Genomic DNA, 121,896 nt, shown 5'->3' on the forward strand with positions numbered 1-121,896 from the left:
GTCAGGAGCAGCTGATAATGGCCTCGTACCCCAGCAGCGAATCTCCATCTGAAGATGGTGCACAATGGTTGTAACGGTTTGGTTCGCATGTATGTCTTCTGCATTGAGTGTTGATCATTATTAATGCACGGGAGTGGAATTGATATATATATTTCTTATGCAAATCTCCATGAAGTGCTTGACCATGCAAATATGAACCGTGATGTTAATTCGTCTAAATAAACAATTGACGATTTTTTTGCTAAACTCTGATGACTCATTATTTTGATTTGGTCAGTGGGAACAATCTACGGCATGATTTAACTGTGTTTGTTGTATTTTATTATTATTATACATATTGTATACATTTACAGCAAAAACAAAAATAAACCTTTAAGTTATTACATTCAATTAAAAGTGTTAAAAATAAGGGTGTAGATGATACCTAGTATTTCAAAGTACTGTACAATCAATTAAACATTGGATTTTCGGTGACAAAATTCAGCCTCAAAGTGCCCAAACAGTATCTAGCATCAAGGGACACATGAAGTGGAGTCAAGTTGATTTGTTTAGCCAGCGCAAAACTCAAGACACGAGGAGAGTCTCATTTTGCAGGGGTTACCTCGGCCACCAAAATGACAAAACAAGTACGGATGTAGAGTAAATAGAAATTAGTTTAACACGTAGGCTTTCAAAACCACTATCATCCATAAAAGAGGTTTCTGGGTTGTCGCCTGATGAAGCTAGTTGTAATTACTGGCGAAACGTCGTAATCGGTTGGTAAATGTTGTGGCTTGGCTCTCCGACACACCGGTGTGCTGTACTAGTGACGAATTGGCCACGTTCTGTTTACGTGACAACCCTTACTAGTTGGCTGTGTCGGGTGGTGGCGGGCTTTAACGACACATTTATATATTTACGCGATCTAACCCAAAAAAAAACCTCTATTACAAATAGAAATCAGTTAAGAAAAAAACAACTTTCAACGTGAAATAATAAATTCCCTCCAGCGCAAGTCCGCTATGCCAGATTATTTCTAACCTGATTTACAATTATACTCTTTGGGTGTTTCGGTAAAGTCACGTAGATAGAAAAATAATATAAAAAAATCACGACGTTTCGATCGCAACACAAGCAATCGTCTTCAGGTGAAACAATAGAGCAGGCGAACTGCTGAAACAGGAGAAATATCGCTATTTTTCTCTAATGAAAAATCACGACGTTTCGATATTTCGCGATATTTCTCCTGCCACAGCAGTTCGCCTGCTGTATTGTTTCACCTGAAGACGATTGCTTGTGTTGCGATCGAAACGTCGTGATTTCTTTATTATTATTTTTATTTTTCTTCTACCTACGTGACTTTACCGAAAGACCCAAAGAGTATGAATTCCTGCAGTCACGAAAGCTTTAAGTCAAGATTTGATTTACAATGACTTTACAGAAGCATTAAACCGATTCGGTGTTAGGTAGCTATTATACTCATACTAGCTGTACTACCCGGCTTCGCCCGGGACTTGGATTATTGAGCTCCCCCCCCCCCAAAAGAATAAAAAACAAAAGTGTATTTTTAAAATTTTTGCATGTCGGAAAGTACACTAAACATTTTGAACAGACACACATAATCACAACTTTGCCTTTTATATATATGGCGATGTAAACAGACAAGGATATACGTGTAAGCACTTGCTTTACTCCTTGACATCATTCCATCCATTTGCTCTCGGGACTTTAAGAATGTTTTGGTTGTTCTCCGGAACTCCTGAATCCCCAAGGGTTGATTCTCCCCTTCAGAGGCGAAGTACGCAGCAACGCATCGAATCTCCCACCCACCCACCCATTGCCTTGACTGCGTTCTCTCATCTCAATCTCGAGTGCATTCGGGATCATCCGCACGAGTTTCAACGTCAATCTCAATGTCCGCAGCATTCATCAGAAGCACAGGATGACAGTGAAAAAATAATTCCCCAGTCAAAGGAGCGCCTATTCATGTTTTAAACGAATCTTTGTTTTATGTGCACGTCCACTCAATAGTGTACAAAAAGACAATGCCTGCTGTGGGCAAGTGCTGTTAGCCAGTAGCAACTGTGAAGGCCGGCAACGGCACAAGAAGGGGGGGGGGGTGGGTGGCCAGCACCACGCCCGGCCGCCTTTGTCTCCCCGGTGGCGATGTTTACTACACAACGCACAAGGGTCCGGAGCGGAGCGCGCTAATCGCCACACTACAGCAGCAGTATTCACACACACACACAGACATCATCAGCCATGCTCAATCCATTGCTCTGAGAAGGAAGGCCTATCCAAGCCATCGCCACCTCTCACGTTAGTGCGATGTAATAATCCACACAATTCCTGAACACGAGCTGATACCACAGCTCCATCGCTTTGGTGCACGCACTCCCCCACGGTCCTCTTGTGGCGTGTCCTGCCAAAGCGCAATTACTTTTATTAATACTTTGAATGAGTTATTCAAACCTGCGTATGTTCTGTACTCAACGTGTTCCTCTTTCTGTCTCATGGTCTAATTCAAATAATGCATCCTTCTTGTAAAATGTTGTTCCTTTTTTGAACGGTTTAAAAGACCATGTTTATGAACCATATATCATAGCAGGTATGATGCACTGATTAAAGATTTCTTCTTGAGCCACATTGGCAAGTTACTGTCCATTTTGCAAGAACATTTTGCAAGAAAATATCAGTAGAAAGTAATGGAGTTTTAAATACAGTATACTGTTTTTAGACACCCATAAATTAATTCAGTCCACGTGAAATAAATTTCAAGTGTTTTGAAGAGACATTCAATTGGAATATTGCGATGGCTCTTGCATTAGCCTTCAATCTAAGCAGGACCATTTTTTAAGAAAAAATAACGTGACACTTAAAGATTGAGTCTTGACTATGTTTAACACTGTCACTTGCTGTCCATTAATTACTCTGAAAAGAGATTGTCCTAAAGTGCACGACTTGATCATGCTAACATGCCTGAGTGCTTCTTTGCAAAGTGAATACATATACCAGTAAAACCTTGGATTGCGAGCATAATTAGTTCCGGAAACGTGTTTGTAATCCAAAGCACTCGTATATCAAAGCACTCGTATATCAGTTGTTATCACGTGACGCTCGGCAGACAAAGTCTATACGTACTACTCGTATTGCAAGACCTCACTCGTTTATCAAGTTAATATGTATTTACAAATTTTACTCGTCTTGCAAAGCACACGCAGACCAAGTTACTCGCAATCCAAGGTTTTACTGCATAACAAAACGAAACGTTATTATTGTACGTGTACGTGTCATCTTCTCTGGCAAAAGTTGGTATTGCTTCACTGAAGTCGTGACAACTGGTTATTTTATGTAGCATATTTCATGCTTTACTCTCTGGTTCTTTCGGTAAAGTCACGTAGATAGAAAAAATAATAAAAGTAATGCTTTTAAAAGTTATTATCTCACAAAGGGACCCTGTATGTAAATTAGCCATGATTAAATAAAGGGACAGAAATGGGAATGGATTAAGCATTGTCCCCATGTATAAATGTGACTATATAAAAGTGGGGATGATCATTTTAATCTTATATTTATGGAGCAGTGACGCCAATAGACATTACAGGAAGGCGTCATAACAATTGCTTTGTTTAACAAATTAAGGTATATAAATTAAAACTATGAAACTAAACTATTTTTATTTTACCAGGTAAGAAATACTATGTATTCTGCTATGTAATAATCAGAATACTTTATATATAACAGTGGTGTGGAACCTACCCTAGATGCCTAAATATATTGTGTGTCAAGCCAGACCTTCTTGGTTGCTTTAGTCAGTTTAGGCACTTTGTGACATTTTTTGTGATAGGTCAAATACATCATTTTGTTCCATTGTTTTGAAATAAAATTTGATTGTTTATAAAAGTAAATATAATTAGCTTCAGCTTTATGTTGAAGGCTGGCAATGTTTCCATCCATCACATTTCCCCGTGTATTAAGAGGCATTGATGGTGTTATTGCTGCCCCAGTAACTCTGCGCACATGTGGTTTTGATGTTATCACTCAACAGATAACACACACACACTTATAAATCAATCAACACTGCATGCAAAAGGCACAAGGTCACCCAACGTATTGTGAGATTCCAAAGTCAAAGTGTGCAAAATCAAAGATTTGCACATCAGCAGTTTAAACACGTTTAAAAATCATTACCATGTACAGAAGTAAAAAAAAGCAAACTAAACAAACCCGAAACTATTTTATCAAGTAAATCCCACTGAGCTATTTTTCAGCGGTAACTTGGCCATGCATGATAGCTCATCAAAGTGGCTTATATAATCAAAATATGGAAATGTGTGGCGGTCAAATAACCTGAATGCATGTTTCTAAATGTGTAAGGCAAAACCGGAGGACCCAGCGAAAAATCCACGCCCACATGGTGAGAGAGAAGACGTGAGCTCCAAACATACAGGTTTTGTCAGGGTTAGGATCGAAACCACGACCTCCTGTGTACCGGGCGAGGGAGATAACATCTCAGCACCGCATGTAATAGCACAGGCAGGTCTTATTATGCATTTTGCAAGATGAGTGTTTACATTGGCAGATTATTTAGTTGGCATAATATTTCCACCGTGTATATATGTGCACAAGAAACCTCATTGCATAACTATCCGGGTGTAATAAGGCATTCATATATATTGTAACATCGTGATGGATGCAGAAAATAATTTCTAATAATGAATGTTGTTTTATTTCTACGTGTTACACTTGGTTCATGTAACCCCTACAGTTGCTAGAGATGGCTACATCATCACAATCCAATGTAAAACAAGATATTGGTTACTGAATTCCGTATATTGAATACAATTACGACCCTGGATCGCGATAATTCATAGAATCGCGTGATTAGGAGTTCTTTATTACACCTCTACTTTCTACCTTATATAGTTCACCAAAGGTGTTCTACATGCATCACATTGTGCCTGTCAAGGCCTTGGGTGTATGTACACGTACATGGGCCTGTATTTAGACATGATTACTTTTGGAATACACGTTGGATTACAAATGTTCTGTTCGCCTGGTGCAACACGTGAATGGCCGTGGCCAACAGCATCCTCGCTGCCTTTGTTTGCCCACCGTTGCTGCTGTTTACACCACACTGAGCCTTCCTTTTACTGAGCTCACGAAAGCAAAGTTCGGACACCAATTGCCCTTGAGTTTATACACAAGGGCGATCACCACTAATTCAGCCTGCGTGCACTTAGACGCTACGTGAGGTTTCGAAGGCTCACTTCGTAATGTGGGTCACGGGACGGACTCAGGTGTTATGGGTTGTCTGGTCGTGTCACCCTTGCTGTGTTTCAGCCACCAGACGCAGTGCACCAACACCTATGCGCTTCCACTCCCCTCTGTGTAGATACAAAATTACAAAGGTCCCCCGTAGAGTCTTAACATACTGTTGGGGCAAGTGCTGTTAGCGAGCACATATGAATCGATTGGAGGGTAGCCCGGGTCACCGCAAAATATTGGTAGGCCGGGCATAGTTTAAGGTGTTTTGTTCTGGGAGCGTCGCTGGTACCACCACCCTGTCCTGCCGGAGGGCGACGCTGGGAGCGATGATGAGGACGACGATGTCGATCCCGCCAGCACGACCGTGACCGCCGGCCATACCAAGAGAACGCCTGGTGTGCCATTGCCTCCAAGTTCAGTTCAGTTCAGCTTATTTTGGTATAGCCCTGTGAGCCATCCGGCTCTTGAATCGGGTGCAACCACAACAAACAAAAAAACAAAAACACGAACAAGAAAAATATCTTAAAGTGTTCTATGTGACTGTGAAAACAGAAAATCCATGGAAAAAAAACAGCAAAAATATTCCTGAAAAAAAGCACCGTACACCAACAACGCTGTGTGCAAAAAATCCCAGTGGGATGCAAGTCAAACAACAACAACCACAAAAACTTAGATTTAGGCCATCAGTCTAACTCCGTGCTACAACAAAACAAACATGTCCAAACCAAAAAACGTTTTCCAAATCACCAAAAAATAAAGCCATAATTGCAACGTAACAGTGATCACAAGGACTGTGACCGAATTTTTACAATAAACTACATAAATAACATGTAACACCAAACCCTAGAGCCATAGCTGGCTGCATGAGTTACTCCACAACAACAGAAGCATCGGACGGAGTATCAAATTTAACAATGCACCTTTAAGATCAGCACGCTAAATCAAAATACAGATAGTACTTTGCAGCGTCATCCGGAGGGAAACATTTTATTTCATTTTACGCCAATGAATAGCAGTGGCAGCTAGGTGTGTACAACTCCTCTAGAGCAGTATTGAGAGAAGATCTCATTGGTAGCGATTCAAGTTGCAGTTTATTGGCAATAGCAATCCAGACTCTAGGGGCATCAATAGCAAAGGCCCTTCCTCCAGTTTTTGTACGGCAATAGGGAATGTGAAGCTGGTAAATGAGCGAAGACCTGAGGTCAAATTTGTTCTTTGAAACAGAGAGGAGATCCAGCAGGTAGTCTGCGGATTTGTTTGTAAGTACATCGTGAATAAATAAGATCTGGTGCACAAGCCGTCGAACATTAAGAGATGTTAAGTTTGACCCAATGTAGAGATCACAGTGGTGAGTCCTATATGGGCAGTTCAATTCAAATCTTAAGGCCGAGTGATAGATGGAATCAAGCTTCTTCAGTACAGTACTGGGGGCTGATTTATACACGATGTACCAGTAGTCAAGTAGAGGCAGTATGGTAGCTTATATCAATTCCAAAGTGGTCTCGCTCCCAAATACAAGGGGGTGGCCGCCCCCGTAAGAAGCAGAACGTGCTGGGGAATGACCAGACCAGCATCCTGATGTACTTTCACAACAAGCAATAAACAGCCGTTGCCACGCACAAATCCCCAGCAGCCCCCCTTATTTATGGATGTTTTGCGTGTGTGTTTTATTTCCATATTTGGCGTGCGTATCGGGCACAGTGACATCTCCCGTCTTCATAGGCCTTCTGGTTTCGGAGATATAGAGGTTTTGGCACCCCCCGGGTCACGATGGTGACCCGGGTCACCGCCAATCGAATCATATGAAGGCCGGCATGGCACACATCCTGGGTCGGTGGCCAGCACCACGCCCGGTCATCACCTTTGTCTTACTGGTGGCAATGTTTATACACCGCACCAGGTACTCGTTTGAGTCGACCTAGAGGAGGCCCAGGGTTTGTTCAGATACTCCTTACTGATGTTGACTGTGAGCCGGGTTTCATACACAAAAACACACACACTTAACACTTTTGTGCATGTTGGTGACATGCATGGATCTCTCCTCTGTTTCAAAGAACAAATTTGACCTCAGGTCTTCGCTCATTTACTAGCTTCACATTCCCTTATTGCCGTACAAAAACCTGAGGAAGGGCCTTTGCTATTGATGCCCCCAGGGTCTGGAATGCTATTGCCAATAAACTGCAACTTTAATCACTACCTATGAGATCTTCACTCAAAACTGCTCTAGAGGAGTTGTACAACCCTAGCTGCCACTGCTATTCAGTGGCCTAAAATATGGCTCTAGGGTTTGGTGTTATAATTTATTTATGTAGTTTATTGTTAAAAATTCGGTCATAATCCCTATGATCACTGTTACATTGCATTTATTTTGGTGATTTCGAAAAGTTTTTTTTGGTTTGGCCATGTTTTTGTTTATTGTAGTACGGAGTTAGACTGATGGCTTAAATCTTAGTTGTCTTGTGGTTAAATTTTGATTTAAAGCTTTCGTGACTGCAGTAATTCATATTCTTAGCTCTTTCGGTAAAGTCACGTTGAAGGGAAACAATAAAATAATAAAATATATATAAAACAATAAAAATTCTCACGACGTTTCGACCATAACACAAACGACCGTTTGACCGTTTGTGTTATGGTCGAAACGTCGTGAGAATTTTTATTGTTTTATATATATTTTATTATTTTATTGGTTCTCTTCAACGTGACTTTACCGAAAGAGCTAAGAATATGTCTTGTGGTTGTTGTTGTTGTTTGACTTGCATCCCACTGGGATTTTTGCACACAGCGTTGGTGTACGGTGCTATTTTAGGAATATTTTGATGGTTTTTTTCCTGGATTTTCTGTTTGCACAGTCACAATCACTTTAAGATGTTTTCTTGTTCATGTTTTTGTTTGTTGCGGTGGCACCCGATTCAAGAGCCGAATGGCTCACAGGGCTATACCAAATAAATGCAAACTATGAACTATGAACTATGCATGCAAACACAGTTGTACATGTGAATCCAGATACACATGCTCACTCATACGTACATGCACACACACGCATAAGCTCACATGTACATATCCCTTTACAACATACTTTATATAACCGTAACTTGTCAGCCTTAGGAAACCAGCATCGCCAATTGTTTGGTACCATGGCAATGGAGTGTATTTGGCACACTGCTCAACAGCACAGACAATATAGTAACAACTGATTATCATGGCTGGGTAATTTTGAAACCTCAGTCCTTACATCCTGCGACGGTCCATCTTTCCTTGCTGGCCTTTCAACATGTGCACACCATGTGCCCTGCTCAGTTTGTACTCTATTATGAACACAGCAGACTGAAAATAAGGACCTTGTAGGGCATTGTGCCCATACAAACAGGCACTCAGAAGGTGACCCGGTGGCTCATGGGTCAGAGCACTGAGCTGACACCACATATCCTGGATTCGAATCCAGTGAACCACCCGGAATTAAACCAGTGCAGTGTTTTTGTGATCTCAGCGTAGTCACCAATGACTGAAACCCCCCCACCCCATCATACAGGTATTAGGTTTCGTGTTTCACTCAATTTGGCAAAATCATTCGAGTTTCAAGCATTAAAATGACAGTTTCATTAACTAGACATAAAGAGGTCACTTAAAGGGAATCTCAGAAGTAGTTCTGTTATATCACTGTCGCATTCCTTGGGCCTCTCTCAGTTGGGGGGTGTGTGCAACACTGCACCTTGACAATTCTGAAGGAGCACTTTGTCACGTGGCAACAAGACAGCGATAGCACAATATTCTATCGCGAAAGCGGGCACTGATACCATTGTTATGTAAACAACGTAACAATATAACAACAACGTAACAATAAGCGTACTGTAGATGTTCAGTTGCTCACAGGATGTTTGGAAAATAACTTCACGGACATAAAGCCAATATGTGAAGGCCACTGTGAAACACGGAGAGAGTGCCAGAACTCTTCTAGATGTAAAGCACTGGACTGTAACAGTGTGGTCTGTGGCAATGATTTTCTTAAATTAAACCTCATTGTTGACTGAAATAGGGATGGATTCCGAGTAAAACTACCACTGTCACAGGACTGTTACCTAAATAGAGCACGTGGGTCTCTTGCTCAAAGTATCTTTATGGTGAGAGCTTACGTTTGAGATCGGAATGTCCTTGTAACATTCAGCCCCTCAGAGGATGTCCCAAAGGACAGAGGGTTGTCCCACAACCACCACTTGCAAAGTACTGAAGAGCACCAGTATGAACTGTAATTAATTTAAACTAACAATTAGTTCCTTGACGTTCTGTACTAAGTTCTTGTGGCTTTGCATCCAGATAATTGTTCAGAGCCAAATTCATATTCACCATGACATCTCAATGTTTTAATCGTAGCCACTTAAATATCATGAATTGCATTTTCTTTGTTAGATATCATGTATGCTTTGTGTAATTAATGGAGAGAGACCATATATGCAAATATAGGGTTGTGCTTTACTTTTCATTTAACCAGAACATCTCAATATATATAAAAGGCAAAGTTGTGATTATCTATGTCTGTTCAAAATGTTTAGCGTACTTCCCGACATGCAACAAACTTGAAATTTGCCATGTGGGTACTTTCCAGACTGTACACCATGCAAAAATTATTAAAACAGACTTTTGCATTTTATATTGTACACCGGCTCCAGTTTAACAGCAGAGGTCTCACTCCGAATCAGTCGAGCGGCAATATCTTGTCATCGATTGCATAACGCTGTGTGGAAGCTACCTGGTCTGTCGCTCCGCACTAAGCTTCAGGTCTAACCGGCCACGGTCATTCCCTCCCTTCTCTACGCTTGCGAAACGTGGACCCCCCTAATGGAACATCTTCGCCGGTTAGAAACATTTAGGCTGGCCTGCCTACGATCCATCCTGGGTTTAACCAGACTGGATTGTGTGAGGAGCTCACAAATCCTTGAAAGATCTGGGCAGGGTCCCATCGGTGAGCTCCTCCGGCAGGCAAGGCTGCGATGGCTGGGTCATGTAGCCCGCATGTCCAGCCACCGCATGCCGAAACAGCTTTTGTTCGGCCGGATTGAGGGGGCTAAGCGGGCGCGGCACGGGCTAGAGAAGAGATGAAGTGATGTGGTACAGGAGGCACGGGCTAGAGAAGAGATGGAGTGATGTGGTACAGGAGGCACGGGCTAGAGAAGAGATGGAGTGATGTGGTACAGGAGGACGTGGAGCTGCGTGGACTTGCCGATGACTGGTACCAGCGGTGTCAAGATCGGCCTCTGTGGAGGAGGCTCGTGAAGGACGCTACTGGGCAGTTGGAGGCAGTCGCCCTCCAACAACAACGGAGGGCGGAGGAGCGACGCTCACAACAACGAGCGGAGCGCCGGGTGGCTAAAGAACAGCAGGTTGGCACAGTAGGGGGCACAGGTGGTGCATCAGCCAGTCATCTCAGTCAGTCGACCCGTGGCACCTGGGTCTGCCCCGTGACCTCCTGCCAGCGGGCGTTCGACACTTCACGTGGCCTCAGGGTGCACATAGCCTGGCACAAGCGTCGTGGTGACGTCACCGCCACTTAGTGGCGAATGGTGGTTGTTGTGTGGTGGGTGTAGTGTGTGTATAGTGTGTGTGTGTGATGTGTGTGTGTGGTGTCTGTAGTGTGTGTGTGTAGTGTGTGTCTGTGTGTAGTGTGTGTGTAGTGTGTCTGTGTGTGGGGGGGGAGCGGTAGTGTAGTGGTAGTGTAGTGGTTAGCGCTACGCTGCGCTACGAACCCGGCGACCCGAGTTCAATTCCCGCTCACGGCCACCACCGGTGACGATTATTTGAACCGCTTCTGGGCCTCTCCTAGGTCGACTCAGCCTCAAACGAGTAACTGCTGTGGTGTGTGAACATCGCCACCGGGGAGACAAAGGCGGCCGGGCGTGGTGAATCCAAGTCCCGGGCGAAGCCGGGTAGTAAAGCTCGTCAATATATATAAAATAATCATGAGCGGAATAGATTTTTACACTTACACTCGCGCGGAAGAAGGTCGAGTGGAAAGATATTTTTTTTTCGCAAAGTCGCTTCAAATATCACGTTTCTTTACAGAAAGTGACGGTCTAAACTAAATCTAGTGCTACATCCGTACGTGACATCACTGCAAAAGAGGCCCCCCGTCATTACTATCATGAGCAAAACATTTTTTTAACGCAAATTCGCTTTAAATTTGACGTTTCTTTATTGAAAGTTAATCAAATAAACAATTCAACGCAGCAACAAAAGTGTATTTGGTGTCTTTATTCATTTCTTCAGCACTTGAAACAAAGGATAAGTCAAATGTTTGCTTCTAACATTATGATAAAATATATACATTTCTCCGTGACTTTCCAGACATTGTATCGAATTCAAATTGATTACAACCCCAGCGAGCGAAAGCACAAAAAATAAAGTATCAGAGCAGTGATTTGGAACTAATTGAAGGTGAGTTAAATGCAGTGCTACAGTGACATGAAGTGAGGCGTTTCATGACATAGTTTCGTGCAAGAATCACTGCCATTAATACAGTACAAGAGATTTACACAAAATATCGTATATCGAGGTTACATTTTTTAGTTGAAACAAATTTATTTACGTGCAACAATTCCTAAAAAAAAAATTGCAATCACACAAGAGAACCTAAATGTACATCTTTAAAAAAGTACAGCTTCCATCATCGGACGGGCAAAAGGCTTATTGAAGGTCAATTAAATACAGTGCTACAGTAACATGAAGTGAGGTATTTCATGACATAGTTTTGTGCATCACTGCCATGAATACAGTACTACAAAGAAATTCAGTGAAGTATTTGATGACATCGTTTTGCGCAGGATTCACTGCTATTAATACAGTACTACAAGGAAATTCAGTGAAGTATTTGATGACATCGTATTGCGCAATATTCACTGCCATTAATACAGTGATACTGTTCTGCCTCACGGCAGATGTGGGGGGGTGTGTGTACACAGGAATTTCCTGTTTTGATGCCGAGTTTGGTCACGTAACCAGGAAAGTTAGGATTTAAGGTTCGCTATATTCTTGGTTCTTTCGGTAAAGTCACGTAGAAGAGAAACAATAAAATTTAAAAAAATAAGAGAAACAATAAAATAATTTTAAAAATATTTTTTATTATTATTTTATTGTTTCCCTTCTACGTTACTTTACCGAAAGAATCAAAAATATGAATCCCTGCGGTCACGAAAGCTTTAAATCAAAATTTAAAGATTCCCTCTCAACCACGCGGGTGTCAGCCATTACACAGAGTACAAAATGCAGGCACAAATAGTGTCTGAGTGAAGACGGGTGCATCTGTTCATTGTGGGACTTTAAGAAGCATTGTCTGTAAGTTCGTTTATGTTCTTATAATACTGGAAATGCTGTTTTAATGACCGTTATAATGCTGTAAATGCCTTTATAATGCTGTTAAATTATGATAAATATGAGGCCTAGTTAACAGCGAAGCTTGCCACTTGCGTTATTGTGAATGTTACTTGTAATTGAATAAGTCGAGTCAGACTTGTACCCATGTAACTTTAATGTGATCTTGAGAGCAAGGATGAAGAAGTATCTCATCCACAGTTCAGTGTTATGTGTAGTGCCGTACATTTAGGCTGCAGTATGGTGATCACACTATGTGCCCTTACTTAACACAGTAGCTTATTATCTTGTATAGCTATTCAGTACTAATGCAGGTGCTTGGTTCATACAGGATCTATTGTTGAGTTTCATGTTATCTAAGACAACGTTGTGATGCTGTAGTGTTCATTCATTGTATTGATATTTCTAAGTATTAACATGCCGTTTTTGTGCTGTGTTTTTTCCATCAGTTTTAACTCGTTCAATTCATTAAATACGTTTGGAGTCGGATGTTCAACCTGGCTCTGAAGGTTTATTGAATGCGAGGTTATCTACTCGGATAGTGGTGCAACGCAGCGTACAGCGAGGCCGAGACAGCTACAGTGAAATGCAGTGCAGTGTTTGATGACATTCTTTCGTGCAACATTCAATGCCATTAAATTTACACAAGATACAATTATACTCTGTTCAATTTTTTCGTAAATATTACAGCTTTCGTCCTAGAACGGGCAAAAGGCTAGTATCATTTAATAACACTATCTAACACATTTTTGTTCCTGGGTAGTAAGTGTTATTTCGTAATTGCTTATGCCTAAAAAGTATAGAAAATGGCTATTATTCCCTACAAACCTTGCTTTTGTGATAGGACAGTGATATTTTGAAATGTACCTATTTTCAATGAGAAAACGGGCGAATTTGTGCCTTTTCGTTCACATAAAGTCAGAAAAACAAATGTTAATCAAAATTAACATGTTTTCCCACCTGATGACGGATGGATGTGGTGCGCCCGAAACGTGGTTTATTTTATTTTATACCTACGTGACTTTGCCGAAAGAACCAAAGAGTATGGATTTATACTAAAGTCATAAAAAATGACTACAAAAATGTAGGAGTAGTTTTTCGAGATTTACTATGAAACTGTAAATCACTTTCACGAATCAGCCCCCAAATGTAGTCTCCCATCATGTTCTCGTTATACTGTCCTTGTTAGTGGCGTTCAAAGTCCAGTTTATCCTGGTGGAAGCGCTCGCCTTGCTCCTCCGAGTACGCTCCCATGTTCTCCTTGAATTTGTCAAGATGAACATCAAGGATTTGGACATTGAGGGACATCCTACAGCCCATTGTGCCATAGTTCTTCACCAGATTCTCAACCAGCTCCACATATTTTTGATTTAAAGCTTTCGTGACTGCAGTAATTCATATTATTAGCTCTTTCGGTAAAGTCACGTTGAAGGGAAACAATAAAATAATAAAATATATATAAAACAATAAAAATTATCACGACGTTTCGACCATAACCTGATGATGACCGTTTGTGTTATGGTCGAAACGTCGTGAGAATTTTTATTGTTTTATATATATTTTATTCTTTTATTGTTTCCCTTCAATGTGACTTTACCCAAAGAGCTAAGAATATACAGCTCCACATAGTTTTCGACTTTGTGACTGCCCAGGAAGCCAAGAACCACTGCGACAAAGCTGTTCCAAACCACTTTCTCCTTACTAGTGAGCTTCTTGGGGAATTCACTGCACTCCAGGATCTTCTTTATCTGTGGTCTGACGAAGACACCGGCTTTGACCTTTGCCTCAGACAGCTCAGGGAAGAAGTCTTGAAGGTACTTGAAGGCTGCCGACTCCTTATCTACAGCTCTGACAAATTGTTTCATAAGGCCCGATTTGATGTGCGGTGGTGGCATCAGCACCTTCCGGGGGTCCACCAGTGGCTCCCGCTTGACCTTGTTCCTCCCCACAGAGAACTCGGTCCGCTGTGGCCAGTCCCGCCTGTGGTAGTGCGCCTTGGTGTCTCAATCTTTTGTAGTAATTTTTGTATTACTTTAGTATAAATACATGTTAATTTTGATTCCTATGTTGTTGTTTTCTGACTTTATGTGAACGAAAAGACACAAATTTGCCCGTCTTCTCATTGAAAATAGATACATTTCAAAATATCAGTGTCCTGATCACAAAAGCATAGTTTGTGGGGAATAATAACCATTTTATGTACTTTTGAGGCATAAGCAAGTAGGAAATAACACTTACAACCCATTAACAAAAAAAAATGTTACACAGTGTAATTAATACATTAAGTTAAATAAATATATTACGTAGAAAACAGTAACGATAGTAAGCTTATTTTACCCTAAGTCTCTTTTGCAAGGGGAGGCCTGAGTTACTGTTAGATTAAAGGCAGAACAGGGGCATATTTTGCAAGTAAAAAAATTGGTGCTAAATTAATCATACCGAAATTACTATTAAAATAAAATGTATACGCTTTGTAGTTACATCCACAAGATCTCATTTGTTTCGTGATTTTGGTGGTGGAAAAATGTTGTGTGCCATCACAGGTACCAATTAAAATATTTACATAAAAGTGACAAACTGTAAAAAATAAACATTGTATTAGGTGTAATAATTCACGGCAGCGAAAGGGCGTTTCAGGTCCTTAAATTAGCATGGGGTGTTTCTCATATTCATTGATGAGGTTGAGCTAGTGATTAAAAGTCGACATTTCAATGGCATACACCAGTCTGTGAACAACCACTGTTATTTTTTTTCTTCTTTGGTTCTTTCGGTGAAGTCACGTAGAATGAGAATAAAATTATAAATTGATAAAATAACACAATAATATTCTCACGACGTTTCGGCCACAACACAAGCGGCCTTCATCAGGTGAAGGGACGAGACTGTCTGGTAGGACAGCGCTGATGAAGGCCGCTTGTGTTGTGGCCGAAACGTCGTGAGAATATTATTGTGTTATTTTATTTTATCAATTTATTATTTTATTCTCATTCTACGTGACTTTACCGAAAGAACCAAAGAAGATGAATCCTTGCAGTCACGAAAGCTTTAAATCGAAATTTAACCACTGTTATTGTTAGCAACAACCATGTATTTGTGGAAATATATTTTTAATGCACAGTAACTCTAACCCTAAACAGTGATTGCTAACTTCACAGCACACGGACGCACGTGTCTCAGTAAAGATCTCCAAAACGCACTTTTACGTGCATGAATAAATGTATGATCAAAATATACGGATCAAACTTATCGTAGAATGTGTTCGTGTTGTAGTAGTGTGTGCACATCAGATGTGCTTCATATGTACGTGTTCCAGGGTCACGCAAGTGAAAAATCACAACCGCGTTTTGGCAATGTTTAAGCAAAATAAATGTGTTGCAATGGCTAAATAGCATTCTAAATGTTTATCCTGCCATGATGGAACATTTAATTTGAATATGGGACCTGTTACGGAGTAACCACAGACAGTTGAGATGGACCAGGTGGCCTTTCACCTCAAGGCAGGCCTGCAAAAAGAGCACATTCGCTATATCACATGGCCTTCCCATAGGCCTATCTGCACACAAAAACCTTTCTCTTCGAAGCAAAAGGGACAATGCTCTCGCGATTTTCAAAGGCGTATACAGTAAAACATGTTTTACAGCTCACCGAAAAAAAGTAAAATTGTAATGAGGATATCTGAGAATGCCTCCTTTGGCAAACCTGTTGGATTTCCTGTTTTTGTCAAGAAAAAAGGCCAACTCAAGTAAAGGAAGTTCCCCATTAAATATTTTTCTTCAGAAAAAAAACACCCACAGTACAATAATCTTCTGACCCTCAAGCATGACATCTTTGGGAGTAGGTTGCAGTATTACATTCTGAAAAAATAAAGCCATGAATATGCTTTTTTAGTTTAAAATGCACACACTAAATCATTTCTACTACACATATTTCCATACATTTCAGTATGTATACAAGATGCAGTCATGTTTTTATAGACTATGATTTTAGTTACTCATTAAAAAGTGAGCATGTTTAATGCTGTTACATTGTTCGCTATATTTTAGGCTTTCTCATCAGATAACAGTGCTGTAATGTTGTTTTCATCAGAATGCTTTGATTTGCAGCTGGGCCCAAAATCTCCTCCAGTGATTCTAATAATTCTTAGTCATGTGTGTCCCCCAAATTATGATAATAAACCTCAGCCTTACTGGATCAAAGAAGTTCCATCCTGGCCATAGCCATATGGGTAGTTTTTGTAATAGCATGTTTACGTAGTTCATGGTGTGCAGTATCTTACTTGGCTAGGTGACAAGGTATCAGGTGCTCGTTTATGTAAAAAGTCTGGTACTGGCACTGGTTGAATGACAAAACGGCATTGTATGTAGGGAAAATGAATGGGACTTTGTGAGCGTGCATGGGTGTCGGCAAGAACGAACAGCTCTGTGCCAGGAAGAATGACAACTATAAATCACGTGACACATATCGTTGATGAATTAGGCTTTTGGCTAACACATCCTAGGATAAAGGGAATGTGGGGGAGCTGGGAATAGGGGCAATAAGGGAGGTTTGTTCGAGTACAAAGTAATGGCTGGAGATTAGAAGGGCCATATTCGGAAATGGGACTATAATGCACCCAGGCAGGGTAGCCTTTGGAACTTGCCTGGAAACCACAAGCATTGCCTTTGAGGGGCAGAGCTCCAGGCATAAAGGCAAAGCAAGATTAGGTTACTTTAAATACCTGCAGCAACACTGCTTGGATGTATAGAACACGATTTTCAATGCTCATATGAGATAATAAATTTAGAAGAATGGGCGCTGTGTCACGTGCAAAATGATATCAGAAAGTCACTGTTCGTCTCAACCAAAAGCCGTGTGTGTGCGGTTACAGTCTACAAGTGCAATACAGACCACTCGTAACGTTCCTGGAATCGTTACAGGGGTCTTGCTGCGTACCAAAAAAACAACACAATGTAGCCATGCTTTGTTTTGGGCAGAGTCCTTGATTCACGGAGGGTTGCGAATTTCAATCTCAGCTTGAGGGGTCAAACACAGCCTATCGTCAGCCTTCCCGTCAATTGAATGGGTGCCACTTTTGGGGATGTTAACGGTGGTTGTGCTTTGCAGAGTGCATCAGCCAGAGCAATCTGCAATTTGCACTCCTGACTCAGAGCCGCTAACGAAACTCAGCGCTGGCCAACACTCGTTTGAATACGATATGCCTCGTCTTTTAAAAAAAATATAGGACAACTAGCTTCTTTGCCCATCCTAGGACGGAAGCTGTAATATTTACGAAAAAATTGAGCAGAGTATAATTGTATCTTGTGTAAAAAAATTTGGAAGTGAATCTTGCGCGAAAGTATGTCATGAAACACTTCACCGCATTTCACTGTATCAAAGTATTAATGGCAGTGAATCTGGCACAAAACGAAGTCATAAAACACTTCACTGCAGTTCACTGTAGCCCTGTATTGATGGCAGTGTTTCTTGCACGAAACTATGTCATAAAACACCTCACTTCATGTCACTGTAGCACTGTATATTAACTGACCTTCAATTTGTTCAAATTCACTGCTCTGATACTTTATTCTCTTCTGCTTTCGGTCGCTGGGGTTGAAATAAATTGGAATTCGATGCAATATCTGGAAAATCACCGAGAAATGTCTATTTTGCCATAATGTAGAAGCATAAATTAGACTTACCTTTTGTCTCAAGTGCTGAATAAATAAATAAAGACACCAAATGCACTTTGTTGCTGCGTATAATTATGTGTTAGTTTCACTTTGAATTAAGAAACGTCAAACTTAAAGCGAATTTGCTAAAAAAAAGTATTTCTGCTCGACCATTAAGTAATGCTCACCTGGTTCTAATAATTGATTGACATCCATGCATATAGATGTATTCAAGTATGGAACAGTGTACAGTATGTACGGAGTAAATAACAGTAATTTGAACTTGGCTATTTATCAGGCAGAGCTACATATTCCTTCGTTTCTTAATCTGCTGGTGCGTGCTGGAATGTGCAGGTGTATTCACACACTTCAAATTAGTACATTTTTTTTCAAGCAGATAGTCACTGCGCTGAGCTTGCAGACTAAACTGGAATGTGGCCACATTGACAGCTTTGGCTCTTTGTAATATAAACAGTCATAAACCGACCATCTGTTTTCTTAGGGACCTTTAAAGTGAAGCCAATTGCTTCACAAATCAATAAGAACGTGATTTTAAATGAAACAACCTTCTATTAATTAGACGTCTCCCAGTGCTAAGGACAGCGTATATAGTGCTTCGCTAAATCTTTACTTAAAGCTTTCGTGAAAGCAGGAATTCATATTCTTTGGGTCTTTCGGTAAAGCCACGTAGATAAAAAAAAATATCACGATGTTTTGATCGCAACGCAAGCAATCGTCATCAGCTGCTGAGGCAGGATGTTATAAAGGTTTGAGATGGGTGTAGCCCAAGGGTCATAAGCGAAGTGGGCGTGGCTAGTGAATAAATTTGCATGTCAATGTAAGATCAGAGAGCTGAGCTACCTCCACGATGACGAAGCTGCGGAGGTGGCCATTGTATTGTGAGAGATTAGCATGTCAATGTAAGATCACAGAGCCACCGCCACATCAAGGAAAACGAGCAACAGTGGCTGTGTTAGTGAGACATTTTACCTGTTAATGTAAAGGCATTTAACCTGTTAATGAAACACCAGAGAGTCAAAAATAACTACTAAACATCACAGACAGTTCTAGCTAAAGGGTTGAATTTCACAGTCACCCCTAAACACATCCCAGTTGATGATATCATTGCCCAGGTCGACGTAGCCCTTAAGGGTTTGGGACACATTCCTGCAGATGTGACAAGATCGGAAATCGCTGCAATCCTCAAAAACGCTAAGACACCTATTAGCAACATCAGTAAGGATGAGCGCTTTGAGCTTTCTCAACTAAAAAAGAGAGATGACATCGTCATCCTCTCAGCCGACAAGGGTAATGCCACTGTCATCATGGACAACACCACATACAACAACAAAATTCAGGACCTACTTAATAATAGAGATCCCACCAACCGCCTGGTTACGAAAACCAACAATATCATCACTGATTCAACATCTTTAATCGAACCAACCCAGCGGCTTTCCTTAAAACTCTTTGTTGCTAGACCACACAGATTTTATGGCGTTCCAAAAATCCATAAATAAGGTACACCCCTTCGGCCTATCGTCTCCACCATTGACTCACTCACCTACAAACTGGCCCGATTTCTGTCTGAGACCTTACAATCAATCACTGGTAAGACCACCTTAACTGTACTTAACTCAGCTCACTTGGTATCGTTAATTAAGGACATCTGACTATCTCCAGGTGATTTGCTTGTCAGTTTCGATGTAGTCTCTTTGTTTACCAAACTTCCTGTGCCTGACACCATTGCAATCATTGAAGATTTGGTCCAACAAGGACTGAATGCTGATGTACTGGCCCTGGTTAGACACTGCCTCACCAACACTTACTTCACCTGGAATGGAACATTCTACAAACAAGTTGAAAGTACCCCAATGGGTTCTCCCTTATCTGCCATGTCTGACCCATAGCTGGTAATAAGACTGGTTCCTTGCTTTCAGCTGAATGATGGCCTTTGCCACATTGAAAAACTTGAAGATTGTTTTTCTCATTTAATATTTTAAATTGCAAAGTACTGAAGAGCACCAGTATCAACTGTAATTAATTTAAAATAACAATTAGTCCCTTGACGTTCTGTACTAAGTTCATGTGGCCTTGCATCCAGATAATTGTTCAGAGCCAAATTCATATTCACCATGACATCTCAATGTTTTAATCGTAGCCACTTAAATATCATGAATTGCATTTTCTTTGTTAGATATCATGTATGCTTTGTGAAATTAATGGAGAGAGACCATATATGCAAATATAGGGTTGTGCTTTACTTTTCATTTAATCAGAACATGTCCATATATATAAAAGGCAAAGTTGTGATTATGTGTCTGTTCAAAATGTTTAGTGCACTTCCCGACATGCAACAAACTTGAAATTTGCCATGTGGGTAGTTTCCAGACTGTACACCATGCAAACATTATTAAAATACACTTATTTTTTGGGGGGGGGGGAGCTCAATAATGCATTTTTGTTTTGCACGGCAAGTGAGCCGTGACGTCAAATCTGTCACGTGACCCGCGCATGTGGAAGCGTAACGCATTGTCGTGTAGTGGTTAGCGCGCTGTGTATGTGTCTCTGTGTGTGTGTCTGTTTGTGTCTGTGTGTGTGTCTGTGTGTGTGTCTGTGTTTGTGTGGAAGCGTAACGCATTGTAGTGTAGTGGTTAGCGCTACGCTGCGCTACGAACCCGGGGACCCGAGTTCGATTCCCACTCACGGCCACCACCGGTGACGATTATTTTAACTGGTCCTGGGCCTCCCCTAGGTCGACTCAGCCTCAAACGAGTAACTGCGTATCATGACCAAGGAATATCGTTATACTGTACATTCTTTATTTTTTCTTACGTTAATTTTATGAAATGTTGTGATCGACACTTAAATTCCAGCGATTATATGGCCACTGTTACTCTCTATTGGCTTACCTAGGATAAATATGGGGCAAACGAATGATTTGACTCAACAATATTGTTTTAAATGTTAACAGCATTCCTCCCTGGCAGCTAGATCGGTCCCAAAAGTAAGAAAAAGGACAGGACAGTCCGTTCTCCTAAAACGCATCTTTTCATCACGCGAATAGGATATAACACTTCTAGATTTAAAGCTTTCGTGACTGCAAGGATCCATACTCTTTGGTTCTATTGGGTTAAGTCACGTAGGTAAAAAATAAAATAACAAAAATCACGACGTTTCGGCCGCTTGTGCTGTGGCCGAAACGTCGTGATTTTTGTTATTTTATTTTTTACCTACATGACTTTACCCAATAGAACCAAAGAGTAAGGATATAACACGATCGAGTTAACAGAACCACGTCGCGCGAGTAGGAATAAGCGGTTGTGTGACATCGCACAAGGCATTGGGATGCTGCTGGATGCTTCGAGATGCTACCGACGCATCTCGGCCCTTGTTCAGCTCGCGTATGCATCTCACGCGTTATCGTGGACTGTGCTTTACTCTATATTATATATTATAACGAGATTTTTTTTACACATCACGTGGCGTTCTTCAGGCACGCAATTACCACGTTATAGAACAGACTACTTATAAATTAACCCCCCCCCCCCCCAGTGAAATTCTCAGACAATCTTTGACTCAGACACTTATTTTTAAGCAACTGCAATGATGGACTTGGTCTCTTTATCAACAGCATCTCAGACAATCTCGAGCAGATGAAGCTGACAATGACACGTCTTCAGAAGGACAGTGCTGTATGTCACCTGCATATTTTCATATCTAAACTCAAAGTCAAACAAGCGAGGGCAAAAAATAAATCTACATATGACACAATTGTTATACTTGTACTAGACGGCAGGGTGACAGACCGCGCGGAAAATGTTATCTAGTCAATCGCTCGGTTGTTTTTCGTGCCCACATTGTCTCACTGAAATGGAGAAGGATTTAATTCTCAAGCGCTGTTGTTATAAGCATCGGCTGAGCATGTTGATCGTCTGGTGAATAATACGCGGGCATGTTTCTGTCTTGTGAAAGCACTGCAGTACGTAAAACAGGCGAGGCGTGTGGGCTATTTCCAGCATGTCCTTTCTAATTTGTTTTCATCTGTTCATAAATTAACTTATAATTGTACTTCAGATGCATTACAGACGCTGTACAAAACAAAACACTATCTTATAATTCATATAATAACGTATAATACTGCAATACAACTAAAATACTGTAATGATTTAATGTTACGTATTCCTTGAAAACGATTTCAGCATCATCAACATTTGTCACATGAATTAAGTGTTCTACTTTAACCAGGCTGTAATAACAAAATCGTAATTGAATAAATCCACCACCTGAACAATACGAGGAAAATGACTGGCACGTGATTTACACCGATACACCAACACAAAGTGGGACAAGGTCAGCCAAAGAGCTCGGCAGCAGAACAACCAGACGGTTTTTGTGAGTTTGAATCCCATTCCAGGCTTTATTCAGGGCATCATTTATCTGGGTTCAATAAAAGTATGGACTGGAAAGTAGCTCGCAGGTTGTCCTGTCCAAGAGGCTTGCAGCGCACCATAGGGATGTGCAATTCCCACCCCTATCTCAGGGTCACCAGTGGAGATGAGCACCGCCCCACGCTTCTTTGAGCCGGGAGAAACTCTTCACTTTAAAAGTGGCACGGAGAGGATGCCAATGTGTATGTACGACACAGGTTCCTTTGTGTGAGCCTTGTACGCCGACGGACGGCCCGGGGGCTCTGGGTAAGATTTGGCACCGAGGCCAAGTCCCCTCCCTGCCTTCTTCCCCTCCCTTGTTTTCCTCCTCCTCCTCTGCATCCTTTTTGCCAGTGAGCTTCAAGCGGCGAAACTCTCGCCTAAGTGAAGCAATATGGTCGGGGGCATTAGCGATGAAGATGGACAGTGGAACTGGGACAACTGCACGGCACGCATGCACACCACAACCCGCATACCATACTTTCACCTTGTACCCATATACAGGACTGTAGATGCAGGCCACTCGACAGTGTATTGTGGTTTAATGCCGCGCGTGCGAGTAAACCGTTTTTCTTCCGAGGGGGGGGGGGGGGGGCTGGGTAAGCGGATCACTGCTTTTTGAATAACAACCCACAGAGAACACGGGCTGGAAATGCTGTGACAACCATTGCTCATTAACAATCACCGCTGGAAATGCTGTGACAACCATTGCTCATTAACAATCACCGCTGGAAATGCTGTGACAACCATTGCTCATTAACAATCACCGCTGGAAATGCTGTGACAACCATTGCTCATTCACAATCACCGTTGGAAATGCTGTGACAACCATTGCTCATTAACAATCACCGCTGGAAATGCTGTGACAACCATTGCTCATTAACAATCACCGCTGGAAATGCTGTGACAACCATTGCTCATTAACAATCACCGCAATGCAGCTGATTATAGTAAAACAATCAGATGTAACGAGAGTTAATAGGTAAATTAAGTGGTGGAACAGTGGATCAGCACATTGTGCTATGAATCCAGCCGCTTGAGTTCTATGCTCAGCCATGGCCCAACATTAGTGGAAGATTATGTCTGAACAGCTTCCCGAACTCTCCTTCACAAACCCATATTGACCAAGACTGTGAAGTATGGCTAACTTAGCCCTCTGTGACCGACATGGTGTTGTCTGTACGCTGGAGAGTTTGTTGAAGGCTGATTGGGATCAAAATTATTAAATGAAATAGGATAAGTACTGGTTGGACTGCCTTTGTGAAGTTAAAAATGGGAATGAAAAAGGAGCACGCCGGCGTTTTGACGGCTAAAGTGTAAATATATTGCATAGCACCAGCTGTGACATGGATACAAATAAAAAAAGACGGACACTGACAATCTCGAACAAAAGTTACAAAGTAAACAAGGATGTATTGAGACGTTGTATGCTTGGAAATCCACTGGGAGGAAGGAAAAGGTGCACACAAATCAATATACAAAGTACCGGGGCACTGATATTAACTGTGACCAGAAATCAAACTTAGTTTGGTGGGTTTATTGAGTATGGCGCAAACCACTCCCGGTGTGATGTCTCCGAAATAAATCATGCGCTGTTTATTTTTTTTACTGTGGCTTAACAATAACAAGAAATAAACATGATAAACTAACCAAACACGAAAAGTAAGGAATGTCACTTTCAGTTCTGAAACATGTGAATTGTAGGTGTCACAGGTCATGAAGTCGAATATTATGTACATATATCTAAATTTAAATGGTTAAATAATCTCTGATGTTTAAACGTTGAATCTCAACTATCAAGAGGCACACCTTTTAAATGTATATTATGCACGGCATACCATCGCTATACATATGACACCTATATGGGAACTTTTTATAGAAAGAGAGCACAAAGGGGCCTTTGTTCCTTGAACTCTGTCACAAACAATCTTTAGAGCACTGGTTCTTAACGTTTACTGCAGCCCTGCACCCATTTGGTTCTCAAACATGTATTTGAATAAATACATCGGTTTGATGAAACAAAGTAGTCGTATTTATGTGGCCGTGCTTAATTTGTGTTTCGATGATTTACCTTCCAAAATAATCTGGCCATGTCTCGCACCCCCAGGGGGTGCGTGCACCCCAGGTTAAGAACCACTAGCTTTAGAGTGGGACCCAGTATCTTTTCATGAACCACATACTTGTCATTCTGTCTTATTACCACGTCAGGAGGAGTTTAATTTGTAGGTCCTGTGGATAAAGCCTACTAATTTTAAACGGAAGAAACATTATCTTTCTGTCCGGGCTCTGACAGCCCTGCGTGCTGATCTGACCCGAGCAACCATGATGTGTCAGGCACCAAGGACTCGGTGTGGCATTGGGTTGTATCATCCAGTACCTGGTAACGTGCGCACTGATACGATAGGCATGCAAACGTCCATACGTGGCATCCGAGGCTCGCACAAAGGGACCTGTGTTGTACACACGCGTGGCATTCTCGCCGTGCCACTTTAAAGTCAGAGTTTCCCTGCTCAAAGAAGTGTGGGGCGGTGTTCGCCTCCGTTGGTGAGCCTGAGATAGGGGTGGAAATTGCACATTCCTGTGGTGTGGTGCGAGCCTCCCTATAGGACAACCGCTGCTTCTTTCCAGAAAAATAGCAATCTATATGTTCTTGACCCCAAAGAAATGATGCCCCAAAAAAACCCTGGATTGGGATTCAAACTCATGTTAACAGTCTGATTAGTTGACTGTTGTGCTGCTGAGCTCTTTGGTCGAATTTGTCCCACATTGTTTTGGTGTATATCACGTGTACAGTATTGTTTTTGTCTTCGAGGTGGTGCTTCCCTTACTGACCACCTTCCGCGACACCGATATCTTAACGGCATGGTGTGAGGGTTAACAAATCTCCCCTACCTGAAATCGACAGTCACCAAAGACCCCTTTTTTGCATTTTATAAAGATTTTGTCAGGCAGAATGTCACTGACAACTGCGTTTAGCTGCTACTCATTCAGCTGAAGCAGCTTAATGTCACACGGGTTTTTTTCGCGAATACTTATCTGGGTTTCACCGAGGGAAAAAGAAGACAACATGTTCACACTTGCCCACTAAAGTCACAATTGTGACCGTCCGCGTAAGTGGTACGCTCCGTGACGGTGTCATTCTCCGGCATTCTACATTCCTTGATGGGGAGAATCTGCACAATATCAGAATGCTTGCTGGGATGGGCATAACACTAAATGTGACCAATTAACAACAAATTATCAACAGCCATTCTTGTTCAAATGAGACAGCATTCATTTGTAAAAATGCGGTGTTGGAATTGTATATTGCTGCTACATTGGGCAGACGGGACGTAACGTCAGCGTAAGACTAAAAGAACATCAGAGAAATATTAAATTATCTCAAACACAACTGTCGGCAGTGGCAGAACATGCTTGTCAACAAGGACACTCAATTGATTTTGACAATGTTGCAGTGTTGTGTAAAACTAATTATTACTGGCAAAGACTAATTAGAGAATCCATTGAAATTGAGAGGAACAAGAATAACTTTAATCGCTCTGACAGCTACAGGCTTAGTGCGGCCTGGAAGCGTATTATTAAATAATACACATTACATTTTGATTTAAAGAATTACTAATCTACAACTCATTACTAATCATAACCAATGACTGATTACTAATCGATTATATAATTACAATACCCCCCCCTCCGCCTCTAATCACTGCACCTGATATGAGTTAAGTGATGACGTCACCCTGCTGCTCTATATAAAACCGGGAGCAAGCGAGGGCTTTACCATTCTGGCGAATTGCCCGATGATGCTGGATGTATTTACCAGCGAAACGTCGTACTCAAACTGTAAATGTGGATTCACTCTTCAACACACCGGTGGGCTAAAGTAGTGAATTATTTGTCTTTTGTCAACGTGACACTTTTTTTGCTGATTGGCCGTGTCGGGTGGTGGAGGGTTACGACACATTTATAAATAAACGCAATCTAACCCAAAAACCTTTATTATGAATAATATTGGTCGCGAAAGCCTACGTGTTAAATTGTGTCTACTTGTCTACACAATGTAATATCTTTCATGGACAGGGCAATGACTCATTCCTTTATCCTGTGTGTGCATGCACAGCAGCTATAAGTGTAGTGACTGGGAATGCCACTGTGGTGCCGGGCCTGCGAGGACACGGCGGGATGTATACTGTTGTGTGTACACCCCGGACACGGGGTGTAGTACCAGCCCTAGTGGCGGCTTGGGTGAGCGCTGGTTAAGCACAGTGGCCACGCACAGCGTGCGGTGAGGGCTCCCGTTGAGAGAGCGAGAGAGTGTCAGCCAGCTGGGGTTACGTTGGGGGCATGATACTCTGGCTGACCTGGGGACATGTGACCGGATGATACTGGAGAGGGGGCCACCGGTGGAGGGGGCCAATGGGTGGTCACATGGTTCGAGAAGAACTCTCGAGAGCCTTCGTGCAAGGGCGAGAGAGATCGAGAAGGTGGGCGGGGTGAGACGCGGAGCCAGCCCCAACCCGGCCCGATATAAGGGGGGGCCCTGTGAGGGGCTCCGGGTTCTTACTGTTGGAGAGGCAGGAGATCCACGTCAAGCTTGAAGAAGCCTCCAGCCATGTGGTCCGGGACCCAGCTTGTGGTCCGGACCAGGATAGTGGAACCCTGTCTAGTTCCGACGTAGCGTGGTTAGTTGGGTAGTCACCACCCGACAGTATGTTGTGTCAATAGCCTGGAGTATGTTGTGCTAAGAGTTTAATAAAAGTGTTGCTCCCAAGACAACGTCTGCGACTCAGTGGGACTCACCGTAGCCAGATGTTGTTGCTGTGTTTGACAAAAAGACTGACTGTGTGTGTGTGTGTGGCTTTAATTGCCTCATTCCCCAGGAAATCTCAAAGCAGGAAAACAAAACCGATGAAGTCCCAGGTATGTGGCCGGGAGTGAAAGGGATGTTGACATTCTCCCATTTCTATACATGGGACACAGTGCATTTGCAATGAGGGACACTGTTCCTCAAACACACCCTGAATTGTAAACAAATCATAAAATGCACCTGGCAAGTGTGGTGGGCTATCTACTGTAGATATGGTAGCTCACTGCAGTGTTAACAAATGAAAACACGTTTTGGGCAAAGTCTAATCATGATGTGAGCAATGGGTGTCCATGAAGAAGCCATAAAAAGTGACTCAACTGACTGAAATCGAATGTCCCCTGTCCGTATTCAAGTAGTAACTTTCCATTATCCAAAAACTGAATATTTTTCTCGTAACGGCCCCAAATGGTGTCATCGTTTATTTGCCGCCGTCTTTACAGACGGCACCTCCCTCCACTTCTCTCTGCCCTCCGCCGGTCTCGCCTTCGTTTCCGTAATCTGTCCATCGCCTTCTTGCTCTACTATCTCGGCATCTCTGAAGAGGTGTTCATCCTTGTGTAATGGCCTCTTTTTTTAGACAACTGCCAGGCTTCGTGGATGAGGTGTCCATAATTTGTAAACCTCTATTTTCGTGTATGTACGTTGAATTACTTTCGCACCATACGCAGCCAACCTGTGCTAATCGGAGGTATTGGAAACACTGTTCTGTCAATGATCTAGTGTCTGTCAATAACTCCACATCTTAAATGCTTCGATCTATTGTTGCTCATTTTACTTGTGATATATATGTAGATGTATGTATATCCCTGTCATCTGTCCTCTGTGCACCCTTGGCCACTCCATGCACTCTTTTCGTTTGTCTCATTCCTACAACCCCGATCTGTAATGCATTTTTAGACATTCTGGAAATATGCCTAGATTCAGTGGCTCACGGCCATGCTCTGGCTCCGAGAGAGATTCCTATGAAATCTTTCTCAAAAACCATGGTTGATGTGCCCTGGGTAAATTGGGCTGCCCGAGCATCTTTCAACACTTATTGTGTCATCCTATCGGACAGAGATCAACAGTGCATGGGATTTAAAATAAGGCTGTAGAGTGGAACCTTTTTCGCAGTTAATAGTTGTGCATATACTGTTATGTTACCCAGTCGATATTAGGGGAACCCACTGGAATACAGTACCGTTATAACATTTTAAGTGCATGTAAAGTAGTTATAAATAATCTACAGTATCCATAATTCATGCGATGGGTTGTTTTAAACTGTACTGACTGGGTATTTAAACAAAAAAAAACATAATTAGCTGCCTTTAAGGGGGGTAAACCTTGTTCTGCATGGTTACAGTAATATGAGAACACTGTAGTGAAAAGCTTGGACAATAGCTAAGAAATCTAACGAACATTTACAAAGAAATTGCTGAGGGCACACGACATGCCCAAGCGTGTAATATTGCCATTCACATTGACAATGTAACCACATTAAATGTTGATTGATATGGATGTTATTTTCTAAATTTCAATCCTTCATGTTAGAAAAAAAGAAAAAATACTTGAAAGCCTATTTAATAATTTGCAGTCCTTTAACGTAGCATTATGCCTATTTTATGTACGTGTAGTGTACTGGATCGAGTGGACGAGCGAGCGGGCGGACGGGTGAGCGGACGGACGGGCGAGCGGACGGACAGGCGAGCGAGCGGACGGGCGAGCGGATGGACGGACGGGCGAGCGGACGGACGGGCGAGCGAGCGGACGGGCGAGCGGACGGACGGACGGACGGGCGAGCGGACGGACGGGCGAGCGGACGAGCGAGCGGATGAGCGAGCGGACGAGCGAGCGGACGGACGAGTGGACGAGCGAGCAGACGGACGCGCGGATGAGCGAGCGGACGGACGAGCGGACGAGCGAGCGGATGAGCGGACGGACGAGCGGAGCGAGCGGACGGACGAGCGGAGCGAGCGGACACGCAAGCGGGACAATCACGACGGAGTTACGAGAAAAAGAAGTTGTCTGCGTGAAATAAAAACACTACACATGCATTAATCATAATGCATTGTCATATGCATGCTATAATGAGCGTATTGTGAGCATGGGAATTACCTTTACTTAATTGTCGCCTTGTCACATGCCTATGAAATAGCATACGGTTAAATTAATATTGTTGGTGGAAATGTCGAAATCACTATTTTCTGAGAATGTATCTGTTTTCTCACACTGAAAGAGAGAAAAAAAACTTTCACCAGGTCTTTGGAATTATAATTGAACTAAATAACAAATCACCGCACCTTTGATTAGAATGGTTGGCCACGTATGGTTCGAAATAAGTTAAATATACATACGTGTTCGTAATTAAGTATTAAAACTTTCGTGACTGCATAAAATTACTCATTGTTTTTTTCGGTAAAGTCACGTATGTAGAAATACAATAAAATTATATTAAAACAAAAAACAATCACGACGTTTCGATCACAACGCAAGCAATCTTCATCAGGTGTCAAGAACAAATCACGGAGGTAAATACAACAAAAAGATGAGAGACGAGAATTCAACAAACCTGAAAAAACATTATGTGAAGCACATCCAGTCAGGCCAACAACACAGTTAGACACTTCCTGGCGGACCACGAATTTCAGAAGAGTGTTAAATTTCGTGTTCAACCTTTGGATTGCACATACCAGCAGAGATAGAATGAAAAATACGAGGTACACGGTCAGTAGAAATACATATACAAGTCCACCAAGAGGTAAGGAGGGAGGAAAGACGGACAGGGAGGCAGAGAGAGAGGGGGGGTCGGAGGGATGAACAGAAGCTTAAATAGGAAATACGGTTGGAGGGGGGGAGGGGCCAGAGCGAGAGCGGCAGCTCAAACACATACATCTTACACATACAAAACGGCAGCTCAAAAAAGGACCACCTCTTGTAAATACAAAACGGCAGCTCAAAAAAGGACCACCTCTTGTATGTGTGCGTGTTTGAGCTGCCGCTCTCGCTCTGGCCCGTCCCCCCCTCCAACCGTATTTCCTATTTAAGCTTCTGTTCATCCCTCCGGCACCCCCTCTCTCTCTGCCTCCCTGTCCGTCTTTCCTCCCTCCTTACCTCTTGGTGGACTTGTATATGTATTTCTACCGACCGTGTACCTCGTATTTTTCATTCTATGCTGGTATGTGCAATCCAAAGGTTGAACACGAAATTTAACACTCTTATGAAATTCGTGGTCCGCCAGGAAGTGTCTAACTGTGTTGTTGGCCTGACTGGATGTGCTTCACATAATGTTTTTTCAGGTTTGTTGAATTCTCGTCTCTCATCTTTTTGTTGTATTTACCTCCGTGATTTGTTCTTGACACCTGATGAAGATCGCTTGCGTTGTGATCGAAACGTCGTGATTGTTTTTTGTTTTAATATAATTTTATTGTATTTCTACATACGTGACTTTGCCGAAAAAACCAATGAGTAATACGTGTTCGTGTTGCAATAGGATGGCATTTTAAAGTTGACTGCTTCACCAAACTACACCTACAGGGGGCAGATTTATGCAAAACATTTGCCAGGAAAACAACTCGTGCATATGCAGATGTGGTGTTTGTACATCTACATATATATAAAAGTAAAAAAATTGTCTGTGGGTTTGTCTGTGGGTTTGTGTGTGTGTTCGCGCACTTGCGAACGATTTGCCTCTCCAACGGTGGGGTTTTTCGAAAAAAAGAATATATAGCCAGGTACCAAGCCATAAGCCTCGCGGTGAGCAAGCGCTATTCCTTTTTCACATACGTCAACTTAAAATTTGTTTAATGAGCGATTTAGTGCGATTTGTGTGCACTTATAATTTATTTATTTATGACGCGTGCAGGACCATACCAACTAAGGCGCCTTTGGTGGGGGGGATGGCCCATGCCAAGTCGCGCGTCTTCCGTGGGAGTGAGGGGGACATTTTCTTTAGCGTTAAAAATGTATTAAAAATACACTAAACGCTGGCGTTAATTTTTCACAGTGTGATGTCCCCTCCACCACGATGCGTGCAGTTATTACTACTATACAGTCGCTAGATGCTACCACTATAGGCCGTAGATATTACTGCAGAGTGGCCGGGGAGATCGTGGCTGGTGGGGGGTGGGGGGTGGTCAGTGGTAGCAGCCCAGCCCCAGCCTGCCAAGGTGCCACCTCGGCCGGCTAGACAATCTAGGTGAGGCCGGCGGAGGCTCTGCACGGGACCAGGCCTCACCACGCCACTATCAGGCGAGCACTGTGCTATAGAGTGGATAAATACTGCTATAGAGTCAGCATGTACTACTGTAGTGATAGCAGGTATTACCATAGTATGCACTGCTGTAATCACAGCAGGTACCACCACAGTCGGTATGCACTGCTGTAATCATAGCAGGTACCACCACAGCATGCACTACTGTAATCATAGCAGGTACCACCACAGTCGCTGTTCACTGCTGTAATCATAGCAGGTACCACTACAGTCAGTACGCACTGCTGTTAGATTTTAAAGAGTAGTTTTGAAATATTTTTAAGACCCCGGCAATGCCGGGTACTTCCCGCTAGTTACATATTTATAAAAGTACCGCATATATAGTACAAGGTACTGCATCACTATATTTACAATTTTTACGTGACAAAAATTATTATCAGTCACAATCTATTACCTTGTGGATGAAGGACTCCACACAGTTGCCAGCTCTCACTGCCTCGCGATGCAAGTCCATCTTGCTCCTGGATGCGAGCTGTGCTGCAACTCCACCGTGATAAATCAACAGTACATAACACAAGGTTATAGTACCATTTCAGAATCATCAGTCATTGACCAACGTGTGTGAATGTTGTGAGGAGCAGTCGTGCAGCGGTTGTTGCGCTGCGCTATGAACCCGGCGACCCGAGTTCGATTCACGCTCATGGCCAACACCAGTCATTAATTATCTGAAACATTCCTGGGCTTTCCCTTGGTCGACTCAGCCTCAAATGAATTCCTGGCGTTTTGTGTAAAGATCACCACTGGGGAGAAAAAGACAGCCAGGCGTGGTGTTGGCCACCCACCCCCTCTTGTGCCGTGCTGACCTTCATAGGTGCTTGCTAACAGCACTTGCCCCAACAGTCTGTTCAGGCTACCACGGAGGATCTTTGGTCTTTGCCACCACCAACCACGTTATTTTCCTGCTAGGATATCCTTATATTGCTCAATTATAATTAGGAAAAAAGTAAACACTGCTAAACATAGATCTTTATTTACATTCACATTTGGTGCAACTGCGTGCAATTCAGAGCAATTACCGCTCTGGATAATTGCTCAATTTAAGAGGTCATAGGTGCCATGGTCATTCAAAACTAACTCTGGGTATGGGCACAAGATGTATGTAAATATGAACATATCGTGCTCACACATGAGTGACATCAGCAAAGCATGGAGGCAGGATATTCCCAGCCACCCTGCTAAAAAGAGTAATGTCCATTATATTATGATAAACTGATATTTTTTTTATTTTCAGAGCTTAAATGTTGTCAAATGAAGTGGCAAATACATGCCTGTCAACCCATACAGTTTACCCGTATTCTTGTACAGGGAAATTGAGTTTTCAGATCCATTCGGCGTACAACCGTTTCAATACGGGCAAAAAAAATGTGTTTCTCCATTGTGATGGGACTTTGTAGGATGAACGTTGAGATATATAAGGGCATGGTGTGACCAATTCGGTCTGAATTTGTCTGTAATAAGGTAAGCACTGATAAGGGGTTGACAGGTATACAAATGTATTTTTTCGTGCAGTCATTGGTGCATGCATAGTGACATCGTGGACGTCACTGTGTGGTGCAGGCCCTAGAGAGGCACTGCGTGCGATGCACTTACATTGCTAACCTCACGTATGTAGCGACATCGTGGATGTCACTTGGTAATGCCGGCTCTAGCGAGGCACGGCGTGCGATGTATTACCATAGCGGACACCCCGTATATGTGGGTGTAGTACCAGCCCTAGAGGGGCTCGTTGAGAGCTGATAGAGAGCGCTGAGTGGCACCACGCTCGGCGTGCAGTGCTGTCCCTTACAGGAGGGGGTATGAGAGTGCCGGCCATGAATGGGGTTCATGAAGGCCATGGCACTTTGGTTGACCCGAGAAGGCACGTGACGGATAAAGTCTACACAGGGGCCCCAAGTGGGGGCTAGGGGTGGTCACGTGTCGGGGCAAGATCCTGCTAGAGGATTGTAGAAGGTGCTCCTGGCCAAGGGCGGAGCCAGCCACGGCCAGTGAGGATATAAGCCAGGTCCCCAGAGGGACCGGGGTTCGGCGTTGCTGTTGTCATCCTGAAGATCTACGTTCTACATTCGAGAAGAGTCACCAACACGTGGACGCGGACCCAAGCTGTGGTCCGGTCCGTTGTAGCTACTCCCAGTGTAATTAGTGTAGTTAGCCTGGTGGTCACGTAGCTAGTTACGGTGTAATTAGTGCAGTTAGCCTGGTGGTCACGTAGCTAGTTACGGTGTAATTAGTGTAGTTAGCCTGGTGGTCACGTAGCTAGTTACGGTGTAATTAGTGCAGTTAGCCTGGTGGTCACGTAGCTAGTTACGGTGTAATTAGTGTAGTTAGCCTGGTGGTCACGTAGCTAGTTACGGTGTAATTAGTGCAGTTAGCCTGGTGGTCACGTAGCCAGTTACGGTGTAATTAGTGCAGTTAGCCTGGTGGTCACGTAGCTAGTTACGGTGTAATTAGTGTAGTTAGCCTGGTGGTCATGTAGCTAGTTACGGTGTAATTAGTGTAGTTAGCCTGGTGGTCACGTAGCTAGTTACGGTGTAATTAGTGTAGTTAGCCTCGTGGTTACGTAGCTAGTTACGGTGTAGTTAGTGTAGTTAGCCTGGTGGTCACATAGCTAGTTACGGTGTAGTTAGTGTAGTTAGCCTGGTGGTCAAGTAGCTAGTTACGGTGTAGTTATTGTAGTTAGCCTTGTGGTTATGTAGCTAGTTACGGTGTAATTAGTGTAGTTATCCTGGTGGTCATGTAGCTAGTTACGGTGTAGTTAGTGTAGTTAGCCTGGTGGTCACGTAGCTAGTTACGGTGTAAGTAGTGTAGTTATTCTGGTGGTCACGTAGCTAGTTACGGTGTAGTTAGTGTAATTAGCCTGGTGGTCACGTAGCTGGTTACAGTGTAATTAGTGTAGTTAGCCTGGTGGTTACGTAGCTAGTTACGGTGTAAGTAGTGTAGTTATTCTGGTGGTCACGTAGCTAGTTACGGTGTAGTTAGTGTAGTTAGCCTGGTGGTCACGTAGCTAGTTACGGTGTAACTAGTGTAGTTAGCCTGGTGGTCACGTAGCTAGTTACGGTGTAATTAGTGCAGTTAGCCTGGTGGTTACGTAGCTAGTTACGGTGTAATTAGTGCAGTTAGCCTGGTGGTCACGTAGCTAGTTACGGTGTAATTAGTGTAGTTAGCCTGGTGGTTACGTAGCTAGTTACGGTGTAATTAGTGTAATTAGCCTGGTGGTTACGTAGCTAGTTGCAGTGTAATTAGTGTAGTTAGCCTGGTGGTTACATAGCTAGTTACGGTGTAATTAGTGTAGTTAGCCTGGTGGTTACATAGCTAGTTACGGTGTAATTAGAGTATCTTCTTTGGTTCTTTCGGTAAAGTCACGTAGACTGAGAATAAAATAATAAATTGATAAAATAAAATAACACAATAATATTCTCACGACGTTTCGGCCACAACACAAGCGGCCTTCATCAGGTGAAGGGACGAGACTGTCTGGAGGACAGCGCTGGAGTGAAAAAGCCACGCTCAGATCACGACCTTTATGCTGTGTGAGAAGAAACAAAGCGCCTTGACAAAGGAATTAGCATAGAATGTAGCATTGAAATAGCTGAGTGATTAGCTTGTGACTGGTCACAGAAATAGCTATGTTAAAGTCAGAGCATATACATTCACCGAGGCACCTAGTACAAATCAAACAGGAGAATTTAGCATTGAAATAACTGAGTGATTAGCTTGTGACTGGTCACAGAAATTGCTATGTTGAAGTCAAGGCCTACACATCTGAGCTTTTCACAGTAACTGGGTATACACTACAATATATAATGAATACTATATAGTGAACCAATAAAAAACTAAAATATAAATTACCTCAATGTTATCAATAAACTCTATATATTCTCCAATCAGCTAAGCTACCAACAATAAGTCGTTATATATCACAATGCTATATGGCGAAAAAAAAATGGGTGGATTCTTACCCTCGACTTTAGCACCACGGATAGCTACGAGCTCCGTTCAGACGGACGAGTTCATCCATGGTCGGAACAGAGGAGGGGGAGAGAGACAGCTGTGAGGCGCTGTTATACTCCATGTTGTAAACCATACCATTAACCGTGGTGTGAGAGGTATTAAGAGTCAATGCCAGCGAAAGAGCTGCGGTCTGAAGGTCATCGTAAAATACAATTAATTAAGAACGGAAATGGTTTAAAACATCTCTCCAATGGTTACTAAGCCAGAATCCATCTTCTCGGTTGAAATTGTCAAAAACATCGTTTAAAACATATTTGTGATCTATAACGACTTATAAAAATAAAACAGCGAGACTGTCTCAACAGACAGTCTCGTCCCTTCACCTGATGAAGGCCACTTGTGTTGTGGCCGAAACGTCGTGAGAATATTATTGTTATTTTATTTTATCAATTCATTATTTTATTCTCATTCTACGTGACTTTACCGAAAGAACCAAAGAAGATGAATCCTTGCAGTCACGAAAGCTTTAAATCGAAAAATGTAATTAGAGTAGTTAGCCTGGTGGTTACGTAGCTAGTTACGGTGTAATTAGTGTAGTTAGCCTGGTGGTCCACCACCATAGGTTGTTATCTGGTAAAGGGGCAGTTACCCCTTTGTGTTAAGTGTGTTGGTATAAATAAATGTGTTGCCTTCAAAGAGTATGTCTGCGACTCAGTTGAATCCACTCCAAATGTATTCACACCATCATCTCATGAACACCCAATACTGTATCATATTATTCAGCATAAAAAAAAAAACCTTCATGAATATTATTCAGCATGTATTTATGTATATTTAACTTATTTTTCAGTGTATGTAGCCAACCGTGCTCATTGGAGGTGCGAGGGGAAGGACACCTGCTAAACACAAAAAGCAGTTGTAAAGAAATTAGTTTTTCAATTTAGCATACTAAATAATAAAGTCAAAATGTCTTCCAATTCATTGTATCTCTTAATTAAGGCACTGGTCAAATCCACTGTAGAAATTATTACTACAATCAAGATGAACACATTCTTTGTTCATTCGGCAAAGTCACGTAGATAGTTTAAAAGAAAATAACAAAATAACAAAGTAAACTACGACGTTTCGATCGCAACATAAGCAATCGTCATCTTTTTTTCTCTCCTGATGACGGCTGCTTGTGTCGCAATCGGAACGTCGTAGTTGTTTCGGTAAAGTCACGTAGAAGGGAAACAATAAAATAATAAAAATATTGTTTTATATTTGTATTATTTTATTGTTTTATATTTTTATTATTGTATTGTTTCCCTTCTATGTGACTTTACCGAAAGAACCAAGAATATGAATCCCTGCAGTCACGAAAGCTTTAAATCAAAACACTTATTTTAATTAAAAAAACGTAGAAAATAATATAATTATTTAAACTATGTGAGGGCATTATCATTATCTAAGCTGCAGCCCTTCCCACTGCGCATATTTTACCAGCACCCCCCCCCCCCCTTCAAAGTTTCATTAAGGATATTTTATCAAATGGTGAGAAAAAGTTAAACAGGTCCACTGAGTATCATGCGAAACTTGTTGGCCGATTACTTTGAGTAATTCCATATTTTTTTGTTCTTTGGATTCTTTGCATTGTTGAGGCCGTCTCAGGGGTAAATCTGAAATAGTTCCCACCTCCTTCGCAATTCATGAGAACATTTTTCAACAGCTTTTTACCATTTCTCATCCCCCAACAGCACCATTTCTGGAAATGTGGAAATGTTTTTTGACTGCCGTTTTTCTCAACTCCCAAAACCCTTCCCTCTTCCTCATTTTGGTAATTGTCAAAGGGAAAATTTTTGTTTCACCACTGCATCCTTAACTGTCTGGTTGGATATCACATGCCTCCTAGGCTCGCCCCAGACCCACGTGAAGTCGAGGAAATGACATTGTCTGGTATAAAACAGAACAGCAAAAGCAGAAGTATCAAAATTATACTCTGTAAAGAATTTAAATTTGTGCCACTTTCCATTATTATGCAGCTGTGAACTCTTTGTAGTCCACCAAAGATGAACTACTCGATAGATATGGATATGCAACAATCACATTCAAGCAATGTAGATACTTTACAGCCAACGATAGAGAAGGTATCATTTATAAATTCTCATTTGGCAGTAAAAATATCCAGCAAAAATAACTCAATGTAAAAGTGTACCAGCACATGAAATAGCGAGGTCTACCCTGAGAATGATGATCTGCAGGTGACATCAGATATATAACTTATATGTGAATTATTTAATTGTAAGCATTGATAATATAATCTTAAATTATCAAGGTTGACTAAGGGTTCCTGTTATCAAAGATCCCTTCTCCTTCCACACTCGTTGACTTCGCCGCTGCAGGATACAGACTCAGCATCTCACACTTTTTAAATGCATTTTTTACACGTCCTAGCTTCTTCCGTGCATATCAACTTTTCAGCATCCAGCCTTGATAGGTGGCAGCCGGGTGGCTCAGAAGTAAGAGTGCTGAGCTGGCAACACTTAGACGCTGGGTTCGAATCCGGGTGGCTGTCTGTGATGAAACTGGTTTCTCAAGTGTAGTGAGCTCACGGTCTCATGCCAGTCACCAACCACTACACAATCATCATCGCATTAAATTTGGCTAAATTTCCATTTAAGAAATTATACTGTCCTGTATATTTTGAAACGAACATCACTCTCTCTGGCAGAGTGGTTGGGAACATGCTTTCCCCTGTTGAGCAGAGTTCACTTGAAAAATGTTCTGGCGTAGTTCTGTGGTATCTGCGTCTGTAGGCCATTCTTTAACGGTTGCCCTTCTCTACTCTGCAATACATATAAATTGATTGTTTTATGATATGACACCGATAGCACAATTGGGATAAAATTGGGAACAAAAAAGTTTCCAGCTTTGAGACCTATGAATGTTTTGTCTCTCTTGATTAAAAGAGAAACAGGTACTGTAATTTGTAATTTTGATGGAGACCAGTCCTTGAAAGGAACTGATGTCATTGGCACCTGGTCGTTGTATGAATGGCTACGTACCTTCAATGAACATCTTCCCACAACATTTTGGCCAAGAATTCGAATATTTACATTTCTAGCTTGTTATCTTTACACATAGTGCACTCAAAAGTAAAAGTAACCATACAATTCTAGAACTCAATGTACACGAAGATCTATCTTACAAAGACCATTCAATATACAGGATTGCACTTTGTGTTTATAGTCCTGCACATTCATTAGTGGCATTCGTGTCACGACTGCATTTCCTATGTTTTCGTATTGGTGATCGGCGCCAGTGTGGTCATACACCACTCGCCACTGATATCAAACGTGGCCCAGGATTTGAACTCGGGTGGCCGGGTTGATGGCGCTAACCTCCCTCTTGAGACCTTGTTGTAGCCTGACCATTTTACAAAAGCCCATCTCTCTGTGACCTGCATCGTGAACGCGTTTACAAGCGTGGGCCGGTTCACGCGAGCGTGAGCTCCACCGCGTGACGAGGCAGCCCGGACGAGGTTGAGCGTCCACCCGGTGGCTTCGAGGAGATGGACGTCGATTCCAGTTCGGAACCATGGAAAGTGGTTCATTCATCTTGCACGTAAAAAAAAGTACAAACGCTGCGTCGCAATGTGCTGTGGACTATTGGTTACCGTATCATGGGCGACGCATGATTTGCTGACATTACTCTGTGATAGATTACTGTTGTTTCAACAATGAGTTATTGTACGCCACTTTAAAACGCCACTGCCTTTTCGCACTGAACGTACTGCACGTAGTTTGAGATAATAAAATGGCACTTAAGTTTGGTTTAAAATAGATTTTAAACGCATCTATCACTCGACTAACTCGAGCCATTAGATCTCACGTGATAAAGCAGACAATGCCAGTCCCTTACACTTTTCTTTAATTGAGAAACAATTTTGCGTAATTCTCCTTGGGGCCGCTAGTTTACGACAGCAGCTGTGACCTGAGAAACACGGCCAGTTTCACGACAGGCATGGGATCTGTGTGTTATTTCTTCATGATGGGTTCGCCTTGTCACTCGACGGATTTGATGTGTGCGTGCTTGCTGTTCAGTGAACGTGACTGTGATATACCGCACATCCGATGAGCACGGTGCGCTAGGAAGAAATCCGACACACAGTATCTACACGGACCGGGGCAAGATTTTGGTGCGATGGAGTTCTGGCTGGGAATGCAATGCCCAACCATGCCCTCCTCCTGCCCTCGTGCACTCAAAGGGGTTGCTTTGTGGTGGTACCCGCACTCTCACAAAGCACATTGCATTGGACTTGCAATGCGGGGCTCTGCTGTCCTTGAAAGACCCTGCAACTCGTCCACGGTCATTATTCCCCACCAGCCCCCCAAAAAAACAAATACCATGGATCAACTACTTTATTGACGCAAAATGATTACCGCTCACGTTCAGTACTGTTTGTGCCTTCACCGTAGTTGGAAAGTTTTCGCCCACAAAACTGCGGGGGTCACCCGTCAGCTACTGAGCAGATTCTGCTGCGGTATGCAATAGTCAGGGCAAACCATGAGACCTTGTTGAAAGAAAACACCCCCATTGTAAGTTGTTGACGTCTGGGAGTTAGGGAGTGAATCACGTTGGTGCCCAAGGCACCCAATGTGGTAGTGAATGGTACAGTATCATATGACTGGACTGTACTTGCTGCAGGGCTGTTACAGACTTCATATCCGCAACCTATCGGGCGGGAAAGGTGAATGCAGCTTTCATTTTAATAAGATATAACAGTATCACTTCAGCCAGTACAACTTTTTGTAATATTGTGTGAAACTCATAACATTCAGGCTGCAGGCTGTATTTAACACGATTTTAGTTTTTTTTAAAGCACGTGAATATATACTTATTCGCAACTATTGAAATAACAGGAACAACCTTCAACAGTCAAAAAGTAGTAGGAAATAATCTCCTTTACATTAAAAGTAAGGTTATAAAATTTTACTGGCGCATTGCATTGTGGGAAGGTTTGTTTACGGTACAATCCAGAAAACAATGCATTTACCATCTGAACATAATACATTTTTTACTGCTCTAGATTTCCCGAGGCAGAGAAGTTTGAGAAATAAAATGAGGTACTCTACACATATATGAAACTAAACGTAACGACAAAGGCGTAAGTTTTGCTTAGCACCCAATAATAAAGATATGTTTTAAGTGAAAGTGAGGCGTTCATTCAGTCCTGCCGGCTGAACAGTGTTCATCAGTTGTGCTTCTGCACCACTGACAACCCAGCATCACCAAATACCGTTTTATAACAGGCGATGTTTTGGGCAGTGGTCCTTCATAGCACACAACGATGTTAAGACTGACAGGACATTGTAGCAAGTCAGACAGGCTAGCCCATCAATTTCCATCAGCCAAGATCAATCCACTGCTAGATGCAGGCCTCCCAAAGCAGCCGTTGTCACATATCACGACCCTGCGATGCAATAATCCATCCAGCATCTGCACCCACCAGCTGATTTCATTACTCATGTTATTATTCTTGACCATTGCCTAACTTTTCTTAAGTTTCCGACGAGGTCATTAAACTGGGTTACGTTCTCTTATCCACGTGTGCCGCTTTCTTTCTCAATGCCTAGGTAGTTCTTGCAAAAGAGGCAACCTTTTCAGGTGTCCCAATAGGGTTGTTTCATCGAGTTGAAGGATGCGGCGATGACTATTTTTATTTTACCTGCCACGGCCCACTGAACTACAACGTTACTTTTCGGAAGTGACCTGGCCACAAATGATAGCTTCAACGAAGTGGCTTATCATGTGGAAATGCATAGCAGCAGTCAAATACTCTAAACGCGTGTTTCCAAATGTGGAAGGGGAAAAAAACCCCCAAAAAGCCCCACAGAGAAAAAAAATGTACGCGACCAGAGGGAGAGAGACACGCAAACTCCAAATATACATTGTCGAACCGACACTCCTGTGATTCCAATCGTGCACCTTCAAGAAACATAAAAACTATCTTCAGTTTTCGTTCATATGCTAATGACCGTGATTGACACGTACCCCTGCTACGTCACAATGGGCGGGAGGCACCCAATCTCGGACAAGTCCACGCCCTCATCCCGAGCGTGCAGCAGCAGCAACAACAACGTGCTCGGAAGGAAGCGCAAATGCGCGCGGTCCCTCGCCCGTGTTGTTCGTTCCGCATCGGAAAGAGAGTTGTTGTAGGGGAGGGGCTTGGGGTGTGGGAGGGCGAGGGGAGGGGCTTGGGGTGTGGGAGGGCGAGGGGCTTGGGGTGTGGGAGGGCGAGGGGAGGGGCTTGGGGTGTGGGAGGGCGAGGGGCTTGGGGTGTGGGAGGCGAGAGGCTGGGGAGTGGGGTGCGGACACAGAGTGATAGGGCTTGGGGTGTGGAGGGCGAGGGGAGGGGCTTGGGGTGTGGGGGCCTAGGGGCGGGGTTGGGGGACTAGGGGAGGGGTTGGGGGACTAGGGGAGGAGTTGGGGGGGACTAGGGGAGGGGTTGGGGGGCTAGGGGAGGGGTTGGGGGGCTAGGGGAGGGGTTGGGGGGCTAGGGGAGGGGTTGGGGGACTAGGGGAGGGGCCGGGGGGCAAGGGGAGGAGTTGGGGGACAAGTGGAGACGAAGGGGGAGTGTGCGACAAGGGGGAGGGGCTGGCAAGTGGGAGCCTCGGGAGGGGTTAGGGGAGGGGCTGGGAAGGGAGTGGGTGAGTGATCGAGGGGAGGGGCTGGGGGAGGCGCCCCCCCCCGTGGCTTGCGCTGAGCTGCGCGTTGTCCATTCCCCAGTGCCTGAGCGCGGAGGCTCGGCCGTGACTCGGGTGGCAGAGACGAGCCAGGGGTGAGTCGCGCCTCCTCACGACGTGTCTGGCTACTCGCACCATGTCCATCATCACCACCTCCTCACGACGTGTCTCGCTACTCGCACCATGTCCATCATCACCACCTCCTCACCGTCGGCGTGTCTCGCTACTCTCACCATGTCCATCATCACCACCTCCTCACGACGTGTCTGGCTACTCGCAGCATGTCCATCATCACCACCTCCTCACCGTCGGCGTGTCTCGCTACTCTCACCATGTCCATCATCACCACCTCCTCACGACGTGTCTGGCTACTCGCAGCATGTCCATCATCACCACCTCCTCACGACGTGTCTGGCTACTCTCACCATGTCCATCATCACCACCTCCTCACGACGTGTCTCGCTACTCTCACCATGCCCATCATCACCACCTCCTCACGACGTGTCTCGCTACTCTCACCATGTCCATCATCACCACCTCCTCACGACGTGTCTCGCCACTCGCACCATGTCCATCATCACCACCTCCTCACGACGTGTCTCGCTGCTCGCACCATGTCCATCATCACCACCTCCTCACGACGTGTCTCGCTACTCTCACCATGCCCATCATCACCACCTCCTCACGACGTGTCTCGCCACTCGCACCATGCCCATCATCACCACCTCCTCACGACGTGTCTCGCTACTCACACCATGTCCATCATCACCACCTCCTCACGACGTGTCTCGCCACTCGCACCATGTCCATCATCACCACCTCCTCACGACGTGTCTCGCTACTCGCACCATGTCCATCATCACCACCTCCTCACGACGTGTCTCGCTGCTCGCACCATGTCCATCATCACCACCTCCTCACGACGTGTCTGGCTACTCGCACCATGTCCATCATCACCACCTCCTCACGACGTGTCTCGCTGCTCTCACCATGTCCATCATCACCACCTCCTCGCGACGTGTCTGGCTACTCGCACCATGTCCATCATCACCACCTCCTCACGACGTGTCTCGCTACTCGCAGCATGTCCATCATCACCACCTCCTCACGACGTGTCTGGCTACTCGCACCATGTCCATCATCACCACCTCCTCACGACGTGTCTCGCCGCTTGCACCATGTCCATCATCACCACCTCCTCACGACGTGTCTCGCTACTCGCACCATGTCCATCATCACCACCTCCTCACGACGTGTCTCGCTACTCTCACCATGTCCATCATCACCACCTCCTCACGACGTGTCTCGCTACTCGCACCATGTCCATCATCACCACCTCCTCACGACGTGTCTGGCTACTCGCACCATGTCCATCATCACCACCTCCTCACGACGTGTCTCGCTACTCGCACCATATCCATCATCACCACCTCCTCACGACGTGTCTGGCTACTCGCACCATGTCCATCATCACCACCTCCTCACGACGTGTCTGGCTACTCGCACCATGTCCATCATCACCACCTCCTCACGACGTGTCTGGCTACTCGCACCATATCCATCATCACCACCTCCTCACGACGTGTCTCGCTACTCGCACCATGTCCATCATCACCACCTCCTCACGACGTGTCTGGCTACTCGCACCATATCCATCATCACACCTCCTCACGACGTGTCTCGCTACTCTCACCATGCCCATCATCACCACCTCCTCACGACGTGTCTCGCTACTCACACCATGTCCATCATCACCACCTCCTCACGACGTGTCTCGCCTCTCGCACCATGTCCATCATCACGACCTCCTCGGCGTCGTTGTTTACTTCACTCTGTGTCCGCTTTGACACCGCAAAGCTGTCAGACCGTCGCCCATGAGCGCATTGAATTCGATGTAAGTGCCGAAATGCCTTCGCAGTGCATTACCGTGGTTATGCTCAACTCGCTATTGTTGAAAGGTTACCTGTGAGGAAAGTTCGCGGAGTTTCGTGGGGGGTACAAATGCGGCTCCGATTCGCCCTGTTACACTGCTTCGCCTACGTGTTCTTTGTATCCAACACGCGCTCGCTCTGCGGTCAACCTTGAGTTCAGTTACCCAAACCATCTGGCATCGAGTCGGTCTGCCCCGGAGGGTCTTCACGTGAAGACGCCGCTGTTGTTCACGTGAAGACGCCGCTGTTGTTGACGTGAAGACGCCGCTGTTGTTCACGTGAACGCTGTTGTCGTCACCGGACAGCGCAAGGCACTCGTCGTGCTGGAGGGAAGAAGCCGCCGACATGAGTTCGACTCTGGGCATCAGCCTTTACGCGAGCCGCAAACGCAAGAAGCCAGTCCAACGCAGGCAAGTGGCACGACTTGACCACCACTCACCTGTTACCTCACCTGTGAGCCACTACTCAACTGCTACCTCACCTGTGAGCCACTACTCAACTTCTACCTCACCTGTCACCCACTACTCAACTGCTACCTCACCTGTGAGCCACGACTCAACTGTTACCTCACCTGTCAGCCACTACTCAACTTCTACCTCACCTATCACCCACTACTCACCTGCTACCTCACCTGTCACCCACTACTCAACTGCTACCTCACCTGTGAGCCACTACTCAACTTCTACCTCACCTATCACCCACTACTCACCTGCTACCTCACCTGTCACCCACTACTCAACTGCTACCTCACCTGTCACCCACTACTCAACTGCTACCTCACCTGTCATCCCACTACTCACCTGCTACCTCACCTGTCACCCACTACTCAACTGCTACCTCACCTGTCACCCACTACTCAACTGCTACCTCACCTGTCAGCCACTACTCAACTTCTACCTCACCTGTCAGCCACTACTCAACTTCTACCTCACCTGTCACCCACTACTCAACTGCTACCTCACCTGTCATCCCACTACTCACCTGCTACCTCACCTGTGAGCCACTACTCAACTGCCACCTCACCTGTCAGCCACTACTCAACTGCTACCTCACCTGTCAGGCCACTACTCAACTGCCACCTCACCTGTCACCCACTACTCACCTGATACCTCACCTGTCAGCCACTACTCAACTTCTACCTCACCTGTGAGCCACTACTCACCTGCCACCTCACCTGTCACCCACTACTCAACTGCTACCTCACCTGTGAGCCACTACTCACCTGCCACCTCACCTGTCACCCACTACTCAACTGCTACCTCACCTGTCACCCACTACTCACCTGATACCTCACCTGTCAGCCACTACTCAACTGCTACCTCACCTGTGAGCCACTACTCACCTGCTACCTCACCTGTGAGCCACTACTCAACTGCTACCTCACCTGTCACCCACTACTGAACTTCTACCTCACCTGTCATCCCACTACTCACCTTCTACCTCACCTGTCACCCACTACTCACCTGCTACCTCACCTGTGAGCCCACTACTCACCTTCTACCTCACCTGTGAGCCACTACTCACCTGCTACCTCACCTGTCACCCACTACTCAACTGCTACCTCACCTGTCAGCCACTACTCAACTGCTACCTCACCTGTCACCCACTACTCAACTGCTACCTCACCTGTCACCCACTACTCACCTGCTACCTCACCTGTCACCCACTACTCAACTGCTACCTCACCTGTCACCCACTACTCAACTGCTACCTCACCTGTCACCCACTACTCACCTGATACCTCACCTGTCAGCCACTACTCAACTGCTACCTCACCTGTGAGCCACTACTCACCTGCTACCTCACCTGTGAGCCACTACTCACCTGCTACCTCACCTGTCACCCACTACTCAACTGCTACCTCACCTGTCACCCACTACTGAACTTCTACCTCACCTGTCATCCCACTACTCACCTGCTACCTCACCTGTCACCCACTACTCAACTACTACCTCACCTGTCACCCACTACTCAACTGCTACCTCACCTGTCACCCACTACTCAACTGCTACCTCACCTGTCACCCACTACTCAACTTCTACCTCACCTGTCACCCACTACTCAACTGCTACCTCACCTGTCACCCACTACTCAACTGCTACCTCACCTGTCAGCCACTACTCACCTGCTACCTCACCTGTCAGCCACTACTCAACTTCTACCTCACCTGTCACCCACTACTCAACTGCTACCTCACCTGTCACCCACTACTCAACTGCTACCTCACCTGTCACCCACTACTCACCTGCTACCTCACCTGTGAGCCACTACTCACCTGCTACCTCACCTGTGAGCCCACTACTCAACTGCTACCTCACCTGTCACCCACTACTCAACTGCTACCTCACCTGTCACCCACTACTCAACTGCTACCTCACCTGTCACCCACTACTCACCTTCTACCTCACCTGTCACCCACTATTCACCTGCTACCTCACCTGTGAGCCCACTACTCACCTTCTACCTCACCTGTCACCCACTACTCAACTGCTACCTCACCTGTCACCCACTACTCAACTGCTACCTCACCTGTCAGCCACTACTCAACTGCCACCTCACCTGTCAGCCACTACTCAACTGCTACCTCACCTGTCACCCACTACTCAACTGCTACCTCACCTGTCAGCCACTACTCAACTGCTACCTCACCTGTCACCCACTACTCACCTGCTACCTCACCTGTCACCCACTACTCACCTGCTACCTCACCTGTCAGCCACTACTCAACTTCTACCTCACCTGTCACCCACTACTCAACTGCTACCTCACCTGTCACCCACTACTCAACTGCTACCTCACCTGTCACCCACTACTCACCTGCTACCTCACCTGTGAGCCACTACTCACCGGCTACCTCACCTGTGAGCCCACTACTCAACTGCTACCTCACCTGTCACCCACTACTCAACTGCTACCTCACCTGTCACCCACTACTCACCTTCTACCTCACCTGTCACCCACTACTCACCTGCTACCTCACCTGTGAGCCCACTACTCACCTTCTACCTCACCTGTCACCCACTACTCAACTGCCACCTCACCTGTCACCCACTACTCAACTGCCACCTCACCTGTGAGCCACTACTCACCTGCCACCTCACCTGTCACCCACTACTCAACTGCCACCTCACCTGTCACCCACTACTCAACTGCTACCTCACCTGTCACCCACTACTCAACTGCCACCTCACCTGTCACCCACTACTCAACTGCCACCTCACCTGTCACCCACTACTCAACTGCCACCTCACCTGTCACCCACTACTCAACTGCCACCTCACCTGTCACCCACTACTCAACTGCTACCTCACCTGTCATCCCACTACTCAACTGTTACCTCACCTGTGAGCCACTACTCAACTGCTACCTCACCTGTCACCCACTACTCAACTGCTACCTCACCTGTCATCCCACTACTCAACTACTACCTCACCTGTGAGCCACTACTCAACTGCTACCTCACCTGTCACCCACTACTCACCTGCTACCTCACCTGTCACCCACTACTCAACTACTACCTCACCTGTCACCCACTACTCACCTGCTACCTCACCTGTCACCCACTACTCAACTACTACCTCACCTGTCACCCACTACTCAACTGCTACCTCACCTGTGAGCCACTACTCAACTGCTACCTCACCTGTCAGCCACTACTCAACTGCTACCTCACCTGTCATCCCACTACTCAACTGCCACCTCACCTGTGAGCCCACTACTCAGCTGCTACCTCACCTGTCACCCACTACTCAACTGCTACCTCACCTGTCACCCACTACTCAACTGCTACCTCACCTGTCACCCACTACTCAACTGCTACCTCACCTGTCACCCACTACTAAACTGCTACCTCACCTGTCACCCACTCCTCAACTGCTACTTCACCTGCAGCCACTACGCAACTGCTACCTCACCTGTGAGCCACTACTCGCCTGACTCGCTAGGCACTCACCTGTCTGGCCAGGCACTCACCTGACTCGCTAGGCACTCACCTGTCTGGCCAGGCACTCACCTGACTCGCGAGCCCCTCACCTGTCCTGCTATCCACTCAATCGATACCCACTCACCTGTTATACACATTCTTACCTATCTGACTTATCAACTTACCTACCTGACTACTCACCTGCCTTTGCGACAACTCGCTCCCGTGTCTGATTAAATACTCAACGTGTTGCCCGTCAACTTGCATGTGTCGTGACTGTACTTGTCACTGTGTGGGGCTGGGACCTTATTGGTCACCCTATAAATATCAACGTTCATCCTACAAAGTCCCATCACAAGGGAGAACACAAACAAATAGAAACACTTTGTTTTGCCCGTATTGAAACGGCTGTACGTGTATGGACCTGAAAACTCGATTTCCCTGCACAATATAAGAGGGGTAAACCGTATGGGTTGACAGGTGTGCTCTATCGACCTGATAAACTACGGCACTTGTCTTGCTTCTTGCCTTCCTGAATGCCCACCCAACCTTCTTAACCTATACTCACGCCGAAAATCTGTCTGGTCAATATGCCTATCTGTTTATCCATTTAGCCCCTGTTGTTGCATTGCTGCTTTCTGTTCGCAACAGTCTATAATACAATGGCCACATTTACAAGAGTGTTAACAATTACTAGAAAATAAACACGGTGTTGTGTCTATCGGATAATCACTAATGTAGTAAGAAGCACCTCTAATGTGTATGTAAAATTGATGCGTGTATATTTTCAAGATGTTATTACACTGGCTTCCTATTTGAAAACAGAGATCTTGTAGGATGTCCACACTTGTTTTCAGTTACAGCTTTCACACAAGGACGCTTGTTATTACACTGGATGCTTTATGTTATACAAGACTCACAGCACCTCATTTCATTTCATAAACATGTTAAATGAGAACGATCACATTTTTTTTGCCCTAAACGGAGCTGGGGGCCTGTTTTGTTTAAATTATTTTCAAGGTTGCTGGTGGGAATTTGTTATGAAATCATAATGCGTGAAAAGCTGGTCGTTTCGTTGTGTTGTTGTCAGCCCTGAACTGGTTTTAGAGCACCCAGTGTTCCAAACTTCCGTTCAACCCCACGTTGCAATCTTGCGGCAGAGCTAAATAGCCATTGTATACAGCCTTTTGAGATGTAATGGTGGTGTCTAATTCACCCAGAAATGCTCGTCTTTAAATAGGACTGAGTGATGCTTACACCTTTTTTCGATATCTTACCTTTAGCGGAATGTGTGTTGTTTTACGTTAAAACAAAACCCACCATTGTGGACGCATGGTTTGAAAGCCACACATTATTACCTGTGTAGGTTTTGTGCTCTACAGCACGGTATAGCTCTCCGATATTGTACTGCTTGTTATTCAGCATGAAATCTGACGTTTCACTCCATGTGCCGGGAGTTTCTTTAGGAATTCAGTTCCTGAACATGATGCCAGCACATGGAGTGAACCGTTGGACATCATGCCAAACACATGGCACAACCCGAAAACGTAACAATACTAAAGCCACGCATTGTTTACAAGCCTTACCTTGTGACACAATAATATATCTGCACTGGCACATAATTTTTGTTGTGTTTTTCAAAGACACATGGTGATTACATATTGTCCTTCTCTCAAAGACAACCACCTCAGATATCAGACTTTTCCATTGTGTAATGTTTCATTAAAAAAAACACCACACTGATAATGAGCTTCCTGTATGTACAGTGAACACATTCTCAAGGGGTGACATTCACTAAAATAAATCACAATTGGCTTGGATTGTGTCAGCTATGTTCAATTTTTTTTAATGTCCTTGTTCGTAAGGACACAGAACTTTTCCCTGGATATTTGAAAGTGTGATATATATGTCTGTCTGCCTTGTTCCAATGTGTGTTGCCCACTTTATTACCTTTTACATATACCTTGCGTGTTTGCGAGAGGACAGGTTTTGTTTACGAAGAAGCAGTGCATCATTTTATTGCTGGAGCAAATTAGTTCGCGTGTCCATGCTCACCTGTTTGCGTGGGTTAGGAGGAATTGTGAAATGTGTCAGTACCTTTGTGTGTTTATAAGTGGGGAGCGGTAGTGTAGCGGTCAGCGCGCCGCACTACGAGCCCGGCGATCCGAGTTCCATTCCCGCTCACGACCAACGTCAGTGACGAATATCTGAACCGGTCCTGGGCAACCCACAGTCGACTCAGCCTCAAATGAGAAACCGGTGTGATGTGTAAAAATCGCCGCAAGGGAGACAAAGGCGGCCAGGCGTGGTACTGGTCACCTGCCCCCGTAGGTGATACTCGCTAACAGCACTTGCCCCAACCGTCTGTTAAGGCTGTATGGGGGATCTTTCTCTTTGTATTCCTCTATGAGTCTGTGAGTCCCTATGGAAAGTGACATTTATTAATCCCAAATGTACTTTACTCTCAAAGCATGCTTTACTGCAAGATTTCGCCGCGGGATTCATTCTGCACGCCACGATAGGTGTATTTTCATTGCACGCTTATGCAATATTGAATCCTGTACAGTAGTTATCACACGTGAACATTACCATGGAAACTTGTTATACCGTACATGTAGTGCTGTAGTTGGTAAAAAAAAAGTCGAAATTCCATGAAGAGGAAAGGACCTGTGCAACGTTTATAATATCACGATGCTGATATGCAAAATAAAATGTTATCTTTGAGGTTGCAGTCCGGTTCCTATATATTTGACCTTTTGCAGCCTGTATACATATCATCTGAATAAATGAAGTTCATGAACCAGTGCCATTATGGCTGTTGTACATATGAACCTTATGGCAGAACCCCGGGGTCCAGAATAAACGGAAGTCTAAATCGTAATAAGTAAATTTTTGGCCACTCCGTCCCACCGCGCACATAAACGCCGTGACCGCGGGATCGTTCTGCTGTCGTGTCGTGTCCAAGCGTAGCAGCGAGGACGAATGTGCACACAAGAGCTGAACAAGCGAATTGCACTCCATGCTCGGGTATGGGCAGCATCATAATAAGTCTTATCCAGAGCTGCTCAAACTGCCGACAGCAGCGGTCCTCCAAACTTTTTGGCACCAGGGACCGGTGTAGTGAATTTTTTCATGGACCGGGGCGGCGGCGGGGGGGGGGGTCATCATTGGGTCTTTCCCCCTTTTTCAAAGAAGCTCTCCAGCGACGCTTTGTTTTGTTACTCATTGTGGCTACTAGGGGGTTAGAGCTTGTGGGCTTACCAACACCACGTGACTGAGACGAGTGCGTAGTGCGGGAAAGAGGCGCGGACGGAAGTGGTGAATAATAAAATAATGTGGATGGGCCACGTGCGGACTCACCGCTCTCACCTCCTGCTGCTGTGCGGCCCGGTTCCTAACAAGTCACGGACCGGTACGGACCGGTACCGGGCCGTGACCCGGGGATTGGGGACCCTTGGCCTACAGGACTTAAGTCCTTTATTTGTCATAACGGTATGCATGATACAGTGAAACTGCTCTCTTACCTTCATTATTATTTGTGACCTACCAATGTCTGCAGCCAGGAATTCGATGACAATCCTATTACCTGCAGATATTTATCAGATGAGATGCGTTGCACCGTTAATTCCTTCTGTTTGATAATTATAATACTTCTCTCGTCTGTATGCATCTTTGCAGAAAGGGTTTTTTTTGCGGTTGAGCCATAGTCCCCACATACCGCTCGTATCAATGCGGATAAGAGGAGCGGTGACCCACTACTCTGTAGAGTAACATTGGTATAAACGCTTGTTACAATATGAACAGCGCATTGAAAACGCGTACTATTTTATTTACTGTTTACAAAGTGTGGTCACAAATCCACACTGAGAAACACGATGATTTACAGAGGGGTGTTAAGATTTTTTTCGATAATGTATTTAAATAGAGGTACTGCAGGTAAGTAGTTTTCAGTTTTAAAGTTATAGTTTAACAAGACAACACTTGCCACCATCCTTCAAACCCATTGGTGAAAAAGAGCAACGTTTTTGTTTACATTATAATATGATGTTTACATTATATATAATATGTTTACATTATATTATGTTTACATTATAATATAATGTGAGAGCCGGGGGCTTATGGGACCCCGGAGTCTCGCCATAAGGGTAATATATGGGCAGTGGTATGGCCAGCATACAACGCTCAACTGTGCATCAACGTATTTATTGTTGGCAAAGTGGTTTTCATAGTGTGATATCATAATATGGCATGGCACAGCATGGTAATGTGCAGTTACTGCAGAGTGCAATGTGATACTACATACGCATGGTAGTAATGACTCAATACAGCTTGGGATATTTTTTTGTATTATTATATACATTGTGAAATACATTTATTTTTATTCATTGTTTCCACAGTGTTTCGTACACATTATCCTGGCCTGCTTAAAAAAAAAATTCCGTTCACTTAACTTTTTTGAATAAACTATCAAAATGGATGGAAGTGGCCAAATATAGCACTCTCACCCCCGCCCCTGGGCTGTACCCACACGTGTGCAGGTACCCGAACTCGCTGGGTATGAATTGTGATTTTTTTGTTGTTGTTGAAAATAGTGGAGGCGCGTGTCCGTGTAAGTGGGCGCGTGCACACGCAGAGATGAAGAGATCCTGCAGTTCAGTGTCCCCCCGTTATTCGCCGAGGAGTCCGTCAAAGATATGCTCTCGATTAGAAAATTTAGCGGATAACAATACAAGGCCGCCGAAGAACCTGTTTTCTTTACAAAAAAAAAATGTGTTATCCTAAATAAATACGTAAATACGCAAGTACGTGGAAATTATCTCATCACTGTATCTCTCATCACTCTTGTCATTTTATCGAATCATTTTCTTGCGTCACGTTCTCTCTCATAACTTTATCTCTCACTTCATCTCATCACTTTATCTCATTACATTCATTCTGGCATCACATTTTTACACGCTTTCTTTTAACTCACTCCGTCTGTTGTTGTTGTTGTATCCTCAAATCTTGTAACACAATTTTAACCCACTTCCCAATGTGGTAATCGACTACTTGGTATACTTATGTCATACTGATGACAATACTATATTCTATCATAAAAATAATGTTTTTTAAACGTTATATTTTAAACATTATTTTTTATATGTTATGTTTCGGCTTGGGAGTAATAATTGTCCACGCTCAACTGACATTGGCTGTGCATCACCACGATCCCCTTACGCTGTGGCCAAGCTTCGGGGCCACTTCCTAGAGTCGTGGAGTTCTGCCATTACTACTAGTACATTTCATAAAAGCGTGTTTTTTTTTAAAGTATTTTTTTAAATATTACTTATTTCTCTCTCGATGCAGTCGTGTAGAGTTCCAGATGCGATAGGCAACAGAGCGGATATCAAGTTCGCGAATAACGAGAGAATACTGTACACACTCAGTGCACGTGTTACCAGAACCTGACAATAATTGATAAAGCTTTATTTAATTCTTCCATGGCTAAAGATTATTAAGCTATTACATTTGTTGTTCCATTTAATTCAGATCAGGACCCATGGTGTAAAGTGAAGTCGAACCCACATTCAAACCATCTGTCTGGCCTCTTTCCGTCAACTTTGCTTACAGATTTCTTTCTTTTAAGGCAGTGGTGTTATTGACGAATGTTTTTAGAGTGTTTTAGTTACGCATGCTTTAGCACCACCGCCAACGCGGTATCACTAAAGTTCTGATAATATAGTAGCATTATAATGATTAAATACACTATGAGTGAGATGCACGTGCTGGGAAATGCTTATTTTCGTCGGTTTTTTGGGTAAAATCTTTCCAATGACAATGGGACAACTTTCCAGGGGTTAAGTGTTTCTGTATTTGTTTTCGACATCTGGCCATGTGTGTTTAGCTCGAGGTGAAATGATGAATTTTCCCTCGTGCATTGTTATACAGTACATGGATTAGTTCAACCACAGTTGTTTTGAAAGCCAATTTGTTTTCAGTAACCATAGTAGTTATACAACTTAGCTTTCTTTACAGCTGCTATTTGTTTACTTGTCAGATAATGATCATCAATTGTAAAACACTTAATGTATATATGGTAATGATTGAGAAAGTTGTATCGTTCTGCTTCATATTTGCATAACATTTAAACGCCTTACATTTTAGCCCACATGCAATTAGTATTAATTTAGCATTGTGGTTTACCTTTGCAAGAGTAAATCAAATACATCTATTGTAAAAGATGCTATGCATGTAATTGCTGAAGAGACTGATACGCTTGTATAAAACGGAAATACAGATTGTGCAATTCATTTCTCATGGCTGACTTGTTAAACAAACATGTTTTTTTACGTGATTTTAGGTGATCACAGTTATGTCTACTAATTCATAAATGTGCCCCCTTGATAAATGAACAACAAGACCTTTGATGACAGTCATAATAATCGATGCAAACGAACTCTAGGAAAATATGAACTTAATAGAGTCATGGCCGTTGGAAATGTTGCTCAAGATATATTTTATCTAAACCAAAGTTTGCTAAACTATTGAAGATTAGTTCAACACGTAGGCTTTTGCGGCCAATATCAGGCTATTGGCCTGATGAGGTTGGTTGTAAATGTTTTTGTGGGTTTACTCTCCAACACATCCTGAATATTTGAACATCATTATTATTTACGTTTCATTTTTGCCATTGTTTGTGTTATACAAGTTATGTAATAGATAAGCTGACAGTTATGTTATTGTGGTATCCCATTTGGCCAATAATTGTTTCATATTTTTTACTCGTGAAACTTGGATCCTAGGCTTAAACAGAGGGTGACTGCCAAAACAACAACCTACTTTATACTTTTGTTTTAACGCATTGGTAGACACAATGGTGGTGAGATATGTTTGGTCTCTGCGTGTACTGCCAAGTGTCAACACGGATCCCGTACATTTGATTTCCCATTAATCCCCCTGCAGTGCTTACCCACTAAATCTAAGTGTAAAGAAATCAACATCGCTTCCACCGATACAATTGTGGGAGCTGATACACTCAAAGGTGGGTAGACGGAAGTGAAAACATAAAAAAAAGGTCGAGGAGAGGAGCTGCTGCCCCTTCACCCTGCTCCGACTCACACGTGCGCCTGTTCTTCTCACCGGCACGTGTGCGACGTTTAGCCCTAAGATGGAGGGCGGCCCGGCGGTCAAGACCAACCCGTCCAAGCGGCATCGGGACCGCCTCAACTCGGAGATGGAACGGCTGGCTGGCATGCTGCCTTTCCCCCAGGACGTCGTGGCCAAACTGGACAAGCTGTCCATCCTGCGACTGAGCGTCAGTTATCTACGGGCCAAGACCTACTTCAACGGTGAGTGACGCCACGGCCTGACATGGCCCGGTCGCTCGTAGCTCGAACACGCTCAGTTGCTCCCGGGAGGTCCGCGCGATGCCGGGATGGAAGGTGGGGAATTATAGGAGCTACCATTTGTTGCCAGGTTGCTTTGAAAAACTATATATATTATAGAGCTCAGTCAGCCTTACCTGGTAAAATTAAAAGTTTTTTTTTTATATTTTAGTTTGCAAGGTTGCTGTGTTTACCCAATTTCAATATGGCTCTGTTATCATGCCAATACCGAACAGCCAATTGCAAGCAATTTAGGTGAATTATTGCAATTACTGTTTGGAAATCAAGACTCAATTCTGTCAGTCTTGTGTTTAATGCCTCGTTTGTATTGTTTTTCTTTTTATCTGTTTTGTTTGACCAGTTTTGTTTGCTCCATAGACTAAATATGTCCGCGTATCATTAGCAAACATTGTGAATACTCAATGCATTGAATACATTTTAATTCGGTAATCAGATTAATCGTTACCTGCCTATTGTGCGGATTGACCCATGTAACACTTGGGTCTGTCCTGACATCGTTATGCCATTAATAGTCCATGGTCTGTCAGTTCGCCTGGGCTGTGTCAAGGATCACCGTGATGTCACTACGATTTATGGTGAATGGTGGCCTTTGTTGTTGTTGTGCACAGGGTTACCAAACTGTGCCGTTTAGTCGTGCATAGCAGTGGGCTCTTCCAGGATAATTTGATATCTAATGTGGTGTGTTAATATCAGCACGTGGGAGACAAATACATCTGGATAGAGTGCTATACCGACCTCCCCCGCTTATGCTGTGCTAGTTTATACAGTGATTCCCTGACAGTACTTGTCACAGGAATAAATGACTATTGTGCAGTATATGCCAGCACTACAGTGTATGTAGATCAGAAGGGAAATTTAACGTCGTTTTCTTGTGTGTGTGGGTGTTGGTATTGTGGTTATGGGGAGAGGTAGTGTCGCGGTTAACACGCTGGACTATGAACCTGGCGACCTGAGTTTCATTCCCGCTCTCGAGTAATAACAATGGCAAATATTTGAACCGGTCCTGGGCCTCCCCTAGGCCGACTCAGCCCCCAGTTAGTACCTGGTGCGATGTGTAAACATAGGGATACAAAGGCGGCCGGGTGTGTTGCTGGCCACTCACCCCCACGTGTGCCGTGCCCACCTTCGTAGGTGCTTGCTAACAGGATGTGCTCCGACAGCCTGTTAAGGCTATATGGGGCATCATTGTTTTGTGTATGGTGATTAGCACATTGCGCTACGAATCCAACAACAGGCAATTGACGATTGGCCCCCCGGTGTAACTCATGCATTTTCACTATTCGGAGTAGTCATGATTTGATTCAATAATGAAGTTTATATTTTACATTGTGGTGAATATAGCACATCTAGTGGCTGCAAGGGTCATGTGAACCAATTACATACAACGTATACAACCAAACATAATCGATTTCCAAGTGCATGATTCGATGCATTAATTTTGTTTATATGAATCGTCTTGAAATAAATTAATTAATTGATGCAACGATATATACCTATTTCGCAACGTTAGTTTGAGTGGGGTTAGAACCTGCCCTGGTGCCTCCCGTAGGTCAACATCGCCCTCTATGAACAATTGACCAGGTGAGTAAACATTAGCACTGGGCAGAGAAGAGTTAGACCGCTTTGGTACTGGCCACACCATCTCTTTATGCATCACGCAGTCCTTAAAAGGTCCTTAATGGATTGATGGCACTTGTCCCCAATCGTCTAATAGGCTATTTGGGGGATTTTTTTGTAATGCTTTGTTTACCGTGTGCGCTACATGGGGGGGGGGGACGTGTCACCGTGCAAGTGTTTTTATTCTGGCCCACCGTTGAACGTTGTTGCCGACTCGGGCTATCATCTCTCTGCATCACAGTTAATGTCAGAAGACCAGAATTGACTCGAGTAAATAAAAATGACTCCTTGCACGCATACAACCACCCACAGTTACGGGAAGGAGGTGCATTGTCCGCTTATTCATTTTCTACATGGTGCGGTGTGATTGATCATTGATGTATGTGATGGAAGCATTGATTGACTCGCGGGAATAAATATATTGTGAGTTTTTTTTATATAACACTTTGGATACGATGATTTCTTTACACAAAGTTTCAAACCATCCAAAGCTTCCTTTGAATCAGTAGTCAGTCATGCACAATACCAGGCACTGTGTATGCACTGTCCATTATCGCTGATGTTTCTTTAATCTCTTCACACTCACTCATCCACGTGTTTACTTGGTCCCAGACATCTGTGGATTAACAAGCAGTTACTGTATAGATAATGTAATGTGTGTGTGTGTATAATGTAGTACTGATCTGTTTGATTAGTGAATGCTCATTTTGCACGCCAGGAGCAATGTTGCTATCGATGCATAATTGGCGTGTGCACAGACGTAATGTGAGCAAATGTGTTTTATGGTGCATAAAAATGCCAGTCTTGGGAAAACAACCCCAGAATAGGAAAGCAAGTGAAGATATATCGTGTCACCTTTCAACAGTTGCGACTTTTGAATCTGTTTTGATTGGCCAAGTCTTGCTCGCACACACAGAGGGAGAGTGCTCAACAACACATCTGTTTGCCTTTACCTCCCAGTTCAAGAAAATACCAATCTCGTTACTCACTGGGTGCCCAGTCACCCCTATAGGAGGCCCGCCATGGGTATTGTCCAACTGGAGGCAAATAGCACTCGGGTTTGATGGTGAAGCAGTGTCAAAACCCAACTCTCAAGACCGTTGCAGCAAGCTCCAGACCACTGTGCATTAAATATTTTACACCTACGAACACGCGTAGGTGGGGTAAATAGAGTTGTAGGTAGTAGCTTGGCCGTGTTGGGGGGTGGGGGGGTTTGTTGTCTTGGAACCTGGACTCTTGGGGCCCTGCTGGGGGGCATGGATCCACGCGTAACACTGCCATCGTGTGTGGCATTTGCACGCATAATAAAGTATTAAAGCTTTCGTGACTGCATAAAATTACTCATTGTTTTTTTTCGGTAAAGTCACGTATGTAGAAATACAATAAAATTATATTATTTTTTTGTTTTAATATAATTTTATTGTATTTCTACATACGTGATTTGTACGCATGTTGAACTTCTTTCGCACCGTACGTAGCCAACCGTGCTAATCGGACGTGAGGCAGAAGGACAAAAAAACCAAACGTGTGTTTACCCTCCTCGGCTTCAGTTCCAAAGTTTCACGGTGGCGTTGGTATGCAAATACTACAGTACTCCCGTGTTTGTTTGAATGTGATATGGCAGTCCAGTGAAAACGATTTAAATAACCCCTTCAACTGTTAATTGTGGCATCTCACTGTGACAGCTATTCTTTGTAAACCCCCATTTTAAGAAAACCACTGAAGATCCAGTTCGGAGTGTTTTGATATTAATATTCTTACTGTTGTTACGCGAAGGCATTTTCCAATAAAAATGTAAAGCATAGATCACCGAGGCGCTCAAGAGCGGGTGGGCTCTCACTTGCAGTTAACGTCACTACAGTATTTGTAATTTTAGTGAGTGATGGGTAAACTAATGACTACATAAAAAACACATTGTAAAAATGCAGTTTTGTGCTTTATTCAGTCAAGCCTTACTTAAAGGGCTTGTGCTGCACAGATGTGCTGAGAGAAAAGCACTCTTAACTGAGTCTCAAACAGTGCAGTTGCTAAATGAAACACCCACTAAGCATTTTTTGAAATACCGTTGATCACTTCTATCGTACAAGTTGCATGGTATCAACGACAGCCACAAATAATAGAGGGCACATACATGCCAGTAGATACGTACACCTATGTACGTAACATTGAGCCAGTTGAAAGCGCTTGAGGTAGATGCCCACGTGCATGGTGATTTATACAGAAGAGTCAATGGCGTTCATGAAGTGATCACAAGGGGACCTGATGAGTTGATAGTGCGAGGTGATTATGAAGTGTCAGCTCGCAGCCACGGGTTTTCTGTCCAATGGACAAACCAGTAAGAAATCTACCAATGCAGCTGATTAGTAGTCGCCAAATTGAACAGTTCAAATGTTTTGTTGAACACGTAGGCTTTCACGACCAATATCATCCATAATATAGGCGAAACGTCGTACTCTAATTGTAAATGTGGATTTTCTGTCCAACACACCGGAGTGCTGTACTAGTAACGAATTGGCATGTTCTGTTTAGGTGACAAACCTTACTAATTGGCTGTGTCGGCTGGTGGCGGATTTAACGACTTATTTATATTTACGCGATATAACCAAAAACACCTCTATTACGAGTTCAAATGTTTGCTGTCCTGTCACTGTTTATCATTTCATTGTGGGTATTTGACAGTTCAATCAATAGCAGAAGCTGTAAAGTCATGCCAACACAATTCTAACCCCCATGACTGCACTATTCTTGCAATCATGCCGATCAGACACCCGCAGAGTGAACGGGAAGCCATGTACAATCTCATCACCAGTGACAGCCCAAAGCGATACCCTGCACCCCCACTTACACAGAGGGACTCACTCCTCTTTGCGTCGGTCACCATACTTGTTAATGTCCCCTGCTGCGAATGTTGCATATATTGTGGGTGTATTCTGAATGGTGACTTATGGGTACCAGAGAGTGATTGCATTTTACTTCTGCAATATGATCGCAGCCACTTTTGGTTTGAGTTTTGGCCATCTACACCAGTGGCAATTTGCGTCTGAAGTTTAATGTTGGGCCTCTTCTGGGCCAGTGTAACTTACAATAAAATACAGTAAAACCTTGGATCGCGAGTAACTTGGTCTGCGAGTGTTTTGCAAGACGAGCAACATTTTTTTAAATAAGTATAAATTTGATAAACGAGCGAGGGTCTTGCAATACGAGTAGTACGTATATGCTTTGTTTGCCGAGCGTCACGTGACTGCAACTGATATACGAGTGCTTTGGATTACAAACACGTTTCCGGAACGAATTATACTCGCAATCCAAGGTTTTACTGTAAGTACCTTGTGTGGTCATCGTCTGGTCTCAGGAGACAAAGGTGGTCAGCCTTTGTCTGATGGTGGCCTCCGTCAGTCTATTTGCGTTGGCCTCTACTTGCCTAGGTAGGTGCTTGTTAACAGCACGTGGCCCTGAAACACAGGTACTGCAGACTAAACGGGGCATCTTTGACGTTCACTGCAGGATAACACCTCTTATCGATGGTCCTATTACTCGCAATTTCTCTTACCCGCAGCAGCTATAGGGTTCCCGAAAATTTTGATAATCCATCACCCTACTTTCTATTATCTGCGAGTTATCCGCAAAGTTTTACCCCATAGGTAAGAGGAGAAAAATCACAAATAACCCCGCGGATTATAGGATCCGTGATATTGATCCCCCATATCACCGAGGATAAGAGTTCTTCTATACGTGCATATGTCATCGTATGATTATAGTTTTGACAATTTTACAGTAACATCATTCCAAGAACCGTGCAGGTGATGAATTGAGCTCCTACATAATAATCACACGGGCCTGTGTAAAGAACAATTTAGGAACTACAAATACCTAAATGATGTTTTTGTAAAATGTTTTAATTTCTACAATCCCATGATTGTAGAATTGACAGTCCAGCGCCCAGTCATTATAAACAAATGCAGTTCAGCATCACTTGCTACACTAACTGCTTGCTGTGCTCCTTATAACTGACGCTATGAGTGTTACCACCTGTAATCGTAGTTTTAATATCGATGTAACTTGTCTGTTTCTACCTAGAGTTGGTTGTTGACTGTTGGATAATAATGTAATTCAGTTCAATGATCTCGGGTCTCTTCCCAAGAGCACTGGTTTTCCCATTCATGATCGCGGTATACCTTTCTAAGAATGTATACATTTAACCATGATTGTGGCTTTTTCAAATTTTATTTTTTACGAATACTTTTCACAATCATGCCTAAATGTCACGTTTTAACCGAAGATGTAATCTTCAATGACAAGTACATTCATAACGTAAAACATTGTTTTCATACTGTAGGTACATTTTTAAATTATAGAACATAAACTTTGAAGAAAAAAAACTCACCAAAAAATTCATTATCACATATTATAGGTACGGGCTGGGAAAAACTACAGGTGAAAACAATAACAAACTTGTTTTTGGGAGTCTTTTGATGTTTACTTTTGGCTTAGCGTCGACTTTCAGCCCCGAGTGCTTTCATGTTAGCGAAACTGCACAAGGGACGCTTTAAAAAATGTAACCACAAACAACACCGCCGCTCCTCCTTGCACAGCCCCTAAGAATAAGAACGACCTTAGTTCACCCAATTTGACCTCGCACTTTATGATTAGGTCCCAGTTTTTCCTGTGATCATTCATACTGTTTATAGATACCACGATCTACATGTACAGTTGTTGTAACACACTTGGCAATTCACAACTGCAATATTAACTGCTGATATTACAGATGAATCCATCGACAATTGCTTTAATAATTTCAATTTAAAAAAAATGTAGCTTACACTTGGTGAATCTGACAATTGCTTCTTGCAATTCAACAAATGTGTGACTTGATTTTATAATTAAATCAGAATCTTTATATATCACACTCAGAATCTTAATTTTGACTGGAGGATTCTGATGAGCTATGGAGCTCTTTAACACGCTTTCATTTAACTCACTCTGTCTGTTGTTGTCGTGGTATCCTCAAATCTTGTAACTCAATTTTAACCCACTTCCCAATGTGCTGTCGACTGCAAACTTGGTATATACTTATGTCATACTGATGACAATACTATATTCTATCATAAAAAAATAAAAACTTATATATTTTTAAACCATCTTTTTTATATGTTATGTTTCGGCTTGGGTGTAATAATTGTCCACGCTCAACTCACGTTGGCTGTACATCACCACGGTCCCCTTACGTTGTGGCAAGGTTCGGGGCCACTTCCTGGAGTCGTGGAGTTCTGCCATTACTAGTACGGTACATTTCATAAAAGCGTGTTTAAAAAAAAAAGAATTTTTAAATATTACTTATTTCACATATGTTTAGTATCAATGTATGGGCCACTATTGGCTGGACACTTGATTAAGAATCGATATTAATTAATCGATGCATCGTTACACCCATTGTAATCTGCATTGGTTAACTTGTTGTAGTTCTTGTGAATGAGATGCATAACAGTTGGTCAAATACGTTTCACGAATGGATAATCTTCAATTGAGAAAGTAAAAAAATACACTTTGACTCATGTTCTGTTCAGTGTTTAACAATGCAGTATTTAAATAATAACAATGCAGAGCCCTGAGTAATTCCTTTGTTGGATGAAGGACTTACCACACCGTGTCATTCATGAGGGTTTTTTTTTAACCCTACTTTCAGTTTCAGCTTTTTAATTTTCAGTTTCATTTATTTGGTATAGAGCCCTGTGAGCCATTCGGCTCTTGAATCGGGTGCAACCGCAACAAACAAAAACATGAACAAGAAAACATCTTAAAGTGACTACGCGCAAGCAGAAAAATCCAGAAAAAGTCTTCGAGAAAAAGCACCGTATATCAATGTTGTGTGAAAAAAATCCCGGTGGGATGCAAGTCAAACAATAACAACCATAAGACAATTTAGATTAAAGGAATCAGTCTAACTCTGTACTACAACAAACAAATATGGCTAAACCAAAACGTTTTCGAAATCACCAAAATAAAGATATAAAAGCAATGTAACAGTGACCATAGGAACTGTGATTGAAATTTTACAATAAACGATATACATAACATGTACGACCAAACTTTGCAGCCATAGCTGGCTGCATGAGTCACTCCATAACAGCAGGAGTATCAGTAGGAGTATAAAACATTTTCAATGCTCCTTTAATATCAGCACACTATAAACACATTCCTGCGGAGGGAGCTGGTAGGAACGTTGGGTTGCTCGGTCAATGGGCAGGGTCAACGGCGGCACCACGTGGTGTATTCCGCAAATATGCCCGGCTGTGAGGGCGGGCACAAGCTGGCGTGAGTAGGTTAAACGTTGAGTTTTATAAGGGCACCACGGGGTGACCAGCCCCTCCCACCCAGCCCCACCACTCCCACCCTCCCCACCCAGCCCCTCCCCACCCTCCCCACTCAGCCCCTCTCCACCCTCCCCACCCAGCCCCTCCCCACCCAGCCCCTCCCTCCCCACCCAGCCCCTCCCTCCCCACCCTCCCCTCCCCACCCTCCCCTCCCCACCCAGCCCCTCCCTCCCCACCCAGCCCCTCCCCACCCTCCCCTCTCCACCCATCCCCACCCCTCCCATTTTTGGATGCACAACGGATGGGCAAAATAATCCCCTGTGGGCTGGTGGTGTAACCAGAGGTTCCTACCAGTATCAAAACACAAGATCATACTTTGCAGCGGTCATCCGGAGTGAAACATTTGATTTCAGGCCAACGAATAGCAGTCACAGCTAAGGGTGTACAACTCCTCGAAGCAGTTTTGAGTGAAGATCTCACAGGTAATGATCCAGGTTGCAGTTTATTGGCGCTAGCATTCCAGACCCTGGGGGCATCAATAGCAAAAGCCCTTCCTCCAGTTTTTGTACGGTAATAAGGAATGTGAAGCTGGTAAATGAGCAAAGACCGGAGGTCACATTTGTTCTTCGAAACAGAGAGGAGATCCAGCAGGTTGTCTGTTTTTTTTGTAAGTACCATCGTGAATAAATAAGATCTGATGCACAAGCCGTCGAACATTAAGAGATGTTAAGTTTGACCCAATGTAGAGATCACAGTGGTGGGTCCTATATGGGCAGTTCATTGCAAATCTTAAGGCCGAGTGAGAAATTGAGTCAGGTTTATTCAGTACAGTACTGGGGGCTGATTTATATATGATATATCAGTAATCAAGTAGAGGCAGTATGGTAGCTTTTATCAATTCAAAACGGAACATAGGGGGGAAGCAGTGCTTGTGTCGATACAGAAAACCAATTTTTATTTTTGTCATTTTACCAATATAATCAATATGATCTTCAAAATTCAGTTTTGAATCAAGGATGACCCCAAGATACTTATAGATCTTGACTTGCTCTATTTTATGATTATTTAAGGAATATAATTGGGGAAAAATAACTTCCTGCTTTAGTCCTGGTGAGAAGCATAGCACCTTGGTTTTGGAGGTATTCAGGACTAGTTTAGGAGCAACTAGCTGATGTTGTAGTTTGTTGAAATCACGTTTATTAGTGCAAGATGATGAAAGGGGTGGCCACTTTATGTTAGCCATGGACAGGAATCAAACTCAGGTCGCCAGGTTAAAAGCGCAGGGCCCTATTGACTGCGCCACCCCCCCCCCCCCCCCCGCGATTTATAACAAACGAAATAACAGCCTCTAGGATTCTCTTTGGTTCTTTTGGTAAAGTGCTGACGTCAGCAGTTCTCCTGTTGTGTTTGTTTCACCTGATGACGGTTGCTTGTGTTGCGATCGAAACGTCGTGATCTATTAATTTTCTATCTACGTGACTCTACCGAAAGAACCAAAGAGTTTGCATTCCTGCAGTCTCGAAAGCTTCAAATCAAGATTAGCCTCTAGGATGTTTACAATCAAGGTTTTTTAAAGTCCAGAAAAATCTCGTAACGTTAAATTCAGCTTCATATGTGTTAAACTCGTGGGAGTGATCCAGTGTCACGTTGCATTTCCCTATCAATACATTTACACCGTGAGTAGGAAGTGACACGGTTGAATAGTTTGCATCAGGGCATGTGATGCCCATTGGCTGCGTAGATGATAGCCAAACGGGTTATGTTGAAAGCTCAGGATCACTGAATTGTGAACGACACGGATATGCGAGGACCCGTATACGATACTGTAGAATATTTTTTGCACTCAAATTATTTGTGAGCTGGCTTTTGACTTAATCAAACAAGTATATATATATACCTTTATAGCATATTGCAATTAAAAAGTTAAAATGCCTTTCGCAAATTTATAGTCCTAATATAGATGTACGGAATCCGTTGCTGGCCACTCCTATATGCAAACACACCTTGAACCTTGTTCACTTACACTTTTAAAATGGTTGTTGCCACATGTGTAGCACAGTACTTAATGCTTAATGATTGATGCCTTAAAAAGCCTTCCATAAACGCCCAATATTTGTTTTGGAGGGTGGAAACTCGTCACATAAGACAGTGCATTTAAGAAATCTAACACTAAATCTCAGGACTTGGAGTGGCAGTAAATGGTTTCAGTAACCCATCTTGCCCACAAGTGTACTTTCCAATGTCCGATGTGCTATGAGTTAGAATAAAAATAATAAGTGATGACTTATATGTTACGTGGCCCACAACTCACAATGCATTGGACAACAAATTTACGTGTTAGAAATAAGATGTTCTATCATTTGGCTTGGATTAAAAAAAAAATACATTCAAAAGCAAATCCTTATATTTAGTTTTAAGACGTCTAATAGTCCACGTGGGCACTGAAGACCATGTCTACCGTACACAGTGAAACACACGTAACGTTTACGACAGCACTGTCATACACAAGCTCCTTTTGTCGCGTTCGCTTTGCAAAGGGATTACGTGAATGGTGGAGGTGGCGTGTGGGTGTCCCTGCTTTTCATGGAGGCATTATCTCCGCCTTCGATTAGCACGGTTGGCTATGTACGGTGATAAAGAAGTCCATCGTACACGAAATACAGTTCAGTGGTAGTAGCACTGTCGGGGGGGGGGGGTGTTGGAGGGGGGTATGGTGGAGCAGCCCACCAATAATTGTACCCAACAAATCCCTTGCCATTAAGGGCCCCCGTTGTTTGGGGTTGCAAGTGCGCACAGGAAGGGTGGGGTGGGTGGGGGGGCATGCTGGGGGATTCAGACTTCCAGATGGAATCTAATACTGCGGGGAAACTGCTGAGTCATCGTCTCATCGCACTTGGGTCTGACTCTTGGCACGCTGGATTGTTTTTAGCCTCTGCTCCAATCAACGGGTAAGTTGGTTTGTAAATCTATCCAAAGGTTGAAAAAAAACAGGCCGCAGAGCGCTGCACAGAAGCCAATCGCCTCCAAGGGAAGTTTCAATGTGAGCTCGACACGGCTTTGCGTACGCCAATCGTGCCCCCAAGTTCTGTCAAAGAGGGCTAAGTCAGGAGAATGCGCCTGGATCACACTCAGAAACAATCGTGATGGTTATGGTGACCCTTTGACCTTGCTTCACTCGAACACTAAATCTTGTTGGGGGTAGGCATGACATGTATTTTTTTTTTATATCCGCACAAAGTGCTGTTTAGAATGCATTGTAACCAAACATAACCTGCCCCTCGTGAAAAAAAATTACTGTGGTTCAGCGAGGCACATGCCGCAGGAAGTCCAAGCTTTGATTTCAGTGCTAAGCTGTAAAATGTAACTAAATTAACAACTAATAGCCGTTCAGTAAAATATCGACATTAGCGCAGGCTGCATTAGCACGTGGTTAGGCGGAGGTGGAGACCGTGCGCGTTGAGACCCTTACGCTTGTGCTGTGTGTGCAGTGTTCACTTCATGTTGTGCAGTTCATGTGCATTGAAACCTTGGGTTTTTCCTCCCTTACCACAACTCTTTGACTCATGCGCCAAGCCTGGAAGATGCCATTCCATTTGCTCAGACTGCATGGAACTTGGAAATGCGGTTCAAGTAATAGGTCAAGTCTAGTCCCCCAGCGCCCTTGCTGACGCAATACCCACTAGATTAAGTTTCAAACGGTGGCGATTAAGCGTTGCAAAAAAAAAAACGGTGCGATCGTGAGCAGCCTTCGATTATTCATCCGTGGACCTGCCCAATGATTGTATCACAGTAAAAGGCAGTACAGCAAGTAGGCTGCTGTGTAAATAATTTTCACTATTAAATCATTACAATGTTCAAATGCTGTAGTTGTGTGCAGTGGCCAAAATGGGAATTTTGAAGTGCCGTTACAAAATCTCGTTCGTCCAGCAGTCCATGTTCACTGCCGTTTCCCATTTACGGGAACGTCGTGGTATTGAAAAACGCCGGTAGACGCGTTGGCCTTCTGAAAAGTGCCGGTATGGCATAACCATCATATACCGGCACATTTAATCCACCGTTTATGTGCGTACATTATTTTTCTTATTCTTCCACGTGTCTGTGCCACTCATGTGAGGCTCCGCTGTCCTTGCCAACCTTCTCCACGCTGCCCTGTCCTGCACCATCTCTCTTTACGCTCCTTGGGTTACCGTGTCCGATCGCACCGCATCGCCCCACCTCTTCTTCTGCCTTCCTCTTGATCTCTTTCCTTCCACTTGCATCACTTGCACCTTCTGTCCTGTTGTCTCTCCACGTGACCAAACCACACCATCCTTTTCTCTCTCATCTTCTCTGTGATTTCTACCACCTTGAGTCTTCCTCCCACTGCTTCATATTCTCACCCTGTCCTCCCTTGTTAAATCCAACATCCACCGCAACATCCTCATCTCTGTGACTGCTAAAGCTTGGTCCTCACTCTTTCTTGTGCCCCAGCACTCGGCCCCATACAACAGCACCGGCCTCACTACCGTCTTGTACAATTTTCCCTTCAACCGAACTGGGACCCTATTATTGCACACAACATCCTTCATCTTTCGCCATTTCATCTATCCAGCCCTTGTTCTTGTTCTCTCTCCTTCTAGTGATCCATCAGCACCACATCGTTGCACCCAGATACTTAAAATCGTTCTTCTTCATTAACTGGCCACTGCCAATTTGCAATCCTTCTGCATTGTTTCCAGTGAAATTTTCCACTATGAACTCTTTGTCGGACTGATCCTCAACCCAATCTCTTCAATCTTTTGTGTGCGTACATTATTACATTTTAATATTACTGGAATAAATATTTACACAGTGCCACGGATTGAGAAATCCTGCTTCTTTGTTTAAACTTAACTCAACACCAGGATCCATAGGGACAGTGCTTAGTCTCGGGTGTGTCTGTTACTCAGTCGGCTCTTAGGCAACTATTCTCATGTTTATTTAAAAAACTTGTCATAAAAAAACGTAAAAAAATGTAAATTCTCATCAAGCCCCATGGTGTTAAGTGCAGTTTACAAGTCTGCTTTATGCAGTCTCTCTGGGCCTCTATTTATGTACTATGAAGAAGGGCTTTCATTGCTTGACACGTCGCCTGTTAGATATATATATTTTTCTTTAAGGCCACAGTGTTTCTGCCAAACGTATTGAGTACCTTTTTATTCAACTACTCCACTGATCTAAATTAAGCGAATTTAGAGTGGCTTCATTCAATAAACGCAATACTAGGCCACTTTATTTACATCTATGTATCAATTTGTATATATAGGCCTGCTTCCCATATATGGATTTATATATTTTTTATGAATTTGTAAAATGTTACACACGCTATGTAACACGATTTTTGTTGCTGGGTAGTAAGTGTTATTTTCTAATTACTTATGCCTCAAGTATAGAAGACGGCTATTATTCCCCACAAACTTTCCTTTTGTGACCAGGACTTTATGTGTAGGAATGACACAAATGCACATCGCGTTTTCTCATTGAAAATAGGTAAATTTCAAAATATCACCGTCCAGGTCACAAAAGCAAAGTTTGTGGGGAATAATAGCCATTTTCTGTACTTTTGAGGCATAAGCAAGTGGAAAATAACACTACCCAGAAACAAAATAATACTATTTTTTAGTTACACAATTATCAGCAGCAACAACATTTCGGAAGTCGTGTGCTTTATTTAAAGATTAAGGAACTATGGCGTGTTATTTTTTCCCCTCCATACAGTACGGTGGTTTGGCAGGAAATTGTCTAGACTTACCGGCCACAAACTTACCTTAGAAGGACCATTTTGGTTTTGTTAATAGGCAAAAGATACCCACTGCTCGTATTTTACACAATATCTAAATGTTCAAAAGAGCCCACATCAAAAGCTGTATGAACATTGTCACTAATCAAGAGTCAAACTTTAGCCTTTCACATGGCATAAAAAGTATAAATATCTTTGTGGAAGTAAACATAATTTAAATATTAGATACGGATTTCAACTTAAAGGATGAGTAATCAAAGGTCATATAAAAGAACATTTGGGTCATTGGTTTACTTTAATACTGTACTGAGTTAATTTCTCACAAATTGCCTTGAGTGGACAACATTTTCCAACATAAATGTGCCCTTTTTGTAGAGGTAATATCACAAAGTTCAGTGAAACGCCTGTTATAAGCATACCTTTTAATCAATGTGCATTGATTTCCCCTGTTATCTGAGCTAAGTTAGGTATTGGGAATACTCACCATCAAATTATTCATATCATGCAGGCGAAATTGCATAAGGTCAATTTTACACGTACAATTATCATAAAAATGCATCTGACATGCAAATTAAAATGATGAAAATATTGTTTTAGACGATAATTTGTGTTCAGTGGAGAGGCTGAACTAGGTAAGCATTATGAGGTGAGCTGCAGGGCACAGTAAACCTGTTTGGATCATTATCAAAGTGGAAAAGTACACAATGTTCAACCTCTTTACTGCAAAAGAGTATCAACGTAGCGCACATCGCAGAGGATACACTGTGCAGACGTGTCACACTTAACGGGCGCTCTTTCTTCAAGAATTCGCTATAACGAGCAATTTGAATTTAGACCCATTTGTTCGCAAAACAAGCAGCATATTAACTTATCGAGCGGAGACCAATAAATAAATAGGCGTCCCGTGGTGGCAAGGCGTGCACGGTGGACCACAGCTGTTTGTTTACCAGCTGTGCTGCGTGCCTCGTGTGTTTCATGCTGTGGGAGACGGGGGCCTCGTGGTGGCACTGTGATGGTGGGTGGGTGGGTGGCAGGAGGAGGGCGGTGGTGTAGCGGTCAGTGCGTAGGCGCAACAAACCCGGCGACCCGAGTTCGATATCCGCTCACGGCCAACACCGGTGACGTTTATCTGAACCGGTCCTGGGCCTCCCCGAGGTCGATTCGGCTTCAACTCAACATCGCCACTAGGGAGACAATAGGCGCAACAAACCCGGCGACCCGAGTTCGATATCCGCTCACGGCCAACACCGGTGACGTTTATCTGAACCGGTCCTGGGCCTCCCCGAGGTCGATTCGGCTTCAACTCAACATCGCCACTAGGGAGACAATAGGCTTGCGAGCGTGGTGTTGGCCACCCACCCCTCGTGTGCCATGCCGGTCTTAATAGGTGCTCGCTCACAACACTTTCCCCAACAGTCTGTTAAAGCACTTTGGTTCTTAATGTCTGGTAAGTGTTGCATTTGATGTTTTATTACTTTAAAATTCTAATTGTATTTCTCACGTAAAAAAAGAGTTGTTAAAGAGCGAAACATTTTGGGGTTCTGAAACATGGCTCAACTTTTACCGTGGGAGGGAGTCAATGGGAAAGCGATGATCGTTTCACGAGGTTTTGCTGAACCGAGCAATTATCGTGGAACGTTTCTCCCTCGTTCAAGCGAGACGACACGCCTGCACTGGGATGATGCAAATTTTGAATGTCTGAAAACTGCGCATGAACTTTGGGAAAGATTTGATGAGCAACAGTTCTTACGTAGTAGGGTAGTTCCTTGAAACCTTAGACATTACCGGTAAATCAGGAAAAAAAACCCCACAAAATGTTCTTAAGACGTGTCATAGATAAGACATTTATTTTGACTTGTTTGGAAACATTCTTTTTTGGGAAAGTACACCAGAGACAAACAACTCAACTTCAATTGAACTGTTGTTCAAACTAAACTAATAGTATAGCTTAGGGTAGAACCCATAATGTGCTCGGAATATTACAAAAACAAAGATCCCCCGTATAGCCATAACAGACTGTTGGGGCAATTGCTGTTAGCGAGCACCTATGAAGGTAGGCAAGGTACACGAGGGGGTGGGTGGCCAGCACCACGCCCGACCTCCTTTCCTAAGTGGCGATGTTTACACACCGCACCAGGTACTCATTTAGGGAGGAGGCCCAGGACCGGTATGGATAAACGTCACTGGTGTTGGCCGTGAGCGCAAATCGAACTCGGTTCGCTGGGTCTGGAGCACAGCGCGCTAACCACTACACTACTCCTCCCCCAATATATTGCAACACATCACTACACACCAATTTAAATAATTACCTCGTTGCCTCATGTTGATATGTTATTCAACATGTGGCTGGTTAATTTGGCTGGCAGGGGCAGGTGGCGGTGTTGTAGGAGATCACTGCTCTGACCCCCTCACTCACGTACTTGCACCACTGGTGCCCTGAACGCCATCCACCCAAGAGGCACCATCAATCATGATGAGGACACTGACAATGATGCTTGTTGTTCTTGGTGCATTAAGTAATTTGAAATCTTGATTTAAAGCTTTCGTGACTGCAGTAATTCATATTCTTAGCTCTTTCGGTAGAGTCACGTTGAAGGGAAACAATAAAATAATAAAATATATATAACAATAAAAATTCTCACGACGTTTCGACCATAACACAAACGGTCGTCATCAGGTGTGCAAACCGACACACCTGATGACGACCGTTTGTGTTATGGTCGAAACATCGTGAGAATTTTTATTGTTTAATATATATTTTATTATTTTATTGTTTCCCTTCAACGTGACTTTACCGAAAGAGCTAAGCATATAATTTGAAATCATTTGCAGCTCCACTCTGGTGCTGTTACAGCGGAAGAGATGTTATTCACATGGAATTGTCAACCCTGTAAAAATGTGAAAACAAATATTTGCAAGGCTTAATTTGGATCCAGGAATTTCTGTGCAACGTATATATTGGATTTTCCAAGTGGCCTACACATGTACACAAGTTAACGTCACAGCACTAAACTGTGGTAAAGGTCACTTGGGCTGTGACTTAAAAAAAATATTTTTTGTGCCTGACTTGATTTAAGCCAGGCTGTACTCGACAAAGTAAAATAACATAAAATTACAGCACAGAAAGGTTCAGTGTTTCTCACTGGTGCAGTTTGAACTTCATTGCCGTGTTTCGCATTGTACATACATTTTCATTTTGTGACGAGCCATTGGCTATACAACAGCTGTACACCACAAGCTCCGAATGTGCACTGGTCATGCCATCCGGCCACATTCCTGCCCATTGCACAGTTTTACCGCCACTACTGTAAACTTCCCCTAGCCTTGTCGGCAAAATCAGAGTATTGGCTGCACCACCAATTGCACATAAATCTTAAACAGTGTGGCATAGACATAATAACATGTGCCTGCCTGCCCTTATGCTACAGGTTCCTAGAAAAAAAATACTTAAAAAAATGATTTTTTTTTGCTTTTCGACAATTGGCTGTGGCTAAAATATGTTGAAATGGTAATTTTTAAATTGGGGCATCTACTTTCGTTTTAGTTAAAGTTGTATTTCCTTGCATCAAGCTGCGCGGAGCACAGATTGTATTCGTTTGTTTGGAAATAGTTTTTCATATCTCTGAAGTTTGCATGTAACAAGCATGGTTATTCTCTCCTGAATAATATAATCGGTGCTAGTTTTTAAATGGTACAGCTGATACATCACTGCCGTTAGCTATTTTAGGTTGTGATTCTCATTGAGTGTAACATGAATTAATTTTGTACACTAAAGAGGCGAAATGCCAATTGCAAGATTTGTAAATTGGAGCGTTTTATTTGTACCAATAATTAAGGTCTGATCTTATTTTGAATGTGCGCCTATTCGCTTTTAACATGTTCGTGGGTGACAGCCGCGCCAGACTCGAGCGTTGTAATCGCGAGCACGTGACGGCAGTTAGTTTGGTTAATTTTTACTTCTTCCACTTGTGGTCACGTTTAGCCAGTTGCCTGGCTATTTTACAAGGGAGATCCGTGGTGTGGTGTTTGAGCACAGCAACAACAAAGCAAAGATAAAAAAACCGTAACTATGGCAGAGAACTAGTGCAGGGTCCTTAAGGAAAATTGCACAACATTTACACAGAATAGTGATGTGCTGTGTCACACAGGCGCCAGTTAATTGTCAAAGGGGGGTGCCTCCCGTTCAAAACTGCAGGCCTGGGCTTCATTATCCTTAAACGAGTTATTATAGGATAGCTGTAGGCCAGGGCATGTCCATGTGTACACTGTTGCTGATTCATACAGATGTGAGGTTTTACAGTTCGTAATCTCGCTTATGCTTGTGAAGGGAGAACTTAAAAGTCAGCTCATTTATTGTGTTTTTAATCCACACAAGGATGCCTCATGGTGTAAAAGTCAGTTAACTTGACTTGCATTCCAGGGGTTGCCGGTTAGTTTTCCTGGCAAGGCAGTTCAAGCGATGGGCAAGTTGCTTAATCCCCCATCCTTTGTTCACCCAGAAGTACACTGTAAATGGGTACATGACGTTTATTTGTTCGGAAGGTCTCGTGTAGTGAGATAGTGTGTGGGTAATCCCACCTTTTCCAAGACGTCTAGATAGTGTGGAAGAGTAGACCAAATACAGTACTCTCGAGAGGGGGTCCTACTAGGGCAGGGGTCCACAACCCCCGGGCCACGGACCGGTACCGGTCCGTGACCTGTTAGGAACCGTGCCGCACAGCAGCAGGAGGTGAGAGCGGTGAGTCCGCACGTGGCCCACCCATTTTTTTATTATTTACCACTTCCATCCGCGCCTCTTTCCCGCAGTACGCACTCGTCTCAGTCACGTGGCGTTAGTAAGCCCACAAACTGACCCCTAGTAGCCACAATGAGTAACAAACAAACGTCGCTGGAGAGCTTCTTTGAAAAGGGGGGAAAGACCCAATGATGAACCCCGCCCCGGTCCGTGAAAAAATTGTCTTACACGAAACCGGTCCCTGGTGCCAGAGACCGGTTTCCGCCAGCAGTGGTGTCAGAAATCGATTGCAGGGCTGCACCTTCACCTAACCGATGTAAAGTATTGATAAGGTCAGTTTCTCTGCTCAAACAAAAAATTGTGGCTCCAATCGCCTCCACGAGCAGCCCTTAGCCAGTGGTAAAAACATTCCATATTCCCACGGTGGAAACCACTCGCTAGAGCAGCGTTCTACATTGGAAGGCCCGCGGGCCACTGGCAGCCCCTGGTGGCCTTTAGTGCGGCCCCCTGATGTGCGGCCCCCTGACAATACATACATGTGAAAACAGCCTTTGCAGATGGTGTGACGGCCCGCAAACTGATGGCTTATCGGTGAAAGTGCCCCCCCCCTACCTCTGAAAATCAGTGGGAAGAATTGCTACTGTTGACTTACCACAGAGAAACACCCATTTAATGACCCCGGAAGGAGTATGGGCTAAGTTTACACCCCTACTAGGATTTTAAGTCTTTGGTATTCATCTTGGATAAGAGAATGATGAAATTGTGGCTTTTGTGAGGCGTTGTGTTTTAAAATTATGTATCCATTTTGTGCTGTGGATTACCAAAAGTACAAGATCATTGTATCCATTCATTATACTATTATAACATTCCTTTTACGTAGGTGAATAAAGACTCAGATAAGTTAAGGAAGTTGTTTACCAATACCATACATTCCTTGATACTTATTTCCCTTGCCAAAGACATTGCATCTGACTCTAACCTTGTAATACATTTGTAGTTTTCTTCACGGAGACACACACTGGAACTTGGAGGCAACACGTTGATTATAACACCCCAACAGGGTAACTGCATAAACGTACACCTGGTTAACTAGACCACAACGAGGTATACCACAACGGGGTAACTACATAACCGGGTCAGTCAGTAACACACTGCCTGACCCACGATGCCGAGCGTAAAGACCGAAGACTGACGATCGAAGAGACGTAGCACCAACGGGTTCCATTCCAACAGACAGCCACGGTCGCTCTCGGGACCTCCCTTTTATGCTTCCGAGCGTGGCCTCGCTTACCAGAAGGTTCTCGACCAAGCATCACGTGTCCCTCGAGCCCCTTTTTGGGCCCCCTCACTACCCTGTCCCGGTCACGTGCCCTCTGGGGTTCACCCAGACTGTCACGTCGTTACTTGCCCTCTCTCAAACCGTCACCAGAACCATGCCCCCTAGGGCCCGCTTGCATGCCATACCTACTCTGGTGCCAGAGAGAGGCTCAAGACGCACAGTTCCAGTCTTGTGACAGTAGCTGGCGCTAAACGCCATAGTGACTCCATTTACGTCACTACACATTAATAACGTTTGCATAACTGCGTACAGTCATGTGGACACATGTTGAATACCGTGGTGTCTTTGGTAGTGAATTTAATGTGTAAATATTAAAATGAACTATGATAAGTAGGTTTCAAGCTTCGTGTTTTAAAAATAACACTCGCCTTATCTGCCAGTACCCGGCATATATTTCAACGAGACATTGGCTGCATGTAAGTCAAAACCAAGCATATCCCACAATTGTTTTTCAAGCTAGAATATAATTGCAGCCTCAGTTAACTAAACGAGAAATAGGGTAAGCAGTTCATTTTTAGTTGAGTTAAAGTCCGTTTTATGCCTCTCAAGTGTGAAGTGTATAGGCTTGCCCTTTATTCATTTCCTTTTATGCATGATTTGATATTTTACATTGAATAAGGTCAAATTGTAGTGAGTGCTATCAAGATAGTACACTCATTCATCGTAAAGTTTTTTTGGGTTAGATCGCCTAAGTATAAATCTGTTGTAACCCTCCTCCTCCCGACACAGCCAAATAAGGTTTGTCACGTCAACAATGCGCCAATTAGTTACTGCTTCAGTGCGACGTTTCGCTGGTTTGCCAGACTCGCCCGATGATGCTGGATGTAATTACCAGTGAAACGTCGTACTCAAATCGTAAATGTTGTGGATTTAATCTCCAACACAACGGTGGGCTGAAGTAGTAAACTAATTGGCGCGTTGTTTAGGTGACAAACCTTATTTGCTGTGTCGGGTGGTGGAGAGTTACGACACATTTATACTTCCGCGATCTAACCCAAAAACTTTTGTTATGAATATTATTGGTCGCGAAAGCCTACGTGTTAAACGGTGTTAACTCATATTCGAGGTCTTGCTGTGGTGTTATAATGTAAACACTTGCAAAGCCGTTTGCGAAAAGCAGGCAGTACTGATGTGCTTTTTGGAAAATGTACTTCAGAAGAAGTATTGAAATTGGCTGAGTTTCGTTCCATACAGTCATATTAACTTACTAGGCATGTTAATAATCAGACCACGCTTTGTACTGCACATCCATTTGTGGTGCTGTTTGCTCAGGAAAAACGTGTAACTATAGAAGCAGATCTTTGATTCATGATCCTATAACAAAAAAAATAACACTTTACAAACTCTCTGGATGATTTTTACTTTTCATAGCCTAGAAATACGATTCCATCCTTGGACTCAAATATGAACCCTAGCAAGAACATGGGATTGGCAAGGGCCGCACGGAGCCAGCTTGCCTTAACAATGCAGGGCCCCGTAGCGCCTGGCTGGCCTAGGGAAATATATATATCCATTTGCTATACATTTCAATGGCGATTCTGGTCAATACCAGCTGGAACGTATTGGCCAGAATCGTCATTCTCCAGTCACGTAACACCCTGTGAATGAGTTGATGAGCTCAGTATTATAACTGTTGAGTATGAAACGTCGTACTCAAATTTTTAATTATGTTGATTCACTCTTTCAACACACCGGTGGGCTAAAGTAGTGAACTATTTGTCCTTTGTAAACGTGACACATTTTTTACTGTTTGGCCGTGTCGGGTGGTGGAGGGTTACGACACATTTATAAATAACGCGATCTCACCCAAAAACCTTTATTATGAATAATATTGGTCGCGAAAGCCTACGTGTTAAACTGTTGAGTATGTGTTTGCAGTGAAGCAGGCATGTCTGCTTTTGCTTGGATTGCACGTGTGATGGAAGGTGCTGACAATGTGGCATCAATCGCACATTCACTGTGACTTACATGCCTACGCATGTAGAACATTTCTAACTGGGAGATGTCTCGTAACTTTTACTAACTTGATTAATTGCACCAACACAATTCCATCGTCTGGTGAATTTTTTTTTACTGCCATTTTATAAAATGTTGAAGCATTGTAGACTGGAATCCGGGGAGCCTTACGCCATACCAGAAGCAATGTTTCTAGGAGTTATGCTGTAATGGATGCCGCTGTTGTGCAATGGTTAGCGCAATGTGCTTGCAATCCAGAGGTCGCTGGTTTGTTCTCCCTGCGCCCCGGTTGAAGGGACACGCTTAAATCCCCGTCCCACCTCTGTTCAGTCCACGTGGTAGCTACACATCGGTACACCACATTTCACCAGGTCACGTGTGGTACGTCCGTATCTTCTAAGATACCTGGCCAGCATGGAAGAGCATTTGGAAACTGTCTAGGGCTGCTGGAAGCCCTTCTGCCAGCAATGGTATGAGCAAGCAATTGCAGGGCAGCACCTATACCTTAATTACTCTTTGGTTCTATTCGGTAAGGTCACGTAGGTAAAAGATAAAACAACAAAAATCACGACGTTTCGGCCACAACACAAGTGGCCTTCATCAGGTGAAGGGACCAGACTGTCCAGAGGACAGCGTTGGAGTGAAGACAGCCAAGCCCAGGTCTCGTCCTTTAAGCTGCGTGGGAGGAAACAGAAAACGCCTCGACAAAGGAATTAGCATAAAACAAATGTACTATTGTGAAAGCTCGGAATTAGCATAAAATGATGTACTACTGTGAAAGTTTGGGATACCACTACTTGAATAAATATACTGTACCATTGAAATTAGTTTAATGTTTGGTATGATTTAGAACATCTTTCCAATGATTGCTTAATTTGAAACCATCCTCTCGGTTGAAATTGTGTCTGTGTTTTTAAATCTGAATTGCCTCGTGGACAAATCTCTGATAAAAACCCGTGGGTTTACAGAGAACCTTGGTATCGGAGAAAACTATATCGTGACCACCCACAGCGTTGTAACAGTGATCAGCTACGGCAGAAGAATTCGTTCTGCCGTGTTTCAAATCTGAATTGTACTGTTATAGATTGTTATTTTAAAGATACATACAGTATTTTAATGTGGGGATCATTTAAACCATGAACATCCTACACAAAACAGCAAGCCGTCATTTTGCACCACCATGTGGCTAGCCCAATTAAAGCGGGCAATTGTGGTTTCAAACGCCCCAGTAGCGAGCGCTTTGAACGGCAAGCGATTTTATTTCCCACTGATTCAAAGAATTCTTGCCAGCGTGACGAGCAACAGGAAACAGGGGGGGGGGGGGGCAGCAGCATTAGATGTAATTTTACTCTCGGTATTTATTGCCTCGCTGAAAGAAGGGAACAAACAAGCGTCAGAACCGCAGTAAATATGAATGAGTAGTAAAAAGAGAGACTAGTGAAAAACACCACACGAAGTACTATGTATCTGTATACTTATGTTCTAAATTACTGCATCTTTAAGGCCGGAATGGACGTGACTTGTATCCTTTCAAAGCAAATCCATGCGTTCGCCTCCAGAATAGATAAACGCGTTCCTTTTTTTTAATAATCGCATGATGCTCAAGTGTAACGTGCGCCTCTACACAAGCACTTTCGTGTTAATAATATTCATTATTATATATGAAATAATCCAATGTGGGATGCAGACCTTACTTACCATGCCTGTGTCAGTCATGTTTGACCATGGTTGATTATGGGGGAGTGGGCCAGGACCCGTTCAGATATCACTCACCATTTAAATTGTTTGCCGTGACCAGGCAGGAATTAAACTCTTGTCGCCAGATTTCATAACGCAGTGCACTTAACCACAATGCCACCACTCCCACCACCCTACATGCCATGTTATTTGTGCAACATTGTACACATTATTCTAGATTTGAAGCTTTCGTGACTGCAAGGATTCATACTCTTTGGATTTTTTTCGGTAAAGTCACGTAGGTAAAACTATAAAATAAAAGAATAAATGAAAACACAACTAAATTAAATTGTGATTCAGAAGAAATGAAAAAACTAAATAAAATGAAAAAAAAACAACTACATTAAATTGTTATTTAATTTAGTTGTTTTTTCATTTATTTTATAGTTTTACCTACGTGCCTTTACCGAAAAAAAAAACAAAGAGTATTGTACACATACATTTGGATGTTTTTTTTTAATCGTATGTAAAACGTTCATCACCTCGGTCACATGAATTACTTAATATGCTCCTTCATGCCACAAGGCTTTTATTTCATTTCATTTTGAAAGGAGGAACGGCGAACTGTAGTCGAGCCGCAAGCAGACACACTGACGCCAGACTGTCTGAAGCAGATATAAACAGTGCCAGCTACCATAAACAAAGGATGTTGCTTCTTTGGGGCGGAGTAGGCGGGCTTTGCTGCACCTGTTTAACCTGTTACTGCGACGTGTGTGTGTGTCTGTGTGTGTCTTGACTCCCTTGTGTTTGCATGGTTTTTTTGCAATGCGGGGTTTCTCGTTATTTTAATTAAGAACATATCCTCGTGTGTTGTTCATGGTGATGCACTTTGATGATGTATTCCTCTACCCCCCCCCCATTCTAAATTAAGGTTCAACCCGGTCTATAATTACATTCCTCAAGCCACACTTAGATATTAGTTTGATGTTTCATGCTGGTGATCATTTTTTTGTCGATTAAAGTTTAATTCATATTCTTAGCTCTTTCGGTAAAGTCACGTTGAAGGGAAACAATAAAATAAAAAAATATGTAAAACGTCGTGAGAATTTTTATTGTTTTATATATACTTTATTATTTTATTGTTTCCCTTCAACGTGACTTTACCGAAAGAGCTAAGAATATGAATTATTGCAGTCACGAAATCTTTAAATCAAAATTTAAAGTTTAATTCTTTATCTAAGGCGTTTGTTTCCATGAATGAAGCTAAATGCTCACAACAAATCACAAGCATGGGTTGCTCGATGGGATCTAGAAACTTTCAGGAGCGGTTCTGAAGCTATATATATGGACTCGTATAAAACAAATATAGGGGCCAAAAACCCCAAAACCAACATCAATGAAGACCTCAAAAGGTGGGGGCAACCCCCCCCAAAAGCCCCCAAAGGAATTTCCATGTGGAATTCACTGCACTGAAGGTTTTTATAGTGACTCACTGCCAAGTACATGGCTTGATTTCATCGCTCCATCTCCTGTTTGGGTCGTTCCTCCGTGCACGTTCCCTCGCTTCTCTGCTAAACTGTGGGAACACAATGTGCGCAATACCATAATCGGTGTCGTTTATTTTTAACCCCGTGCGAGGCAAGACGTTAGGGACAAGGAGATGGCACGCTGTTTGTGTTGACCCGCATTGTGATAACGCCAACTATTTGGAGTGTCCACTATCAGTAACTTTTCAATAACTTGCTGTAAGATCAATCTAATTCAGAAGAAGAGGCAGGTTAAATAGGACTCTACGTGTAATATTACAATTGTTTAACAGGGCCCTTAGTGAATTATACGTAGATTATTGGGGATATAGCAAAAGTTTCCGATTTCATTTTATGCATTCTTCCTATTATCCATGCACCGTAATCCAACATCAGCATGTATGTTATCTGTGCATTATTCCTATTGTCTGAGCCATCACGCGGATAATAGGAAGCAACTGATAAGTGGTGTTAAATTATTAATATTATACTTGTTTATCCATACTTAACCACGAGGGTAAAATGAGTTAAATGCAATTATAAACACATACTGTATTAGGGTCCAGAAATTAGAGCCTCTAAATATAAAATCGTATAAGAGGAGTCAGTATGAACTTAAATATAACTCGCTTTTTTGCCCGTCCAAGGACGGGTGTATATTGCAGTAAATCTGAAATATTCAATAGAAAAAATGTTCAGCTCATGATTATTAATGAGGAGGGGGGGTTGGCCCATGTGGAGTGTCGTCACCCGCTAATGGTTATTGGGGAGGGGTGCGGCATGTGGAGTGACGTCACCCGCTCATGATTATTGTGGAGGGGTGCGGCATGTGGAGTGACGTCACCCGCTCATGATTATTAATGAAGGGAGGGGTGCGGCATGTGGAGTGACGTCACCCGCTCATGATTATTAATGAAGGGAGGGGTGCGGCATGTGGAGTGACGTCACCCGCTCATGATTATTAATGAAGGGAGGGGTGCGGCTTGTGGAGTCCGCGACCTTCTTGTACATTAGTGTAAATTTCCACGCGGGCATGAATATTAATGAAGGGGGGGGGGACGTCACGCACGCATGTAGCACTGTGCTGCTTAGATTTATTTTTTACCGTCATGTTCTCTAAAGAAACGTCATATTTGAAGCGACGTTGCGTAATAAATTATTTAATTCAGCTCGACCTTCCTCTGCGTTCGTGTAAAAATCCACCCACTCATGAATATTAAAGAGGTGGGGGGGGGCCTCATGTGGAGTGACGTCACGCGGTGGGGTGGGCCTGATGTGGAGTGACGTCACGCGGTGGGGTGGGCCTCATGTGGAGTGACGTCACGCGGTGGGGTGGGCCTCATGTGGAGTGACGTCACGCGTGGGACACATTCTTGGCTCATAGTAGTGGTGTATAGATAGTGTTGCTCGTACTTATATTAATGTAGCTCAAATGTCAACATATTTTTTAGTCAAGGATGCTGAACATGAGGGCAAACACACATATACACAACACTACATATGCAAGTTGTGCATTCGGTTGTGTATGAACGCGCTTCTTGATCAGAATGCGTGATGTCTTTGCTATCTCTTGAAAGCCCTCTGCTTTTGATTTAAAGCTTTCGTAACTGCAGGGATTCATATTCTTGGTTCTTTCGGTAAAGTAACGTGACTTTACCGAAAGAACCAAGAAGATGAAGCCCTCTGCTTCCCCAGACATCCATATTGTATACAATGTTTTGGCTTCCTTTTCTAAAAAAGAACTGGTTAGTCAAGTGAAAGCCAGTGGCTCTCCCAGCTGACTAAGTTACACAGATCATGACAAAAGCTGTTGTCAATTGTGGTTAGTAGTCATTTAGTTATGCAAGTGTGTTTATAGTAATTGATTTTTAAATAAAATTGATTTATTTTATTTTATACCTACGTGACGTTCTTTGGTTCTTTCGGTAAAGTCACGTAGGTATAAAATAAAGTGTATTGATTTTATTTTAAATAACAATTATTTATTTTATTTTTCTACCTACGTGACTTTACCGGAAGAACCAAAGAGTGTGGATTCCTGCAGTCACGAAAGCTTCAAATCGAGATTATAGTAATGTTAATAACATTATATAGCATCGTTGTTTTGTCGAATGTACTGTCAGTTGATTGTTAGTGTAGTACAGTATTAGTATTCTGCCAAAAAGGAATGCTCATGTCAAGTAAATGGTAATAATCAAATTTTGATTTAAAGCTTTCGTGACTGCAGGGATTCATATTCTTGGTTCTTTCGGTAAAGTCACGTAGAAGGGAAACAATAAAATAATAACAATATAAAACAATACAATTCTCACGACGTTTCGACTACGTGACTTTACCGAAAGAACCAAGAATATTATAATAAACAGTTAATGTATTTTGTCTAACCACGTAATAATGCTGATCTGGGGTTGACTCAACCCATTATTACCATGCGGTTTATCAAAAAGTATGACTTTATGAAAAGTCAACACAGTTGTCTGATGGGGAAATCTACTCCCCAGTTTCATTATAAGTCATTTACCATCACCACGAAGCAGCGGGGACGGTTCACTGGATGTTGTTAGGCTGCAGAGATGATCTGTTCTTGCCAATTAATGATAGAGTAAACGTGATCAAACAAGACAAAGAGCTGCTGTGCCTTTATGCCAGGTGGTGGCGACGGCTATGCGCGTCTGAAATACATCACTATGGAGGTGGATCGCGCAAATGTTGTGAGACTCCCTTCCCGTGGGTGTTGAGTTTACCATACCATGGCTGGCTAGTCGATAACAGGACAGCAATTGTCGACTAATCTCCATCCATTCTATCTGTATGAGTAGTGTTGCCCCCTAATACTTTTCTCCAGTTACTCAGTCACGTAACATATCGTGCGCAGCTTAACTAGATCGTGAACCATGTTCCAGTTCGAGTTTAAATATTTTACTTTAAATGTATTTATGCATGTATATTAGTTGCTTTTGCCACTTTCCCAGAAATTTTACAAAATGCGATCCTTTGTCAAGTTTAATCAGTAACACAAAATACTGAAGTTTGCAATACCGTAAAACACAGTGTATTGATGCACTGTGATTGAAAATAAAGATATACAACAAAATATACATTCCAAAACCTTCAAATATTTACAAAAAGCACATTTTTTCGCATAAACCATTCAGGCAATGTGCGTGGCATTACCCTCACACCGAGCAAGTTTTTGTTACAAACTGTAAATCGTTGTCTTCCCATCTGTTATCGTACTGCCAAAACTCGAATCGGAAATACTGATGGTTTGCACGCACATGGCACAAGTGACACTGGGTGATTGTACGTTAGAGACTCACCTAAGCACGTGACTGTTTCATATCCTCATACGTGAACAATAAACAACCCTCCACCTGTGCCCAAAACCGGTATGCGCTTAACCCAACCCGACTTGCCTGTGTCAGACATGAAGTTAAGACAGTGGTTGACGGATCATACGTGTGTGCTTGGAATGTTATTTTCCTGGATATGTCACGTTCAATATATTTTCAATGACATCTGTTTGTAAGGTTGTAAAAGCACAAGTTTACTCTGTGTAGTATTATGCAGAAGCAACACGAGTATGGTGAGACGAGGATGCCCGATTAAGGACAATTGTTAATTGCTGTGTTTATTTGCATACGTATTTTATAAGTCATAACAAAAATATTCATGATGATGCCTACTTTTGTAAGCATGGTACACTTATTAAGACAGTTCCGTGAAACTCATATTGCACGTTATTTTACATTTATTACAATGAAATATGTGTGTGTGTGTTTGATTACTGGAAATGATATGTTATTGATTGCTTTTCCAACACCCTTTTCTGCCGCCCAATGCCCTTCAACCCTCTTCCCCCCCCCCTATTCCTTGAACCCTCCAGTCACGACGAATCGGAGTCAGAACCAGCTCACAAACGGAAAGCAAATGTACGGTGGCTTGATGGGTCCAGGACCACCTGGGATCCAACCTGACCTGGACACACCTATAGCAGAGGGGGAGCACCTGCTGCAGGTGAGGACGCAGCTGCTCCCCGTGCAGGCTACTGCCTGACGAACGAAGGGCATGATTATATACCTGGACCTCCAAGTGATTAATGGTTGGTGAGGCTGAATGTCGAATCACGGAGAAAAACTTAAATGTCTGGCGAAATAAAATTGCTGGGTTTTTTGTTGTTATTTAGGCTAATCTTTCCTCTTTTTTTACGTGTAGCCAACACTGTTGCATATATATGCACGTGTGCCCATGTCTCACTTTTACCAACACAACCAATAAAGCTGCTTGTGTACCAATTTATAACCTACCCTGCTTATTTCACGTGTTTACTGCCTTACCCCTGGCCATCCTGCAATGCACACTGTTACTCCTCTTACCCATCTGTTACTTGGATGTGAAAATATGGAATACAAACAGCATTAAAAGCATGTTTACATTATTAATGTTGTATAAACCATGCAGAAGGATGTCGTACAGTTAAAATAGTGCACACTTATTAAAATACCCATGTGCACTTATCCACTTACATGTTCACAAACCCACGCATAAAAACAGCTTAAAGTCTGTAAATAGCACCACCCACGCATGCTATGTTTCTGCAGCTGTTGATGTCTTGCCTTGCTTGTGTCGTGAACACACACATTGAAGCTTTCAGCTTCCTTTTGCAGTGTGGTGCCATCACTCCATAAACCTTGCTCAAATTAACAAGGGAACCCCAGGACATTCTGGCATGTCCGTGGGACAGATTTTGGCACGCAACATTATGCCAAAAATATCGTGGAATGACTGCAGCCTGACCTCAAACCCACAGGTTTTGCCCCTTTGACCTAGGCCACCATTCGTAAATGTTGCTTTATCTCAAGGAATACATAGAAACTTCATGGGGCCTTTATGGATTTGGGACACATTGTTTGCATGCGCTATAGCACATTCATATGAGCACAATTGATAAGCATGGCTAAACACACAGACTTAGAATACACATTAAAACATTTGGAATAGCGAATCCATACGATACATTGCAATTCATTCTGGATCTTGGTGGTGTATAGCAACATTTGCTTTACAGCGAGGATAGAATTGAGTTGTGACAGTGGAATGAGTTAGATGAGTATTGTAATGAGTGTTTTTCGATGAATAGTTTTAATGCACAAGAATATCTATTTTTTCACAACCATGTTGCCTCTGTCTCCTTTTTTAGTGGGGGTTATGCACGAGTCATGACTAGCCTGTTTTCACGGCATTTACTTTGAGGAAATACGTCATTGCTCCATTGCATAATTGAAGGATATTGGCAAATTCATCCTATTAGCTTCCTTTATTTGCAAAAAAATGCCCACACATAAACAGTGGTTCAAGCATTGCACTCTGAACCTGATAAACTATACTGCATTCTTTTTAATTAATTGTCTGCATATAAACCCCCATATGGGCTGCAAACACAGACATAAAACTTGTGGGCCTTGATAGCGTTGCATACCTGTTATCCCCTTATCAGTGCCTACCTTATTACAGACTAATTCAGATCTTATTGGTCACCCCGTGCCCTTATAAATCTCAATGTCCGTCCTACAAAGTCCTATTACAAAGGAGAAACATAAACATCTAGGCAATTGTTATGCCCGTATTGAAACGGCTGTATGCCGTATGGACCTAAAAACTAAATTTCTCTGTATAAGAATACGGGTAAACCGTATGGGTTGACAAGTATGGCATTGTGGGAATTAAATATTAACTCGTTACATTGTCCATCATATGGTAGGGCCGTTATTCCATTGACAGTTGTTCCTAGTCACATAGTCGATTAAACAGCAAATGCAAACAAGATCATTAATTTACATGGTTGTTTAAAAAGATGTTTGTCATGTGTAATAGTTTTCACGACTTTTGAAATGTAAAGAGTGAAAATGAAAGGAATGTTAAGAGCCAAAAGAGTTAACCAATATTAAGCCTTAACTAAGTGACAATTGTTTTGGATTTATAACAACCCATATTCAATTTTGATTGAAAGCTTTCATGACTGCAGGGATTAATATTCTTGGTTTTCTGTAAAGTCACGTAGAAGGGAAAATATAAAATCATAAAAATATAAAACAATAAAAAGTGAGAATTTTATTGTTTTATATATTTTTTCTTATTTTATTGTTTCCCTTCTACGTGACTTTACCGAAAGAACCAAGAATATGAACCCATATTCAAGTCAGCCCACCTAAATGTAATTCAACTGTTTGCGATAATTGTATGCCTTGAATATATGATGGCAATGTATTAAAAAGTTTGTATGAACTTATTGACTTACGGAAGAAGTTTTAGACAAGTTATCGCAAAATGAGTAATTGATAAAAAGAGTACCTTTGCAATTGTCTTGTGTAAAACAGAGTACAAAAGAGGATGATTAACTATTCAAGTGTTAAACTGAACACGCATTAGTATCTCTAAATAAACGATGTGCACTTTATGTGTACAGTAGTTACATGGATTAGTTGTGATGATATGAGTATACTAGTTAATGTTGACACATTTATAGCCTAACCAATGGAAATTGTAAATGATTGCATGCATACTTGCTTAGCCATGCTGCACTAAATTATGAGTTTTTTGCCCTGTTAAGAAGCAGCCAAAGCCCAAAGGGCAATACGAGTCATCAGTTACGTTTCATTTCTTATATAATTTTTTATATTTCTGGTCTAAATGTGAACATAGACCATGAGGAAATGTGTGGTGGTTGGGAAATACATATTCCCATTCATAATCTGGGTTTATTTCAATTGACACATGCACATATGTAGATACGGGTGTCTATATTAAATAATTTAAAAACTATGCATTCTATGGAGAGATATTGTTGCTTGTGTTAATCTAACTAGATAAAGAGCTAAAATGGTATACTCCTAAATTAAAACTTTGCTCTCTACTTTTCCAAGTGAATTTGAAGAAGTCACGTAGGTATCAAGTAAATTAAATCACGACGTTTCGGGCGTTCGTCATCAGGTGGGACAACCACCGCAAGAAACTATTGGCCACCTCAGCAGTTGCCCACTTCAGCAATTGTTTCTTGCTGTGGGTGTCCCACCTGCCGACTGACGCTTGTGTTGCGCCCGAAACGTCGTGATTTAATTGATTTTATACCTACCACGTGACTCTACCGAAAGAACCAAAGAGTATGGATCCCAGCAGTCACGAAAACGTCAGATCTAGATTGAATTTGAAGAGTTAAACTGCTCGTATGGTTTAAAACTGCGTTTTTGTGTTTAGTTTCCTGTCCTTCCCCCGCATCTCCGAGTAGCACGGTTGGCGATGTACAGTGTGAAAGAAGTTCAACACATGGCAGTCCTCGGCTTACGAACACAATTAGTTCCTGATGCCCGTTCATAAGTCGAATGGTCGGAACACAGTAATATACTGTATGCAAATGCCCAGACACACAAACACTCGCTCCCAGCATGAGGCCGACTCATTACATCTCACGGAGGATTGCTCAGCTGAACAAAATAGTGCCTCAGTTCAATTTGCAATTGAGAGTTTGTGTTTTAAATCAACGTAAAAAAAAAACTTTATGGAATCTAGTTCGTAAGTGCAGGTGTTGGTAAGGCGGGTGTTCGTAAGTTGAGGACTGCCTGTACATGCGTACAACACTTTCCACAAGTTTGAGGCATAGAGGTTTCGTTAAAGCCTTTTTTCACTGTGGCTTCCAGAGACTTGCTCAAGCCACAAGAAACACCAAGGCATAGTTATTGTTCACATAATATTTGGGTAATGTCTGGTGCACTGAATACAATAACTATCAAAATTGCCATTGTATTGCTTTGTTGGTTATGTTAGGTACTTTGCAAGATTTGTATATACAAAGCGGCAGATCAAGAGTTGTGGAAGAGAAGGCAAATCATGATTTGACCTTGCAAGAAGGAAGAAGCTGTTTAAATTGCTGCATTAATGTACATAAATTAAGTAGTATAAAGTGTGCAGAGGTTTGGTGTTTTTTGTTTGTTATCTTTTTGAGTGAGCCTAAATCTTATACTGGTTTGGGTTTATAGCACAACAATTCTAGAAAAGTTATCACATCTATGCATTATGCAAGTGAGTTTTCTGCAATGCAAGCGTGAAAGCAGAAAGAGCGAGGTCAATGATGGGACATTGACAAATGGGAGAAACTTGGAAGCATATCACATGACAGAGATAGAATCTTAAATTTAGTGTAGGAATTGTATGCAGGTCTTTATAGCAGAAACATGCATATATTCCAGCAATAAACCTATTCTTCAGATGAAGACGTTCAAAAAGCCACGAAAAAAAACAATCTTGTGTCCGCAATATTATGCAACCTTAATCATGTATACACATCCCGTGAGAAGTGAACTGGATTATTTGTCATACATAGATTACTGCCGTTGATTAATTTGCTTCTTAATACGTCCATTTCGTTTACTGTCTCTCCAGATGAGGCCTTGGTGTTCGTTAATTTCAATAGTCACTGGCCTTCATGACAGCATACTCCTGGCACTGACCCTACTTACTGGCGCCTCGCCATACCTTAAATACCCACCCACTATCTGAACTATCGCCTTCTCTGAGCAGTGATGCTGAACCCTGATAAGGTTCCCTTTGCGTGACTTATCTGCAGCAGAAAACAAATTGTTGAGCTCCTTCTCTGCCTTTTTACCAGTCCATACCCCAAACTACCTTAGTCTGTCTGCCCCCCCCCTGCTCCCCTGACTCTGGCGCCTCATAGTTTTAGGTTTATAGAGAAAATGGAGAGGTGGGCAGAGAATTGTGGTAAAAACTGGTAAAGCCTACCTGAACATTACATCCACATTTCTTCCCTCTTGCTTTGCAAAAGTGATGATGGGCATCACTTCAATGGCTATCTCTTTTAGTCGAGCTTATCCTTCCCAAAAACATTATTTTTTTTAATAGACAAAACTAGTTGTGGAAATTAACAACCAAATAAATACATTGATTTAAGCAGGGCACATGTAAGAGTAGATTGATGTAATGGCAATCATTATATGGTATAAAATTAAGGCTCCCTTCAAAGATGAGAAATGGCAGCCCACATCAATCCAAAGTTTTATTTCAATCTCGAACCGAGAAAGGTCTCCCTAAGGTTTACTCAAACTGCTTTAAGTACAGTGCACAGAGTTGTGAGTGAGGTAAAATCATCAAAGGCAGCCAAGCCTGGGGTTTGGCTGGCCATCCATTGAGTAATGGAACCATAGGTACAGTGAGGGAAAAAAAGTATTTGATCCCCTGCTGATTTTGTACGTTTGCCCACTGACAAAGAAATGATCAGTCTATAATTTTAATGGTAGGTTTATTTGAACATTGAGAGACAGAATAACAACAACAAAATCCAGAAAAACACATGTCAAAAATGTTATAAATTGATTTGCATTTTAATGAGGGAAATAAGTATTTGACTCCTCTGCAAAACATGACTTAGTACTTGGTGGCAAAACCCTTGTTGGCAATCACAGAGGTCAGACGTTTCTTGTAGTTGGCCACCAGGTTTGCACACATCTCAGGAGGGATTTTGTCCCACTCCTCTTTGCAGATCTTCTCCAAGTCATTAAGGTTTCGAAGCTGACGATTGGCAACTCGAACCTTCAGCTCCTTCCACAGATTTTCTATGGGATTAAGGTCTGGAGACTGGCTAGGCAACTCCAGGACCTTAATGTGCTTCTTCTTGAGCCACTCCTTTGTTGCCTTGGCCGTGTGTTTTGGGTCATTGTCATGCTGGAATACCCATCCACGACCCATTTTCAATGCCCTGGCTGAGGGAAGGAGGTTCTCACCCAAGATTTGACGGTACATGGCCCCATCCATCGTCGCTTTGATGCGGTGAAGTTGTCCTGTCCCCTTAGCAGAAAAACACCCCCAAAGCATAATGTTTCCACCTCCATGTTTGACGGTGGGGATGGTGTTCTTGGGGTTATAGGCAGCATTCCTCCTCCTCCTCCAAACACGGCGAGTTGAGTTGATGCCAAAGAGCTCCATTTTGGTCTCATCTGACCACAACACTTTCACCCAGTTGTCCTCTGAATCATTCAGATGTTCATTGGCAAACTTCAGACGGGCATGTATATGTGCTTTCTTGAGCAGGGGGACCTTGCGGGCTCAGCAGGATTTCAGTCCTTCACGACGTAGTGTGTTACCAATTGTTTTTTTAGTGACTATGGTCCCAGCTGCCTTGATATCATTGACCAGATCCTCCCGTGTAGTTCTGGGCTGATTCCTCACCGTTCTCATGATCATTGCAACTCCACGAGGTGAGATCTTGCATGGAGCCCCAGGCCGAGGGAGATTGACAGTTCATTTGTGTTTTTTCCATTTGCGAATAATCGCACCAACTGTTGTCACCTTTTCACGAAGCTGCTTGGCAATGGTCTTGTAGTCCATTCCAGCCTTGTGTAGGTCTACAATCTTGTCCCTGACATCCTTGGAGAGCTCTTTGGTCTTGGCCATGGTGAAGAGTTTGAAATCTGATTGATTGATTGATTGCTTCTGTGGACAGGTGTCTTTTATACAGGTAACAAGCTGAGATTAGGAGCACTCCCTTTAAGAGTGTGCTCCTAATCTCAGCTCGCTACCTGTATAAAAGACACCTGGGAGCCAGAAATCTTTCTGATTGAGAGGGGGTCAAATACTTATTTCCCTAATTAAAATGCAAATCAATTTATAAAATGTTTGACATGCGTTTTTCTAGATTTTTGTTGTTATTCTGTCTTTCACTGTTGAAATAAACCTACCATTAAAATTATAGACTGATCATTTCTTTGTCAGTGGGCAAATGTAAAAAATCATCAGGGGATCAAATACTTTTTTCCCTCACTTTAAGTTAACTTTTTCAGTACTTGTTCCCTATGGTTCACAAATGCTGCATACTGTGGGAGGTCCTTTGTCCTCAAATAATGAAATATATTCAGACCTTCATTGCAGTTTTCCTGCATAGCAAATGATTTGAAAGGTTCATTGTCCATTTGAAAATCCTTTTTACGGGTTCCATTATTTAAGCTGGATTAGCCGGTGGCTAATTAACTGTCCGTTCTATGAAGCTGCACTAAATTGAGGCTTCTATTCTAGCAGATAGCAGAGCAGACGATAAAGAGCTAATTCATTTACGTGCAAAAGTAAATAATTATGCACTTGTGTCATATATGGATACCCAGGTATTTATCGCAGATGGTAATATTCCTCAAATGGCTCTCACGTGAATAACTGAGTATACAATAGTTAAATTTCGATTTAAAGCAATAGTTATCTATTTGAAATGACCCACACTACAATAGTTAAATTTCGATTTAAAGCAATAGTTATCTATTTGAAATGACCCACACTTGTAAAGCAAAATCACATGTGAAAACAATGGAAATTATATGTAAAAAAATATATATACCATTTTCAGTATTTATTGGAAAAAGTGGAGCAGTGACTCAAGGGTTAGGGGGCACTGCGTTTTGAACCCTGTGGCTGCAGGTCCATTTCCAACCCACCCCTAATATCCTTGGCGAGTGATATCTCAACCGGGTCTGGGTCCCCCTTCACAAAACTCCATTGACTACCACAACACATTTTTTTTGTCCGTGAACTACAGTCATAGGCATCTGCTTTTGCCTGTCGGTCTCTTTGTTGTGCATTCAACAGGTACAACGTTATCTAACTTCCCATAGACCATGTTTTATGAATACTGGGCTGGTATTGTTTTTATTACTGTCATGAATTTTTATAGATTGAAGTGAATTGAGCTTGTTATAATCACGATTAAATTCTTTCCAGTTTTTTTTTATTTATTCAGCCCACACACAGTGCTGTCTTCTCATTGTCTGAAAAGTGGTGCACACTATGGTAGGAATGTTATCCTATTTTGAATTCCACGAGCTTTACTTTATCTAATCATTGCTGTATCAATGTTTTAACAGAGTACCATGAAACTACTGTTATCCTAGACCATATTAGCCATACCATACACGATCTGCACACCTTCCTATTTCATGTGTGTGTGTGTTAAATTCTCCCTATTATACAAGCCTTCGCATGGATAAGAAGTCACCTGGCAGCATCGCCAAAACCATCCTGTTATCCGTGATTATCTTTAACTGGGGACTATGCACACAAAGGCTAGTGAATACACATATTCCCTCAACAACACAATGTGAGTACTGTGCATCTGCTTTAATGCCGTGGCACGGCTTTCTCATGGTTGGTGTTCCGACGTTTTTGCTCGGAGCTTTCGAAACCAAATCCAAGAACAATCTCCCAGCACATGGTGCCGAAAATCCCGCAGCACAACCAGACAACACATCAGAGAGCTAACTAAATAAATTTGTATTTAATTTAACGCGTGCATTATTGAATCTGCCTTTAAGTTTTTGTTTCATTTAAGTAATGCATTTTTCCGTTAGAGGGCAAATTATTGCATTTTAGTTCATTATACCTCTTACATTCACTTGCAATATTTCTTATGCACTTCCGATTAGCATGGTTGGCTACATATGGTGCGAAAGAAGTTCAACATATATACATACATAGATTTCATATCTCCGAAGACTGAAATGCTGAGGTTTTGTTGAACATGCTATTCCCCATTATTGACCATTTTCTCCGAACGACAAAAGTGTTCTTGTTAACTGTGCTCAGTGTACAAAAAGTTGCCCCAAAGTGAAAAGGCATGAGAGATTTTATGCGGTGTGTCGTGTGAGCTTTACTTGACCTTTGCCTCGGTGTTATCAGTGATCTGATATGTAGGTGAGTGTTAAAAGAACCATGAGTTTCCTGCAGACACACACATGAGTCCTTGGTATGTTCCTCCCTTTGAGACACTCGTTTATCTGCCCAGTATTTACAGAATGGGTGAGTGGTCTTGCAGTACAAATGGAACAAAACGAAGCGGATCCCACTGTTATATGCTGCCTCTGTGCTGGAAATATTAGGTGCTTCATAAAACAAAGGGCGTTTCTTTTAAATAATAATCAATGGCTTGTGAATGCGAGGGTGCATTTACGGTATATTTATTTATACATTGACACAACCGCATAAATGTGCAATCGTTTTGCTTTGCCACAATTTCTTATTTCTTGGTTAATTATATAATTCTTGGCGGACACTACTGTTTTGCAATCAGAAAGTAAACAGATGAATTATTGATGTTTGTAAAACTTGCATTTATATTATGCCCATAAGTTAACAGTATGCCTTGGTTCAGTTTTTGTATCCTATGCGAGAGCCTCAGGTAGTTTGTCCCTATGCCATACAGGGGACAATTTCTGTGAACTTTAACTAGCTGTGATATGTTCTAAAAATAGCAATCATGTGAATACTTTCATAGGAACTGGAAGCGTGTTTTTGGGCTTAAATTATCTGTAAATCTTGGAACGGTGTTTTCCTTAATACAGCCTTATCAGCAATATAAAGTTTCCTAATAGCAGCCCATTTAAAGTTGTGTATATGGGTTGGATTGTAGGACGCTTGGGTCTAATGCTGCTGCATGCTTTCTGGTAACGTGATAATGGACATTGTGCCGCTCAGGGTACCAAGATATTCATAGATAGGACTCAAGAGGTGTTAGGAAGGAAATATTTTTCCGTCTCTCTGTCCCTAGACTGTGGATACCTCTCGGCTTTTGTTGATTACATTTAGGTGGATGCAGTGATAGAAAAACAGTACTAAATAATACATAATACATTTTTGAGAAAGTTAATGCGTAATAATGTTTTCTAAACTTCCCAATGGTCGGCACAACCACCGATTGGAGAAGTCCTCGGGGTTTTGTCGTGGGATTTATGTCATACGTAAATATTTGGCTTGCAAATCATAGATTGATAATAATAATGCAATTCATAACGCGCCCAAATTTGCGGACGTAACGGCCGCAACTCAGAGGCGCGGAGCCAAGCTCAGAGTCGCTCGAAAGCGTGGTTGTAGAGGTGAGTCTTTAAGTGTCTCTTGAAGGAGGCGATTGAGGTGATGCTGCGAATGTGCAGAGGGATAGCGTTCAAGACTGTTTGGGGCTGCCACCGACAAGCGGCGCATAGACGTGACCATCCTGGATCTTGGTGTCAAGAGGAGGTCGTGAGTCGCACTGCGAAGGCATCTGCCGTGTGCTGAGCTGCAAGTCGTCAGTAATGAAGAAAGGTACGGTGGGCAGGCAGATGTGAAGGCATGGTGGCAGAGGCAGGCGATCTTGTATATGACCCTGCTGGCAATGGGTAGCCAGTGGAGGGCACGGAGAGAGAGGTAAGCGAGTCGAGACGGGGATGAGTGCGGCCAATGACGACGCGTGCCAGGTTGTTTTGTAGTCTTTGAAGTTTTTTTTAGGTTGCCAGTGGAGGTTCGGGCTAGGACAGAGTTGCGATAGTCAAGGCGAGACCCAACTATGCAACGTGCCAATGTGTTGGCAATTTCAGTGGAGATGAGAGGACGTAGGTGTCTGAGAGCCTTCAGGTGAAAGTTCCATTAACTGATTATATGATTGGTTTTATGGTTGAAGGATAAAGTTGAATCTAGGATGACACCAAGGTAGCTGAAGTGATCGGTGAACCTGAACCTGTGACCAAAGATGTGTATGTGTGTTGGGAGTACTGATGAGTTGAGACGTTGCTTGTTACCTAACATAATGGCCACTGACTTATTCGGATTAAGGGCTGGGTTGTGTGCAGTGAACCACTGTTCCAAGGCGGTGGTACATTCCGAGAGCCTCTCGAATCCAGATGCATTGCTAGAATCGATGGCGGCGAATAGAATAGTGTCATCCGCGTATGAGTGGTGCTTAACACTGAAGCTTGCGATGAGCCGGCCGATCGGGGAAGTGCAGGCTGTGAAGAGCAGGGGACCTAGCGCGGAGCCTTGGCGAACCCCGCATGATGCTTTTGTTTCAGGCGATGTGGATGTGCCCACCCTGACTGAAGATAGCCGGTCGGAAAGGTACAAAACTATCCACTTGAGTGCTGAGCCACATATACCAAAGTCGGATTTCAGGAGGGAAGTAAGGAGCGAGTGGTTGACGGTGTCGAAGGCAGACAAAATCTCCAGACTTACAAGTGCAACAATGGAGCCGGAATCAATAATCGTTAAAATGTCATCGAGCACTCTGGTGAGTGCTGTATCTGTCGAGTAGTTTTGACGGTAGGCTGACTGGAAGCATCAGTAGTTTGGGGAGGAGGTGATGTGGGGTTTTAGCTGGGTGAGGGCTAGTCGTTCAAGGAGTTTAGAGAGGTTCGAGAGATTAGTGATGGGACGATAACTAGATGGGTCATCCGGGTCGAGACTTGGTTTCTTTAACAAGGGAGAAACCAGGCCAGATATTAGGTTGGATGGAAAACACCCTGTAGAGAATGATCATGATGGCGAGTTCCGGAGCACATTGCTTGAACAAGGAACCTGGGAGCACGTCGAGTGGAGATGACTTTGATTGAAGTGATTCAATTAGATAGAAAGTGATGCAGCTATCTTGATGCAGCTATCTTGCTGTGACTGTTCCACCTGAAGACGGAAGCTTGCGTTGCCTCCGAAACGTCGTGATTGAATTTAGTTGTTTTCTTTTATTTTAAATTTTATTTTACCTACGTGACTTGACCGAAAAAACCAAAGAGTAAGGATAAGTTTGTTAGTTTTCCTGCAGGCAACTGTGTAGGCAAGTCGATCAGCAGGTAGACCACTGCGGGATGCGATAATTTCAAGGTGCCTCCTGGTTCGCTTAGCAATGGTGGCATCTCTTGAGAGCCAGTGAGTGTCGTGGGAAGGCTGCCTAGCGGTTCGTGATTTTAATGGAGCCAGTTTGTCCAGCGCCGCCCTCATGTCAGCTTCTAGTTGGAGAGCGCAGACGGCTGGATCCGATGATGGGGATAACATTGAAGGCGAATTTGCGACGAGGTGGTGTAAAGCAGAAAACTCGATACCCTTGAAATTTGGGGAGTGGGGGGTCAATTTGATGGTGATTGGCTTGGGAATTTGAAGGGAAAAAAGTATGAGGCGGTGGTCGGAGTAACCAGTTTGGAAAACTCCCAGTGCAGTGATGCGTCGATGCTGGTCAGGTCCCAGAACCAGGTCGAGCATGCTCTCAACATTTGTTGAGGAAGCTTTGGTGGGGCCTGAGTTTGTGATGACCAGGTTATGGCAGGCCAAGGTTGACTCAAGGTGACTGTCAATGGAGGCTGGGGTATTGCCGGGGCAATTAAAGTCTCCTGTAAGCACGAGCCTGTGAGATGGGTTAGGAATGAGGTAAAGGAATTCCGAAAGCTCGTTTAAGAAGGTAGAGATGCTGCCATCTGGAGGGCGATAGATGGAAATGATGGAAAAGCACTCGGAGTTAGTAGTGAGGGACACGGACTGGACCTCAAAGGTGGCGGCAGCCATCGGTAGATAGAGCTCTTTAATAAAGGGGTTGTTGACAGTTTGATTTGGCTGAATGCCATAATGCCTTACAAAACATGTTTTTTTTGGGAGATTTTTTTAATCAATGCATGTGTTCATAATATAATTGGCTCAGGTGCAATCAGATGCTGTTATTTACATATTCTGGGCCAGGCTTTCAACAGGCTTGGGTACCAAGTGCCACTGAACTTTATGGCTGGGCTTCAAACACAGGTAACAGGAATAATAACACAGAGTACTGAATCTTTCTTGGGCGTCCTCTAAGTTGACTCAGGTTCAAATGAGTGTCTAGAACCTTATGTGAACATCATAATTGAGGGAAAACAGACAGTCAGTTGCAGCATTGGTCATGTCCATGACATACTCAGTAAGTGTGGACAAGCAGCACTTTCCCATACAGTCTATAAAAGCTTTAAAGGGCCTCTTAAAATGTTGTGTATCCATGTGTAAAACATGGCAGAAGGCACATGAAAACATTAATAAGGAGATGCTTTGTTCCCCCCCCACCCCCCCCAGGCTCTCAATGGCTTTGTGTTGGTGGTGACGGCTGAGGGACTGGTCTTTTACGTCTCCCACACCATCCAGGAGTATCTGGGCTTCCATCAGGTTGCCCTTGCCAAAAGATCACAATTCACACACCGCCCGCTCTAACCTGCACTCAACTAAATGGCCATAGTCACCCCATGGCTGTTTGATGTAATAGCCAGGAATGCACGATCTTGTTCCCTCAATATGTAAACACCTCACTCCTGTTTAGATAAGCCATTTTATAAACAGGGTTTATTTTTTTACGTAATGAAAACAGATATTTTTAACTGATAGTATGGAAATGTTTCCGTAGATCCTTTGAAGTTTATTGTAAAAGAATGGCTTTGTTTTTTCAAATGTAGTAGAGCCTTTGTGGTTTTACGAAGGGCTCAAATCACGGTTGTCACTGTGTTTGTGAAGAATGTCAGCATGTTGGATTCGGCGAGTGGGCCCGTATGAGTCGCATTTTCTGCATGGGTTCTGGATTTGAGTTCAATCCTCAACGTGAAACGTCAGCACAATCTCTGTGGTTCAACTGAAATGGGTCCCATGCAAGACACCCCTGCACGTCCCTCACCACTTGCCCCTTTCTAAACGATTTTGCCGATGTCCTGGCATATATAACATAAGCACAATCCTTTAGGACCTGGCACTCTTTTGTGTGTGTTTTATTATTGCGACTCAACACGACGTCCAGTACAAAGCAACCAGTTACAGCACAGGTGGAGAGGGGGGGGGGCAGAGTTTTGGGGGATGGAAACTCCGCCAGTAAAAACCCGAGATCCGGGCGCACCAGAGGTTTAAAAGAGGGGGGGGAATTCGAGCTCTCTGTCCCACCCAGGTGGGGACCGCGAGCCAGAACACGAAAGCTTTTATGGGGAGGGAAGGATGGGGAAATAAAACTAACATAATTGGGTAAAGGAGGGGAAGGGGGGGAAGAGTTGGCACTTTTAAATGTTTTTTTTTATTAATGAGGCCCTCCTCATGGCGTGTTGATCATGGGGGTCGTTTCACCATATGTCACCACGCTGGTGAAGGGATGCCCAGGGCCGATTGAGATCTCACCACCGATGATAGCCACGCTCGGGAATTCGACTCTCATCGCAAATTTCATATTGCAATGCGCTGACCAGTACACCATTGCTCCACCGCAGTTTATATGTAAATATATTTCTGGAATATATAAAAACAGTTTCACTATAAATAATTAATTTCAATTGTATGTTTAGAAACTATATTCGAAGCTTTCGTGACTGCAGGCATAACTCTGTGGTTCTTTCGGTAAAGTCACGTAGAAAATAAAATAAAATAATAATTGAATAGGACGTTTCGATTGCATTCATTCTTACCTGATGATTCTGCAAACATGACTGCTTATGTACATATTCACAATGATTAAATAATACGATATACATGTAGAAAATATTGCATACACATTGTTGCATTTTCCCATGTGTACAAGCAAATACAGTAATATCCGATTTTAAGCCTCCCACTTTTAGATCGTTTTGCAAATACATCACCACTTTACTATTAATGCCGCTACCTGATTTGCATCGCCCCAACACACACTTAGCTTTGCTGACAGCATCGTCCATCCTTCCTCGCATCCGTCGCTTCTCAACCTTCGTCTCCACCTACTCCTCTGTAAATGCCTTCGATTGACGTTGTTTGGGATTTTCGTCGTCACACCGCTCAGGGACGCATCCCGGACGTAAACCGGGGGGGGGGGGGGGGGGGTTAATGCTGTATAAAGGTAATTTCCCTGCAGATGGTTATATTTCTTAAGGTACTACTTCGTCAAATATCTATGCTACAATGATGTAAACTAGTCTCTCATTATTCTTTGGTTCTTTCGGTAAAGTCACTTAGAAATAGAAAATAATAAATTACATAATATCATACGACGTTTCGATTGCAAAGCAAGCAATCATGATCCGGTACAAATGAAAGAGAAACAAACTATGCTAATTCTTATAACCCCCCCTCTCTCTGTACCCCCTCTCTAGCTATTTAAGGCCTCGACACAGACATTGTTTCTCTGTGTGCCCATACATGTGTCTCTCTCTCTGTGTCTCTGTGTTAACTCTTTCCGCTTATGTGTCTGTGTATGTGTCTCCGGTTCTGTGTCTTGTCTCTCTCTTGGACGAAATCAACCAGGTAGGGTGTTGACTGTTGTGTCAGCCGACCTTCTGCGCTGTGTTGCATTATATTTCTAAGTTTACTAGGTGTGTTTCTCTTTCATTTGTACCTGATGATGATGATTGCTTGCTTTGCAATCGAAACGTCGTATGTTATTACGTAATTTATTATTTTCTATTTCTACGTGACTTTACTGAAAGAACCAAAGAATAATTCTTGCAGTCAGGAAAGCGCCAAATCAAGTTTTAGTCTCTCATTGTAGAAAGTATTTGGGTTGCAGGCCACAATCTCTTGCAGGCACATGCTGCTACGTATGTTTTCGCACCAGAATGTCTGGCCACCCAGGTACTCCTATGATGTTACTTTCCGCACACACAGCTGCCACACACATATGGCGAACGCTGACCTTGATAGCCATGGTCACCATTCGTCGAGGCCGAGATTTATGGGTTCTTTGCCGTGTGCACTGTTTCGTAGATGTAAACCTTTAAGAATACTGCAGTTTGAAACCTGTAATTTGACCTCTTAATGGGGGCCGTGATGGAAGAAACACACTTCTTTTACCACAATAATGCATGCTCACCAATATAACGCATGATGAGGTTGGATTTGTGTAGTCTCCAAAATCCCTAGTTGAAAGTGTTTTATGACATTTGTAGCAGGCACCCAGCCTTCGAGATCACCTGCTAACGATTTGGCCAGAGTAAAAGTTATTTTAACATTGTAAATGTATTTGAAGCCTCACTTGCCATGTTGTAAGGAATGCCCTCTTTGGATGTTTGGCCATTGTCTTATTAAGTATTTATTCACATACGGGGGGAAACCAAAGTGCCCAGAGAAAGTCCGCCTTTATCAGAACTGCTGATATTTTTTTAGAACTCCTTTCTTCAGAACTGCTTTTTGTGTTTATGTTATTGTCCTTCTCCCGCAACTACGATTGGCACGGTGTGAAAAAGCTTCAATATACATACATCAGGGGATAACACTCAAACAATCTTTAAAGTTAATTGAGCTACCCACTTGCTGTGGTGACATTCTGTGTGATCTGCCTGCCAACCTTGCACCCATAGCATTGAATCATAGGCATGTGCCAACCATACAAGACGTCAGCTATTAATATTAGCAGGTTGCATGCAAAAGGCAGGATGTACTGCATGGGGGTTGCTTTTCTCATTATGTTTTGTCATTGGTGTGCAGTGCGACGTGGTCCATCAAAGTGTGTACGAACTGGTCCACTCTGAAGATAGATACGAGTTCCTTCGACAACTCCACTGGGCTCTCAAGCCACCACCGGCAGCCAGAGAGGCACACAAAGACGGTTCAGGTATACATGGCAGCTACAGAATTGCAATAAACAAATGCCTTTGTTTGAAAGCGGAAGCAGGACAGTTGCACTTCAAATTGAGCAGCGGCCTTGTGACTGTTTGTGTGAATATACTCGGATATTTTTGTGCACACATTTAATCCCAAACCCAAAACTGGCCTATGTATTTTGTGAAATTCTATTTGGTGAATCCTTCTTTGGCTCAAGGGCTGCTCAGTTTGGTGCATCTGGCTCGTATCCACATTGACCAGGGCTTCGTATAACTGGATGGATGCAATGTATGATATGACTTTGTTGGGTTGATAAAACATGTTTTACTCTCAATATCTTACAGTGAGGGAAAAAAAGTATTTGATCCCCTGCTGATTTTGTACGTTTGCCCACTGACAAAGAAATGATCAGTCTATAATTTTAATGGTAGGTTTATTTGAACAGTGAGAGACAGAATAACAACACAAAAATCCAGAAAAACGCATGTCAAAAATGTTATATATTGATTTGCATTTTAATGAGGGAAATAAGTATTTGACCCCCTCTCAATCAGAAAGATTTCTGGCCCCCAGGTGTCTTTTATACAGGTAACGAGCTGAGATTAGGAGCACACTCTTTTAAGGGAGTGCTCCTAATCTCAGCTTGTTACCTGTATAAAAGACACCTGTCCACAGAAGCAATCAATCAATCAGATTCCAAACTCTCCACCATGGCCAAGACCAAAGAGCTCTCCAAGGATGTCAGGGACAAGATTGTAGACCTACACAAGGCTGGAATGGGCTACAAGACCATTGCCAAGCAGCTTGGTGAGAAGGTGACAACAGTTGGTGCGATTATTCGCAAATGGAAGAAACACAAAATAACTGTCAATCTCCCTCGGCCTGGGGCGCCATGCAAGATCTCATCTCGTGGAGTTGCAATGATCATGAGAACGGTGAGGAATCAGCCCAGAACTACACGGGAGGATCTGGTCAATGATCTCAAGGCAGCTGGGACCATAGTCACCAAGAAAACAATTGGTAACACACTATGCTGTGAAGGACTGAAATCCTGCAGCGCCCGCAAGGTCCCCCTGCTCAAGAAAGCACATATACATGCCCGTCTGAAGTTTGCCAATGAACATCTGAATGATTCAGAGGACAACTGGGTGAAAGTGTTGTGGTCAGATGAGATCAAAATAGAGCTCTTTGGCATCAACTCAACTCGCCGTGTTTGGAGGAGGAGGAATGCTGCCTATGACCCCAAGAACATCAACCCCACCGTCAAACATGGAGGTGGAAACATTATGCTTTGGGGGTGTTTTATGCTAAGGGGACAACTTCACCTCATCAAAGAGACGATGGACGGGGCCATGTACCGTCAAATCTTGGGTGAGAACCTCCTTCCCTCAGCCAGGGCATTGAAAATGGGTCGTGGATGGGTATTCCAGCATGATAATGACCCAAAACACACGGCCAAGGCAACAAAGGAGTGGCTCAAGAAGAAGCCACATTAAGGTCCTAGAGTGGCCTAGCCAGTCTCCAGACCTTAATCCCATAGAAAATCTGTGGAGGGAGCTGAAGGTTCGAGTTGCCAAACGTCAGCCTCGAAACCTTAATGACTTGGAGAAGGTCTGCAAAGAGGAGTGGGACAAAATCCCTCCTGAGATGTGTGCAAACCTGGTGGCCAACTACAAAAACGTCTGACCTCTGTGATTGCCAACAAGGGTTTTGCCACCAAGTACTACGTCATGTTTTGCAGAGGGGTAAAATACTTATTTCCCTCATTAAAATGCAAATCAATTTATAAAAAAATTACATGCGTTTTTCTAGATTTTTTTGTTGTTATTCTATCTCTCACTGTTCAAATAAACCTACCATTAAAATTATAGACTGATCATTTCTTCATCAGTGGGCAAATGTACAAAATCAGCAGGGGATCACATAATTTTTTCCCTCACTGTATATAAAGGATACTGCTAATGAAACATAAAGTAATATAGTGGCCTATTGGCATCTTTGTAATTTACAGAATATTTGGTTAAAGGCATAGCAATTGTTTTGTCCATAGTTGATTGTAAATATGACTCGGCAATGAGAGCATGGATATTGGTTGTGACCGAGCCACAGTTCTGAGTGGGTATGAAATGTAAGTTAATTATATGGTTTGGTACGATATAACATTTGTGGTTGGATAGTATGACCAGTTTCCTTAAATACAAAATTATGATTTACCATCATGTGTCACAGAGCAGTCACATATGTTGTACGGAAATACCGAAGGAGAAGGGACGTTATGCCAGGCTTGCTGTAACACAGCCCATTAAAAGTTGTAGTTTCTACTGTGTGCACCTCTCCAATTGCCATTGTACAAATATGTAATCCATGTACATAGTAATCCATGCACATAGAGTTGTGACTTATGTACATAGTACTTTAGGGCTGTTATATTTGATGAATCACTGAATAGAGAGGATACAATCCAAATACAACCACATTGCTTTTCGCTTTTCCTTGTGATTTATTGCATGGGGCAACGGATTAAATCACCTGTTTTTGTTTATATTTAATTTCCTTTCGGCTTGCATTTTATTGCACTGATACGTGATACAATATTTGTCCAAGCTTATGGAAAGTCACAATTACAATCCACTGTATGCTTAAAAAGGGCACCTTTTAAAACACTCATCTATCCTTGGGATTTTTCTAGTGGCCCTCTTATGTAATTGCACGTTAGAATTACAGCTTAAAAACAGAACATAAACTCACTGAGAATACGTATAGCAGCTTTATGTGGGCCACATATTGCAGTGTTTCTGGATTTTCTGTACATTGCATTTGTTCTGCTTTTAAGCTGCGCACGCATCTCACAATGTGAGCTTGATACCATTACTTTTGAATCCTAAATGTAATTTGTAGTAAGGGAGCAGGCTTTTGAATGGTTTAGTCATAGGTTAATTGATCAGATTGAATTTGTAGGCATGCCTCTGTTTTTTGTTGATTAGATTTGTCTAAGCTGTCCCATAAATGGTTTGCTTCCTGCAGTGCCTGTATTCCACATCTAATTATTCTTCTCTGGAGCTCAGCAGGAAAACAACTTTTTTGGAACTATGGCATATATTGGGTCAGCTTGTGCCATGATGCTCGAAGTCTTATACACCTTGTTCCCTCCCATTGTGCTTTGGTGATGAGACAATAACGAGACAGTATAAAACGTCACCCAAGATGATCGTTATTTATTATCTGCTTGGTGTACAGGTGACCAGGATGCCAGCACATCATCAGTGGCAGTATACAACCCACAGCAGCTACCGCCTGAAAACTCCTCCTTCCTCGAACGCCAGTTCATTTGCCGCTTCCGCTGTCTGCTTGACAACTCCTCTGGCTTCCTGGTGAGATGGCATGTGCCCACATGAGTGGCTTCCAAAACAAACTCGTGTGAGCTCACATTTTTATTTCTTTGAGAGGCATCTGATGCCAATTGTGTGCACGTGTGTGTGTGCAACTTGTCTTTCACTGGAATTCATGATTTCTCCACATACTGACAATTATTCAATTAATATGATTTACCCACAATGTCTTGTCTGTATGTATGTTGAACTTCTTTCGCATCGTACAGAGCCAACCACGCTAATTGCAGGTGCGGGGGAAGGACAACAAACTGAACACAAAAATAACGAGACAATACATTTTTGGTAGCGTTTGGCGCGTGTAGCTTGGTTTTTGGTTGTGTTTGGTAGTATTTTGAATGTGTAAGAAAACCAGACTATGCTGAGAAAACCTACGACTATGAGGTGGTGACACTGAGCACTGCTATCTCATGGCCTCCTTGCAGCCCCATGCCTACCTACAACACCTGGCAAACTCCCAGTGGTCAGCACTAAACAAATCATTTGCCGATCCTGTGTTGACAGTGTTGCAAAAGCACAAATGACAAGACGTTAAACACTTTTGTCAATAGTCTTGCCTTAAAATAAATAATGTCTAATAGGCAACCTTTTGGGCGATGGCCATTCTTCACAGCAGATACAAAGAGTACTAGCAAGTCTCCAACCTGCTTAGCTTCTTCGACTCCATAAGGGCGATACGTCCAGAATTTTCCCAAACCTTTTTCGCCTTGTCTTTCACGAGTATATAAACTATTGTGACAAAGCATGATTCTTTGGTTTCAAGGATGATTCTTTGGTTTCAAGGAACTATATATACAACATAATATAACCACACATTGCCTTTATCAACAATGATCCTTTGTTTCCATCCATAAGTTGAAGGGTCTCAATGCTTTAACAAGTATTGGATTCTCTATTTGGTGTCGATATAAACATGGTGGATATTCCACATTCCTACAGTGGAGTATAACCACTGTTGACTGCTCCACAAATTGATACTTATTTACCAATCCTGCAGGGGTAATAGACCAATTCAACTCCCAATTTGGGATTTGAACTAATGAATGTCTGAATGTAAGTCAAGCACTTTACCACAGTATTAGTTGGGCCAATATGGGTTTCTTGAAACCAAATATGCAAAAAAACAAGCTACTTCGGAAGCATGTGTCAATGACCAACAATAAAATGTGGAGCTCTCATCCACCCATGCATTACAATTGATCTCCCCGTGCCAGCATTTACACGCAAGTTTGCTCTCTGTACGCGCCAGGCTCTGCAGATGCAGGGACGCCTCAAGTTCTTGCATGGCCAGAACCGGCGTTCGGCGGATGGGTCCCTTCAACCCGCGCAGTTGGCGCTGTTTGCAGTCGCCACCCCTCTCCAGTCGCCCTCTATCCTGGAGATCCGCACCCGCAACATTATCTTCCGCACGAAACACAAGCTGGACTTCACGCCCATCGGTTGCGATGCCAAGTAAGCATTGTCTACTGGGTACACAATCACGTATCCATACGACGACTTGACAGTTCGTCACGTACTCGGGGGTTGTGATTCCATGCAACAATCAATTATTCCTCATAATAAAGGTTTTTGGGTTAGATCGCGTTATTTATAAATGTGTCGTAACCTTCCACCACCCGACACGGCCAATCAGCAAAAAAAAAAAGTGTCACGTTGACAAAAGACAAGTAATTCACTACTTTAGCCCACCGGTGTGTTGAAGAGTGAATCCACAACATTTACAGTTTGAGTACGACGTTTCGCTGGTAATTACATCCAGCATCATCGGGCAATTCGCCAGAATGGTAAAGCCCTCGCTTGCTCCCGGTTTTAAATAGAGCAGCAAGGTGACGTCATCATTTAACTGATTGGCCATGTCGGGTGGTGGAGGATTACGACACATTTATAAATAACGCGATCTGACCAAAAAACCTTTATTATGAATAATATCGGTCGCGAAAGCCTACGTGTTAAATCAATTATTCCTGTCTAATTTTTGGCCATCTTGTTTGTATTGTGTCTAGTTTACCTCTGACTCGTCTGTCCAATTTTTTTTTGCTCAATTAGACTCAAACGAAACATCAGCATGTCATTTTCATTTGATTTGTATGAATTGTAATCATGTCTAACTAGCATGATTCAATGCATGCATCCTGAGCATGTGAACTGATTATAATAGATACCTCAATGGATGATTACATGGCTACTAAGAGAGCCCAATAGTTGGTAGGTTTGACTAGGAGTCCATTTGCATGGAGCTTATGGTTTGATTTTCAATGCGGCTCAGTAATATTTCTGCGTAATTGCTTTTGTCTGCAGTTAAGTTGATGTTAAATACAATTCGTGTCGTTATGTGCTACTTAAGAGCATTACTTATTGCTAATTCCTCCTGCTTCATTTAATTGCCTGTGGTTTTTAAATGTTCCTCTATTTAAATCAAATTAGGAGTCAGACTGACACAACATAACCCATTATATGGAAAATCTAATTTAAAAAAAAATTAGACAATGAGCATACCGTGTTAATCCAGAGTAGTTTTGGCTGTTTCTATGGCATGATGGTGGGCAGCTTTATTTATTTATTTATTTGTTTCATGCGCCTATGGTCTTTTTGTCGTTCCGCTGTTGGGATGAAGGCCTCGCCGACACCATGTCAGTAAATGGGGATTGTTTGGCTGCACTCCGCCACGCTGGTCAACGCGATTTGGTAAAAAAAGGGGGGCCCAGAACTGGCTCGGATAACCCCACGTCACTGTTGGGAGTGGCAGGCATCAATCTGTAGTCTCGCCGTGTTCACATTTGAGCGCGCTGCGCTCACCGCTGTCACGGCTCCACTAGTTAATTGACTGACGTGTGGTGTTTGTTTATAGGGGACGTATTGTACTTGGCTACACTGAGCTGGAGCTTGCCATGCGTGGAACCGGGTACCAGTTCATCCATGCCGCCGACATGCTGCATTGTGCCGACAATCACGTGCGAAGTGAGTTAGCGGTTAGCACGGCTTGTGTGCAAGAGTGAATGGTGATTGGCTTCGCGCTTCAGACGACGTGCTCATCACTTATCCCGTGGCCAAAATAAGTGACATGGGGCTGATGATGTCATGATGATTATCTTCCTTTAGGTGTGGTCCAATTGAAAACACTTTCTGCTTTTATAATTAATTTTACAATAGTATTGATTTCGTAATATGTCAGCATGCCAATAATCACTTGTGTGAGCATCATTTACATGTTTGAAATGTCATAATTCTTAAAGTATTAAAGTGCACATATGAAGGATTATATTAAAAGCAAGGTGGAATGTAATAATTGCCTGAAACATGAGGCACATATATTTTGTTATGAGGAAGTGTTGTTGCCAAAAAACATTGCTTGTATACACTGTTGAATTGGTAAATATAGAACGGATATATTACACAGCTTCACTCCACAACTGCTGTTGACAGCTAAATGCTCAAAAACATTATGCCAATAAGAAAATACAGTAAAACCTTGGATTGCGAGCATAATTCGTTCCGGAAACGTGTTTGTAATCCAAAGCACTCGTATATCAAATCACTCGTATATCAGTTGTGGTCACATGACGCTCGGCAGTACAAAGCGTATACGTACTACTCGTATTGCAAGACCCTCGCTCGTTTATGAAATTAATATTTATTTAAATATTTTTGCTCGTCTTGCAAAACACTCGCACACCAAGTTACTCGCAATCCAAGGCTTTACTGTACTCCCAATTCTTCAAGACAGCAGTTAACATATATGTCGTCTTGCTTCCAGTTCAACTAGCCTATAGCCCGTCTAAGAATGGGTGTATCGCAGTAAATCTGAAATATTCAATCGAAAATAATGTTCCGCTCATGATTATTGATAATAGTGTTACGGAATTAGCGTGACATCAGGGTCCTGGATTTTTACATGTAAAAAATAAAACGTGTCAATGCAAGTGATCGGATTGAGCCGAGTGCGATGTTTTCTGCTCTGCCCTGTTTGTCAGTGATGAAAACTGGGGAGAGTGGCATCACCATCTTCCGGCTGCTCACCAAGGGCAACCGCTGGGCTTGGGTACAGGCCAATGCCCGCCTCGTTTACAAGAACGGCCGTCCGGATTACATCATAGCAACACAAAGGCCACTCAGGTGGGCCATGCCTTGACCTAGTTGGATTATATTGGAGGACGTTCGTTTGCTCTGAGGTAGTCAGGTGGCTTGCCAAATATTGCCCCTTCAAGACACGCGGTCCTACTGCACTGAAATCAATGGGTTAAAATCCCAGATACAAAGACAAAGATCCCCCGTATAGCCTTAATAGACTGTTGGGGCAAGTGCTGTTAGCGAGCACCTATGAAGGCCGCCACGGCACACAAGGGGGTGGGTGGTCATACCATGTCCGGCTGCCTTTGTCTCAGGTACTCATTTGAAACTGAGTGGACCTAGGGGAGGCCCAGGACCAGTTCAGATAATCATCACCGGTGTTGACCATGAGCGGTAATCAAGCTCGAGTCACCTGGTTCGTAGCGCAGCTCGCTAACCGTTGCACTACCGTTCCCCACAAATGCAGTTATACAATGACACACCCAAAGAGACATCTCTATCTGTATCTCCATGTGAGCAACAGAGATTCTGCAAAGAAGCACTCGCAGAGATATACACATTTGTAGTTAGTGTATTATCGCACTTGTGACTGTGCTTGGCTGGGGACAGCAGGTAATTGAACACTCATGCGATATGACGCGTAAAAAAAATTGTGGTGAAATACTGCCACTGTATCTTGGTGAAAAGGGCAACGTTTTCTTTGGTTCTTTCGGTAAAGTCACGTAGAATGAGAATAAAATAATAAATTGATAAAATAAAATAACACAATAATATTCTCACGACGTTTTGTGTTATTTTATTTTATCAATTTATTATTTTATGCTCATTCTACGTGACTTTACCGAAAGAACCAAAGAAGATGAATACTTGCAGTCACGAAAGCTTTAAATCGAAAGGGCAACATTATATGCTCGGCAGCCTTTACTTTAAAGTGACCACATTTTCAACTGTTAAATCTGGCACATAGACAAGAATGCCGTTGAAAATGTTGCTTGTTAGTGGAACCTGCAGACAGTTGTAGGCTTACACGATGCTTATCTGTGCTCCTGCAGCAACGAGGAGGGAGAAGAGCATCTGCGCAAGAGGGCACTGCAGTTCCCTTTCGCCTTCACGACCGGTGAAGCAATGCTCTACGAAACAGGCTTCCTGCCTCCGGAGATGCAGGGGAACCTTCCTCCAAAAGATGAAAATCATCTGTTAATCAGGAGGATGGGCAGCGGGAAGAATTCTGAGTGGGACAAGAAGGTGGATCCCAGCTCCCTGCTCGGTGCCATGATGCAGCAGGATCAGACTGTGTATGTGCGACCACCAGCCACTGAGAGTCGCTTTGCCACGGACTTGGCAGGGGGTATAAGCATGCCTAGCTTTTTGGCAGGGTCTTCACACAGCGTCGGCCAGGCTTCTGGGTGGAATGGAGGCAAGGGCAGCTTGGTAAGCCACGTGAAGATTGAGTCTGATGTGGAGAAATGCCTCTCTGAGACAAGTTCATCGGATTCTGGCTTTCAAGTGCCAGACGAATTGAATGATATTCTGGAAACACTGGGCCTAACCATAGATGACATTGAGTTACTTGAGGAGGAGGAGAAACAGCTGATGATGGATGTGGATTGTACACCGGACCTTGAGAGTATTCTTTCAAATGATGATATCCTTTCCTTGGTCCAGGAGTCACTCAATAAAAACAACTACCTGAGGGTCCAACAGCCACAGATGCGTCATGGAAGCAGCAATGATTCCAACGTGCAAACATTTGAGAACTTCTTGCAACCTTCACAGACATTCAACGGAGGGGTGCAGTCTCATATTCCAACACAGAAAATGCATCCGTATGGACAGTTTTGTGCAATGCCTGCTGATGGCATTGAACAAAAGTTTAAAGTCCCATGCACCATGCAGGGTTCAACAAGTACAAGTGGAACACAACCTATGTCCGTCCAGAATGTCAGCTTGCAAAACACTCCCTTTGTAAGTTCTGTCCAGAATGCTCAAAATGGTCCACTTCAATGTGCAACACATAATACTGTGTTTCAAAGTGGAATGAGCCAAAGTATAGTGCAAGCCACAACCAGGAAAAGTAACATGCCTGGTCAGCTATCAAACTTGCAGCCTCAGGACTTCAAAGGACAGCCTTGGGGCACCAGACATGCACAAAGTCAAGATATTGCAAACACGATGCAAGGCCACTTTGTCATGAATGGAAGTAAAGGGCAAAATGTAGTAGCAACTCAGAGCTATAGAGACAGGTTTGCAGGACAAAGCGTAACTTACAATGAAACAATTAAATATGGAGTCCTTTCCCAAAATCTTGTGAATGGTGTACCGCCACAGGACTCAATGGGTGGAGTCACTGTCCAAAGTCCAGTCAGTGCCGTGCAGGTTGAAAGTCCACTGAATAGTCTTCCGGTTCAGAGTGCATTAAATACAATTCATGGCCAAATGCAAATGAGTAGCCCAGGAGTGAAAAGTCAACTAGATGCTGTATCAACGCGTGACAGTGCTCTTGACAACATTTTATCCAAAAACTGTATGCAAACATCATCGGTTGGTGCTCAACCACAAGGCACCTGTGACTGGCCTTGTAAGACTCGCCCGCAAAACATGCATCTGCAGCCAATGGAGTTTGCTGGAGGACATACTGCAAACTTTAATGGGACTGTCGGCCACAGAGAGATCAGTACACCACAGCAAATGTGTAGTACTGGAGTAGCAGTTCCTTTACAGCAATCGTCATTTCCCGGCCAATCCCAACACTTCCTGGGCTACTCCACGGACTCGTCGCAGTTGGGAAACGCAAGGAACCAACAAGTGAACTCATACCAGTATAACAACGACCAGCAGCGTCATCCGCTCCAGCATCAAGGCCAGTACAATGAGGAAAAACGTATGGCTCCCTGCAATTTCCAGATGCAGAGTTCCTGTCCGCCAGCCAATCAGCAACGACTCACTGCTGAAGAGGTGAGATTCTTAAGGACAGGGGAATTGTATGAGCAATGCTCTCTGAGCAACTACAAGATATTTGCCTTGTCTTGCTTGCTTCTGCAGATATGTGTTCTTAGGTGTGCAAATTAATTAATGATTTTTTTTTTATAATGTAGGTGAAACCTTGAGGACAGATTCACTTTATTGACAAAACCACTGAAACACATCATCACAGATTGCCTCCTTGTTGGGACATTTTTTTAATCAACATTTTAAAAATAAAATAGGAAGGATAGATGCAGAAATTCTAGGCATTTAAAAATATATAATTAGCAGAGCCAGTTTTTTTTGCTTCATAGAACTGAAATACATATTGGTCATATACCCCATTGTGTTTTGAGTACAAGGACACCTTTATCACCAGCATGAAAGAATAAAACCCTTTTGCCAGTATGTGAATTATAGCATAGTATTACAGAATAAACTCGAAACTAAGCAGGAGGATGGAAACCATATGGTGAGATTGGCGACTGATATATCCTCATACATTTGACCAGCAGCTTAATGAAAATGCCTTACCGTGCAAGATATACGTGCACACACATATGCAGTCCACACTGTATGTGTGTGCGCACGTAAATCTTAGTGTATTCATATATTTAGCAAAACCCTGTCACAAGTAGGATTTAGTTTCAATTGTGCGGTGATCCAGCAAATTATGAATGTGTTGGCTTTCCATTGTGTTTTAATGCTACATACAAAATAGGCAATGTAATGGGTTCCATTGTCATACTTTTACAGCCACCCATTCACCTTCAATTTGAAAAGCATGTGTTTGTGTGCTTCCGGTGATATTAGTTAGTTTGGAAACAAAGTAACTTGCCTATGCAAAAGTGGAGAGATTTGTTTTGATTACTTTTTCTAACTTGTATTATTATTATTGATCTTCAGGTAAAACTTTAGGATTATGGAATTGGCAGCACTGGCTTATGACTGCCAAGGCAGATATGAGCACTGGGCCTTGCTTATTTGTGCAGGGAGAAACTATGACTTTACTGTAACAAGCCATAGAAACCCGAAATGACACTGGGTTCTCAGAATCCTAGCCGTGTGTTTTAAATAGACAGGTGTTATGTATGGATGGGACATGGGAAGACACATCGATGTACACTCAAACATCGGCTCAAGGAGGGTTTAATTAATTATTTACAGGAAAGAGTTCTTTGAAATATTCAGAATCAATGTTTAATATAGAATACAATTCTGAATGATTAATACAATAGCAAAACGTATACTCAAAAGACCGATGTTGCACGATCAACACCCAATCAACAATTAACTTACAACTACTTTCCAGAATGTCAACTTTAATCCTATCTATAGTACTCTCAATGACGACTGAAGTGGACTGTCAATGACGACACGTTGTTTTAATCAAATAGCTTAAATATACACCAGCCTTTCAACGTGAAAAACAAAACAGTAAAACATTTTTTTTTCGTCATCATGAATCAACATTGATGTAAACACATCGATTCGCTGGAACGAAAACATCGATGCATCGATATTTTTTCTGCCCGACCCTAGTGCTCTCCAATTGCATAATGGGTAGTGGGTACCTTAGCACAACAGCACCATCACGTGACCTCTGGTCATTCTCGGCAGCGGCTGTTGGCTGGCCATCGAACAAAGACGGCCACTGCATCGCGCGCTTTCAGATGCCCTTCTGCGGCCGTCTGGAACGCTCTTCCTTCCGATATTCTGAAGCCACCAGGAGCTGTGCACTTTTAAATGTAGATTGAAAACTAATTTCTTTACAACTGCTTTTTGTGTTTAGTTTGTTGCCCCCGCCCGCCCGCCCGCCCGCACCTCCGATTAGCAAAGTTGGCTACGTACGGTGCGAAAGAAGTTCAACATACATGCATATAGCACGAGTTGGCAGAGCCCCTCCCCTGGCTGAACAGCTCGATAAGAGACGTTCTGTTTGCACCACCTGGGAGCTTGGGGGTGGGGGGAGACGGCGTCTCACTGTCGGCACACATGGTATTATTGTTGCTGTCAAATGGCGGCAAGTCACTTGTACATAATTTATTACCAATGCAGCTTTAGCATTAATTTCACTGAATGCTTGTTTCACGTCTTGACTCGTTGCTGATATTGCAAGTGCAGTGTTGGCTTAAGTGCTGCTGTGAATGTGAAGTCACACGGTGGCTGGAGGTTTCGTCCGTAATTCGATGTGTTGACAGGGGAAATATTCCGATATGAAATGAAGCAAAAAGTTGACCTGTCCTGAATTTAGTTAAGGTTGCTCAACACCTGGATGGATATAATTGGCACTTGGTGACAGGATGTACGTTTCCCTGTCGTATGACCCTGAAGCAACTGCAGTGACCTGCAGAACACGTGGTTGCAGCAGACCACAATGGTAGTTGGCAAACAATACATACGTATTCCAATCATATCAACATTACTAATGATGAATTCATAAAAGTTGTGTTGTGAGACACCGCTTGGTCAGGAATCAGATTGTGTCGTTGTGAACAGCTAATTGTGATGAGCTACCACTGTAAATGCATCTTGAATGTTAAATGTTTGGACTCCTGTATTACAAAACGTTTCTTGCAGAAAAAGACATGCTTTGTACTCACGAGACGCTTTATATGAATGTGTTCCAAAAGCTTAAAAAAAATATCACCCAAGCCACACCTTTTTTGGTAGAGTATTTTTTTCTTCCATAAGAGGTTTTTCAAGAATGAAACCTGTTCAGAAATACAATGGTTGATACATTTCTCAAGACAGTTACAGACACACCACAAAAGACAGCAATAAGCACGCAGGCATACTTGTGCTGCTCATTCACATTCGTTTATTTAAGGTTCTCACAACCACACTGATGTTCATCTTCAGAATGTACAGAGTATAACATATGTATTTTGTATAGCTCACAGGTCAAATTGGATGTTAATGTTTTCCAATGATGTCATGTTGGGTCTGGCTGGAATAGGCCTTGGGTCAAAGTGTAACAGTCGGGTGTTCAGTCCAGGTGTTGTTGCAGGTTGCTTTGTATTTAAATAGCGATGACTCATCCACATATGTTGTAAAGCCCTAAGAAAAAAATGCATACTTTTTGCTAATTACGAAGTACTTTTGACAATACGGGTACTGGTGGTGATCATTGACGCATATTTAATTGGTTATCAATTAGCATCACGTATAATGATAAACATGCATCGAGGGCTTTGTAGCGAAGTGGAAGAAATCCCTTGCGGTACGGTTTTTCCATACTGAGACCTCGGATGTCATGCCACAGTTTGCTTGACATGTAACACTTGAGTCACATTTGGACACAACCATTTCAGTGTAATGGGGGGGGGGATGTTTTATGGGCTAGTTTCCTAATTTTCTTACGACTGTCCAGGGAGTCATTTCAGCCAACTCTATTGAGGTTGGTAACTCGGAAAAAAAAATCCACATGCTTCACGACATCCACCAGTACTTATAACCCCTCGTTATTCATAATGACAAAAGTTTGATAGTTCTATTTTGACTGCCAACAAAGACCCAATATGCTTCACAGTATATCGCTGCAATGATGCGACTCCCAATGAATGATGCATTGGCATGCAGCGTTTGCCAATGATTTTCGTCTCTTCACAACAGCCGTGTTCACAAAACGAATACCGAATATAGTGTAGGATTCAGCTTGACAATGATGGAATACACACACGCACATCATTGTAATGCACACGTAGCGTTGGACACATACCGAAATAGGGTATTAGGACCGTTTGAATAGTCGGTTGTACGTAGCAGGCATAATGCATGTTGGAGGAAAGGCAATGTCTTCCTGTTTGGCAGATACATGTTAAAGCGGAACATTTTTGTTTACACGAGTTTTCCAGATAATTATTTTTCTCTTCGCGCTCATTAAAATTCACGTTCATTAAAATTCACGCTCATTAAAATTCATGCACATTAAAATTCACGTTCATTAAAATTCACGTTCATTAAAATTCACGTTCTTTTCTCTGACCATCCCACCCCCCCACCGTTGGTCTTCTCCAGATGGCGGCCATTTACTGCACACAAGGCAGTGTGCTGCTCCCGGCTGGTGTCGTCGGCACGGCGAACGCGGCAAGCCTGGCTCCTGCAGATGACGCTCAACCCTACCCCGAGATCAGCCAGACGGAATACTACGGTTAAGTGTTTGGAAGAAAAAAAAGTTAGATATTCTTTATGGGCTCAAGTGATGGTGGGGGGTTTTCTTCGTCTCCAGATCCCCAGAAGGCACGTTCAAAGGACAAAGAAAAAATGGAATGTGAAAAACAGTGAATCGGACGTTCAAGAAAAATGGCACGTTATGTATATAGACCACGTTTTTTTTAAAATACCAATAATGAAGTGTATATCTCAACAAAAAAATTCAAACACGCACGAGCATTATTGAATGCAAGTTCACATTTTAGTGTATGCTCTAGGTGATCCGGGTATGAGGTCATGCACAAAATCTTCCTTAAGCACACTTTGGTGTATGCTGCTTGAATGCTCTTAAGGAAGGATTCACTATTTTCCCAATTAACACTTCTGTGAGCTTTATATTTCGATGAGCAAGCTGCTTGTCGTTTCCAGCTTTCTGTGTCTTACACAGCAGAAGTTATTTATCTTAACAATGGTACACACATTAAATGTATTCCTAAATGGTATCTGCATTATCATCAACGTTGGTGCTTGATTATATTTGCATAGTCACAGCAACGTAATAGTTATTGTAATCAGAACGAATGTTATTGTTAGAGAATGGCTGCAGTCATTGTTTGTCGGGTCAAATCACATACAGTAGAGAATGTCTGTAAAGGACTGTTCTGAAATGTTATAGTTACCACACAATGGGTACACACAGTACACCCTTTTGATTTACAGTTTCTAAAATGTGTCAAGCATACCAATGTTGTGTCAAGAAGCACAACATAAGCGGCCTAGAGTTATAACAATTGCAGGTCGTCCACTGGGTTGACAGTACAGTAATTCAATTCAAACAGAAGCATTTAAATATTGGTGATTGCAGTAATGCAGCTGTATTGTCAGTTTGTCCAAGATGATCCTGACACTGCATTAATTGAAGCAATTGGCGGGACCCCGGGGTCCCATCACTGCCCCGGGGTGGGAAAAACCGCGTAGCGACAGGAGTCTTGCCTTACCGACAACAAAACTAGCGGTCAATCGATTGGCCTCGTCGAGAGCTACTCGGGGCACTAAGTTTCGTAAAAAGTTGAAAAATTACATAAACACGTTAAATTCACTGCGGGAGCGGGCTCGCCTTGGCAAAGAAGCTGAGGGTCGACGGCTGACCGGAGGGCGTCGTCGCCGCACGCGACTGCGGCGGACGCCCTCCGGGGCTCGCGTTTGGCCGGTGGGGTGGCGCCCATCGTGTTGATCGCCGCCTGCTGGCGCTTGTTGGTGCGAGTCTGGGCGGGCGGCGCGTTGCTGTCGGGATCACGAGTGGGCAGACTGAAAAATAATTATAATAATTATTATTGACCTGATTTTTGCGGGGGGACCCCGGGGTCCTGCCAAATGATGCAATTGTTGAAGCATGTAATGGCACCATTTCCAACTGGCTTTCAATGGCACTACACTGGTTCCAGATGACAAAAGAACATGGTACCTAGAAGAAACACTAGTCTATGAATGGAATCGTTCTTACACAGCTGTTTTACAACTGCAATTGTGCACGCTCGGTTAATTTAGCATGAAAAATTACATACATTATGTAAGCAATGGCTCATTATTAAGCTCTCAAATACTACACGGGTTTGTGTAACAAGCTACTGGCACTTGTTTGCAAATACTGAACTTTGCACTTTTATTCTTGGTTCTTTCGGTAAAGTCACCACGTAGAAGGGAAACAATAAAATAATACAAATATAAAACAATACAATTCTCACGACGTTTCGACTGCAACACAAGCAATCATCATCAGGTGTGACTTTTTTCAAATTTCCTTGCCGTGGTTTTCACACCTGATGATGATTGCTTGTGTTGCAGTCGAAACGTCGTGAGAATTTTATTGTTTTATATTTTTTATTATTTTATTGTTTCCCTTCTACGTGGTGACTTTACCGAAAGAACCAAGAATATGAATCCCTGCAGTCACGAAAGCTTTAAATCAGAACTTTGCACTTGTTTATTTTCTCACACCCCCACTGCAAGAGAGGGCACTGCCATCAGTCTTTTCACGCACTTTTGGCAACATAAAAAAATCCCTTGTTGACTGTGGAGGCCAAATTCTATTCAGTTCTTCACTCATGTTAGTCTGGTCCTCAGTGAAATGTAACCTATCTTAAGATGTGCATAAGGAGGAAATTTTTTCAAAGTGTTACCAAGTAAAACTCCAGCATATACCATTGTTAATACCATGAATTTGTGCGATTCGCAAACATTGTCTATGAAACCAGTAAATACATATATTTGTTTATTTTACTCGAGTACGTCCATTCTGTAAATAATCACTTATTTGGTTCTCTGTTGATGTGTATATACATAAACTACCATTCGTCGGGCTACTTTCTGGTCTATAAAGTCTTTTGATATTTTTGCTTCCATTAAGACATCTTCCACTGCAGGTGCTTTACAGTACCTCAAAATGAGGTCGTTTTAAGTTTGTTCGTTCATTTCTCAGTCTTAAGTATGCACGTTAATTTCTGTAGTGGAAGAGGTTGTGGGAATTAGATAAAATAGAAAATCGTACTTGTTTTTTTTCTTGTTTAAAATGGTTGTAAGTTGTCATATCACAAATTAAGATACAACATTTACTGTTTGAGGCTCTTATCCTTGTAATTATGTAGTAAATATTGTATCAAAAACATTTTTACTTAACATTAATTAGCACTTACTGTGAGGACAAATCATGAAAATTGTAATCCTTACTGTATAAAATACATGGTATACAATATACAGTATACATAATTGCATATTGGAGCTGGTTGGTGACAAATTGTTCATATAAACTGTTTAAGTTTATTCAAATGTCAATTTGGCTTTGATCAGTTAATCTACTACTGTGTGTTAACTATATTTTCAATTGCATGCTTTGCTTTTCTATATTTTTGTTAATAAAAACAAGATGGAGACTTGGGATAGTTTTCAGGCCTTGCGTAAGAGGTTTGGATAAGGACACTAATAACTAGTGAAAACAGTTTTCATTGTCATTTTAAGTCACTAATGTGTTGTCGTAATGGTAGTCTATTAGTTGCAACATGGTGCTTCTAAACATAGTTTTAGAAAAATTGGTCGCAAGGTCAATAAAAAATAAGTCAAACACAAATGTGTGTCAACTTTCAAGGAAACAGAGGCAATGAGTTGGGATCCCTGCAGATGCTCATTAGTTGCTACTTTTTTCTCAAAATAGGCTTGACATTGAGTAGAGGGCACAAGTGAAGTGTGGTGGTGACACAGTAAAGTGTACATTGTATGTCCATGCCATTAACATGCACATTTGAAAACTCAAATGCTGTATATAAATGTATTTTTTACCCTCACTTTGTTAAAAATGTATGTACCAGCTCTTAATCTTTATATGTATACTGTATATACGAAATATGTATTCACAAACGTAGATTTCATTGCTATTGTATATATTACACAATATATTTGGCTATCATATAATTGATATTGTACAGTACTAATATTTCATGAGTTTTTACACATGTCAAATACCATTTGTTTTGGAATGTTATATTGTTAGATTTTACTTTTGGCAGCCGACAGCATGTTTTGTAAATCATTAACCTGCTCAACACACCAGAACTTTCAAACTAAAAACTATTGTCCTGGAGGAGAGACCATTGCTGCGATCTCGCTTCACCACACACGAAGCTTCACACTGTTGAAGCCCTCGGTGCTTTCACTTCTGTGGCCATCACAGTGGCCTTCGTGAGCTACACATCAACGGGTTCGAATTGTTGTTGCTAATGGAGTTTTTTTTTATCCCTTAGTGCGGTGCTAGCAGGGACATGGCACAGGCCAATTTGGCTCAGGACTCGCTCTCAAGTATTAACCCGCTAGAGTTGTGAGCAATCAGCTGAGCCCTGCAGCATTTCATTGCTTTGGTAACAGAGAAACAAGTCTTGGTCATATGCAACCTCTTAAGCGGTGGCAGTGAATTGCCAGAGCTCACCTCATCATGATCTCCTTATGCATCTTTCTCCTTATATGAGTGAAGGAGGTGGTGAAGGGACTGGTGGTGGTCCACCACTTGGCAGGTGGAGATAACATAGTTGCCGATTGGCTATGTCACAAAGCTCGTGAGGTCCGGGGAGTGGGGCTTGCTGTGTCAGGATTCAGTCAGGTTCAGACTGACTGCCTTGAGGTGAAGATGGTCATATTTTATAGGATCAGCTTGACATCGATGGTGCTTGACGTTTGAAGTCACAGGGAAGCTGTACTCGCCCAATCTACAAATCATTGGCGTATATTTGCGATCTGGTGTTCACTGAAATAATCTGCCATGTCAGCAGTTTTGAACTATCGAGTGGAGGAGTTTCAGAAAGGGACTGGCCCTATCCTTGCTCCGTAAGAGTGGCCACAATTTTGATGCGTTTAAAGGAAAATTGGTTGGCTCATCTAGTCTGGTCATCAAGCAATATGTCAGGTGAGGTCCTGCAGTGAGGTTGGAGGTGGTCCCATTGAGACCCTCCTTTAGTCTTTAGAGTGTATTGCAAATCAGACTTTGAGCCCCTGGCCACGTGTTAATTTTTAAGCTTTTGAATATGAAAATTGTGTTTCTGGTGGCTGGTATCTTGACCAGGATAGTTGGATAAATCCATGCGCTACTGTATATTGCAACCCTTCATTCATTGTCCTTCATAGGGATAAGATAGTGTTGACGATCCTGCCAGGTTTCTTTTTACCAAAGTGGTGTCCAAGATTCAAGTAAATCAGGAAATTGTTAACCTATTTCTGCCCAAACCATTCAGATTTGAGGGGCAGAGGTTCTTACATAATCGTGCACGTGATTTGCTACTTTACGTTTTATTCTGGGCAAAACAAGGATTGGCGTTAAACTGAACAACTCGTGTTTTTTTGAGGCTCGCAGTGATTTAGGTAGTCTCAAAATCGAGAATTGGCATCTGTATCATGAATTAAGAGGTATCCAGCCACCTCTAAGCTGTATGGCCCTCTCTGCAAAGGGCTATGGTGATGCGATGCTAGCAAAGCGCAAGCTCAACTGGAGAGGTATTTGTGAGGGGGCTGTGTGGTGAAAACCACACATTTGTTAAGCACTACAGGCTTGACACTGGCCTCAAGGGATGTCACGTTTGGCAAAACAATTCTCTTGCTGGGTGTCCCTTAGTGTTATTGATGCATTATTCTCCCACCTCCGGAACTGCTATGTATTGTTTTACGATTTACAGAATGTCAAAAGCTGCTTGAAGGTAAACACCTGAAACCTGGTTTTGTAAGGCAGCCGTTGGCAGGTTCCACTCCCTTCTTCCCCACTGAATGAGGGATTTGTAGTTTTTGTGTGTCCCCATCTGTCTCATTTATTTGAGAGCAGTTTGGAGGTTTTTTTATTTATTGTTTAGTTTGAACAGTCACTGAGGGCTTCCATTGCACAGGGTCACCTGCGTGGTGATGTGGAGCCCTAGCAGTAACAGGTGTTACCTAAGGGCGGTTATTTTTCGAGTTTAAGACCTTCTGGTGTGCTGGGCATGAATTGAAGTTAATGATTTATGAAGCAAGTTAATTTCTGACTCAGAAATCCATGCTTTAGGTACTGCTAGTGTAATCCTAGTAGACATAGCCTGATGTTATATCATAGACGGAGGTAAAACTTTTTTATCGTATCATATAGTCATTCTAATTTTAGTTTTTTTAGCTTTTATAATACAATATTTCATTACCATGTTTATATATTGTGTATGAATATTTGACGTACTTGATTTGAAGCTTTCGTGACTGCAGGAATTACTTTTTGGTTCTTCCGATAAAGTCACGTGACTTTACCGAAAGATCCAAAGAGTAATTTTGACAAGGCTGACACCTAAAAATAACTTGTAAAAAACATCGTTTTAATTAAGTGCCTTTAGATGAAACAAACCGTTTTTAATACTTGTCGGTTAATTTGTATTTGCTGTTTATAAGTGTAATTACAGGAAATATATTGCGAGGAAAAAATAAACATATTTTCTGGCGTGCCTACGTGCCCAGGTCTTACAACTCATGACTCTACTTGCCATGGACTACACTTACCAGACTCACACCCATCAGACACTCACCACTTAGGCACTCACCAGACACTGACATGAAACACTGCTCGCCATGCTCTACGCACTCATCAGACACTCATAACCACAAGTCTTATATATATGTTGAACTTTTTTTGAACGATACGTGCCCAACCGTGCTAATCGGAGGTGCGGCGGAAGGACAACAATCCAAACAATTCTAAAGAAATTAGTTTTCAATCTGGACGTAAAAGTATATAGCTTCAGTGGCTTCCTAATATCGGAAGGAAGAGCGTTCGATACGGCCACAGAAGTGCA

At 42.9% G+C, this 121,896-nt stretch overlaps 1 protein-coding gene across 1 annotated transcript; it reads left to right on the plus strand.

Moving 5' to 3' along the window:
- Window positions 1-42,447: 42,447 nt before the first annotated feature.
- LOC103091751 (aryl hydrocarbon receptor) lies at window positions 42,448-121,570 on the plus strand. The gene is made up of 12 exons (XM_032958913.2): window positions 42,448-42,565; window positions 44,707-44,811; window positions 55,464-55,651; window positions 84,514-84,644; window positions 97,509-97,598; window positions 100,860-100,986; window positions 104,214-104,347; window positions 105,615-105,817; window positions 107,214-107,323; window positions 108,337-108,478; window positions 109,486-111,388; window positions 115,418-121,570. The coding sequence occupies exons 2-12, from the start codon at window positions 44,747-44,749 to the stop codon at window positions 115,553-115,555; spliced, it is 3,231 nt and encodes a 1,076-aa protein (XP_032814804.2). The 5' UTR covers window positions 42,448-42,565; window positions 44,707-44,746; the 3' UTR covers window positions 115,556-121,570.
- Window positions 121,571-121,896: the final 326 nt, after the last annotated feature.

The sequence above is a fragment of the Petromyzon marinus genome, chromosome 2 (assembly GCF_048934315.1).
Source record: "Petromyzon marinus isolate PM22_M1 ecotype Great Lakes invasive population chromosome 2, UKy_Petmar_22M1.pri1.0, whole genome shotgun sequence".
Lineage (NCBI taxonomy): Eukaryota > Metazoa > Chordata > Hyperoartia > Petromyzontiformes > Petromyzontidae > Petromyzon > Petromyzon marinus.

What these genes read in the sequence shown, in the direction of transcription:
- LOC103091751 (XM_032958913.2), top strand. Translation starts at nt 44,747, where the DNA reads ATGAGTTCGACTCTGGGCATCAGCCTTTACGCGAGCCGCAAACGCAAG. An exon ending in ACAACTCCTCTGGCTTCCTG is followed by an intron (nt 104,348 to 105,614) that starts GTGAGATGGCAT and finishes TGTACGCGCCAG; the next exon opens with GCTCTGCAGATGCAGGGACG. An exon ending in GCAACACAAAGGCCACTCAG is followed by an intron (nt 108,479 to 109,485) that starts GTGGGCCATGCC and finishes GTGCTCCTGCAG; the next exon opens with CAACGAGGAGGGAGAAGAGC.